Source organism: Pocillopora damicornis, chromosome 10, assembly GCF_964200805.1.
Source record: "Pocillopora damicornis chromosome 10, jaPocDami1.2, whole genome shotgun sequence".
Lineage (NCBI taxonomy): Eukaryota > Metazoa > Cnidaria > Anthozoa > Scleractinia > Pocilloporidae > Pocillopora > Pocillopora damicornis.
Genome location: NC_142679.1, coordinates 8,706,595 through 8,848,334, shown reverse-complemented (window position 1 = coordinate 8,848,334; position 141,740 = coordinate 8,706,595). Strand labels below are relative to the sequence as shown.

Here is a 141,740-nt window from a genome sequence, read left to right as displayed (position 1 = left end):
CATACATAGTTGAACTCCCTCGACGCTTTTTTTTCTTCCTGTTCGAAAGTTCTCACGTATATCCTACAAATATATGTGAGGTAGAGTCTTTTCTTTATAAACAATCCATTTGGGACCCAAGAAAACCAATTTTTTTGGCTACATTTTATGTTTGAAATGAAGGACCTCCATCCTTTGCGTAATTCAAGATGGCGGCACAAGTGTTAATTTTTTTTCAGGTGAAAGTCGACGTCGATCAAAAAAGCTGAATGACTCGAAACTTCTAACTTCTGAGTAGAAACTGCTGACCGCGTTTTGACGTTTTTGGTGAGCACACCAAACGTGGATCTAAAACTCTCCATTGACTTATATTCACCCTGACTGTCCGACCCAGACGCATGCTGCGCATACCAGCGATAAAAGGTAAGAGATTTCATGCCCTCAAGGTAAATATTTTGCCTCTTCATTGATTATGTTGGATAGCTGAAGAATGTAATGTTGAGTAGTTAAACCTGAAGCAGAACTTGCAACGAATGCATGGTAGGAAATAAGTGTTATTCTGATAATTTTCTGAAAATTAAACCAGGATGCCAGACGGTGATTAAGCTTTAGGGTGAAAAGTAAGAATACAGTGAAGAGTGGTGTCAAGAATAATTTCTTATTTCAAAATTCTTGATTAGAAAGTCATATTTCATTGAAACATACTCTTCGTCTTCTTCCCAAGGTAAACCTTCTGGCAAGAGAGTTTTGTCTGCCATCTTAGTCCTGGAATTTCACTTCCAGTAGATCATTCTTTTTTAATGAACGTCGTTTTTCTTGTAGTCAGCGATCGCTTAAGGTAATGAAAGAAAGGAATTCGTTAATCAACCACTGTCACCCTGAGATTAAAATTTGCCTTCTTTTCTAGAAAGATTTGAGTAAGGTTCCATTTTGTTCTCAGGTAATTGACATATAGCCGTCATAGGAGGAACAATCCACCGAGAAGGCATCAGCTTGCTCGGTGGATTGTTCTTCCAATGTTGACTATGATCTTTGCTATGCAAAGGTTAATAAGCAACGTGCTCTATTGTGTACTTTTTGTGTACTTTCACTTTGGCGTCAAATGAAGAAAGTTAAATCCTCTGGCAAGAGAATTTTGTCGCTATCTCAGGTCTGCAATTTCAGTTTTAGTAGATCGTGTGTATATTTTAAAGGGAGCTTTGTTTTACCTGAGAAGTTCTGTCCTTTATTTAATAAAAGGAAACGAATTCCCCCATTATTTATCATCTCTGCCTACAGATTACAATTTTCAATTTTAGAGATGAGATTGACGAGGTCCTAATCAAATAATGAAAGAAATCGAATTCTTTTATCAACCATTTTATTTAAGAACTGCTCTTGTGAATGGTATCGAGGGCTCTTCATGAAATGAGCTACACGATCCCATTTAGGAATTTTTAGGAAGGGATCATATCCTAGTTAGTTTCTTGTGTAATAAGAGATACGACAAGCTATCAGCATAAGGGAGGTAGCGAATGCGATCATACGTTCCTCCACAATTGCTTAGGGTGGACGGACTTCCGTGGAGCCATTTCTAGCCAAGGCATATCCCTCCAAGGTTCTATCCCAGTCCACCAAGTAAGTACAGAACGCAGACTTATCGCAGCAGCTAAAGGTCATACACAATAACGGTCTAGTGAATGTTATTGTATACATGGCTTCTTATCTCTCAGTACAGTGCAAATGCCAGTCTAAATTTAAGTACTGTTTAAGTTGTCTTTATTCGCTACTAATGGCGTTTCCTTGCTAAACTGAGCAAGCCAGGCGAAGCTCTTGTTATGATGCTACGTGACGTCACACTGTAGTTATGTTTTGACGGCGGCTTACACCAGGAAACAATGGAGTCAATTCCTTCCTCCTGATTGTGCTCAAAATTATTCTCAGGATTTTGCATTACGCTCTATTTAGTGGCTCCCTACCACTAACATATAAAATTTACAAGAGATAAAAGGATTTCTGTTAAAAGGAAAGAACCACTCTGGTTATCCTGGTATAAGCCGCCGGACCCCATTATCAGGCTACGTCAGGAGCCCATTCTTCTGGCTACGCATATTCAGGCCCTAATAGATTGTGCTAGTAAAAGTAGCATATTATGGTACCAGCACTGCAAATTACGCTTAAAATTGTGCCTGGTTTTGAAATTATGCCTATGAAAGCGGGAACTGGGACCGATCCAATCCAACTTCCGGTGTATGCCCAGTCCTTTAGTCGACAAACGACGCAGTATTGCAGTAACTTTCCTCCTCCGTGACATTGCAAAATTAAAAATAGACTGACCAATAGACCGACCTTGAAAATGATCAATCTTAGAGCTCAGGCAACTTATAACTCTGGTAAAGTTCCCTTCAAAAACAAATTATATGCTGATTATACTGTAAAAAGTAGAAAATGAAAAATAGGAAATACGGGAAATAGGAACAATGGAATCTGCAATAAGAAGTGAACAGTACTGGAGAAAAGATCAGGAGCATCTTGCGTGGAATTATCTGCACGGGAGGCTGTACACAAAGAAGAGCTTGGGGCTTATTTCCGTTTTCAATTTCATTTCTGCTGTGGCGTTTTCAAAACTTTGCTTTGATGTTCACAAACTTTTGGGTAGGTGCTCAGAAACTTTTGCTCTGGGGAGTACAAACAATTCTTGCATTGTATGATTATCAGACGACAACTTAGAATTATATTCTAATCTACTCCACTCTCTGAGCTACATGTAGATTATAATAAGCATTTTTTAGATTAACTTCATTGAAAGTTTGCAATCAAAATGCGTCTGCAAAGTTTAATCATTGGCCATTGTCGTCTGAGAGAGGACAATCAAACCATTGTGTGTTATCTCTGTCTAAATATCGTACCAGATTTCCGCATAATGGTCTGCCACACCCATAAAAGCCTCATTTCATCACGTAAACTTGGAAATGGCTGGATGGAGAGTACTCTGCTGCTTTCCTCCTTGGCTTATTTTACGTAAGAGGAAAAGACCAACCGAAAACGACGATGAAAGCACTGGTAAATAAAGCACCTGATTTTAGCACAGCGCACATTTGGCAAGATGCCAAAGAACAATGCTTACGAAAGCAGCTATATATTGGCGAATTACTTTTTCATTTTGTGCTCGCATAGGCTTTAATATCTATCTACTCCTCTATCGATGGCATTTGGTGATGTTTTAAATAGGAGGGTAGTTCATGATTTCAATGTTTCTATACACTTTGACTTAACAACTGCAAGAAAACTGAGTTGTAAGACTCAAAAAACGGTGCGTAGAATTAACTCGTTATAATAATCAGTTATTAATGCAGTCGGCTCAAAGATATTAGCATTCGGGTGCTACTCTGTAAATGGGAGACTAGAGAAAGTTTATTTATGTTTGTATGGATGTGCTGATTTACAACAATTTATTCCAAAGCAAAGGCCGCAATGCATTTCCCACGGGGCTTTGTGTATATAGAAAGACTACCGCTCTAAGAGTAGATATTGGTCGTATCATTCGGTCATTTCTTGACCAAAGGTGTTTAACTATGTTCTTCTAAGATATCATCTGTCTAAAAAACATGCTTAGCTGCATTCTTAATATCGACTGAAGAATACAACTTCAACTATAACTATTTATCCAGTCCACGGTAGGATTTAGTGGAGGTAAATTCTTCGATATCAGGTAAAACTCGTGTCATTCTCATCTTCCTCCTTGGAAGTGATGTTCTAAATTTCTTCGACGATGTTGGTGTAAGAGAGTGACGGTATTAATCTTCCTTCATTGAAGCATTTGAATCATCGTGACTACGGCTAGCTTTAGCTAGTCTTCTACTCTTATATCAAACTAAAACATAGTTAAACACATGTCATACTTTAAATTTGATCGTCGGATTGATCTACAATGTAAATACTTGCTCTTAACTTTGCGAAGAACACTTCTACATCGTGCGTCCTTAATTGTAGCGCTAAAATTTCGCCACTACAAAAGCAAACATCACTTCCATTGCTAAATCAGCTATGCAACCAGACTCTTAGAAGTGTATACTCAAAAACGATGAGGAACTCTAGCATCTGCTGAGTCTATTTTGTGCTCCTACTCTGCATAAAACAATCAATAAACTGTTAAAGTTCAAAGTTTCTTTACATTTGAGAAAGATGCAGTACACGAAGCCAAAGTTTCCCGTCGGTGTTTCCAAATTATGCTGTTTTACGCCACTTCCATTGTACACAACTGGCTAAGATCACTTCTATTATGCAGTTTCAGATGGTTTCACCCTTAAATATATAAAAAAATATATAAAACATTAATATTATATTTGTTAATGATGGTGATATAGTCAAATTTATCCTGATTCACTCTCAATTTCTCTATTGCTTTGCAGAATTAAAATTTCCTGTGCCTTGCACCGATGACTCAGAGCAGTCGGCAAAGACACCCTTACTCTGAGGTAATTGTTACGTGATCTTCCAGAGACAAAATAAGAGTAATCCCTTCTTATTCTCTTCAAAATTTTGTTCGTTCAATAATGCTAGTTCTCCTAGCGCAGTGTATCCATGGATCAATCACTCAACTGACAGTAGACAGCATCTAACTTTTAGGACGAAATGTACAGATGCTAGTTTCATGAGCCGTGAGGACTGTTGTCAGAATGATCCAGACATCCAAATAAAATGATAAGACCATGTTGTGCGTTTTTTTAGACCGACGATAGAGAGGGAAAAAGTAGAGTCGATAAACGATTAAATGTGATGCTAGTCCAGTCTCTATAATATTTAGAAAGATTCTTGAAGCACCTTGCGTGGTGAACAAGATTAGATCAAAACACAAAGCCACATGAATAGTGAACGTTTCCTCAAAAACATTGAATTTTGAATATGTGACATAAACTTAAAGTTTGGCCTTCTTTAAATAAGATATAACGCGAATAAATTGATGGGCTAAGATCAATGTTCACCGAAACTTTGCCTTTGATTATAAATGATTTTGCTACTATTGTTAACACAAAATAGAACACGGGGTTTGAAGCATAGCTAATAATCGACTTCGATAATTATTTACATTGTGTATAAACACTCCTTTCTTTAGACCAAAATGCTACCAATTAAGTTGTCCTCTAGAATTACAAATAACCAACAAGAATACCAGCGCTTTTTAACTTGCTTGGCGAGCTACTGAAAATTGATTTTCCATAAGAATTAATCATGATCACCTTTCGATTCTCTAACACTTGCTAATGATTTCCACCGCATGGACTGACAAGAATTCACAGGATTCTCGTAGCTTCTTCGCATTGACGGAAAAGCTCTTCCTTCTTCTGGCGCGTCAACCTTTTCTTCATGTTAGTCGGTCAAATCTCAGGTCTATCATTTCAGCATTAGACGATTCCATCAGACTCGAAATATCGTAGCGTTTGCAGAAAGCATGGGGGCTGTAAATTTAAACAAGATGACGTGGCAGTGCAGCTGGAGTTAAACAGACAAAACAAAGCTTATTTTGAAAATACTGAATCATCATAATAGTCAGTGGGTATCCAAAAATTTCAAAATCTCGTTATCTCACATTATCATAAACATGGACTTCATTCGTATCATCATGCACACTGTAATGTCGGAAAATTAATAACTGTTCCATTCCCAAGTACTGCGTCGCTTTGGCTCAACAACACATTGCATTGAGTGTCTACTTATACATGTTTAAGAGAGATTGTTCCTAAAAAAATGGCCATTCATCTTATTTGAATCACTTTTCATGTAGGTGTATCAGTGTTTTGAAGTTTAATAGCGAAAATAAAAGATGTGATAAAAATGTGATCACGTTTTTTTTTTTTCAGATAACCGGAAATGGGCTACCTTGGCAGTCAGTAAAAAGGATAAATACATGAGGCTGTGAGCTGGATATAAATGAAAGAATTTAAGACTATAGTTTGTTTATTTGTTCTGTCTATGGCACTGAACTCTTATTGCCTGGATGAAGTGAGAATAAGCTAATTAAACGAAAAATTGTCAACAAAGAAGCATTGAGGTGCTAGTATAATGTTTTTATTTCAGTTTAGAGCTTATTTTGGTTGAAAAATATATCCCAGCTTGACTAGGCTTTTTCCTCAGCGGACTGATTCCTCTCCAATTATTAATCCTGAATGCATTTGCTTCAGCTTTTAAAATGTTACAGGAATATATCAATGAAAATTCATTGTATTTAAAAGTGCAATTATTACTGGGATACCTGTGGTAGCCCAGTCATAAAATGCCTTTGTTTTTTTGTCGTTTTTTTTTTTCCTCCGCCACAAAATGGAAAAATTGCGCAATAGTACCCAGTGGTCATTGGGCCCTCGACACCATGATAACTAATTGTGATCCAATAAGGTGTTCACATGCTGATCACGCTTGTTATCTTGATGATGATTGACGCTGTCATGCACGGACAGGGCCGGGTCACATGACGAACCACGAGATTTTTGCTTATTAAACTCTTGTCGGTCGTTTTGTATTTCAACGTGTTTAGATTACAATCACCTGGAACATTATGGTGCAAACGCTCAAAATACTTACAGACGCATACACAAGTCGCATTGTTCGCAGCCAATCGGTACTAAAAGATGTTACTGAGTGGTAATTTTGGACCGGATTGAGTCGCGAACTGTGTATCCGTTGTAGTTTCTGGTGATTTCTGCCGTTTAAAGCTTGCTTTACCATCACTGTTATTCACATCATCTACTTTTATTACGTTGGTAAAATCTGTTCAGACATCACACAAACCAACTCGCGCACAAAGTAAGAAGAGTATATTGAAGGCTTAAAATTATATTACGATCGATTTTCATCAAGAAATGGGCCAGGAATTTTCCACAATAGTGCAAATAATCGTGAAGGCTGATCGAGGAAAAGCGATTGCGTGACGCTCGGTAAGCTGTAAGATGACATGTTATTAATACCAGACGTAAAAACTCTTCAGATTCTCAGTCTGCATTTTGTACCCACTCTGCAGTCTCCAGTCTATATTTTGTATCCGGTCTGCTGTTTGCAATTTGTACTAACAGGTATCTGTGGCACCAATACAGTTTATTTTTGATTACATTTATTCGCACAACACACATAATCTACCACAAAATACCTGTGTGTGAGGTAATTCGACATTTTCGTTCTTTTCCACGTTAATACTCTTCTTTCCTTTTGTAAGATTGTAGACCACTTACAATACAATGTTTCAAGTAATCCACCCACCTTACAAAAAATAACTCTTGCATGCATAGCATGCCTATGTTTTGAAATAGGTGTATGCCCTTAGCCAGCCTTGAGCCCACTATTTCAGTATACTAATCCGACACCCGTATCACTACACTTGATTCCAAGGATCCAGTACCATCCAGGTATCCCAGTTACCCTGCTCACAGGGTATAGTTATTTTAATCAAACACACCTTTTATTTTTAATTCTGTTTTCGCTCCATTTTAACTTATACGTTTGTAATTTTAATGGCATAGCTTCACTATAATTTGGGGTAGAAAATCTTAGACCAGAATATATTCTCTCCACGAGATTGTTAAAGTAAATATGGTGTCTCACACCATGTGCATTTTAATTATTAAATAACTTTAACGTCATTTTGGATTTCGACATCGAATCGAACAAGCCTAGCAGGCTCATCAAATCTGAAAAAGGCAGCAAAAGTTAGCAGGTATATTACAAACGAACGAATACCATACAAAGAGGCCATCGAGTCCGCCTTGCAGGCAACTAGCTGTTCTAAACGAAAGACTGTGATATACTCCTTCTTGGATGTGTGATGGGCCAGCAAACGCTGTGCACTGGCAAGAACACTCTTCACCAACGGATGTTCAGTAGGAGACGGCTCGCCACCTAATTGGCGAAGCTAGGCAATGCGACGACTAGCTGACTCTAGAGGAGATGCTGTCTTCGCCTCAGTCATGAAATGACGTAAACAAATGGCAAAGTGAAACGGAGATGCAGGAAAAGCTGTCAAGCCATGTTCTCGGGCCCGATACTTACATCTCTTGTAAGAAGAGAAGGGAGGGAACTTGCAAGGTAGTGTAAAACGTCAGATCCCTGGGGAACAGCAGCGCGAAGATCCGACCACACAGTAGAGAAATGATAACATCTGAAAAATAAATGCAGAAAGAACACAGACACGTCCACAATAAAACGTCAAAAAGAAACAAAAATAACCGGAACGCTGGAACAGCAAGACCGAGATAAAAGACAAAACCTGTCCGCCCAAATTTATACCCCCGCTAATTACCCACATAACAACACACATTCCCAAACAAACATAAGATACCTATGAGAGCATATTTTCCTGCTAATTACCAGGTCAAGCGTAGGAAAATACTATTCTCCTCTAAATCTCAGTTTGGCCCAACAAAAGAACACACACAACCCCTGGGAGTGGCTTGCTTCAAGCCAAGCGCTGCCCATTCCGAGCGGTCGAGAACGGGAAAAATATAACGTAACTGCGTAACCTATCTTAGTAGATAGCTTACAATTTTTCATATTAGGGATGGGACTGAAGCGGTCTTAATCAAACAATGAGAGAAAACGAATTCGTTTATTAACTACCTTGTTTAAGAACCGCTCTTGTGAATGGTAAAGAGGAGGTCTTCATGAAATAAGCTACACGATCCCATTTAGAAATTTAAATTCTACATGTGATTGACGAGGGGTATTGTCCCAGGGAGCTTCTTGTGGCATAATTTACCTACAAAATAGTTCAACAAACGAAAAAAGGGCGACCCAAAGGGTTTCTTCCTTTCTTAAAAGAGGTACGACGAGCCACCAGCACAAGGGAGGTGGCGAACGCGATCCTCAACAAATACTGAGGGTGGACGCACCTCCGTGGAGCCGTTTCCTACCAAGGCATATTCCTCCGAGGTTCAGTCTCAGTCTACCAGGTAAATACAGAACAAAGACTTATCGCAGCAGCTAAAAGTCATACACACTAACGTTCTAGAGAATTAATATCATTGTATACATGCCATGGCTTCTTATCAAATGCCAGTCCAAATTTAAATAAAATTTAAGTTGTCTTTGTTCGCTACTAATTGCATCCCTTCGCTAAACTGAGTAAACCAGGCGAAGCACTCGTTATGATGCTACGTGACGTCACACTGCATTATGCTCCATTTGGTAGCTCACTTTAAGAGCCCTTCCATTCCACTCCCTACTACTTATCCTTATAAGGGATAAGAGGTTTGCTGTACTTTGAAGCAAAACCTTTTACCGGACCCAATTACCAGGCTACGCATATCCAGGTCCTAAGTGATAGTGCCCGATTTTTTTTTCCATGCTCGGTTCTGAAAATATGCTAAATGTTGTAAAGTATGCTATTCAAATATGAAACAAAAAACAAGTCAAAACTATAAATTTTTTGCTCCGACTAAACACAACCACACATTTAATATGTCCTGGCATTTTGTTGCCTGTGAAAATGGGAACTGGAACCGATCCAATCTTTACTTCCGGAGTGTGCCAAATCCTCTAGACGAGAAACGACGTAGTATTGCGGTAACTTTCCTCCCCCAAGACATTGCAAAATTGAAAATAGAATGACCAATAGACCGACCTGGAAAATGATCAATCCTAGGGATCTAGCAAGTTACGACTTTGGTAAAGTTCCCTTCGAAAAAAATATTATATGCTGATATACAGTAAGAAGTGGAAAATACGAAATAGGAAATACGGTCTGTAGGGGAGGAATGTGCGATAAGAGGTGAATGCCACGGGAGAATAGATCAGGAGCATCTTAGGTGGAATCATCTAAACGGGAGGCTGTACACATATTTGGCTCTCTCTCGCGGGGAAGATGGCCGCGTAGACCTGGTAGAGGAGCTTGGGGTTTTATTAATAATAATAATAGTAATAATAACAATAAAAAAAAAATAAAGGCTTTATTACGGTCTATCCATAGAATCGCTCTTCACCCGAATAAACTAACTAAGTTAATCTACGCTAAAAAACTAACAAATTCATGATGATGATATACAATTAATAATTATAATACAAAGCATTTGGAATTAAGACCGAGAAAATTAGGATAGACGAGATTTCAAAAAAGTAAAGGCCTGTTTTGAAAATGATTTGTATTATGTGATAATCAGACGACAACTTAGAATTATATTTTAATCTATTCCACTCCCTGAACTACATGTAGATTATAAAAAGCATTTTTAGATTAACTTCAATCAAAGTTTGGATTCAAAATGCGTCTGCAAAGTTTTATTATTGGCTATTGTCCTCTGAGAAAGGACAATCAAACCATTGTGTTCTGTTGTCTAAAATCTCGTATCAGATTTCCGCATAATGGTTTCCACGCCCATAAAAGTTACAGAAGAGCTCCTACTTCAACCATCTCATCACCATCAACCTTGTGGCTAGGAAATGGCTGGATGGAAAGTAATACTTTGCTGCTTTACTCCCTGGGTGATCTCTCGTAAGAGGAAAAGACCAACGGAAAACGAGGATAGAAGCGAAGGTGAATAAAGCACCCGATTTTAGCACGATGCACAATAGCTAAAATGCCAGAGAACGATGCTTACGAGAACAGCTATATACTCGCAAATCAAATTTTGATTTATGCTCGCATGGACTTTGATATCTGTCGTAAGTTATTTCCCATAAAACTGAAATCACTACTCCTCTATCGATGACATTTGATGGTGTTTTAGATAGGAGGATAGCTAAAGATTTGAATATTTCTGAATGGTTTGACTTTTCAATTGCAAGAAGAGTGAGTTGTATGACCCAAACAATCTCCTTAATGGCACATTTCAGCAAAATGAGATGATGCATAAAACTGTTCATAGATTTATCTCATTATTATAATCAGCTAGTGGTGTAGTTAACTCGGAGATATTAGTATTTGGATGCTACACCGTAAATGGGAGACTAAAAAAAGTTTATTTATGTTTGTGTGGACATTTCTTGACCAAATGTGTTCATGTTCTTCCAAGATATCATCTGCCTAAAAAACGTGCCGCTCCTCTGCACTCTAAATATCAACTGAAAAATATAACTTCAACTGTAACTATTTATCCAGTCCATAGCGAGATTTAGTGGAGGTATACTGCAAATATTAATAAATCGTTAAATAGGCCATCTGCCTTTTGGTACTAGGGGAAAAAGACAGTTAAGGAAGCTTCACTCTTAAGTTACTGTGAAAGCGCTGGACATAAACAGAAACAAAGATCGATTATGATTGTTTCTCCAACGTGGCTTGGAAATTTATTATTAACTGTCAGATGTCACACCCCATAGCTATTCTTCGATATCAGGTAAAACTCGTGTCGTTCTCATCTTCCTTCTCGAAGTGATGTTCTAAATTTCTTCGAGGATGTTGGTGTTAGAAAGTGACGGTATTCACCTTCCTTCCTTGAAGCATTTGAACCACCGTTATTGCAGTTAAGAGGCTTTTGGCAGCCCTCTACTCTTACATCGTACTAAAACATAGTTAAACACTCGCAACATTCTTCAAATTTGATTATCGGATCGATCTAAATAGATTGTAAACACTTGCTCTTAAATTTGTGAAGAACAGTTCTACATTATGCGTCATTTTATTGTAGCGCTAACATTTCGCCACGCGGCGGTTACGAAAGCAAACATAGCTTCCATTGCTCAATCAGCCAAGCAACCAGACTCTTAGAAGTGTGTAATCAAAAATGATAAGGTATTCTAGCATAAACTGTCAAAATCCAAAGTGTCTTTACAGTAGAGAAAGATGTAGTACACGAACCCAAAATTTCCTGTCCGTTTTCCATATTATGCTTTTTTACACCACCTCAATTGCACACAACTGGCTAAGATCACTTCTATTATGCTTTTCAGGTTTCAACCTAAAATATGAAAAAACCGATTGTATTTGTTAATGATAGTGATTTATTCAAATTCAATCTAATTCACTCCCTCTTACTTTGCAGAATTGAAATTTCCTGTGCTTTGCACCGATGATTCCAGTAAAGACACTCTTCGGCAAAGACACACTTACTCTGAGGTAATGTTAAGTGATCTTTCAGAGACGAAATGAATGTAATTACTTCTTATTCTCTTCAAAATATTGTTCGTTCAATAATGCTCTCTTAATACAGTGTATCCATGGATCAGTCATTCAACTGACGATGATCAGAAGCTGACTGTTTGGAAGAAATGTACAGATGCCCGTTTCATGAGCCGTGAGGACTGTTGTTATAATGATCCAGACATCCAAATAAAATGATCAAATCGAATCGTATGTCTGCTAGATCGACAATTGTTTGATCTTTCATCGATATAAGCCCTAGGCATATAGAATTGTGCAATTTTGAAAACGTCGCATAGACTTAAAGATTGACCTTCTGTAGAAAGGATATATCGAGAATGATGGAACAGCCTAAGATCAATGTTCACGGAAACTTTGCCTTTATAAGATTTCGCATCTATTGTTAACCCAAAATAGAACGGCATAACTGATAATCGACTTCGATAATAATTTACATCATGATTATGTGTAAATACTCCTTTCTTTCAGATCAAAATGCTGCCGATTAAGTTGTCCTCTAGAATTCCAAAGAACCAAATCAAATACCTAGCGTTTATTACCTTCAAATGCTTGGCGAGATACTGAAAATTGATCAGTTTTCCTTATCACATTTCGATTCTCCAACACTTGCCAATGATTTCCACCGCATGGACTGACAAGAATACGCAGGATTCTCATTGCTTCTTCACATTGATGGAAAGTTCTTTCTTCTTCTGGCGCGTCAACCCTTTTTTCATATCAATCGGTCAAATCTCAGGTTTATCATTTCAGCATTCAGCGATTCTATCGGACTCCAAATAACGTAGCGAGTGCAGAAAGCGTGGGGCAGTAAATTTAAACAAGATGACGTGGCAGTGCAGCCGGAATTAAACAGACCAAACAAAGTTTATTTTGAAAATACTGAATTATCTTTATTTTCTGTGGGTATCCAAAAATATATGGTTACAAAATATGTTTCAAAGTCTCGTTTTCTTACATTATCATAAATGCACACTGTAATGCACACTGTAATGTCCGAAAATTAATAACTATTCCTTTCCTAAGTACTGCGTCGCTTTGGCTCAATAATACATTGCATTGAGTGTCTACTTATACATGTTTAAGAGAGATTGTTCCTAAAAAAATGGCCATTCATCTTATTTGAATCACTTCATGTAGGTGTATCAGGGTTTTTGAATTTTAATAACAAAAAGAAAGTATGTAATTAAAATGTCTTCACGTATTGTTCTTTCAGGATAACCGGTATTGGACAGTAAAAAAAGACATGAATGACAGAGGTTGTGAGCCGGATGTAGCTGAGAGAATTTAAGACTATAGTTTGTTTATTTGTTCTGTATATGGCACTGAACTCTAACTACCTGGATGAAGTGAGAATAAGCTATTTAAAAGAAGAATGTCGACAAAGAAGCAGTGAGGTGCTAGTGTTATGTTTCTATTTCAGTTCAGAGAAACATTTCCCTGCTTGACTAAAGCTCTCTTCTCAGTCCATTTTAACTCAAAGTTTTAACACGTTTGTAATTTTAATGGCATAGCTTCATTATACTTCGGTGCAGAAAACCTTAGACCAGAAAATATACTCCCCACGAGATTGTTAATTAAAAGTAAATGTGGTTTCTCACACATATGCATGCAACACTTAGAGGACTAAAATATTCGGTGTCGCCACTGGTCTGATATTGGTTAGTGATTGATGCATGGTCAGTGGGTTGATAATTCTGATCTATAATTCACTGTACTTTGGCTTGCATTCTTACACACTCGATACCTTACTTAAATTTGACTATATATGCAATGGCTGTCTACGTCTGTGAATTAGTTTGCCAAATACCATTTCAACATAGGGTTGCTGCGTATAAATTGACAATTCGGGAAATAACTACTTCTTCTACTAACAAAGAAATAAGAAAGAGAATCAGAGCCTTCTCTCTGATTCCTAAACTGTCTCAAGACATACTTGACTGTTTCAGAGACCCCTGCTTTAGGTTTCAAATTCACCAAACATCACAATTCATAACAAGTTAAAATGCCCAGTTTTATATCAGAATTTGCTTACAATCGATCAAAATGATAATGTAATATTCAAGGCACACTATCCTTAACGAGGGTCTGAATGGGGGTACTTCGATAACACTAAACACTTATTTTTTTGACTGTATAACATTAAACAGTTAATTTTCAACCATTTTAACACTGACATTAAAAAATTCGTTGTAACATTATTTTTTTCCCATAAACAAACAAACCACACCCTAAAAGAAGAAATATCGATGTTGGGCCTATGTTTATTGTCTCAAAGAGGTTTTTTTGGCCATTTTCCAACAATTCGGGATTATTTCAAGACTTCTGAAGAGTGAGGAAGACATCCGAAAGCTACCGAAGATTTCCGAAAGCTGTCGAAGATGTCTGAAGGCTGCCGAAGATGTCCGAACACTGCTGAAGATGTCCAAAGACTGCCGAAGATGTCCACTGAGACTGCCAAAGATGTCCACAGACTTATGACCGACTATATTTGAAGACTACCGCAGATTTGGCTTGTATAACTCGTAACAATTCCATTCTTAAAGCGCTTTTACAGCGAGGATTCACCAACCTTGACCATTTAGAGAGAATATTAGTAACAAATATTATACAAACATATATTAGTAACAAATCAGATTACGATATTCAAATCAAACAGCCAATGGGATAGAATATCGAAATAAACAGTAAAATTAAGCAAATTTACGGACTGCCATCTGTTGTATGAATACCTCAGTGTGATTGGTTGGCTTTGTGAGATGGTCCCAGTTGGTGTATCTGCACTGTAAAAAAAAAAGAGATAAATACGAAAATTACAAGGAAAATGAGAGTTAACATATACGAGTGTTTAAATTTGACTAGTAATGAATGCAATAACAGAATATTCTTTTGCCAATGAGATCGGCTACAGTGATCACAATGTATAATGGTCAACATAAATGACAGACATGTCACTCCATCCTGGCCAAAAACATTTGATTATATTCCATATCTGAATAGTCGCGATTGTCCCACCTGTTTCTAGAGATCAAGGCGGAAAGGAGCGCGGGTGGTGCGACCAAATCTGTTGAACGTTACGTCTGTATCATTATCCGCATCGCTCTACGAGTCGGTGTCGAATTCATCCTGTTTCTCTGGGAGGTCTGTCACGTCACCAACTGCGACAACTCTGAGCATGCTTTCGTCAACAAAGGTGATTCTCAGTACTTCGTTTGTAGCTCGTGGAATATTTGTATCCTGGTCGACTCGTTCTTCATTGTCTGTCCCTGGATCATCTAAACATCCTCTTGGAATGTTACTCTAATACACGATGGCGTACTGGAATGTACAGCTGACGGCAGGGCTCCCGCTTTGTCTTTTGTTGATTCGCTTCTTACTGTCCTTGACAGGTCGATACCTGTCAACCAATTCCTTCATGGCTGCCTCAATGTTGGGGTCAACGTTATCAGCTGGAGGAGGTTTCATCAAATCTACGTCCCGTAACTCCACACTGGATTTAGGCACTGGATAATAAGACTTCTCAAGTGTGAAGTACTTTGCACCCCACTTCGTTTTTCTCTTTAAATATTCCTTTGAAATTGTTCCAAAGTCTTGAGCATACTGAAGAGCGGTGAAAGTCTCGTTTTTGAAGTTGGAGACTGCATGAAGGTTCTCCACCTGAGTTGTTAGCAGCGTACGCAGGTCAATGTCACCAAGATAGTCCTCGTTTACATTCTTAACTTTATCTCGTAGCTGTTCCATACCTCTTTCGAGAAGCACCAATGACTCCTGTGTTTTGCTGGAAACAGTTCCTTCAGGGCCATTTATTGTTGCCGTTTCTTTCATTTTATAGTGCTGCCTTACTTCAGCAACTGTGTTTTTAATATAAGCATTTACAGGTGAAACATTGCACACAGCATCTTGAAGAGATAATTGGACCGCGTCGATCGTATGTGCACCAATTCCAAAACTATCATAGAGACATTCGAGGTTGCGAAGAAAGGACACTTTGCCAGTAAGCCCCGAAGCTAGTTTGACTGTTTCAGCAACTATATGGGAAAAAAAAAATTTTCTACAAGGAACAGATTGCATGAAATTGTGTAAATGAGCAGCTTTCTTCAGTTCCATCAACGGTTCCTTCATGGCCAGTACCCAACAAGGTCTCGACCTTTTGATCTTTGTTGTCGGTGAAAACAATGTTGCCCTCATAACCATACCGCCTCCTGATTTCCTTACAAGAATCTGAAGAATTCCGCAAGAGTCAAGAGTTTGAAAAGTAATTCGCCTTTCAATTCAATGAAACGGATTGCTGATGAGCCTCTCTCTGCAACGAAGACTACGCCATTGGTAAAGCATAGGTCCCCCGCATCCTTGAATACTTCCCTCCGAACATTTACATCGACTGATTGGTGTAAAAGCAGTTCTACGAGACTATCGAAGGTCGAAATCGTAGTCTAACGTCAGTACTTTGACTTGGGGCCCAATTTCAAGTGCAATTGGTCTTTTACAAACACTACTTTGGTTGGATTTCCAGAAGCGATAATTTTCAGGAACTATTGTGTGGATTACCAAATGTATCCCCTTAAGTACATCCAGTACTGAGTGTCTAGTAAGGCGCATTATCGATTCTAAGGACAAGAGCATTTCAGCTTTGGCTCACTGTTGGCGAGTGATTTTCTTGATTTTCTTGCAGAATTTAAAAGAGCAGATAAAATTTGAAAATCCTTAAAAAAAAAAACTTTGGGGTCTCCTTTAAAACACTAAACAATATTTTTTTTCAAGAACAGTAAACATTAAAAAAATGGCTAATTTAACAGTAAACACTAAAAAATATGGACAAATAACACTAAACACTAAACCCCATTCAGACCCTCCTTAACGCCTGCTGGTGATTTGGTTTCCTCTCACGGTTTGATTTTACGAGGAACTGCCTGCAATTTTGAAAGTCCAAGAGTTACATCCAACTTGGATTAAAGAGAAAAACGCTATAAAGTTCGTTGTTTTCCACTGATGACGCCGACAAGAGTAGAGAATGGAAATTTAATTAGTGTTCTTTTGTTATGATTACATGGGATCAATGTTTGTTTGGATCACTTACGGTTTCTGGGAACCACTCAATTTTTAATCCTCACGATTTAAGAGCCACTCGATAAACGATTTCCCAACAAGACTCGTTGGATCAATGCTGCCATTTGGGCACGGCACACGAAATCGAGTACAACGAGGACGTTGAAAAGAACGAGCGCGTTATACACGAGATCGAGTATAACGAGGACATTAAAAACAAAGTGCTCGTCATACACAAGATCGAGTATAACGAGGACGTTAAAGAGAACGTCCTCGTTTATTCGATTTCAACGTGCAGTGAGCTCGATGCCAACGATCTTTCGTAACATCGTGTCCGTTGTCTAACGTGCTCGATTTCAGCTTTTCCAGCATTGTTGATCAGATCGTTTACGATGCGAGCCAAACGTTGACGATGTAATCGTCGACCGATGATGTCTACATTGCATCATACCAAAGGAGCACAAGTACAAACGTGATTCTACGAAATTTCAGTAAATATTTCACTTGATTTTCTTATCGTAGTATCTTTTGATAACACAAAGAAAAGTAGAAAATAGAGCGAGTAGAGCGTGGGGAAGGAAGTATGCACCTAACAGTATTTGACGATGGATGTTCCGAGTGATATTTGGGAAACAAAGAGAGAGGCACAAAGAATGATTCTTCAAAGACCAGTAGTTTATTATACATTCATGGGTGCTTCCTTAGGTAAATTCACATTAGCACGTTTCCTTGATCCTCGTTGCTATATAAAAACATTCACACATGATATTTCAAAATTGGTTTTATTTAATTGTTTTCCAGCCTCAGGGGAACTTGTTTGTCTTGTCCCGCAATATCCCTAAATATTGTGCTTGGCAGGACTAAAATTGAAACATTCTCTCCGCTAAACATTCGGACCACAACACCAGCGTCTCTTTCTTGGGTAGCGATTATGTTCTGGTTGGAAAAATAAAGACAAAACATTATATACTCCCAGGATTGGATACGGCCAAAAACTAACGAGAAATTGCAACTGAAGGTCAGTGCGTCTTATTGAAAACAACATGCAACAATCATAACAAAAAAAAACATCCATGGGGCTCGTAGCGCCATAACCGCAACTTGTCACGGTTAAAAGCTTCAGTAAGTCTCGGCAATCATTACGATCGCAATAGACCCACGGATTCCTAGCTTAAGGTTTAAGCGGATAAAACGTGTCAGTTTAAGAACTGAACAGTCGAGTAGCGTCAACATATCAGGGGAGGAAATTCATGTAATAAAACAATCAGTAGGCATCAGAGTAGGATCAACGAAAATTACAGATTCGAACTTACAACAAATCTTCGTCACAACTTCTGCAAGATGCAGGGCTGTACCAAATTACTAAGTAGAAGGTGCTAGAGATTATTACTATTAGTTGGCTCGCCCCAACGCATCTTAAATTGTCTACCGTCAAAACAATGATGTTTCCGGAGGGTTTGACCAACTTCACGGAGATAAGGTGTTGTTCTTGTCTCTGAAATAAAGTACTGTTCAGTGAGAATCAGATTGTTACAAGTATGTCGCTTAATTAATTTTCTTGACAAATTTTTAAACTTCGCAAATGCTGGAAACTTGAAGCAGCCACCTCAATTTGACTTTAGTACGAATACTCCATTATAGCCTTCGTCTGGTCCTATTTTATCCAAAACTTCGTTTAGTTTTATATCACGAATTAAAAAAAAACCAGAAAAAAAAAGAAACTTTTGCCATAGATAACTCGCCTTAAACTTAAATCTTACTCTGATACAGCTGTTTACTGTTACATGCAAAATACGTAATACTCTGACAATAAATTAGTCTTAATTAAATACCTGCGGAAAAGAACGATTTTACTCGGAAAAAGCGCATCCATCTGCTTCTACTTCTGCTGCTGCTGCTGCCGCAACATGCCCAGTTGCTGATGGTATTACTGCTATTGGCGATTTATGCACCTGTCAGTAAAATAAGTTTGTATCAATGTGGAGCTTTACACTCAACAATCAGGAAAACAAATGTCGGCCAATCTTTCTCAAACAAAATGAATCAGGTATTCTTATTTTGTGGATTTAAGCCTGTGGGAGAAAAGTTGGATGGTAAAGTCACGGCATAGACATAACAGAGTGTGGGTGTTAAATAATAATAATAATAATAATAATAATAATAATAATGATAATAATAATAACTGTTATACCTTTTTCTGTGCATCAGCTGTTTCCTGTAACAAAATAATACGATATATTAAAGTTCACACGGCAACCAGGTGGACAATCAGACATAGTTTGATGCTACTCTGGTTTGCAGATTTATAAATGTAACCGAATAAGTTACAATTCATAGAGCCAGCGTTTCGACACTCCTGTCTAGTGCCTTCATCAGGGGTGATCTAAACGCTGCAACAAGAGGTCTATTTATATGATCAATAATTAGCGGTCTTTTTTCTGACGAGGTGTAATTAGGCGTCAGGAAGCAAACCGCCATCTTCACGATTTAAAGGAGCGTGGGCGGTGTTAATATGCCAAGCCTCCAAACAAAGGCGCTAGTGGTAACGCCGATAAGTGGTGATAATTTTAGAATTATCCCACCCAATTGTGTGGTTAGTTAGGCATGTGTGCTCCGATAAAGCTGAATTTTCCTTTTTGCAAAGGAAAACCGCTTTTTGGTGCTCTTTTAACCGTGTACCAAACTGACGTTTGGTCTGTCCGATGTATTCGATGTATTAGATGTATTTAAAGGTCAGTTTGGTACATGCCTTAAAAGGAAAATTCAGCTTAAGGCATGTGTGCTCCGATAAATTATGACAATATATAATATTAATTGTAACTGTCAAATACCATAATGAGAGAACAACCTGCATATTTAGGATTATATAAGAAACAACTTCCATTTACTTTACTGCATAGAAAAGGCTTGACCTGTTGTTTTACTTTGTTAACAAATTACATAGAAGAAAGTATAGAATATATGAAGTTTACTGTAGGTATACCTTTGTAGAGAGATGGCCTTTTCATGGTGGAGGTTCACTGTGGTGTGTCTGATTATCTCCTCGGCTTTCAATTTATCACCTTGTGACAAGAAAATTAGACTATTAATGCATCAAGGCTGGTCACTTTCCTCTAACGAAACATGGAGGCATGCACCAACAACATCATATACCTGACGACCACGCAGCAATGACTTGGCGTTTGGTAACACCAACTTGTTGCAGAATCAAGACATGGGCACCACTCAGGGGACGTGGATCTTCACCAAAACGTTCAAGCATTTGTGACACACAAGGTGATCTGTTGTGTGCCACAAAGACCAAACAGCTGTCTAACATATTTGTTAGTTGTGTATCCTCGTTAAGTGTCCTTTAGAACAGAAGGAATATCCTTCAATCCGTACTAAGAGACAATACGAGACTAGAGATGTACATATTAATATTTGGAAAATTACTAGACAGTCTAGGGCCCAGCCCTCACTAAAATTTGCGTTTTAAACAGGAAAAAAAAGAAAGAAGCATTTACATCATTCATCTGTGAATAGAAATTTTCAAAAGAGGTGGAGTATTTTTCAGACAATTTAAGCTAAAAATAACTATGTTTATTTCTGTACTTCTGGCATGTTCTGTTTAGGGCACTTTTAATAGCAATTTTTTACTATGTTTGAAATTTTTTAGCCCACCTGATGACATTGACACTCCCATCACTCTCATCAAACAAGACCACCCCAATTGGTGTCAGGTCTTGGTGGCTCTGTACAACAGCTTAAACAAATCAAAGAAAAGTGGTTAAAAGGAATGCTGTAAGATAAAAACAACCATGCACAAATCAACACTTTCATAAATTTCTAATTGAAATTTTAAGGCTGCCTAGAAAACTTGCCCGGTCAAATGTAAATGGAAATGGGGTCCACTTTAATCTTCTCTCAAGGAGGAGGTACAGCAGTTGGACCTGCTGTAGAGGTCCTTCAATATCTGAAAACAGTTTTTCAACCTGTCAATCAGGGACCTTTACAAATGAGAACAACCTCTAATCATGATCTATGGTGACTTTTAATTATTACTCTGAAGGAGTAATTTAACAGAGTTAGTACTATTATAGAGATAACTTCCTTGATTGTCTCCATTACCTGACCATTTTTACAAAGTTATTTTTCACTTAATTACTTCAATTTTTTTTAATGTTTTAATTAACTGACTTTTGTGGATAGCTGCCTAAATTACGTATGAAGGAAATATTTGTTTCCTTTTTCTGACTGGTAGTTGTATTTATGGTTTGAAGTTGTTGGTCTCAGTTTCTAGTGGCTCAGTGACCATCTTTTTATTCATGATGTGTAGTACTAAATACACTGTCATACATTACAAATTTAAAATACAAATTGTTTGGAATACTGAGAAATAGTACAAATGAAGAGCCAGGAGTTGCTTGAATTAAACGAACGAGGGAGAAAAGCACTATACTAAAAGAAAATAGTAATCATGATAATGATAATGATGATAATTGATGTACTACTGCACATTTCAAATAATCCCTTATAGTTGAAAATATTTCGCTTGATTGGCAAGCATTACATCAGCTTTTAATCGTGATGAGGATCTTCACAATTTTATGAGGGTGATTCTATTAATATACTAATACAATCATGCATAGTCATGGTCTCCATACATCAAAATGGGCAAGGAAGAGATCTTCAAAATCACAATGTAGGGAAAATTTAACGAAAGAATTGTCATCGAGTGTTATGGTCCAAACTAAGAGAAGATTAATGAATGAACAAAGGCATTTTTATCTTCGTTTTCAAATTTTTAACTGTTTATAAAACATTGGATTCCAACTTGAAAGCATTTTGTGCGAGCAATGTGTACTTCTTTGCGAGAAGATCGGAGAAACTTCAAATTTCAATTATGGTTTTTGGTCCAAAATTCAATAAATATACATGTGCCAAAGGATGCTTCTTAGGCACTGAATATACCCCTCATGGGAGGTGGCAATTTTTCCAGCAGTTAGGCAGTCATGATGCATAGAAACATAGCTTCAATGACCTCAAATCATCTGAAGTCAAATTTTCCAAGCTTGTTGTAATGATTAATGTGTAATAGTTGACCATGATTGTGTAACTTCCGTTGGGTTATGAGATGCAAATAGCTCAGCAGATCAGTTTTCTTAATCGAGCGACGAGATAACACGTGTGAATATAGTAGCGTTGATTACTCGAAAGAAACCGAAAGAAAAGAGTTAAGATTGGAGAAAGAGGTATGATTTGTAGTTGTAATCTATATTAATCTATTTAGTTATAGTATTTCTCTTATATTATTGCTCGTGATTAGTGTTATTTTGTGAATTTCTAATACCGTGATACGCCCCCTTTTGCGTTGTTATTGTACAATCGATGTTCTATACGAATTATAGTAATAGGCTTTTTGTTGTAATTATCCTTTCAGTTTTTACGTAATCAAGTAAATCAAGAAATTAAAGAGCTTTGATCGATACGAGTGGCTTACTTGGTTTCAGTATAAAGTCTTATCTAAATATCGCGTTCGGAGCAACGATGGAATGTCTCTAGATCCCTCCGTCCGCTACACTTGTTTTAGGGAAAATTTTATTGAAGGTTGATAAGAATGCTACTGCAGATGTAAACCAATGTGGTAAATCACGGATTCAGCTTCCTCACAAATTCAGTCAACTCAGCCAAAAGACCACATCCATCAGAATATTTTATTTCAATTACTTTATTCACTTATAAAAGACCTTTATAGGTAGTTCTGTTAGTTTTTGAGAGAAACCTTTTAGGATTTGAAAACTGCGTTTTTTCCTTTCAATACTGTCTTCCCACTTAACATAATCCTTTATCAACTCAGTTACTCCCCAGGTAATTAGTGGTTCACAATACAACAAAAGAAAGATGGTATTTTACAGGACTTGTTCAGATGCTGGAGATGCAAGAGTTGTGCCAACTCACTTACCATTTCCCTCAAGAGAATAGTTGTGATTAATCATGGAATACTCTGTCAATCTCAATCCCAAGTGACAGCCACATTGCCAATTAAACACTGGTTGACAAAGAAGAGGAGAAGATGCATTTTACATGTGCAATTCTTCTTGGTAATTATTGATTGATCACTTTAGAACAAACATGAGGAAGTTTTGCCACACTGTTATTGGTACATTGCATAAACAAACAGATAGCACCCTCCATCTGTTCAACATTCTAGACATTCTAACAGTAAATAATTTGTATCAACACAATGCTTTAAAGTTTTTGCATCTATGGCAGAAAGGCCTGCTTAAGTGGATATACTCCAAAATCATTTTCAATATGCAAGCAGTATTCATGGATACAACACCAGATATGCTGCCAAAAAATTTATGTAAACCTCGAGTGTGCAATAACTCTGGAGAACAAACAATAGCAAAGAAAATAAAAACTGACCTTGACAAAACAATAGAGAATCTCTACAAGGGAACATCGAAGTCATCACTAAAAGTCCCACTCTGAAACCAAAAGTGCCAGTGGCCCCACCCAAACAGAAATGGAAAAGTCTTAATCAAAAACAAAGCCTGCTTTACTGAGCATTTTACCCCGTATGCCGACCAATACATATTACCTGGTCACAAAATCCCAATCCAAACTTAGCGGCTATTTAGCCTCCTGGCTCTTCATTTGAACTATTCCTCAGTGTCCTAGGTATTTTGTATTTTAAATTTGTAATGTTCAACAGTGTATAAAGTATTACATTTTATGCGTAAAAAATGGTCACTGAGTCACCAGGAACTGAGACCAATAATTTCAAACTTTAAATACAACTATCAGTCAGAAAAAGCAAACAAAAATTTGCTTCATATGCAATTTAGACAGCAATCTATGAAGGTCAGTAAATCAAAGCAAACAAGTGAAAAAAACTTTGTAAAAGTGAGCAAAGAGAACTAGATGCTGTGAGCCATACATTGTCAGTAATGCATATGCCCCTTGGAGATTTAATAGAATGACACAGTTGTAGTAATGATAAACAAATCTAATGAAAATTAGACACCTATGCCTAGAGAAAAACACTGTCAGGGCTATGTAAATAGGTTTTTAATCGATACTTTGAACTATTTTTTATTTGACCAAAGAATTCTTTTTATTGGTCTTGATATCTTGATATTTACATGTTTGCAATGAAGATAAAGTCATACCAAGGGGTTAGACTTGTCTTTGTATAGATATTCCAGACTATATTTTGATTTTTTCTACTGTAATTTTAGCTTTTATCAATTTTTTACTTTCTTATTTGGAATGGGTAATGATATAATTGTAAATGGATGACATACATGGGTAGCACCATGCACAAAAATTTGCCACTCTCATGCTGACAAACACTAAGTAGATCAACACATCTCCCCAGCCCTGCAGGGACAAGGTTCCCCCTATTTTAAGAAACGGCTGCTAGCATGCAATGCCACACAGTTGCGTAATGCTATGAACAGCCTTGAGCCCTCATGTAATAAACATTTTGCTTCCAAATTCAAATATTTTCTTTAAGGAGGCATACTTAATTTGCCTCAACTATTTAGGTCACCTCTAAAATGTGTTATGAAGCCCAGATGTTAGTGGATAATCTCCTTTTTTTGCCATCTTTTCAGCCCCTGAATTTGGATGATAAGTAATTTTTCTTTGAAGCAAAGGTTGCATCTTTTACTTGCGCTGTTGTAGGGTGATCTTCATGAAAGGATGTGCCATGAGATAAAGTGGTCAATGTTATTTTCTTGAAGGGTCCAGATATGTTTGCTGAGTTCGGTAGAGTTTCTGTGTTTTGTGTGTTAGAACGATGCGGTGTGGTTTCTGTATCTAGTCTTGAAGTCGTTTTCTGTAAGTCTGATGTATGTCTCAGTGGTGGTGTTGTCCTCACGTACGTGCGTGCGACAGTGGCTTGGTAGATTGGTGATGACTGGAGGCAGTTTCCGTTAAGTGGACATGTGATCTTCTGTCGGCAGCTGCAAGTTTTGCTGTCTTTTGTGTTGGTGTTATCTATGGTGTCATTGATGTGTTTGGATGAATTTACAATGCATTTGTTGTGGTTGTCGATGATTTGTTTAGTGTTATTCATTCAGCTGTAACTGATTTTGATTGTGTTACGATTAAAGATTCTTCGAAGTTTGTGGTCTTTCGGGAAATGCTTGTCTACTAGGGAAAAGAATTGGTGTCCAATATTGGTGCTGACAATTTTGCTGAATGGGGGGTTGTACCAGAGTATGTTGTTCTGTTGTCTGCTTTTTGGTTGTTAGTTGTGGGTGGTTCGTAGTGGAGAGTGTACCAGTATCTGCATTCTTCGAGTGCTTATTGATATGGAGCCGCCCCTCCATATCAAAAAGCATTCATCAAGTGCTTTTTCATATGGAGGAGCGGCTCCATATAAAAAAGCACTCGACAAATGCAGATACCAGTCCACTCTAAATTATGAACCACCCATAACTAACAAACGAAAAGACAGTCAACGGAACAACATACTCTGGTACAATCCCCAATTCAGCAAAAATGTCAGCACCAATATCAGACACAGATTCCTTGCCATAGAAGACAAGCACTTCCGAAAAAGCCACAAACTTAAAAGAATCTTTAATAGTAACACAATCAAAACCTGCTACAGCTGCATGAGTAACACTAAGCAGACCATCAACAACTACAACAAACGCATTTTAAATTCATCCAAACCCCTCAATGACACCGCAAATAACCCCAACACAAAAGACACCAAAAATTGCAGCTGCCAACAGAAGAACACATGCCCACTTAACGGAAACTGCCTCCAGTCATCACTAATCTACCGAGCCACTGTCACACGTAAGGACAACAGCACCACTGAAACGTACATCAGACTTACAGAAAACGACTTCAAGACTAGATACAGAAACCACACCACATCATTCCAACACACAAAACACAGAAACTCTACCAAACTCGGCAAACATATCTGGACCCTTAAAGAAAATAACATTGACCACTTTGTTTTATGGCACTTCCTTTCATCAAGATCACCCTACAACAACGCAAGCAAAAGATGCAACCTCTGCCTCAAAGAAAAATTACTTATCATCCACCAACCTGAATTATCATCACTCAATAAACGTGATGAACACGTGTCCTCATACCACCACAGAAATAAACAATTACTGTGTAACAGTTGAACAAAGCATTGAAATTTCCCGCCATGCCTTTATGCAAGTTTGTAAATTATATAAATGATGGTTATGAAAATTCTTCACAATAAAATCCCTTGATGAGCGAGTAATCACGAAACAGGCTTGTAGGGATGAAAGTATAGTCTCTGTTTTTTCCCCTATGCTCATACATATTGTGCTCTACTTCTACGTATCAAGCAATGTACAACGGAAAATTCAGATCACAGACTTCCTATATGTATATCTATGTATAGTTTTACGTGAGGCACATGTCTTGAAAGGGAGCTCATGAGATAGATTTCTAGCAAGCTACAATCAACCTGACAACTAACCTGCCGAGACTTTTCTCTTGAGGTAGCGATTGTCCTCTGAGATGACCAGTAAAAAGTTCTAAACCATTATAGAAAGAAAAGAAAGGCAAACTGGAGAATCACCCCCTGTGAATAAAGTTGTTGATGCAGACTCCTTAATTAACAATATGCCTTGGACACTCCACTCCATCCTACCACAAGGAATTGTTAGGCCTCTGAGGATAATCTTGACTCCTATGAAAATTGCACTTTTTCAGTCATTGCTCCCTCACTCTGGAACAATTTACCAGACCAAATAAGAACTGTAGCATGCTTAAGTTTCCTTAAGAGTAAAGTTAAGACATTTTCATTTAGTCATTCCTTTTAGCTTTCAAACACCTCAGATTTGTTCCTGAATTAACAAATATTAAACTTATAATGTAATTTACATGTGCATTTGCAACTTTGATAAGTGCTTTTGGTCAATTAGTACAAATAACAATTATCATTACTATTATTATCATTATTACTATGATTATACAACACCTGATACATCAATAAGGTCATCTTTCTTTGAATCTGACATTGATCGACCAGTCGCTGAGTCTAGATTCAACCTGGCTTTATCAGACTATTGATCATAAAGCTCAGATGAAAAAAGGGATTTTAAAAGAAAAGGATATAAGCTAGTATATCTAAGCCCGTTTTCCTCAACTATCTCTATTATTTAACATGTGGTCAACTTCAATTGTTCTGAACAGTTCTCTGAAAAATATTTCAATTTTGTTGTACAGTTTCTGTTTGACTGTGTGTATAAGACAGTAGGTACATAGTTGTTGATTTATTGTTTGACAATGTTTGCTCTGCTATAAATTACTTTAGTAATTCAATCAATAATTTTTTTGCTTTCTGCTTGTTCTGTATATTTAATGCCCTACAATTTCCTTGAGGCAAGTGTTTTTCACATGAAAAAGCCAGTTGGAAGGCGTGGCCACCTCAGACAAAAAAGTAAAGAAGATTCAGAGATACCATGGTCTAACCATTACTCATAACTTTCTGTCAACCTCAAATCCATCCGATAGTGAGATAAATGTAGCTGTTTACACCATGAAAAGGAACTTGATAGCCATCTTACACCACTCTATCCAAGCTTGTCCCCCTGTCAAGAACTCCTGGTTTGACTGGCAACAAGAACGTTGACCAATAAAGGGATAACTGCTTGCCCCAGGTTTTTGTGGAATTGTTGCACCCCACCCTCGTAATGTTAATTTACACAGAACTGAAATGAATGCATCAATTCTCTGGTTTGGGTTCAGTGCCCAAAGCATAAATGTCCTGATGTGAAAGTGATTCCTTGTGCTGTGGTTTCTGCAGTGTTACAATTTTATCATGGAACTGTTAGCTGCCCAAGATATCATCAAAGACCACCATATTTTCACTAAAACATTTCAATTTTCACTAGTTTCTACACTTGTGGATTTTAAAGCATGTTGTAATTCTAAATAATTTTATTCGTAATTTAGTCTGTACTTTCCTAACAACCATTATAATTAGCTTTTATAATCATTAATTGCAAGTTTACTCAGAATAGACTTCTAGGAGAGGAAATAAACTACTGCATAGTTACTCTGGAAGACTGGAAAGACACAAAAGCAAAGAAGGTTCAAGTTAACCAGCAAGTAAAGCAATTCTAATTCAGGCCAAACATGCAGATGAGAAATTAATGCACCCAACCAATCTCCCTACTTGGAGACTTGAGGCTATTAAGGAGCAAATGGTATGAAGACATTTAGTTATTACCATAAACTCATCTGAAAGTGGCAATCCCTTCTGCCACTCTTACAAGTTCATACATATCTTTGCCTAGTGATCCTTTTTATTCTTTACATGCCCCTTTGGGGGAGCCTTCATGTGTCTGCTTTAAATGCCAAGGTTAAAGCTACCACTCAAGCCCCTACCAAAGTACTGAACATGGAAAACTCAAACCTTCCAAAGACTGCTCACAAGAATTGACAGATACAAAATTAATGTTCTTTTATGCCATCTGTGTATGGAAAAGACAATTCCTAGTTTTAACTAGTCATAAACGATTTTCAATGAGTATATATCAGTTTTACATAAACTAAGTCTTAATTAGTAAATTTGATACTATAATAAACATAGATTTTATAATGCAAATTTTACTATGTATAGTAGTTTTTAAGGACCATGCATAATGTTAAGTTTTTTCCAAAATTACTTTAAATTTTCTGTAATTCATCTTACTAGCTGCAATGTGATATTGTGTGCATATTTTGTGCCTGATAAATCCACTAAATTTATTAAAAATTTATCCAGCTAAGAATTCTGCCAAAGTTAATCCAACAACAAAGATAAGTCCACACTTTTGCTCCCCTCAGACCGGAAGTAGCTGTATACCTAACCAATCACAGAGACACCATCAGCGACACACATGCCTCAGCCTTGAAATCAATAATTGAATAATTCCACCGGAATTTTCAAGATCAAAGTGCCAAATTCAAGGTGGTATTAAGTAGCTGTGGTTCTGGCCACAACAGAAAATGCTGAAAGGCTGGGCAAAAAAGCATGTTTAAGTCTTCCAAAAGGGTGAAGAAAGAGAGGGAAAATGCTGTAAATTTATCTTGCAAATAAAAATTCCAGACATGGATTCAAGTAAAATTTGAGGTAGGCTATCCAGGGATACTATGACTCTATGTTCACAGAGCATTTGTTGTCTTTGGAATATTGCATGATGTGACCATGAAAGATCATTCACTCAAAAGTTTGTCTTTCCAGCTTGAGGTGTTTGTAATCTTTATTACAAACTATATTTCCTTTGTTGCCGATTTCTTATACTACAGTCTTCAAAGCGCTGATTTACCTGTGACAATGAAAGTTTCAGCAATAGAAGAGGCAGTTTCATCTATAAGATGTCATCTGAAGCACATACTTGAGCAGTCATGTTTGATTCTCGTTTACCCTTTTCAAACTATGTGACCACATGGCTAAAAAGGTTTAATTACTTAGAAAACTCAGAACACAATGTCTAATTGTTAAACAGGCTTTAAACAACTTCTTTGAAAACCAGTCAACTTTAGCATGCTGATGCAACCATCAACATCCATTCAGCATACCTTCAAAGCAGACCTATGGCGCAGAATAACTGTAACCATGCAGTTTCATCTTGTCACAATTTCATCTTATTTGCCAAATTAGGAAATTCCTTAGTCCCGAGTCCACAAAGACTCTTATTGATGCATTTATGACTTCACATTTGGACTACTGTAACTCTCTTCTCTTTGGCATCCCAAGTACCAGATAGATCGTATCCAGAAGGTGGTTAACGATGCTGCTCAATTAATATTTAGGATTCCAAAGTTTGATCATATTTCGTTCGCCTTATCGTATCTTCACTGAGAAGAATATCTGCAGCCACACTCCATTTCTGGTCACCTACGTTCCTGGCCTTCTTAAGATCCCAAGAACTAATTTCAATACCTTTGTTGATTGCGCCTTTGCCTGTTCCAGGCCACCTCTGTGGAACAAACTGCTACTTGAAATTCAAAACAGTCAGTGTAGCCATTTTTCAGTTGTTTTAACATTTTTAATAGTTTTAACATTTTAATATCTTTCATATTTTTCATATTTTATCGTTTAATTCTTTTAACATTTCTATAGAATATTTTGTAAGGTGCTTTAGAATATTTTTATAAGAAGGAAGAAGGAAGAACCCTTCTTTTTTACAAGAAGGGTCCAGTTTTCAGATTCTACCGCAATGCTGTCAATAGAGAAAGGAAACTATGCAAAGCAGCCTACTATACTTCAAAAGTGCAAGATCTCAAAGGTGTGAATCCCCGTCAGTGGTGGAAAGAGATAAATAAACTGAGTGGATCCAAAAAAACAAAACCCCAATTTACTGTCCTCCCTCGATGTACAGCAATTCACCAACATGTCCCCCCAAGAAATCGCCAGTGCAATAAATGAAGCTCTTCTAGAACCGCTCCAGTCTTATCAGCCTATCAACTGTGAGAACACGTCTGTTCTCCTTCCTACAGGAGAAGGCGCCGAATTCCCTAAAATATCAACGCATCGAGTGTACATTAATCTGAAACGCCTCAACAAACACAAAGCTCCTGGCCCGGACGGCATACCTAATTGGGTTCTAAAGGAATACGCCGAAATTTTAGCACAGCCCATAACGGACATTTTGAACACTTCCTACAAAGAACAAAAATTGCCGTCAGTTTGGAAATTGGCGAATATAACACCCCTCCCAAAGGTAAAACAAGTGACTGATCCCAAGAAGGAGCTAAGGCCAATTTCACTTACACCTGCGTTATCAAAACTTGCTGAGGATTTTATAGTTTCTGACTTCATCAAACCGGCCGTGGAAAAAGTAGCGGACCCAAATCAGTTCGGAACGGTATCTGGATCATCCACTGTACTGGCACTCATAAGCATGATACACAATTGGCTTGAAGCAACAGACGGAAACGGAGCGTCAGTTCGGGTCCTTCTTTTTGATTACCGAAAGGCCTTTGACCTAATAGATCAGTCCATCCTAATATCAAAACTGAATCAACTGGACATTCCGAAGAGCGTTATTAACTGGATAGTTGACTTCCTTTCAAATAGGTCTCAGAGAGTTAAACTTGGCCATGACTGTTTCTCTGAGTGGAGCAAAGTGCCTGCCGGAGTACCACAGGGAACCAAACTGGGCCCCTGGCTTTTCCTTTTAATGATAAACGATTTGTCAGTTTCGCTCAACAATTTTAATCTGTGGAAATACGTTGACGATACGACGGTATCAGAAACCGTCCCGAAAGGAAAGATTAGTCACGCGCAAAGTGCAGTTGACCAAGTACAGTCCTGGTCTGAGGAAAATCTATTTCAATTGAATTGCGCAAAAACCAAAGAACTGTTGATCAGCTTTAGCCCTCAATACCCCCAATTTCCAAAAACCAACGTGGACGGGGAACTAATTGAATCTGTGCAGTGTGTTAAACTTCTTGGACTCAATATTAATTCAACTCTAACTTGGAACAACCATATTACAGAAATAATAAAGAAATCCAACTCAAAACACTATTTTTTGATTCAACTTAAGCGGGCTAAAGTACCTACAATCGATCTTGTAGCAATCTATTGCGCAACCATCAGGTCCTGCCTAGACTACGCCTGCCCAGTGTTCCACCATGCACTCCCGAAATATCTACAAGTCGATCTGGAGAGAGTGCAGAAAAGAGCCCTCGCATGCATCTTCCCTGGAGCATCATACAAAGAAGCCCTCGATCAAGCAAACATCCCAAGCTTGAGAACCCACCAAGAACAGTTGACATCGACACTTTTCCGATCAGTTTTAGAAAACAAAAACAACAAAATTCATTCTTTAATCCCAAAAAGTTACAATTTTAGGAAACAGAGGAATTTCAATCTTAATCGTTGTAAGACCGACAGAGCGGCAACAAGTTTTATAAATATGTGTTGCAGAAACAGTTTGTACAATTAATTAATGTGAAGTTACGCAATTCAGTTTTATCTGCAATGTAATTTTAGTAAAACACAGTCTATCTATCTATCTATCTATCTATCTAATTTTGGTGCTCTAGAAATGTTAATTATCATTATCATTATTATTATTATTGTCCAAGACACACGAAAGCAGTGTGGACCTATTTGTTTTGTAGAAGGCAAGATCAGGGAACATATATTTCTTTCTACTCATTAAGAAGCAATTGATTTGACTATTTTAAAAAACTTTAAAACTTGTTTAATTGGTGACGAAAAAAGAAGGTACAGTGTATGGCCTTACATCAAAATGGTCACCTTTCATAGCAATGCAGATGACTCTCATACAGAGTGCATCAGTGCAGTGTGAGAGCAAATCTACCTGTATCACCGCTATTAAATGTCGTCTTTAAACTTCTGTAAAGCCAGTGATAACTATTAATAAGATCATGGCAACATGTTCCTTGCCCATCTTTAAGAATGTTTTATTCTTTCACCAGAGCGAACTCAATACCATTCAACTCCTTGACCTTAAAAATAAGACACTTGTACTCCCTATAGAAACACTTGACACCTCCGCTTTAAATTAACCACCCTAGGAGGGTAAGGTTTTTTAATTCCTTACTCCCTTGGCACGAACGACAGTCAAATGCACATGAGTCGTACCACGTAGGAGGGGGCAGTTTGAAACAACACATAAGCTCCTGTGCTTTATCATAAGAATTAGAATGTTTGTACGATTAAATTTAAGATCTATCAAATATTAGATGGCTCACCTCGTTTGGCTCACCAAGTGTCCGTATGTTCCCTAGACTTCGCCTTCGGCCACAAACACTGTAAACTGGAGGGAACTCACTCGATATTCTTTTTTCTTCGAGGTCTTCATCCTCGTGAGGCCGTCCCCGCTTCATTACGACCCTTCCCATCACCAGCTAAAACCCCAACGGCATGAAATCTTTACTTGAAAATGCTTCCCAAGTCAAGAGTCAACCGGCGCAGTACAAGATTTCCAAGATCAGAGACGTGAACAACTCTCCGGCACTTTGGAAAGATGGTGATTTTTCCACCAAAAATAGCCCATTCTCCGAGTTAAGAGCTTCAACTATTCTTTCGTAAAAACCCAAGAGACTTAACAAAAAGATTCTGCCTACATTACGATTACTACGATGCTAACCTTATTACCTCAAAACAGCTGTTCAACCCGACACGTTAATGTAAATTTCAATCAAGAGGCTAAGCCAGTAGATAAAATTAGTTCTCAGACCTCTCGCATCATTGAAACGTAACTCTGTTTCGTAGGAGATTTATATGCCACCACTTTAACTTGCTAAAAGGTATAGATAATCGCTATATTTAGAATTAGAAATTATCCACCTTAGTGCCTAGCGAGTTTTCCTGAATAGACCATTTTTTGTGCATTATTTTATGCTATTTTATTTTTGTGAGCATTAGATATGGCCCTCGCAAGAGGTTCATATGTTTTTAATAGTGCTTCATGAGATATTCTTAAATCATGTATTCACATACTTGTTCATCATAAGCAGGTTAGATTTGGTTTTCTATTTCTTTACTTATTGTAAAGCGCTATTGGGCTAAATGGAAATGGCGCTACATAAATTTTGCAATTATTATTATTGTCATTATTATTATTATTATTAGTGTCATTATTATTATTTCAGTTATAAATAATGCTGGTTAGAGGGCCTGTTCCCACACGTTCTACTTCCTATGTAGAATAAGTACGTTTAGTCGTAGGCGCTGCGTGGTAGTAGGCAATATATTAGGATGGGTCAACTAGTTCACGATTTTTCAAGAGTATTAACTAAAAGATAACTTTTCAATGTTTTTGTGATTAGAAATTAGCTTTTTAGCGATTACTAGGATAAATGAAATTAAGTTATACGTTTGTTTTAAACATTATGTGTCATGATTTGCTGGGTACGAATCGACCAGAGAGTTGGGTACGAACTAATCGAAAGTACGTACGAAACGTCTTAGCCTGGGTACGAATCGTCTGGGTACGAAACGACTGGATACCATTTATTTATATATATGTTCTTCATAAGTAGGTTAAATTGACTTTTCTATTTCTTTTTTGATTGTAGAGCGCCATTGGGCTACATGGAAATGGCGCTAAATAAAGTTTGCTGTTGTTATTAATATTATTATAATTATTATTATTATTTTTATAATGAATTCATTTATAAATAATGCTGATTAGAGGGCCTGTTCCCACACCGTACACGATTGTTCAACATTCCTTTTCGGCTGACATTTCGTAAGCGAAGAATGGTGAGCTCCTTATTGTTGTATATTTCACGCGCTTGAGATGTACTCATACTCCTTGTCTTTCCACATGACTACATTTGCGCTTTTCTTATCGTGGGAAAATCCTATCGATTGTAGTTCCATCGTATTTTGATAATAGAAATATATCATTTGTAATAAAGTTCAAGCTATTTCCTGTGCTGACCGACTATACTATCCAACAGTTCCAAATCTCCAAACCTTACAAAAAATCCTTATGAGCAAGTGGCATTTAGTACAGCAACAACCATTGCTAAGAGAAATCCTCAAAAAACCGATAATATCGTATAGAAACAAATGATCACTCAGACATACTCCTGAGAGAAAATTGCGAGGGCGAGAAAACTGAATATACCATGGTGTTTCGTGTAAACATTTGTAGCTAATACAGAGAAAACTGGACGTACTACTGAATCACTTAGGCATGTCAACCTCAATTTACACGGGAGCATTAATTAAGCCCGTTTCTAAAGCAAAGAAATACTTTTTATGAACTCGCCTATACCTGTCCCAACCCCTATCCCGCATTCGAATCGGAGTATGTCCCGGTCTCGCCTTCCTATCTTTATCCCGCATCTCGCCTTTAAAGTATCTGGTATTCCACATCCCACCTCGATTTTAAGCCTCATCCTGCATCCTGCCAAACCTATGTTGGACCCTCTCTACCACTTTCATTCAGTATACGGGATTCACTGTTGGATTTAATACTCTAAGCACGCAGGAAATCTGCGGAGAGTGCGTTAAAGTTGTTAAAAATGTTTTGATTACCTTTATAACTAAGATGCAGTCCTCCCTTGATTAGGCCATTTTCTGTGATCTTTAGATGCTGGATAAGTTTCCATCCATTCTGACGGCACTAGCTCTTTAGATGTTTCTTGGCATCTTTCACCGCTCTATTGAATTCATCCCTTGTGGAAGTAAGCCTCGATATAGCGGAGGTGACGTCGGATGAATTTTCGATTTGTCTATGATCGATTCAGCATCTTGCAACACCTTTCATATTTAAGGTTATTGGAGCCGACATAGAGAACGACTTGGTCCGGCGAATGCTTCAGGCTAGCTTTGAGGTTGGCCTTCGTAGCTTTTGAGGTGGAATAACTTGACCACTGCTCGATGGCCAACGGCTTTTTCTAGCTTTTTACAACATATATTTGTCTTTGTTAAGGAAGCTCCAATTGATAGGGTTGTACATCAGTGTTGTAGCCACAAATGCTCGTTACATGTCCAACTTCACCTCCAAAATAGCTAAACGAAACGAAGTTCAGTAATAAATACGTAACCGGTTGCAAGAAATGGATTACACGTTATAGTTGTCACAATTCAATTGCAAGGTAAAGAAATTAACAAACGAGAAAACAAAAATAAAGGAAAACAAAAGACACTTACAAACGTCGCACGAGATCTGGGTCAACTGCCAAATTAAAGACGATGTAAAGCGACGTAAAGCAACGTAAAGTGGCGTAAAGCGATCGAGAGAGACGGTAGAAACAGTTAGACGGTTCGAATAGTTAAACGGTTGATCCGAATGAATAAAATCCGCGGAAAAGACTAATACAAGGGACATAAACAAAAGGCAATTATTCAGGAAAGAGTAACAGAATATTGATGAAAGTTATGCGCACAGGACAAAAGGCATGAACGAACTGTGACAAAAGAAGAGTACGAATTTGTAATCAATCGAATTTTTGGCGGCAACAGTAATGGAATTATCGGAGACCTTAGCAACAGACTGTGTCCCATCCTCATTGTTCCTTTGTTTTTGTTTTTTACATATTTTTCTTTTCCTTGCTAACAACTTGCCCGTTGGTTGCGCAATTGTATTGTCAGAAGGCATTTTTGACTCCTCCTCATTAATTGGATTCATTGCCAGAAATGCCGGACAAAATGGCGGTGGTGGTGGTTTGCTGCTTGGGAACGGAGTATTTAAAAATGGCTGGAGCGTTACAATAACATGTATGGAACAATGAACTAAATTGAAAAATAAAAATACCTCGAGATGCTGCACATGTTTCCCTGGCCTCTCATTTTTTTTTAGAACATCTGACAAATTCGAAAATATAATAGATAAATCAACGAGACTTCCTTGTAAGGTCCAAATGCATATCAAATAGAAGGCGGTGTGCGCACTCCGATTGCGTTGAAAGAAACGAATTTGTTTATCACCCACTGTCACCCTAACATCAAAATCTGCCTTTCTTCAAGAAAGGTAAAGTAAGCTTCGATTTTGTTCTCAGGTAATGGACATATTGCCGTCATAGGAAGATCAATCCACCGAGACGGCATCAGTTTGCACGGTGGATATTTCTTCCAATGATGAGTATGATCTTAGGTTACTAAGCAATTAATGTTTTGTGTACGTTTTGTGTACTTTCACTGTCGCGCTAAAGGGAGAAAGTTGAATTCTCTAGCAAGGGAATTTCGTCGCCATATCAGGTCTGCAATTTTAATTTCAGTAGATGTTGTGAATATTTTCAAATGAACTTTGTTTTTCCGGGAAAAGTCCTGTCCTTTATCTAATAAAATAAAACGAATTCCTCATCATTTATCATCTCTACGTACAGCTTACAATTTTTCATGTTAGTGATGGCATTGAAGAGGCATTGTGAACGGTATTGCAGCGGTATTCATGAAATGAGCTTCACGATCCCATTTAGGAATTTGAATTGTAGAAGTGATTGAGGAGGGATATCATCCCAAGGAGCTTCTTGTGGCATAATAGACCTAAAGAATATTTCACCAAACATAAAAGGGCGACTAAAAGGGTTTCTTCGTTTCTTAAAAGAGGTACCGACGACGGGCCACCAGCACAAGGGAGGTGGCAAATGCGATCATGCGACCCTTCACAAATGCTTAGGGTGGACGCACCTCCGTGGAGCCATTTCCTACAAAGGCATATCCCACTAAGGTTCTGTCCCAGTCCACCAAGTAAATACAGAACACAGACTTACTGCAGCAGCTAAAGTTCATAAACACTAACGTTCTAGTAATGTTAGTATGTACATGGCTTCTCAGTTATCTCTCAATAAAGTGCAAATGCCAGTCTAAATTGAAATAGAGTTTAAGTTGTTTTTGTTCGCTACTACTGGCTTCTCCTACGTGCTACGTGACGTTACACTGGTTGTCATGTTTCGATGGTGGCTTATACCAGGAAACAATGGAGTCAGCTCCTTCCCCCTGATTGTACTTAAAATTATGCTCCTGATTTTGTATTATGCTGCATTTAGTGGCTCAGTTTAAGAGTGTTTCAGAACCCTTCCACCCTTTCCCCCTCCCCTTCCTCCCTACCACCGACAGGTAAAAATTACAAGAGATAAAAGGTACTTAAAAACGAAACCTTTTCCTGGATTCAATCATCAGGCTACGCATAACTAGGCCCTAATAGATTGTGGTAGTAAAAGTAGTGTATTATGGTACTAGCATTGCCCGATTTTTTTCCAAATCATGCTTAAAATCATGCTCGGTTTTGAAAATTATGCTAGGTTTTGTAAAGTATGCTTTTCAAGTATGAAACACAAAACATTCCAAAACTTTAATTTTTTTTGCTCCGATAAAACACAACTGCATATTTAATATGTTCTGACATTTTGTTGTCTGTGGGAGTAGGAGCAAGGACCGATCTAATCTTTACTTCTGGGGTGTGCCCAGTCCTCTAGACGACGACCAACATAGTATTGCTGTAACAATAGACCGACCTTGAAAATGACCGACCTTGAACTGATGATCAATCTTAGCGATCAAGCAAGTTATGACTCTGGTAAAGTTCCTTTGGAAAAAAAACATATGCTGGTTATGCTGTAAAAAATGGAAAATACGAAATAGGAAATACGGTCTGGAAAGAAGGAATCTGCGATGAGAAGTGAATGTCATTGAAAAAAATATCAGAAGCATCTTGGGTGGAATCATCTGCATGGGAGGCTGAGCACATATTTGGCACACTCTCACAGGGCAGATGGCCGCTTAGACCTAGTAGAAGAGTTTGGGGCTTAGTTTCGTTTTCAATTTCATTTCTGCTGTGGCGGTCTGGATAGAAGGAATCTGCAATAAGAAGTGAATGCCACTGGAGTAAAGATCAGATGCGCGGTCTTGTGTGGAATCATCTGCACGGAAGGCTGTACGCATATTTGGCACACTCTCGCAGGGAAGATGGGCGCGTAGACCTGGTAGAGGAGCTTGGGGCTTATTTCCGTTTTCAATTTCATTTCTGCTGTGGCGTTTTGCAGAGATTTTCACATACTTTTGGGTAGGTGTTTAGAAACTTTTGCTCTGGCGAGTATATACGATTACTGTATTATATGATAGTCAGACGACAACTGACAACTATATTTTAATCTATTCCACTACCTGAACTACATGTAGATTACAACAAGCATTTTTAGATTAACTTCAGTGAACGTTTGTAATCAAAATGCGGCTGAAAATTTGTCTTTGGGGTGCAACAATCAAACCATTGTGTGTTATCTCTGTCTAAAATCTCGTATCAGATTTCCGCATAATGGTCCCCCACACCCATTACTGAAAGCCACAGAGAAGCTGTTGCCTAAATCTCTCATCACCTGAACTTCAAACGATAGGAAATGGGTGGATGGAAAATAATACTTTGCTGCTTTCTTTCTTGGAAGATCTCTCGTAACAGGAAGAGATTTGAACGATTACCCACGGAAAACGACGATAAAAGCGAGGGTAAATAAAGCACCCGATTTTAGCCGATTTTAAATTCCAGAGAACACTGCTTAAGAGAACAGCTATATATTGGCAAATCAATTCTTGATTTTATGCGTATGGACTTTGATATCTGTCGTGAGTTTTTTCCCATTTAAACTGAAATCACTACTCCTCTATCGATGACATTTGATGGCAATTTAGCTAAGAGGATAGCTAAAGATTTGAATATTTCTAAATTGTTTGACCTTACAACCGCAAGAAGACTGAGTTTTAAGACCCAAACAATCCCCTTCCTAGCACATTTGAAATGAGATGATGCAAAAAACTGTTCATAGATTTAACTCGTTGTCATAATCAGTTGTCAATGTAGTTAGCTCTAAGATATTAGCATTTGGGTGCTATTCTGTAAATGAGAGACTAATTTATGTTTGTATGGATGTACTGATTTGAAAATCTACAACTGATTCCATAACAAAAACCGCAATCCGATGTATTTGCTATGGGGCCCTGTGTATATAAAAAGGCCATCGTACTTAGAGTAGATATTAATCGTATTATTCGGCCATTTCTTGACCAAATGTGTTAACCATGTTCTTCCAAAATATTATTTGCCTAAAAAAACATACTCAGCTGCATTCTAAATATCGACTGAAAAATATAACTTCAACTATGACTATTTATCCAGTCCATGGCGAGATTTAGTGGAGGTATGCTGCAAATATTAATAAATCGTTAAATAAGCCATCTGCCTTTGGGTAATAGGGAAATAAGACAAAATTAAGAAAGCATTACTGGGGCTCTTGAGGTGCTATGAATGGCATAAACAAAAACGAAGATCGATTGCGATTGTTTCTCTTTCTAACGTGGCTTGGACATTTATTACTAAATTTCATATGTCACATCTCATAGTTATTCTTCGATATCAGGTAAAACTCGTGGCGTTCTTATCTTCCTTCTCCAAAGTGATGTTCTAAATTTCTTCGAGGATGTTGGCGTTAGAGAGTGACGGTATTAATCTTCCTTCCCTGAAGCATTTGACCAACATTACGGCTAAGAGCCTTTAGGCAGTCTTCTACTCTCATATCATACTAAAATATAGTTAAACACACATACCATACTTCAAATTTGATCGTCGGATTGATCTAACTACATTGTAAACACTTGCTCTTGAATTTGTTAAGAACACTTCCACATTATGCGTCATTTAATTGTAGCGCTAAAATTTCGCCACGTGGCGGTTAAGAAAGAAACATGGCTTCTTTTGCTAAATTAGCCATGCAACTGTACATACCCAAAATAACAAGAAATTCCAGCACCTGTAGAGTCTATTTCGTGCTCTCTGCATAAAACAATCAATAAGCCGATTAAGTTCAAAGTTTCTTTACAATGCAGTACGCGAAGCCAAATTTTCCTGTTCATCTTTCCACAATACGCTGCGTTACACCACTTCAAGTCCACTGCATACAACTGGCTTCTATTATGCTTATCAGAAGGTTTCACCCTAATGTGTATATATATATATATATAAAAACATTATATTATTTAATGATAGTGATTTATTCAAATTTCTTCTAATTCACTCGCTCTTTCTCTCTTACTTTGCAGAGTTAAAATTCCCTGTGCAGTGCACAGATGATTCCTGAGCGGTCGGCTCTGAGGTAATTGTTGCGATCTTTCTGAGACAAAATAAATGTAATCCCTTCTTATCCTCTTCGAAATATTGTTCGTTCAATAATGTTCTCTTAATAAAGTTTATCCGTAGATCAATAATTCAACTGACAATGATCAGAATCCGACTGTTTGGAGGAAATGTACATGTGCAGATGCCCGTTTCATAAGCCGTGAGGACTGTTGTTACAATGATGCAGATATTCAAATGAAATAATAAAACCAAGTTGTATGTCCGTTTGACCGACAATTGAGAGGGAAAAAGGAAGAGTCGACAAAGAACGATTATACGTGATGCTAGTTCAGTCTCTATAATATCTAGAAAGATATTTGAGGTACCTCGTGTGGTGAACAAGATGAGATAATTAAAATACAAAACTACATGAATATTGAACGTTCCCTTTAAAACATTGCACCACATTTTTAATATTTGTCATTGACACATGCAATTACTATAATTTTACAAAGTCTGGAAGCCAAGCTTTCAATAACTACCAAAATATGAACGGCAGGATTTCTTTGAACCTTTATTGTTTGACCGTTCATCGATATAAACTTAGAGTTTGGCCTTCTTTCGATGAGATAATCCGCGAATTAATGGAGCAGCTCAAGATCAATGTTCCCGGAAACTTTGCCTAGATTTAAAAGGTAGAATTCCGATGAACCAAAGCAAATACCTAGCGTTTTTTAACTTCAAAGTGCATGGCGAGAGACTAAAAATTGATTCTCCTTAAGTATAAATCATGATCACCTTTCGATTCTCTAACACTTGCCAATGACTTCACATTGATGGAAAGTCCTTCCTCCCTTTAATACGTAAACCTTTTCTTCATGTCAATCGGTGAAATCTCAGGTCTATCATTTCGGCATCAAACGATTCTGTCAGACTCGAAATGACCTTGTGTTTGCAGAGAGCGTGTGGAATGTAAATTTAAACAAGATGACGTGTCAGCGCAGCTGGAATTAAACAGACGACACAAAGCTTATTTTGAAAATACTAAATTGTTATTGTAGTCGGCGAGCGTCTGAAAATACGTTTACAAAATATTTTTCACACTTATTTTCTTACATTATCATAAACATGGACTTCATTCGTATTATCATGCACACTCTTAAGTCGGAAAATTAATAACCGTTCCTTTCCTAAGTACTGCGTCGCTTTGGCTCACATTGTATTGAGTGTCTACTTATACATGTTTAAGAGAGATTGTTCCTGAAAAGAATAGCAATTCCCCTTATTTGAATCACTTTTCATGTGGGTGTACCAGTGTTTTGAAGTTTAATAGCAGAAAGAAAGGATGTAATTAAAATGTCATCACGTTTTGTTCTTTCAGATCACTGGAAATGAGCTACCTTGGCAGTAAAAAAGACTTGAATGACTGAGGTTGTGAGCTAGATATAACTGAAAGAATTGAAGACTATAGTTTAGAGCCTATTTTGGCTGAAAAACATTTCCCAACTGACTAGGCTTTTTTCTCAGCGGACTAATACCTCTCCAATTATTAACGCTGAATGCATTTGCTTCAGCTTTTAAAATGTTACTGGAATATATTTCAATTAAAATTCATTGTATTTAAAAGTGCAGAGAAAGGTGTAGTGCAATTATCATTTTAATCAAACACACCTTTTATTTTAATTGTGTTTTCGTTCCATTTTAACTCAAAGTTTTTACGTCACGTTTCTTATTTTGGCATAGCTTCACTATACTTTGGGGCAGAAAATCTTAGACTAGAATATACTCTCCCCACGAGATTGTTTAAGCAAATATGGTGTATCACACCAAGTGTATGCAACACTTAGAGGACTAAAACCTCAGTATTACTGGTCTGATCTTGGTTAGTGAGTTGATAATTCTGATACATAATTCACTGTACTTAGACTAGCACGCTTACACTCCTGATACCTTATTTGAATTTGACTATATATACAATGACTGTCTACTTCTGTGAACTAGTTTGCTAAATATATATACCATTTCAATATAGGGTTGCTGTATATAAATTGACAATTCAGGAGATAACTCTACTTCATCAACTAACAAAAGATAGAGAAGCAGACTGTGTATTGGATGTGATATAGGCCTGCCTGGAGAGGAAAATAGTTATTTTCAGGCTGAGGACAATTTTGAGAATATTGACATAACTTCCAAAGATATCACAGTTTTGTTAGTATTTTATGTTCTTACGGCTATTGAAGTAGGTATATTCTAGGATATTTCTTTGCTCCACACCTTTAGCAAGTATGTCAGAGCTATCAGGGCTGTCTACAGAGCGATTGAATTCAAGCTGTTTATAAGAAATTAGGACACAAAGCCTTAGAGCCTTCTCTCTCATTCCTAAACTGTCAAGACGTCTCAGATCTTAAATAATTACTTGACTGTTTCAGAGGCTCATGCTTTAGGTTTCAAATTTACCAATTCATCACAAGTTAAACTGCCCGGTTTTATATCAGAATATGCTTACCATCGATCAAAATGATAGTAAACCACATTCAAGTAATACTGTCCTTAACGTCTGCTGGTGATTTAGTTTCCTCTCACGGTTTGATTTTTACGAGAAACTACTTTTAAGTAACATCAACTTTTCGTTGTCTTAATCCCGTCAAATTATTCCGTTTTGAAAGTTAAAAAGAATTACATCCAACTTGGATTAAAGAGAAAAATTGATGACGCGGACATTTGCATAACACATTTTAAACGAGAGTTAAAAATATAATTTAATTAGAATTCTTTTGTTATGATGACAAAGCACGATAACTTTTTCCGTTTCAGCTGCAAGTCACGAGAGTCTTGAGAACAAGAGGTCATTGTGCGTAGGATGAAATTAGTTGAAGGGTTAGAGATTGAGGGAGGGGAGGGATGTGGTGGAGTTTGTGCGGCTGAAGGTGAAATATGATGTAAACTTTTAGATAAAATTACTGTTGCACATGAATTTGTTCTTCGTCGTCAAAATTTTGTTTCAAATTATTATGTTAGAACAAGAATATTGACAATATATTCCATTATTCCAGTCCAATATGGCAAAAGAATTAGTTCACGAGAACCTTCCTTTCTTCTTTTTTTATAGAAGAAAATGACCAAGTACATTGTGTAGGAAAATCACTGTCGTTACTAGGTACAATTTCCCTGTCGAACAATGTCCTGAAATCTTCTTGTCGATAATGTAGAGATAATATCTTCTTCTCTCAACGGCCACAAAATCCCTTCCTTCTGCTCGACGAATTGCGCAACGCCCCTTGTTATCTCCTCAGATACGAAAGCGAACAGGGAAATTAAGAAAATGACGAATTTAATTTTCTCCCATGAGAGATTTCATCCTGCCTGTATCTGGTAGGATACAAGTATAAAACCAATTAGATGAATGGAAAATGTGAGACGCCTCTAGAGAACGCTTTATGAAAACAAAACACTAAGGCCTAACAAGCCTCGCTTTCGCACAACTCATCCTGGGCTAACCATGTGTCCGCCATATTAGCACTCGAAATGATATTTGTTGTCGGGGTTTTGTTCTCATGCCCAGGCTTACGAGGTTCAAGCCGTATTGCCTTACACACTAAGTAAATCCTCTGGATTTTAACGCCAGCCATACTCACGACATTACGCGAACTAAACTCCCAACAGAACATGGAAATTGGGCCATACTAAGAGGCTGTGCGAGAGAATTTTTTCCGCTTTTCTGGCAGGTAGGTTTTCATTGTTTTCGTAATGATGGTTGCAGAGTTCAAGGTAAATAAAAATTATTATAATTTACAATTGGCTAACCCCTAATAGTGTTTACGCAGTGTAGTTCAAAAGAAACCCTAGACACCCCAACACCAGCATGCATATTCTCCATACTGTTTCCCATATATTTGTTGACGTACTAAGGATGAGAATTTTTTTTGACGACTAGACGCCTATAGGCGTTAACTCGAGCTAATTGTGTGTGACACAGAAAGAGTGTCTTCGCAAAAATATAAGGACCTTTGAAATGCAAACAATCACTTAAACACCTAAAAAGAAGTCCAAGAGGCTCCATGGGCGAGAGATTTGAGCGTCGTGCATATCTCCCAAAATTCAAGGTTGAAGAAAGCAAATGTGGCCTTTGTTATCAGATAGAAATGGAATCTTTGAAACATTTTATCTTGGAAGTAATTTATCAAAGCATTAAAGTCATCAAAACCTAGGAGTACATAAATACCATTAGGATAGGGGAGGCCTGATGAATCACCAGCACGTGAATCAAATGTCCCAAATCTTTGGTCACCATGACAATAAATAGCTACTGTACTACACTGAATAGTTAATATAACTGACTGGTAGTTATCTCCAATTAAAATTTGCAAAGCATTACCCAAAGGCATACAATAAAGGAAATCAACGGTAAATGAGACATCATGTATATTGCCAATATAACTTGGACTGTATTCCATCTGGTAATTAGTTTTTAATACTGCTACCATACTGGGTAGGTCTGTCAATATTAAAAAGTCTCTGTCAATAGTAAAAAGTCTTTCTTCGGTACAATCTTGACAAAAAACAACTCTTTCCCGATATTCATAATGTTTACTAGGTGTGCGGAAGAACTTATTGAACTCCTATGGTTGTATATCAATGCACTCAGTGACATGGTGATACATTGACGGCCAGCATTTAGCCCAAACATTGCAGTATTACCTCAAGAATATGGAGCATAAATTTTTTTGTTAGAATAAATTACTTCGTGAGGGCCAGGATTTTTTTCTATATCTCTGCTTAGGATAAACTTATTGTGAATGATTCTGTCATTGAGAGTCTTGTGAACACGGGATAAACTGCAGGCAGCATTTTTTTGTGAACTTGAATTTGTCAATAGTTGAGGATAATAAATAAGCTTGGCAATCTTTGCCCTTTCATAGAAGTTAAAAAGTGAATGTCTAGAGCATAGTTTCCTCCGTCTGGGTAAAGCAATACCAGAAGCTAGGTTTCTTTTAAACTTTCGATGATAACTTTTGAGATACTTTACTTCTTCGTGATCAAAATTACATTTATTACAGTTATGAAATATTGTAAGCTTACAAACAGAACCACATAATCAACAGGCTAGCTAGTGATTGTTGAACAAACGATATCCTGTTTAAGAAACTGCTAAACATCGTTAAGAAACCAATACAATAAATAGGAAACTAATCTTTAGTTACTGGTTACCATATGAAATCATTGGATCCTGCTGTTAAACGAAGATTTTTGAAGAAAATATCCGTAGTGGGGCTTAGAATAATTCTGTGAAAATAGCCTTAAATAAGGCTCGCAGAAGCCCACTAAGTGATGGGCTCCTGAGCACGAAGATATTTAAAAGAAGTTATACCGCTTAAAGTGTAGCAAGGTGCACACGTAATTTATTTTAACAAAACGTATGCAAATTTAGCACATTATATGGCGAATCAAAACTCACATCTGAGGTCAGGTAGATGCCACTCAAGATTTGCAATGGAAATGAAAGGCGTTGCCTTTCTCCCTGTCTCGTTCACAGGCTTCTCATGGCGAAAACCTATCGTGATTTGCAAACCAAGCATTTTTTTTTATTCGCATCGCACGCACAAAATAGGCTAAGAAAAGGAAAACAAAAGTCTCAAACAGCGAGTGGTTATGGCTATCGGTTCTATCCTGAGAAAAAGTTTATATAGATTGTTGTGGCCTCTATGGTGGGTGGTCTTGAAGTGTTTTGATAAATTAAATCCGTTCAAGCGGCGATTTCATGTGGACCCACAAGGTAACTTAGACAGACAGTCTCAATTACAACTTAGAAGAAAGCCTTATAAGAGATAGAGTGAAAGAAATTGTGTATATGCTTCTTAAATTGGTCTTCATGGTACAAGTAATTGTTTAAAACTTATACCCTTTGAATTTGCTTTTCATGTGGTGGATTAAAACATGCTGAGATAGCTTACAACAATTGTGAAAGTTTTTCAGAGAGAAGGATTCAAAAATGAGAACAGGAAGGATTGCTAAGCAAACTTTAAGACAAGAGTTGACTCAAAAGTATAGTTGAATTTTGTCGAGCTCGCAAATACATCCTTCACCATGTTTGCTTCTGTACGCAATTGAAGTCAGCATCACACGTATTGTAATGATATTGTAAAGCAGGAGATCCTTTTCTCCTGATTATCATTCAAAAAAATAGTCTTAGTTAGTGATATATGCAAAAATCATCTCATTTCACGCCGAGCGAAACGAGTCGAGTATGAAAATGAAAACTAAGGGAAAGAGAGAGAGAAAGAGATAACGAAACCCTTTCTCTCCTCATTGCGATCAAAATACTGACATTTGTATAGCTTGATCTGGATGGTTTATTTTTCCAAGTTAGAGGTAGTAATTTAGGGAATTATCAAGAGAGACTGAAAATTTCTTAGTGAAAAACAGCTCTTCAATTTGCATTTGACAAAAATACGTGGCGAGACGAAGCAAAGATGGCGGCTGTTGTAAACTAACTATGAAACTTCACATGCACCGCGTGTGTACTTTTCCCTTCTCAGACCATTTACGCGTTGGAAATCTACGACAAATATAGATATGTATAAATGGCAAGGATTTCTTAGCATTCAATGTTTGCTTTAGGGGCTCGTCCTGTGAAGGCTTTGATTATCTTGCTAAATCGATTTAGATTACTTTTCGATGTGCTTTAATCTGGCTGAAATTCATACACAATTTACACTGAAATATTTGGAAAAGCAGACTGCCCATCCGTATGCTACAAGCAATACAAAGTTCCAACAATAAACGAGCGTCGCCACATTCCTCGAAATTTCTCTCCTATACTGCTGATTTTCCAAACTTAACTTCGGCCATAAACCATGACTGTTATTGCCCAGTTTCAACATAAAAAACGACTTTCAGTCAGCTTATTTTACAAATGAATGTTGCCATTATTGAACAAGAAGGACTGGAAATCTTATTTTAGGCTGACTAATTAACTTTCATTGAAGAGGAAATTTAATTTGAGCGAACATAAGTTTTGGCAATCTCTTCATCTTTAATCGTTGTGTCGTACACAGAATTTTATCGGTGTTTGATATTCTTTCACTATCTTTATGAAATAAGTTTCATAGAGCAGGAATGTTTTTAAAAGTAGAGATTCAATCCGCAGTAGCCCTTGCTAAGGCTCACAATAATTAAAAACAAGGACATTCCGTATCATGGCAAATTCAAAACCATTTGTACTCGAATGGAAACGTTTTCTTAGACTGCATTCCGTATTGTTCAAACACGCAATGTTTACCGAAGAAATATAAGTACTGTGAAAGTACCTATATTTCTTCTAACACTACCGTTGGAGCGGTTGGACTTTCCCTTTGTATTTATGACCATATACGTGTAAGAACAGAATCGCTACCAAAACTGTTCGAAAGTCGAAATCATTTTTGATGCATCTGTGTTCAAAGACATTGCAAAATAATTCGCAACAGGGTGAGTTAATGTGATAGTAGTAACAATAAAATCAAAGAAAAAGAAGACATGAGTGGATGACGATTGAGTGAACAATCGCAGAAAGCCTAAGCAAACAAAATTGCCTCGCCATCAGCGAAACTAAACTTCCAAATTATCGGAAGGAAGGCAGCTGTATGAAATATTCTCACCTGGCCGTCCCTTTCATTTGAGTTCTCGCTGAAGATCTGATGACTTCATTTCAAAGACTAGATTCACTCAGATTCACTGCCGGTTTGATTAAAAGCTAATATTCGCAGACAGTTTCATTGAATACCGAAAAAAACATTTATATCCTTCTTCCTCTTTCTCAGCTGAGCAGAGTAACTCGTAGCAAGTGCGATGTATTCATCCAAAAGGCTATCCTCGAAACGTTTTGCTCTTGTATCAGTCGCTTATCTATCCGAAAGATTCAAACTTCTCTCTAAATTCCTGAACAGTTAACACTGAATATTCAAAATTATTTATTTTCATCATGGCACTAGAACAAATCACAGGAAACACACGGCATGATATCGAAACCGAAAACACAATTGAAGTTTATAAAAGGTCCAGTCATTGGTCAAGCGGTCAAGCCTGAATAGCGGCAACTATAATATCATGTCCGTATTTCGATAATACGAGCGTTCTGATTGGTTGATAAGGTCTACACTAAAATTATGCCAGAAAAATAAATAAATAAAAGAATGAAATAAATATAAAGGATACCATACTCGTTCAAGAGCTAAAGATCATGGTATCTTGCAGTACAGGATGCGCAGAGCAATACCGAGGAATCACCTTAAGAAGGCTCCATAGGGTCTTTGATCAATGTTGGTGCGCGCGCCAGCGTATTGTTTTTCTGTAAAATTTTCATGTTTTCGCTTTACTAAGTCAATAAAGCCATCAAAGGGGCGATGAACAAGATTCGGACTATCGTTTGCTGTAATAAATATTATCAAAATGATTTTAATGCTCCACGAAGGAAGGCGCTCGCCAGTAATAATTTGGCTTTGCCTTTGATTTCCTTCAATTTGCTTTTATGAAATCTCTCAGAATTTTCACAATTTGTGAAATTTTTCCAACGGATCATTTAAAATCCGAAAAAAAAGTGGTTACAGATTTAAAATTTTGTGTTTTCTTCGTCTATCTCAAATTTGTTCCTACAAACAATTTTGTTTACAACAATCAACAGGTATTACAAGGGGCACAAATATGTTTAACGGTTCAGCAAATCTTAGGAAATTCCACCGAAGGAAACACGATAAATCTTGCTCGAAATATCCCTATTTTCTTTGTCGCAAAATAATAACGTTTTGGAATAGAAATACGCCACGTTCTATATCTGAGTATACGTAAATTTTTGAATCTGTCGCTATCTGTGGCCTTTTGGCAATCTTTCCCACGGTGTTTTCTTTTTGGTTGGCCTCTTTTTCAGGCGTAGAAGGCCTATGAATATTACGGGTGCAGTCACTGGAAACCCTAGATTCCATCACATAAAAACTGTATTGTGTTTAACTGATTTTAACACACTTTTTCAGAGAACAATCGTACGATCGTATCGGGCCGCCATGTTTGCTTTGCATTTTGACACTTTTTTAGAGCTCGCGCTATGTTCGTACCCAGATCTCGCGCGGTTAAAAAAAACCCCATGGAGCCTCCTTAAATTTGTTTACCTATGGTCACCGTCAGCAAGTAATCGGAGTGACCGAGATGTCTTAAATGCATCGTTAAATCAGTACTTTACCCTATTCGGTGGGTACTTCAGAAAGTTGGTCGTTGGGGCCGCGTAGGGCAAGACTGTAAGATTACTTTCTACTGACATGATCACATGCTTGAGAACTAAAACAAAACTTTAACGAGTTAGCTCAGACATCACTAGAGGTATCTCACCAACTGATAACTTTGGTACAGAGTATAGAAAATGTTTCTTTTTGCTAATTTTAACAACCAAACTTCACATTTCATAGTTAATGATTTGTAATTAGCTTGTTAGACGTCTTGACTCATACTTTACCTCCAGATCGGGACTTACACTTCCCTGTGGAATGCACAGAGGATAATATTGGATGGTTTGAAGGTTTTGGAATGGAAGGTCAGTACAGTATATAAAAGCATTGAAAACTGAGTAAATGCCACCAGTATGGGGAACGATTAATCTTTTGAAGTTATGTATAAACAAAACGGTGCGCTTATTCAAGGAAGCCTTGTCTGAACCAGTACAAAATCAAATAAGAAAAATGTGTTCATCAAGCAACTAATTATGAAAATACGTCATAAAAATGGAAACAAATGTATTAAAGTATAAAATGCTTCTGTCAAAAGATAACGTTAACGTAACTGTCAACCAAAGATTAGTTTTTGTTGGTGAAAAACAAGAGCTGTACTTTACCTGATACACTTGTATTTTAATTCACACCCGTTGAAATTTAAACACAGTATATTCTTAATTTAGCTTTTAGATTTATTTCAATATTTTACGTAATTTCAGTTTACCATCTACCCGTCTATTATTTATTGCAGAGTTGTAATTGACAAATGGCCTTACAGCTACTGGATACCTTCCCGTGGTTCGTAAAAATAGCCTCTTGAAGAAACATTTAACATTTTTCTCAAAGATTTATTTAGTCGATCGAAGTGAGATTCTATCAACCTCCAGTTCTGGTGGTCTAGTTTTTAATGATCTTAAACACGACAATTTTGTATTCATTTTTATGAAAACTTATTCAGTTCGAAGAGGAGGCATTTTTGTCAATAATAAAAAAGGTATGATAATGTAAAACATATTCTGTCATGCAAGCCTATAACAAACACAGAAACTCCGCTAGGAGGTTGAATGTAGTGAATACTTGACGATACATTCCTAATGATCGCCCATTGGACACCGGATCTCGGAAAAGTGTTGAACATTTTTTGACAAAGTTGATTGAATACTCCTTCTGTTCATAATATTTTTTAGGATTGAAATCCTAAGCGGAAATTATTCGATAAACTTCAAGCTAAACGTTAAGCAACTCTTCGGTTGTCAGAGCTCGTCAGAAATGTTATCAACCCATAGCTGTCGCACAATTCCTTAACTACTTCTTACCAGTTGGTACTCGATAAAACCTTATTTGTAGCAAATTGTGATTTAACGAAATGTAAGGCTTATTGGTGGAATACCTTCACAACCATCTACAGCAAAGCAACCGATATTCAGCGATGTATTGTGTATGTTCAACTATATTCGTTTGTCCTGTACAAGCAAAATTTGCAGTTTGCTTCAATACAGTTCTTTTGCTTCCTCATTACTGGATCGCAATTGCATCATTTATACAAAATCGGGTCTCGGTTCTTTTATGGCACTCAAATGGAAAAGTGTTTTTTTTAAGAATAAATATCTTTGGATGGTCTGCCCGTAAAATGAATTGAGCTTATTTGCAAATTTTGATTCATAGATGGACCTCAAGAATCCTTTCTCTAGGCAGCACTGAAAGAAACAAACAAAATGAACTGCAAACGCTGACGTTTCCTACAATTATTATCAGCTGACTGATTTCGAGAAAATTTTAAACTTTACCGGCAAAGCAACTCAGATTTGCTGTAATGTGGGAAAATTGAGGGAAGATAATTAGAGAGACCACCATTTTGAATTAAGAACGGTCGCATCAAATGTTATGATCTTTGAGGGTCTATTTCCAGTTTCTGTCTTAATACTTCGTACTTGTAGTGAGACTCTGAGTGGAAAAACCAGCTCTAAATGCATAATATAATTTTGCATGAATTATAAACTATATTATTATTTAATAGTAGACTAATCTGGAAGTAACTCTGTTCGCCGGTTAAAGATTCCGGTGAACAAACTCAATTCGGTTGGCGGACTTGGTGACTTATAAAAGGATTGACGACTCTGCCTACCTAATGGTAACTTTTATTTCGACCGAATTATGGCAGACGATACCTTCGAGTTATGATTGCAGAGTAGATAACGCTCACTCCAAACACAGGTTGCATCGTTTGGCGTCAGACTTATCAATCTTGAATGATAAACTTGTTAGTAAATACACACATCAATTTATCAAATTAGGGTTCAACCAAGTTACTTGTTAAAACACTTAGTTTCCTTTCAGTGGCATGAACGTTGTGTCACTTGTTGCCACTGAACACATTCCATAAACCATTGCAAATGACAACGGAAGAAAGATGTGCTTTATTTAAAAGTCTAGACTTTACTTGCTCCATAACAAGGACCGTGTAGTCTCTCCAAGGACCGCATGGAAACCACGAGGTTGTGTCAGCCAAAGCGTGACGAATGCACTTACCATAGTAGCTCTTTCGTTGAGAAGCATTATCATAGTTCTAATCTGGTACGTGAACTATGTTTAGTCAGTTTAGCGGGTCGTAGTTTACTGCACAGCCCGCTAATTTCAAATTTTCCTACATCTAGGCAGTTCGGAAAGCCGCAAAACTCTAGAACAGAAATCCCTCTCTCAAATCGGCACTCTCAAGCACACAGTATCCACGAACGCTTGTTATACAACTAACCTATTCTTATTTTTCTCGTCACTATGTTCCTACCAATAGCGTAGCCCCATTTTCTGCACATAATTACACACACAACCCACAATTCCCCCATTCGCTCTGACGTACTAAAGTTTATTGGCTAATATACAAGAGTATTTCCAAGTTTATTTTCTAATGGAATATTCTTAGTCCATTCCTCCTCTGTATCATATCTGAACGTTCACCAGTTTGGAAAACATATACAGGCATGCTTCTCAAAGTGTTGCAAGTCGTACACGTAATCAATTTTAAGCGTATGCAAATTTAGCACACTATACGGCGAATCAAAAATCACGTCTGAGGTCAGACGGATGCAACTCAAGATTTACCATGGAAATGAAAGGCGTTACCTTTTCGCCTGTCTCGTATACAGGCCTCTCAAGGCACAAACTCATCGTGATTTTAAAACTAAACATTTTTGTTTTGATTCACATCGCACGCGCAAAAACGGCTAGAAGAAGGAAACAGAAGTCTCACACAGCGACTAGTTATGGCTATCGGTTATATCCTGAGGAGAAGTTTAAATGCATTGTTATATTCTCTTTGGTGGGTGGTCTTGAAGTATTTTGATAAATTACATCCACTCAAGCGGCGATTTCATCTGGACCCTCGAGGTAACTTGGACAAAACAGTCTCAATTACACCTTATAAAAGTAATAAAAGGCTCTTTAAAAGAACTTGGTTTACATATGTGATATAGCTTACTGCAATTTACGAAAAGAAATGAAACGAAAAGAAATTCAAATGTGTAATTTGCAAAACGAGAAGGATGAATCGGTCAGTTCATCAAAAGTGTACATTGTATACGCAAACTAGCAAAGAATAACTCTTAGCGAATGTGTAAAATGAAAAATCTCCATGGTATAACTTGCGAAATCTTCATTTTTTATCCATAAGGAATGTGTAAAATGAAAAATCTTCATGGTATACTTTGCGAAACCTTCATTTTGTTAATAAATGAATTAATGCATCGGCAATCTGAGAGAAGAATTGCGCCACCAAGACGTCAAATTCAAGTCTTTGATTTGAAAAATTACATAGCACTTTAGCTGTGCCGTTTAAAGGGTGTTATGCATGACTGCTTCGAATGCGTGACATAAAACTTTCCTGACCGGACATACACTTGCAAAATGTCGTGACCAGAGGTATATGCAGCATGTTTCCAAATGAAATATCATGCTCGATGGGAAAAATGAAACTGACCCAAGCTCTTTGATATTCTTGAGTTTCAAGGATGTTTACGATTTGACTTGCAAGCCAAAACACTTTTTGGAAATGCTAATTGAGTCCTGTTATTCTTACCCAGACATCGGTGACAAAGGTTGGTGTAACCTTTTGACGAAGGGAAATTGAAACCCTAGAAAACTATGCCTCGAGTGAACTCATGCGAATTTTCCCTCGCTAATATCCCATCGAAACGACTTTGATGAAACAGTCGGAGGGATTCTCTTTTAGCAAAATAAAAAATTTCTGTTTCGTAAATTGCAAATTTTAATTTCGGAAATTTCGGATTTTCATTTTGTTTCGTTTCGTTTTTTTTTTTTGCAAGTTACAGAAGGCCCCTAATATTGTCGCCCCAAGTAAGATAGGAATGTCGTAGCGAATTGTACCCAAATTGTATTTGCCTCTGTTTTATTTTACGGGAATCCTCGAGTTGAAATCTTTGCGTTTTATTCATACCAAAATTTCCAAAAACTGATTTGGTTGAAACGGTTGTATTTATTATTGCAAATTCTGTTCTACGGTAGTCACAACACTGAATCCAACTTAGTTAACTGAGGCAGTCAGCCTACTAATTTTAATTACATGAGCCATCTAGATTTTGATTACTGACCCGCTTTAGACTAGTTATGGCTATCCACAATTCAACCGATAAAATATTGATAATCTGAAAATTGAATAAAAAATGGGGGGGGGGGGTAAGTATGTTAAAAACTTGGAGAAAATTGTGAGCTTTAAATGAAAATGGAAGGCCGAAACTGTTCATCAAAAACGTCGGGTTTCCAGAAAAAATGGGAGAATTGGAGTCTCCATAGGACAAAAACTGTCAGTGCTCACCTGTACAAAGTTGCCTCTATTAGCATAATGACTGCTAGACACGGCCCTTTGTGCTCTCCACTTTTGCTCTATTTTCTCATCTCAAGCTCTACGTTATGCAGACAGACTGAGCTTAACACCTATGGGAACATTGTAGGACGTCGTGGACTGGAGTTTTCTAGAGGCTTTGCGCGGTATATTCAAGAAAGAAGTGTTATTTCGATCTACTCTTCGCTTACCAGACATGCTTTTGGAGGTTTTTGCAATTCAGATGAGTTATGGATTAGCTTCGCCCGTGGAAATCTGCCCTGTGAACGGCCATCCTTTGTAAGGGTTCAAAATACCACTCCTGAGCCTTTTGTTTCTCTTTGGCGGTGCGGTCGCTCAACGTGCCGGTTCACTGGTCCGCGGCGAAAATATTTTAAACAAAGAATTTCATATTATCCTAACTCTTGTGCTGGTTTTAACTTTATGAAACTGTGTATTTCACTAAGTGGCGACATCCATCCATTACCAGGTCCAGATACCACTAGCAATAGGATTGCTGTTATTCATACACCGAATGCAAATATGGCGGACCACTCGGACGGCCCGGGACTAGTAGCGTGGAAGCGAGGCTAGTCAGTCCTCAGCGTGGTTTTTCCCTGTTTGTTTTGATCATCACGTTATGGCTGCGAGTGCTTTGACAGAGGACGATATTCCCGGCTCTTCACTAGCTGGAAGAGAACCTGCGAGTTTAAAAAACGAAGAACTTTGGTTCTGGTTAAGATGCCGTGGAGATTCATTGAAAGGCTTGAAAACAAAGGCGTTATTAGTGAAAAGGTGAGGCAAAATTTCGTGTCATTCGAACTTTGCAGACTCCGCACATGTTGAGTTTGCATCTGGCTTCGATGCTAAAATTATTCGAAACTTAAAGCTATCATTTTTTTTCTTGAAAAAAGTGTTGAAGAGTATATAAATTCTGGCCATGATCAGAAAATTGTCAATCCAGATCGGAATCGGATCTACACGAGAAGAAAAGAACACAACGAGGCGGCGAGCAAAGATGTTGATGCGAGTGTTTCCGGTGAATCACAACTGAAGTATCCATCGGATGGCTGGTCTATCGACCTCACCAAAATGCCTTTCTTCACTCGCGCAGAAATGAATAAACATATTTCAAAGTCGGGGAATCGACAGACTCGTCGCATCCCTGACTCATTTGGACACGTGAGCGCAAATTGTAATAGAATACAATTGACAAAGAATGCACAATCAACGGTGCATAAAAACCAAAACAAGCTCTTGGAAATAGCCCATCTTAACGCAGAGCTTCTCAAATGTAGACAACACTTCACTGAAACGAAGGAGTTAGCCTTGGAACGTGATTTTGATATTTTAACCATCTCGGAGACCTGGTTTAACTCTTCCGTGATCAACTGTGTTGTCGAAATCCCGGGATACAAGGTCTTTAGACTTGATCGCCTTGGAAAAGCAGGTGCCGGTGTATGTGCTTACGTAAAATCTGCTCTGAAGGTAAAAGTCCTAAAGGATCCCACGGAAATATCCGAATCCGGCCTACACCAGTTGTGGATTCAAGTTCAAAATAAGAATTTTCGTTCATTGCTGGTTTGTATTGTTTACAGACCCCCGGAAATTGGAACTGTATGCCTAGGGAATGAACTGCTCCCAAAGTACATCGAAGCGTTATCACGCAACAAGGACATTGTGCTAACAGACGACTTAAACTGTGACTTCTTTCAAACAATCCGAGGGGAGAAGCATTGCTGTCGTTTTGTGCAACTGTAAATGCGACACAGCTTATAGACAAGCCAACTCGCGTGATTGAGAACTCACGCTCCTTATTGGATGTCATCTTGGTCTCTGACCCTGTCTTTGTCAAGTCGAGCGGTGTTCTTGAAATAACTATAAGGGATCATTTTCTGGTTCATGCTGTTATTAACTTAAGATCACTCAAGCAAGCCCCAACCTACATCGTCACACGTAGTTTTCGGAATTATAAAGCCGATCAATTTGCAAATGACATCGCGCACATCCCATGGGATACTATGAACCTGATAGACGAATCCGTTGATAACAGACTCGATACATTTAATGACTTGCTGCTGGCGTGTCTGGACGACCATGCGCCGGTTAAAACAGTGAAAATACGACATAAACCAAACCCATTCCTCACGGAGGACATAAGGGATTTGATGAAGGCCAGAGACTACCTTAACAAAAGAGCGAGAAGGACTGGGACGAGGGAAGATTGGGAGGCTTTTTAAGGAGCTGCGAAATAGAGTTAAATTTGTTTTACGGAAGGCGGAACGAGAGCACTACAATCATCAAATCTGTGAAAATAAGAACAACAGTGGGGCAATGTGGAAAACTATTCGCAGTGCCCTCCCAAATAAATCAGGCCGCCCAAGCTTTACCAAGGACATAGATGCACTCGCTAATGAATTCAATCGCTTCCTTATATCTGTGGGACAGAAGGCCGCCGATGACTCCGCGGAGCTCGCTCGCCTTCACGGCTTACCAACTACTCCTGTTTATCTCGGTTCAACTCATTGTGATGAACTGTTTGACTTCAAAGCAATAACCAGTGAAGATGTGCGAAAAGTGATTATAGCTATGCCTTCTAATAAAGCTCCAGGCTATGACAGAATTCCAGTGTGAATCGATGGTGATCACGAGATTCCTAGTAACAATCGCCCTATTTCATTATTGCCTGTACTTTCTAAAGTGACCGAAAAGATCGCCCTGAATCAGTTCACTGATTATTTGACTCAACAAGGCAACCTCACCTGTCATCAAAGCGGAAACTGTAAATACCTTTCTAGTGAAACACTGAGTTTGCTTGTCACCGGTCATATATATAAAGCGATAGATAAAAAGGAGATCATGGCTATGGTCCTAATCGACTTGAGCAAGGCTTTTGACAGCATATGTCATAGAACTCTCCTCACCAAGCTGAAAGGGCTCGGTGCGTCAAATGAAGCGTCAAAGTGGTTTGAGAGCTATCTTACAAACCGAATGCAGTCAACACGACTTGGTACATCTCGCTCTAGTGAGTTAACTGTCACACATGGCGTACCACAGGAGTCCATTCTAGGACCTCTTATGTTCAGCCTTTACATGAACGATCTACCGTCCGTTGTTAAGTTTTTAAGCGTAGAGTCATATGTTGATGACACAAAGGTTTATCTTTCGTGTTCATCGAATAATATTGAATCCTGCCTTGCAAAAGTCTCGGAAGATCTCCGATTTATTGCCTCCTGGTTCTGTACGAATAAGTTGCTTATTAATCCAGACAAAACTAAACTTATTCTTTTTGGAACGAAACAGCTTTTAAGTGGGGTTCCTGATATCAGAGTCCCCTTTCTTGGGCAACACTAAATTCCTGTGTCCTCAGTCAAAGACCTGGGTATAATATTGGACTCGAACCTTACTTTTAATGAACACGTTAACACCATGACCTCGTCTCTTATTTCTACCCTATGCCAGATAAGCAGAGCTAGGCACTTGTTTCCAAATCAGTACTTACCACCATTCTGAATTGTCTAGTTTTTTGTAAACTCTTTTATTGCTCGACAGTTTGGTCTGGAACGTTTGCGCACAACATAAACAAATTGCAACTTGTACAAAACTTTGCCGCCCGTGTGTTGACAAACAGCAAGAAGTTTGATCACATCTCACCAGTGCTGCAGGCACTGTGTTGGCCTTCTATTAAGAACCAGTTATTAGTGCGTGATGTTACGATGCTATACAAAATAGTCAATGGCCTTGCACCACCATATTTAGAGTGTTACGTCAACAAAAGATCAGCTATCCACAGCTACAATACTAGATCTAGAGACAACTTAGTTGTACCCTTTTGTAGGACAGCCACAGCACAGAGGTCTTTTAGTTATGGAGCAATCACTGCCTGGAATTCTCCTATAAGTGAAGAAACGAAAAATAGCGCAACACTCAGTTTCTTAAGCGTGCAGTAAAGCGCGAAATATATGACAGTCCGTAGGAATCTTTTTTAGGTATAGAATTTTAAGAATATGTGAGTTATTTATTTGTATTTGTTTCTTTATCATGATATTATTGTAACTTTTATAGGTAGTTTTATTCGATTTCCAATTATTGTAAATTAAATCGGAAGAGCCACCGGGTGGAGATTTAATAAACTTACTTACTTACTTACTTACTTACTAGTCCCTTCAATATACCCAAATGCGATGTAGGACCATTTCTAGATTTCTGAGTACATGCAGGGCCGTAGCCAGACTTCAAGAAGAAGACGAGGCAAGTTTCGAGCGCAGAAGGCGCGAGCCACTAGGGGGTCTGGGGGCATGCCCCCCAGAGCATTCAGGCTCAGAAATTATCTTTTAAGCATTTTCCGTGGCATTTTTCCTCAGAAAAGTCAATCTAGGCCAAAATCAAGACGAGGCAATTGCCTCGTCTCGCCTCATACTAACTACGGCCCTGACATGTATTTTTATTTCATCAAATGTGATTTGTCATTTATATTTTTGTTTTCAAAAAGACTGATGTGACTGTGAATGTTTGAATGCATATACATCTAGCAAAAACCTTTAGAGATCTTATTTTTAAGTGGTACCAATTTTTCTTGGAAGAATTACAGTTTATAATTATAAGCTTGTCATTGGGTTGCTGACATCCAGTCTTCAAGTATCTGCATTACATTCTTTTACATACTTACATTCCTATATATCATGAAGAATAAAACTTCAGGCTTTAAAAGGTCTAATCCTAACCCTAACCTTTAAGTCTTAAGGGAGAATTATAGAGACAAGTCAGATATCTTTTCCTGAGCTTTATTTTTCTTTCAGACATTTACCCCTTATTTAGGAATTAAAAATGATATGCGAGGTTCCAAAATACATAGTGATTACTGAACTTTAACAAATCTTTTAAGTATTGATGAAAAAAATTACATATTACGATGCTGTGAGAGCTCAGCTCGAGCGTGGGAGTTTTATCTTTGTGTCAAATGTGGCATATTAACACTCCCTGTAGAGCTATCAGCAGCCCGGGTATCGAACGTAGCGAGCGGTCTTACTTCCACTCTTTTTCTACAACAAAGTATGTTCTTAACGGCAGTTCGGAACTGCTTACTTTGCAAAGCGTAAACAAACGGATTTATGCTGGAGTTCAACAGCACTAGCAACTCCGTCACAAGATAACCGATCGAGTAAAGTTTGGGGTTAGCTATGTAATAAATGATGACGTTTATCAACAAATTGGGAAACCAACAGAATGCGTAAATAATGTTCAGAGTGACAAGTATTTTTGTGACTCGCTTTCTTGAATTCAAACGAGCCAGTTGTGCTCCGTGCACAGCTTGTCTTTCGCTGTGCCACAGGTTGTGGACGATCTTACCATAAAATAACACCATAACACAAACTGGGATTACTCCCACAAACATCAACCATAAGTAGTTATAGCTAAGTCCTAATCGATTGTCTGGCCAGGAACTTCTGCAAAAGAACCCAGTCCCTGGGTCGTCATTAAATTTGCGAACAACAAATAAAGGCGCGTTGAAAAAAAAGGCAAATACCCAGCACGACGCAACAAGGACGCCAACCTTTTTCTTGGTGACTCTTTCTCTGCGGTGGTAAGGCAAGACAATTGCGTAGAACCTATGAAAAGTAAGGTTAATAAGAACAAAACACATCTTTGTGTGGAAAAAATAAAAAACTGACTTAGAATCAAATGTCCCCGAATTGGTTTCATAGACAGGGGTGTTAGAAGGGGAAGTGTTTCCGTAGCAATATTTTGTTTGGGCTGATATCCCACCTCGTATTCTAAAAAACATTGTGATAAGAAAGGAAAAGTAGGGGATTGGTCGCTAGGCCCAATCAGGGCCCAGTTCTCCGTATTCTTCCATATGTTGTCAAGTGGAATCCCTTAGTGTCCATACCCTTACCCTAAAATCTTTTGGAAGCAGCATATCATACAGTGTTAGATTACTAATTAATCGTCAATCGCAATATGCTATTAACCTTCTTTAGATCTGTAGGATTTTCCAACGCGTTCCCACAAGAGGAAGGATTCTTAATAGTTTGATATTCATAGGTTTTCAGTGCTGAAGAAATTTAATGAAAAGAAGTGACACTATCACATCCACGAAAGTTAATGTGACTTTCATGAAACTCATTTTTTACAATTTCAAGCTAAACTGAAAAAGGAAAGGACAGAAGAGGTTGTTAAGGGGACGGCTTGGATAGACATAGAATATGGATACACCTGTGTCAGTTTATTCCTTACAGTCACTTTCAGTTTCAGAGGAAAACCGTTTCTTACGGTAAGTCAATTTCTCAAGTTTTTCATACAGTTTCCAATCTAACTCTCAGGGTAAATCTCTTCCCGACAAAATACCACTTTTCCCCTTTTACGAAGTCGTTCACATTATCTCCACACCATCTGCTATGAAATTGCCTTCACCCGGATAATCTGATGATGTTAGCGCTAAGGCAGAAGCCTCGAAATACAGAACGTCGTTCGAAGATAAACCTGAAAAACCTGTAGGTGAGATGAATTGGGCCTGAAGCTGGACTCGTTGGGAGAGACTTAAAGAAAGCAGAGGTGAAGGTATTTCTTTTATGCTAAAGAATATTTTTTATTCAGTGTGAAGCATTGAAATGTAAGAAATGCTTAATAAAATGTGTCAAATTCATTAGAATTTTAGTACAAAGCATGAAAAACGGTTAAATCACCTCTCGAAAGCTATAGCTAAAAGTGTACATACGGAAGCCATCGACCCTACCCAGGAGAGGGTCTTTCCAGTGAGGAGCTTACACAGATAATCACCTGTCAAGCCTCCGGGATGATTGGCCGTATCAAAGAAAACTTGGTCCACGACCATAAAGAAGGCCACTGTTATGTCTGCCACAGCCAGGTTTCCTAACAAATAATTCACTGGAGTCCGCAAGTCTTTTTTAGTGCGTTTGATCACTATAATGACCAGAAGATTGCCAATTAAGTTTACTGGGAAAAAGATTCCCATTTCTAATGAGCGTACTATCTGGAGAGATGAAGCCATTTTGGAGTGCGGCCGGTACTGTGACCTCCAAACCCTTTGGTGTTGGAACCCTAAGAAAGTTACAAGATAAAACAAATGATAACAAATTATTCGTCAAGAGTAGTGATCGGCATTTCACGTTACATAAATGTTGTGTAGGTAATCTTCCTTATTACAAAAACTACTACAGCACTGCTAAATCAAAACCGAATTGTATTCAAGCCATATCTGAGATAAGCTTTAAAATATAAAAGAATCGACACTCGTTCACCGAACAAAACAGAAAGTTCAACTAAATAGGCTGAGTGTAACACGCACCCATCAAAAGGCTTGCAAAATATAGAGAGTTATCAATTTGGTGTTATTTCGTATTTTTGTTAAATTATGAATTCATATTTCCATCAGTACATTAAATTATTTTTTTTTTAGAGGGCACAGTAACGAATCCTGCAATCTGATTGGTTCTCAACCCGGTCAGTATTTTCCTATCTCTGCCCACGGGCCACGGTAACGCTTTCGTGAGTCGCCGAGTACATCCCAAATTTCGTTGCCATTTTTCATAAATATATCTCGTTTTTCCGGCTGGGCAATATTCTTAAGCAAACACGTCGGTCACCACCTCAAGCCGATAAATAACTTGTGAATCCTCTCTTTTCTCACTCTCAAATCACTGTGGTCGACAGAAAAATATTGGTTTCAGAAAGAATTTGTTTAAGCAATAGTGTCATTACGTTGGCTGACTAGCAGCCTAAAAACCGTCTGCAATTAATTTTAATCGTTCACAAAAAGTACCTAGAAAGTTAAAACGTGAGGTATTTGGTTACAGTTAAACTGAACGAACGAACTTCATTCGTTTAATATCTGAATTTTCTCAAACAATTTGTTCGTAGTGAAAGAGCGAGCAAAGTTTTAAATTCAGTTTTACAACAAATATACGCTCTCGGTGAGTCTTTCCGAGCCCGTTCAATTTAGACATTTGTACCGTAAATTGTAATGTGGAAACTGAAGGAATTTATTGAGAAAAGGCCGCATTAAATCCCCTTGTGTCTCATTGGAGTATGCCATCGAATTTAGTTTTTGTGGAAGAAAGACCAGATTTACACACGCCATTGCAGCAAACAAACGAGCAAACTCTCAACTTCAAAATATAAAATTTGAATTTACTCACAATTACTTTCCTCGCCGTTAACTTAGTGAACAGAGGTAAATCTTCGTACATGAATGAATCGTCGATGAGAGTGAATAATACTTTCCGTTAGATCATTGAATGTTTTTGAAGAAAATATTAGCATGTGTGACAGTCCTTGCTAAACTAGTTCCGTTGTTTTTCAAATGTTCTTGCGCTTTTTCTTTTCTTACGCGCTCTCTAATTGACAGAAGTCAGATTGTGACAGATACTTGTAAAAATAATGTTTCAAAGTTTGTTTGGAAACCTTTTAAATAACCTTTATCCTTACGCAAATGAAAATGTTTCGGTGAGGCATCTCTCTTTAATTTGCATCACCTCTATTTTAACTATCATTTACTCGCTCAAAAATTGTTCAGTTTATGGAAGATCTTGCCGTATTTACAGCCCTAAATCATTCGGCTTCTTTCGGAAAGAATTTCGTCAAGTTTACAAAAAATAAATATGTTATTTACCGGCTAAGGGTCGGTCCGTATGGTGAAAAACTGTGACCTCGGTCTTAAAAATGCTGCCCTCGGCCTACGGCCTCGGGCAGTATTTTCAAGACCTCGATCACAGTTTTTCACCATACGGACCTCCCAGCCGGCAAATAACATATATATATTGCATAGAATTTGATTCAAAGTCTTGTTCAAATCGGCTCTTTTAACTGGCTTCAAGTGGGCATGACTCTAAGGCAAAAAAAATGAACAAACCAGATAAAATAGTATAGATTGGTTGTTCGTCAGTGGCTTATCGAGACATTTACCTGCACACTGATGCAATACAAAGCCTATGATTTCCCTTTAATTTTACTTTCCTATGTAGAAATCCGAATTGCTCATTGAAAACGTGCACATAAAAGTAGCCGACTCGTGATGAAACGACGCTGCAAAGTCTTTTGTATTCTTCTTTTTAGAGGGTCTCAGTTCACCGCTAGAGTTATTTAATCTAGTGGATGTTTATACTGATGTGTCGCTGGCGACAACTTGACATTTTTTACCAGCTGAATTGATATATGTGACAAAGAACTCAAATATTTTATATAAAAAATTTGGCAGGAGTAACATGTAGCAAATTTGTGATAAATGCAGCGGGAAAGGGCAGGGCATTGTTGGGCATGTGTCACTAATTTGCATTTAATATGTAATATAACTCTTTCAAAAAGTGTTTGAACAAGAGGCAGATGATTCTTAAGGTGGCTGGAAACAGTTCTTTTTTTTTTGGCGTATTAAATAGGCAAAAAGAAAAAAAGGACCAAAACAACTTTAGGTAGGCTCAGCGGATAACCATCAAATTTTACCCTGAAGTAAAGATAATAACGCTTCATCAATATTGGTTGTAGAAGTAGTGCCATAAACGTTGCCATAGCAACACAAAAGAGCTTATGAAGAAAGGCCAACAAACAGACAAATGTTTAATTTTCTCGAAAATTCCTCGGTAAATTGTGTTTAAATTTTGCATACAGTCTTAGAGTTATGCATTCTACCTGAGAGCCAACTTAAATAAAATTCTGTTAGAAATTTTAGTGAAAACCCCCGCGTTTTGGAATTCATTCTTAACTTTTTTTTCAGTTGACAGAATTTTTCAAAAATCGCTTTCAAGGCATTGCGGACGGAGCGAAGACAAAATGCCAAAAATGAAAAAAATTTACTGAGCGAAAGTGGAAATAATGCCGCCGGAAGTTTCAAATTTCTGAACATTTTAACACTATAAGGTAAGCAATTGTGCATGCTTTCAAGCTGTATACGAGAAAGAATACGCAAGACGCCCAAGACATTCTGTTTGTTTATTTCGCTTTGTCAGTTATGCTGTACCGAGAGTACAACTTTATTTTGGGTAGAAACTGTTACCTTTGGGATGAATGGTGTTTGTTAATCGCTACTGTGTCATTTGCCTTCGAAATGATGAATAATTTTGGCTAAAGTCGCCAATTATTTTGTTCCTCGTGGCGTGGATCGATTAGCTCCTGCTGGCGCCCGTCTCAAAACTGCCACTAATGCTTCTTTTCCACCGCCTGAGTATGAATGGTGAAGATCCTGTTACGAAAGGCCGCTTTCGGCAAGTTTTTGAATTAGGCTTTGCCTTATGAGCCCGTTGCCACTTTGTGAGAAGAACTTATCCATGAACTTTTGCACACGTACGAAACGTTCGTTCAATTACACTATTTCGTCGAGAAGGAGGCCGGCTTTAGATTGATGTTGATTACGATATCTTCATCTGTCAACTTCAGCGGGAATTCAAAAAGTACGCGTCTGAGAGCACGCACACCTTCCAAAGCATAGTGTGCTTGAAAATATTCGTCAAAAAGTGTCTTAAAGACAGATGGAAGATTGCTTTTGCGCGCTTTTCCTCCAAGATTGAGCGACGTGTGTCTATTTTTGGTGAGTGTTTTGAGGAGGTGAAGGCTGTATACGAAGGAAAAATTCATCGATGAAAGCATTTGTTTGAAATCCAGCCCAGCACATCGTAATAGCGTGGGAGTGTCAAAAACAGAGGAATTGTGACCGATCAAGACAGTGTGACGAGTTGTGCTACTTGGGCCAACGCTGGAGAGGAAATTTAGGAAATTTACAAGGCATTCACTTAGAGGTAATGATTTCACAAGAGTGTTTTATTTGAACAATATTCTCTGACCATTTGTGATTTTGCTGTTTACTCGAGATGCATAATTCCGGGGTAGTTACGAAAACAAGGAATGACCTAAAATGACCTAAAATGACCTAAAATGACCTAAAATGACCTAAAATGATTTAAAACGACCTTAAATGACCTTAAGTGGCCTAACATGACCTTGAGTGATTTCTAAAATGTCCTAAAATGCCCTAGAATGATTTGGATTGGACCGGAGCAGATGGGATCGGATCACGGATCGGATAACGGACTTGGTCAGGGATAGGATCACGGACTGAATCACGGATCAGATCACCGATCATGGATCGGATCATGCAAAATAAAATTAGGAATTTTGCACGACAAGCCAAAATAAAGTCTACGTGACAAAATAGATCGTAGGCCTCTCTGTGAATTTTTTTTTTGCTCAAAAAACTCAATGTAGTCACTTTCATGGCTGTGTGGACGAAGGTAAGCTAGAGGTATGTATCATTTCATTAGTCAGTTAAGAAAAACACGACACACTCCACAATCGCTTCTTAGGGTCCTTGAGCTTCTTCCATTGCTAGCGCGTTAGGCATGTTGGAAGCCATAGTTCGCAAACTGATCGACCTAAGTGTTCCACATTGCAAGGTCAAAGTCTCGGGCGCAATTTGAGACGCGTGACCTCCTACTGATCCCTACGATATTCAACCAACGAGAAGTTATTTTAGTGACATTTGGTTTGTCACGAACTCCTCTCAATAACATTTGCGTTTTGCGGCTGTTCGAGATCAGGAGAGCCGCTCAGATCGAAGAAAAACCGAAAAAAAATTGGAAAAACCCGTTTGAATTTTTGACGGAAACCGAAAACCAAATCAGTGCTAGACCACGTAAAATCTGCTAACCGAAAGGAACGATCCGATCCGATCCGGTCCGATTAGGTAATTTTAGAAACCACTCAAGGTCACTTTGGGTCATTTTAGGTCGTTTCGGAAATCACTCAAGGTCATTTTAAGTCATGTTAGGTCGTCTTAGGTCATTCCTGGTTTAATAACTACCATAGAGGCTGATATTGCGCGTTGGTAATATATAGTTATTGTAGATTTTTCCTCCTTTTGTAATTGCATTTATTTGACAAATTTCTGCATCTTTACCTGGGGAAGTTGTCTTTGTGTCGAATAAGACAAATTGATATTTAGCTGCGTTGTTTAAACAAACTTTAGGTTGTGCTGGGCGTTTTTGAATGGTTGTACCATCCTTTCGTATTCCGAAAACCTGGGTTTTAGCGAAGACAAAGCTGACTGAAGTAATTACATAATGGAATCATTTGCTGTTATGTCCAAATTTAGACCAACACTAGTTTATGCGGTGCCTTCTCTAGCCTCACCTCTGCTGTTTGCACTCAATTTACCACGATGTAGTTGTGATCGTCGTTTCTTGAATAAGGTTAGTGAAAACGTGCACATAAAAGTAACCAACTCGTGATGAAGCGACACCCCAGAGTAGTTTGTATGCTTCTTTTAAGAAGGTCTCAATTCACCGCCAGAGTTTTTTTATCTAATATCTTTTATCTAATGTTTATACGGATGTGTCGCTGGCGACAACTTGACATTTTTTATCAGCTGAATTGATATATGTGACAAAGAGCTCAAATATTTTATATTAAAAATTTAGCAAGAGTTCCATGTAGCAAATTTGTGATAAATGTTTTATCTAATAGATGTTTATACTGATGTGTCGCTGGCGACAACTTGACATTTTTTATCAGCTGAATTAATATATGTGACAAAGAGCTCAAATATTTTATGTTAAAAATTGATTAAGAGAGACGTAGCAAATGTGTGATAAATGTAGTGACAAAAGGCAGGGCATTGTAGGGCATGTGTCACTAATTTGCATCTAATATGTAATATCGCTCTTTCAAAAAGTGTTTGAACAGGAGGCAGGTGATTCTGAAATACCACATATCAAATTTTCATGGCTTTATTTCTCCTATATTGGTTTTTGAGCTCGTAGGTCCCCTATCGACAAATGCGAGAACAAGCGATATTATAAAGCTCAAGGGAAATCTTTAAAAAAAATTCGGCGTTAAGGTTTAATCCGGTTAGGACTCACAATACATCCGTTGATAATCTCACTCTCCTTTTCCAGAATCGTTGTAACTTGAAAAAACCACTCTGCACACTGACAGACTCTTTCATAGCCAGGGGGCTCGACTTTAAGTGAATCTGACGCATATGTACTCGTGCTGGTTCTACATGCAGACTGAAGGATATTACTTCACTTTAATCAATTTTGAAAGGGATATCGGAGCCGTGATTATGGATGGTAACCTCAGCAAGTGCAACTGACATGATTTCAGTTTTACTTTAATTTGAAATACATGGTAACTCAAAACGATTACTTTTCCTGAAATCGTCTCTCATGTAATTATGTATAATTAAATATTGTCACAAAAAAGCGAACTAAATATGGAAACGAGCGAGGAAGATTCATTTTGTATTCGTCGGCTGATCGATCACCAATTATGACAAATTTTTAGGATGAAACACTTTTTACAAGTAAGCTATATTTATAGAAACAAACGTTATGGAGGTGAACATATCAATTAAATTTGCGTTTAACGGATAGCTAAAATTCCTACTATTTCGAAATCACACCAATATCCTCTAAAGTAATTTTCACCCGTATTAATAAAGAGAAAATTTGACCAAATCGTCCCAAATATTAAATCAAAATATGATTAATCGGCTTTTCAGATCGTGCTTTTTTGCATTTGTGAAATTGTTTGCCATTAAGTATTTGTCGTGATTTCTTAGCTTTGATTGGATAAGGTCATTTTTCATTTCTTTGCAAAAAAGAACAGGAAACTGTCATTGTTGCTGTATTTACTTTAATTACAATATGTGCTTGTCTAATACATCGAAAATCCACTTTAAAAATAGCAATCATGGCATGTTGGTGTTCAATTTAATCGTAGAACGTGATTATTCAATTCCAGCTGTTCTTCGCAAGAGAGCCGGTAAAATAGCGCTCTCGAAAACTAAGACACAATTCCATTCGCCTGGTAAGTCGGCGGTACCTCACATTTCCTCACATTTTCCTTCTATAGAGAGGAATCAAATGTAAATAACTGATCGAATCTATAAGATGCATATATAGCGAAATTGAGAATATCATAACAACCTCCTTTCGATCTTCCTTTATCTACAATGGAAACGACCTTCAAAGTACTATTCACTATTGCTATCGCTTCAAATCTTGTTGGAAACATATCGGTCATCTTCGTGATTTTATTACATAGGAGAATGCAGACTCCAATGAACTGTTTGTTGGCCAACTTAGCCCTGGCTGACTCAATGGTCGGTCTTTTCTTGATCCCAAGAACACTTCTTAATGATTTATATACGCATCCCAGTGGTTGGGTGGGAGATTTGTTATGTAAGATGTTGACGCATGCATGTTTCACATATCTGGCTGCTGTGGCTTCAATGCTGACACTGATGTTTATTGCATGGGAAAGATACTACGCCGTGATTTATCCCCATAGCTCAAAGGGCAGAATAAATACAAAGAAACTCCGTCTTTTAATCGCTTTGAGTTGGATTATTGCGTGTGGTTATGCTTCCATTGAGTTCTGGATCATTAAGTTTGACGAAAATAAGAACTCGTGCATTTACGACTGGTCAGAAACGTTGTGGAAGATTGATGTGTTCGTCTGGTGTATCGTCCTGAGCTTGGTACCACTTGTAATCCAGGTGGGATTGTATGTAAGAGTGGTGCATCGCCTATGGGGAAAAAAAGCTCAAGTCAATGAAATCTCTCAGCGCTCACTGATGATACAGAGGAAAAAATTAACGAAAACTATCATTCTCATATCTTTTATTAACATCATTAGTAGGCTTCCAATTGATTTCCACTACTTTTTGTCTACGTTTGCTAGCGAGACCTTCACTACAGCAGAATGGTGGGTACCTATATCTTTCTCGGTCAGCCATTTAATGCTCGTGCTTAACTCTGCTGTTAATCCAGTCATATATGCTGCTCAGGATCGTAAATTCAGACAACACACAGTGCGCTTATGGATGAACAGATGTGGCCGAGGTAGAAGGGTGATGGACACCACGAGTGCTCTAGAGTTTACGAAACCGTCAGCCCGTTAACTAACGTGTTTGGACAGGAAGATAAGATTTTCAAATATGTTCATTCAAATTTAAAGGAAGAGTGTTTTAATTGAAGGGTGATAGACACAGCAAGCGCTTTGGAATCAGCGCAACCCATCTGCCCGGTAACTGACGTGTTTAAACAGGAAGATGAAATTGTAAAATAGGATCTAAAAAATTTCTCCACGGTTATGTAAGATGCTAGTAGCATATCTCACCTAATGACCTGAGTAACCCGAAAATTCATTCCTCTGATTATTTTTGCCGCGAATTCATAGTTCCAAGAACCTCTTACCCATCAATGCCCCATATTCACCAGATCCCAAAAGAGGTCACCAACCGAGGGCTTGGCTAGCTGTTGGTGTACATCATTTTAAATGTGAATTGCTTTAATTGAACAGAAAAGTCACGTTGTCTTTTTTCATTTTTTGGCCTTTTCCATATAGACGCACATATTTTTTATTTGTTACCGGAACTTAGATAAACTTCATACGATCATCTTTCTCTTCAGAGTCTGGAAATAAATAGAGAACTAATAAATAGCAGGCGCAGACCTTTTTAGTGTTTAAGGTAACAACCTCATTTGCTCACTGTTCGGACAAATTATTCAATTTTTTTAAGGGTTGGTATAACGTTTTTGATGGAACACTTCGGATTGGTATTTTTTCGAAAATTAATCTCGTACTCAAGAAGCCGTTTATTTTACAACTGGCTATATGTCAAATAGTCCTGATTTGGTCCGAAGTAAGCGCTTCGTTTCACTGCTTGATCTGCAGATCAAAGTGTGTTCATTCAGTTAATGCGCGCGATCAAAAAACGTAAGTTTTTTCGGTGCATACTTTCGATGATGAATAACTACATTTAAAGACGTACAAAACCATCAATTTGTGAAGTTACAGGCTAAGAAAGCCAGCAAAAACCAAAGATGAAATCTATAGTGCTGCAGTTTTTGTTGGGCACTACCTTAACGTAAACATTCTCATGTTTTAGTGTTCACATTTTGCGACTTAAAAAAATCAATGAGAGGTTTCTAATGGTCAATCAGTTAAAAATAACTTAAATGGTAATGAAGATTGTGTAAAGTCAGGGTCCGCAAAAAAAGATAACAAAAACACACGAGCCAGAAACTTGTTGCGATTTTGAACCATTCCCCTCTCCTAACAGTGAAAAAGACGCGTGCGTGTGTTATATCTTCACCTTAAATATTACTTGGGCTGAATCCAGTTTCATATTTCATTAATGACCGCTTAATTAATAATTTTTTCTTCACTTTAACGTAAGAATCAACTCAAGAGTCAATCATCTACATCACTTTGCGTAAGCTACCATGACAACATTATCTCCTCTTAGAAACAGCTGGTTAATATGACGATGTTTAAACACCAAACACTTGTTACGACCAATCATAACCGTTTTTAGCTGAGGGCTGTGTAGTCCATCGGTGCTTTTCTGGGAATTATCTGTATATCCGCTCTTAATGTCATTCTCGCCACGCTTCAAGTTAAACAGGGGAATCTCAAATTTTGAAGCCTCCATTGGAAGTTTTGACCGACCGTTCTCTTCCGGTTCACGACGCAGTTTCTTGGCATGGTGTAGTTCCGTATCATTACTAGTTCTCCGCTTCCTGGTACTTCCCGTCTCACCACGTTCAAGTTGAACTTTAGTTTTAGAGGTAAAATTCGCAACAACGTTTTTAGTAATCTTTCTGGACGCCTTTCGTGGAGAAACCTTAACTGTGGTCTTAGCCTGTTTTAATTCCCCCTTTCTATTGTCGTTCCGCTGTTTTACCGCATTAGCTATCATTCGTTTTGATTCGTCTCTCACTTTAAGATTACTCGCAGACTTACTTTGCTCTTTGGGATGTGAACTTAAGACACGTGAGCTTGCCATCTTACGACCGTGTGTATCACTGTCACTATTGTAATTAGCATGAGTCGAGACAACGGCTTTTGTCTCACTCTCCAAAGGACGCCCTAAGCTTCTCTCGTCGGATGAGTCCGATAAGTGATTAACTACGTCGTTGTTTCGATGAGCACGCTTCCCAGTTGAGTTCCTACTCTTCGGATCTTCCATCCTAACATGTTTAGGTAAACTTTTGGAGTCTGATACTTGGGAACATGCTTTAGTTTTCATTTTCTGCTCAGTTTCAGAATCTTTCGCTAGTTTCTTGTCTTCTTTGATGCAACTGTTCTTCAATATCGGCGAGCCACGAGTGACTGTCGATTCCTTTGCCCTAACTTTTGGTTTATGACTTTTAAAACTGCGTGAATTCCCTCCGTTTTCCTTAAATTTTGACTCGGGTGAAGAATTTGGAGCAGTTTTACTCGACTTAAGCTGGGAGTTGTGAGAACGACCCTCAGTTTTGCGTCTTGAGTTTGTGTGTCTAACTTTGTTCTTTGTTCTATCATCATCGTCCTGTAGAGAAATGCTTTTTCTTTCTTTATTTATTTCCTTCTTTCCTCTTACATGGTTCCTTTGTCCATTACTCACTGGGTTACAACCAGCGGAAGACCCACTTCTTCTTAAATGCTTTCCTGTTTGTCTCCTCTTTGTCTGAGAAGACCCACTCAATGTAACTTCCTTTTTGCTCGTTTGATTTACAGCTTTAAAGCCATCTTGTTTAACTTTTTCCAGATTTCCCTGATTTTCAGCCGATTGTGTTCCACGGAGACGGTCATGAGTGCCACTATCAGGAGAGCCACAGCCTAAAATTGATCGCTTTTTTCTTATTTGACCTAACTTTGTCCTCAAATCTGAGTTTTTAGTGGAAGACAAAGAGGCTCCTCCATCACATCCTGAATTTCCAGGTTTTCTGGACTTTTCTTTAGATGATTTCTGGCGCAATTCAGTTGACGACTGGCGCCTTGTTGAGCACAAGTCTTTTTTTGTTCTTCTCAATTCACATTCGCCTTCACTCACTTTACTTTTGCAACGAGCTGTTTTTTGGGTTCCCTGTGAAGAGGCATCAAGAGCAACCTCTAGATCGGAATCAGACGAAGAAAGTTCACCTTCTTCTCTACCTTTTTCACTCTGCCTTTGAGTCTCTGAAGCGCCTTCTTCCTCGGAAGTAATTTCACCTTCTTCCTTATCATCACCCTGAACCTCCTTAGATTTATTCGTCTCTTTTGGGATAGAAACTCCTTTTTCCTCTTTCCTTTGTTCATCGGCAACAGGCTTTGCCCCACATTGCAAAGACGGAACTTTGCCCCTGTACGTCAGATGGTCAATCTTCCGATACTCTGAAGTGGCGTTAACGACAGTTCCTGCTTCCCTGTCTATCTTGTCCTCTTCGGTACTAGCCATATCACAAGTAGCGGGAGAAATTAAGTCCCCTTTACTATTCTTGGTAGAGGATCTACATTTGCAAAGATTTTCTGGTGATTCTGGGAATTCATCTTCTTCAGCTTTGTAAAAGGGTTCTAGCTGGGTGACTTTTTCCATCGCATTCTGGAGGATACTGTCAGTTTCGCTTGCACTGTTTGAATTAGTCCTGTAGATACTTCCTTTTAGCTGGAAGTCTCGCACAGAGCAGATAGGAGAGGGAGAAGAAGACGAGAATGCTTTTATATCCTTAGTTGTTTCGGTAGTTGTGGTGACACAAACGGATTGACTTGTGAATGATGTGTGGTTAACTTGACAATCTCTTCCACAAATAGCCTGTGAAGTCGTCTCTGGTATTTCTTCATTTGCTGAAAAAACACGAGTTGACCTTAATGCACTGTTATTTTCTGTTCTTTCAGACTTTTCTAATGCTACATCCACCGCGGACCGTTCGTTCTCAGTGAAGATAACCGCAGGATTTCCTTTTTCGATTTTTTTACCTTTGGCCTTATCTAGAGAATCCAGAGAATCCAGTTCTAAGCTTCCACCAGTTTCTGTTCGGGTTGAAGTCTGCCTGGTAAGATCTGTCCGGGCATCACGACTTACGCTTTCCAAGTCTGTAATTTCGCTTTCCAAGTGAATTAAACTCTGAAAAGCATGTGTGATATTTCTTCTTTGGAAATTCTCGTCTGTGAAAACATATTTCTCTTGGACGAGCACTGCATCTTCAGTGTTCCCTTTTTCAGCAGTTGTTTCAACTGCCCCAGAGATTTCGTCTACCGATGACAAACCTAGTTGATGTTCAATCACACAAGGTAAAATATCTACAGTTCCCTCAGTGCTAACTGGACCAACAAAATCATCAACTCTCTTTAAGGAGAGTGGCACACACTCGATAGACTCCGGTCGTTTCTCTTCCCTCTTTGCACTTTCCTCTGATTCAAAGCACTTCAAGAGTGTCAAAGGAGAATTTGTTTCACCCACAACTCGTTCACTTTCTTCCTTGTCATGTTTTACATTATTTTCCTGATTAAGTGAAATGGTTTCATTATCTACCAGGCGAATGTCACGTGCAGTAAAAGGAACTGATGTTTCACTACAGTAAGCTGCTTCGAGACTTCCGCAAAGCTCCAAATTTAATGCTTCAGCTGATGTGTTTTGGTTCTTTTCCTCCAAATTATTTAAGTCTCTAGCATGAACATCGTAAGGATTGGTTTTCCCTTGCGAAATATTAGATCCGTTAGTGCTTTCAGTCCTCTCAATTCGTTCCTCTCCGTCGGTACAATACAAAAGGCAGTCCTCCTTTACTGTCCCCCGACTTACTTCTATTATGAATTCAGGATGGCGAGTCTGTGTGAGTTCTTCCGCGCTACCAATCTGAACGTTCTTTCTGTTACCATTGTCACAGACACTAACACGAGACAAATTTCTCGTCGGGAATTTTACCATTCGAAAATCAGAAGTCCTCTTTGACACTGGATCATCGATTCCTTTAGAATCTTTTGTATCTTCAGATTCTCTACTAACAGAATGTTCATCTTCAGTTCTGAGAGGAGATTGGTGAGCATGGTCAACACGATGAAAAAAAGGAGCTTGTAAAGCTATACTCAGGGCTTTTGCTGAAGGTGACGAGGAATCTTCATAACCGTCTTTAGAATTACCGTAACTAGAATGACCTGTATTGCTATAGTCTCCAAAGATGGATTCATTAGAATTGGAGGAAGGTAACCGAGGCTTAATATGTGTACAAGGCAGGACAGTCTTCGTGTCAACCTGATTATCACTAACAAACACTTCATTGGCAGCATCGCCAATAGTGTTCATGGTAACTACTTCTTCCAGCTCACGTGACGGCATTAAAGAGGAATTGCTGTCAGCGGATTCACTTTTCCTCGTTTCTTTTGCTTCTTCATTTTCAAGTAGCGAAGCTATCCTTTTCTTCTTTTTCTTCTTTTTTGTTGTTTCGGGAGACATTTGCCGTTCGACACTATCCTCTAGGGTGTACACCTCATCCACATCGAATAAAGCCTGTAATTAAAGAATAAAAATGTTTCGTTCCAAAGTTACATTTTTTCACAAAACTTACAAATTCATCAAGTGAAATCTTCAAGCAACTGAAGATACCAGGAGAAAGACAAAATTTATCTGAAACCCGTCGAGCGATTCGCACTGCAAACAAATGGAAAGTACTATCAAAAAGTGAGTGGTTAATCTTGATCATGGTGAAATACAATAAAAATTGTAAAAGTGGGTTATTTTCTTACTGGGATCACTTCCGATGTGGCTCGCAAATTTTTAACTGCATTCTAGTAGTCTTATTTAGACGCTGAGGTCGTCTGCCTATGCGTCACCTTATATCAAGCTAGCTTGGAAATAAGTAACAGTTGACTCCCAAAAACTCCAACCTCGTGCTAAGTCGAACTAACCTGTTTTCCCTCGCATACAAAAACGGTATCTTTCCCGCAGTAACTCGGAACCAACCCCTCCCCCCGGCCCCCGATAACTCAGACTTCCTTCCTTCGAAACTATTGCTGTCACCCTTAAGATCAATTTCTATATAGTTTTACTCTAGACAACTCGAGCCATGTTTGTTTCTAATTCGAAGGTCGACCTCAAACTGCAGGGAGAAAACTTTTTGTTTAGTATTGTTTTCGTCTTTCACGAAATCGTCGCTTGAAGCACGAGACTTTTCCTTCATCGGGTTCAACCGTACTTGTATCATCCATTTTTAGTTCACTATCAGAGTACGATATTTCACGACTCCCGGTGGAGCTTGCTGAAGACAGAAATTAATCACTATCCAACATTATTGCTGACAACAACAAAAAATTCAAAAGATGTACAAGATTTGAAGGCGTGTACAAATTGTAATCATAGTTTTCTACGTGACCACGCGCTAACTCGTTCCCAGTCTTAATTTCGCTTCATATGTGCTTAAATCCTGTCTGATATTGTTGGATGTCATAAACGGAGCAGCTAAATGAACGAATTTTGTCAGATACAATGTCAAAGTATACAGGCCTTGGCAATACCCCACAAGAATTTCACTACAGTGCTCCCCACCCGTCCCCCCCCCCCCTCATCCATTCCCCACCCTCCATCCCCCTCATCTCTACTTTTTCTTTGTTCCAGTAATTTTATTCATCCAGTTCCCGTTATTGATAACTGGCACTATTTTAACATTCCTATCAGGAGGAGTACATTTTATGCTGCTATTTTACTCACAAGATTCATGTGTTTGTCAAAAGCAATAAGGTATCCAGCCAAGACACTGCGCAGTCCTTTGTATCTCCTTGTCCAAACTTTTATTTTGCGCCTCTCAGTAAGACAAGTGTGAAGTATTCTGAAAGGTCCTTGACTAAGATCTGTGTGAGCAGAAAATAAATTTTAATATGCTGTTTTCATAATAGAAAATGTTAATAGTAAATTTAATTAAACATGATTGCAAGGATATCTACCATAGATGATCTAATCACTTTTGAATTACTTTTTAACCCTTTAAGCCCTAAAAGCCCGATTAAACAGTTTCAACATTTGACCAACATTTGTTCAACAAAAGTTGAACGGACGTTGGGCAAATGTCGAAATCGTCCAAAAAGGCCATTCAACATTTTCAAGAACAAAGGAAAAATTGGATCGATGTTGAATGAAAGTTTAAACCAATTTAAACTTGATTCAACACCCTTTCAACAAGCTTTCAACAACTTTTATGTTTTCAACAATGTTGGATGACCTGTTTAAACCCACCAAACATTTGGTTCAACAAAGTGTTGAATGCAAGTTGAAGCAAATGTTGAAACCGTTTAAATGGGCCTTAAGAGTAACTTCAATGAAAATTTACCTTACAGCATCACTGCTGAATCAAATATCAAGGTCATGATAATAAGGAAAATCATTGCAAAATGAAGAAGCTCTTGATTGTCAAATTCTCCTGATCAGCACTAAAGGACATTTATGAGGAGCATTATGGAGAATATACATATTAATGTAAGGGTAAATGGATTTTGAATTCTCCTTCGGTAAATTTAAGAAATTTGAAAAAAAGCAAGAATAATTGTTTTGATAATTTTTTAAGTGTAAATAAATATATATACAGTGTTAAAGAAAAAATAAACAGAGCACATACACCCTACAGAATTTAACTTGGGTAAATTGGAACTTATAATGCATAAATTCAATATTATGCCCATGCAAGAAAAGAACTTGGTACAAATGACACTGCTGAAGTGGTTAGAGTTTCAGATTAACATGCATGTTCAAGTTTACTATTCCATTGTTAATATTACTTTTAGCAATTTTTAAGAATGGTGCCATGTACCCACATGCTATACAGCAATCATAAATTTTTTACGCACACTTTACATGAATGCCTAGTGCCCTGATACAAACACAGATGTGATGCGATGCCATGTCAGTCTACCCCAAGAGAAATACACTGTACCCCTGCCCCATGCCTACAAACACTATATGGTCATGAACACCCCAGACAAGCAGAGAAAATTATCGCATGCTTGGTGATCAATGCTTGACTGATTTAATAGAGGGACTTGCATCATTTCAGATGCATCAGATCAATATGTTTGATTATCCTTAAGCTGACCTATGGACATTTTATCTCATTAGTCTAAAGTTTGAACATTTTGTGGATTGGCACTGTAGTAGTGAAAAATTTAAGATATTTAGCCAGTGGGGAATACATTTCTACAGTGACTAGCACTACTCTCAAACTCAAGATAATCCTAAAGAAGAGACTTGAAACCTATGAAGATTTTCTAGCTTTTGCCATGAACTGGACATGATACACTCTGTAGGTAATAAAATATAACTAATTTTTTCCCACATTATCACATTCAATAGGGAAATTCAAAACTTGGTAAAAACATCAGTAACATATTCTGAAGCTTTTAGCACATGTCGTCTACATTGATTGTGAACAACCTCTTCGCAAATAGAATCTATTTCTTGAATTGATGACATGCACAACTCCTATAAGTTCAGCCTCAGTTCAGTATCATCATGGTTAATGGGAAGACAACAGTTTGAACAAGTATGAAGTTATTTCTAGGTCGCTCAATTCAGACGTTCACCATAGTTTAGAACACTCTGCCAAATGTAACTATGAGTTGTTAAATAAACCCACATAATAATTATACATTCATTATTGCCTTGGAGTTGACTCCTGGGAGTCCGCGCACAGAACATTAGTAACTTCTCCATCCTCAAGCAAAATTGTTCCACCAATCTACCACTGTTCCACACAGCAGAAAAATCAGAATAAAAAACCAGCCTTGTTGACCCTACCTTCCATTTTTTGTATCACATCCACTCGTTTCTTCTTTCGTTGTTGTGCTTTATATGTTTCCTCGGCCAGCATAAATTCGTGCAGTTTTGCGTCTTCCACTCGTCCACCAATCTTTATCTCAGTTTTTCTGTTCTTAGCGATAAATGCTTTTGATTCCGCAATAGCCTTAAGTCTTTCTTGCAGACCTTCCTTCTCAGCTGGTTTGTACTCCGGTTTAAGATTTTTCGTTCTAGAGGCAGTCTGTGATGCTAAAGATTTCACACTTTTCGCTCTATTCTTCCTTGAGACTGTAGTTGTCTTCGTCTTTCCTTCCTTGATTGCAATCGCATATTCGACCAAATTATTGAATACTTTTATGTTAGGGACGGGTGGTTGAAGGTCTTTGGTGTACAGAGCTTTAAATGGATCGAACTTTGAGGATAAAAAATCCAATTCATCATTCACCTCCCTTCGGGTAGTTTTGGCCGCCATCTTAAATTGTAGTGGTTACTAAGCTTTCACCTGTACTCGTCTCCAGTAATACGCGTCCTAGAGGTAGGAACAAAGAAGACTCCTACAAAGCATAACTTTATATATTTTGATAGCTTCTTCCAGACCATCTGTTCGAATGATTTATTTGGCTTATAGAACATCATAGATCTTATAAGATGACCCGTAGGCGGTTCGGCACCCTAGTTCCGACTTTGAAATTGATCATCTTGACTCCTGACTTTAAAATTAATCATTTTACTTCAAAAGTTTATCATCTCGAGTCCAAATCTACTCATTAATACAGGGTGAATAACCAGTTGAAAGCTGAGTTTTAGGACGACTTTAAAAAGGAAATTATGTTCTAAGGATCAAACTACTCAACTCACATTATTTATTTAAAGAACGTCGGCATACGGAAGAAAAATTATTTAGAAAACAGTCAAACCCTGTAATGGATGGATTTCATGTTTCACTCGTAAATACGGATACCTTTCGGAAAAAGCGATTTGCTGAGGTGGACAAAAAACACATTTTTCTCCCAAGACTCCTTTTATTGTTATTTCTTCAATCTACATTTCCTTGGGAAAACCGTCAAAGGAAATCAAAGGGGCAGGTATAACAGTATAATCCGTTTATTTACATAACCGACAATAACAAGCACGTCTATACTGTTTTACCTCCGTAGTCTCAATATTTAGATCAGTATTTGTCGTTCTACATAGATGAATTTTTCTCAATTTAAAATTGAGTTTTCTATGCAATTTACATACGTCACAATGACAAAAGACAATAAAAGGTGCCTTGTATTGAATAATTTATATTTACACTGGTATTTTAACAGTTAGTGTTTAAGACGACCACGGCTATCACATGAAGAGCCCAAGAAATTGTTGCTTTTTTATGTCTTCACGCTGGTTAAAACGAGTTGCTTCAAGTATTTTTCTCCTTGGTTTGGTGGTGGCCATCGTTATTTTATTGCTACCTGGAGAATACGAAAGACATCGCATTCAGAAAATATTAAATAAGACTTTTAATAATACTATGAACAGCGAACCTCAACGACTAAACGTATCTGTGACCGGAAAGGGAATGCTCAGTAATACAGCACCTTTATGATATGATTCCGCTGTATACCAAATGGCGACGCCTACATGTCTAAACAACCGGCTGAGCGGAGAGATCTATCTTAAAAAGAAAAACATTACAAAAGCGGGAAGCAACAACATGTCGACATGCGGCGTTGAAACGTCTCCTGCCTTGATGAAGGAGCTCTACATCTTCTCTCACTTGAAACAAGGGATATCACCCACCGATGGAAGATGTAACATATTCAGCTCACGAAACAATACACAGGACAAAGTGAGAGTCACTTATAGACTTCTTACCCGTAAGCACCACTGAGTGGATTTGAAAATGCAAATAAAAAAGGAAACAGATAGATCATAACAATGCGCGGCTGCGCCATGCAACATTAGTTGTTCTTTGATGAGGCTTTTGAATATCTATGCTAATTTTATGTTCGGCTTTTAAAATGCAATTTACATTTCCTAAAATAACCACTAAAGACAACTGTAAGGTACGGATCCGAAGATATATCCGTACGGTCATAAGGGTAACAGTCCACCGACATTGCAGCTAGTGGCTTTTTTTAACACAGGCTGAACATCAACATATTTTCAATGATCAGTTGAAAGGTTACTCTGGTCAGAAAAAGCTTCATTCATTGACATACGGCCCTGTGTTTCTCATTAAAGCGGTAAAATTCATGAATGCGATTCAAATTTATCCGATAAACCACCAACAAAAGGGATTAGCGTGTTCCAGAACGCCTAAAGAGCGACTGCAAATAAATTGAGGAAGCAAGCAGGTATCGGGGTACCGCTTCACTTTTAAATTAAACTTCTTTTTTCCTTCTCCATTTTTCATCTTTCTGGGCTGCTGTTAGATAAATTTGGGCTTATTTAAATAAATTAACCCCTATAAAGTAAGCTAGGAGCGTACAATACAATGCAAAAAGACATGGTGTTAACTGTACACATTTGTTCTGGTTATCTACGTGGAGATTGACGAACTGGAGTAAGTCAAATCCATAGTACTCAGAGCGAAAAAAACGCAGAATTCATTGGTTGAGGGCACGCAAAAAAATCCACTATGGTAATGGTAACCCTGTCTGTCGGTTTTCGATCGTGTGTCATGACCATGCGCTACAGAGTATAGTTCAGTAGCAGCGAAAAGCGGCTTAAACCACTCGGTAACAAATACTCTTTTGTCTCTTTCATCTCGGTGGTAATTAAGTTTTTTTTGCTCTGAAAAGCCACTCTAAGAACTTCATTCCCAAAATAAAACGCTTTTCGTCCTCAACAGTTATCCACCATCCTTTCCTTTCTTAAAAGGAAATTGTTGGTTGTCCGCTCAAAATCAGTTGTTGGCAGGTATCTTCCAACAGCATATCTTCTTCAAAAAGCGCCAAATATATCGTCTAAAGCTTCGATCTTGTGCTGCGTATATCACTGGATTACACGCAGCATTTAGAACTAGCATCAAGTGGGCGACTGATTTGAAGAGTGGTGACCAAGAGCCTGTGTCCACAGCCACAGACTTACCGGCGAAACATTCGACAAAGAAATAAACGTCGAGTGGAAGACACAAGATAACGTTTACAATAGTAATGGAAAGGACAACTTTGGTCAACTTCTTCCTCTGAAGCATTAAGGAACGCTCAGAAATATTTACGGTTTGTATGTTTCCACCCCATAGGCGATAAACCACCCGGGAATAGAGGCAGGCCTCGACTCCAAGTGGCACCAAACCGAGGACGATACACCAGATGAACACGTCAATTTTCCGAAGAGTATCAGACCAGTTGTAGGAGCAAATTTTCTTCTCCTCGTTAAAATTAACAACCCAGAGCGGAATCAGCTCCAGGCTGAATGCAGCAACCCAAGAGACAGCCACCACCAAACGGAGTCTCTTAGCGTTTATTCGTCCGCGAGAGCTGAGCGGATGAATCACGGCAAAATATCTTTCCCAGGCAATGAACACCAAAATTAATATCGATGCTACCGCTGCTAAGTAAATGAAATTTCCGTTAGTTAATGTCTTGCACAAGATATCTCCAGCCAATCCACTGGGATGTGTATAAAGACCAGCGTGAAATGTCCTTGGAAAAGAGAATAAACCAACGAAAAAATCAGCAATGGCGAGATTGGCTAACAAGCAGTTCATAGAAGTCTGCAATCTGCGGTGACACGAGACAACTGCGATAACCAGTGTGTTACCAAACAGGCTTAATGCTATCGACACACCGAATAAGACTTGGAGGACGAGTGTTGTCGCCAATGGCATCTTTATCTTTGCTGTTTCACTTACGATTTACCATCAAACTTCCAATAAACAAGATATTCCGTCGTGTGGCTGTTTTTTGAACTATAGCCCGCCCGACTCTTTCTTTCACGTGCCCATTACTGTTTTGTCTACATACTTAAAAAAAAACCTGCTCAATTGATTGGTGCCGTGTTATCATATTGAAAACATCTCGATAAAACAAAAGCATGGTAAATAGAAATATCTCATTAAGTTAAAACATACACTTCCTAATTCAAAGGTAGTCAAAAGCTGACAAAGATTGCTACAGCCCGGCGGGGTTCTCAACATAATGTATTATCTTATTACTGATGTACATCATACTTTCAAAAAATAATTGCCACCTTATTTCTCCATTTTTTTTTGAGTGGGCCCCGAAAATTCACAGATAAAAGTAAAAAAAAAAACTTTCTACCCGTGAAAGAGATGAAGAAGGCTCTTTAAACTAAACAGATTCGTTTGGGCGTTGGATAATTTGCACAGAAACGATAAATGACCACTAATGGAAAAGTTACTATTCACTTGAGTTAAGAAAAATTGACAAGTTTAATCTTATGGTGATTTCAGCATTTCAAATTGCGCACCGGAAATGAATGAAGAACTTAAAAAGTAAAGGTACTGTGTAGAAGAAAATGTGTTGGGTTTTTTTTTTTGGTGAATTCTGTAGATTTTCCTTGATTTGCAAAAACAAGTCCTTGAAAAAAAGAGAAGTTTCCACTTAATAAACGTCGCAGAATTTTGCTACCTTGATCGGATAAAATGTTGTCATTTCTAAAAACGCACACCTGAAAATTTGTTTCACCGAAACCCAAAAAAATCCCCAATTCTCGAACTAAGATTAAAAAAAAAAAAACTAAAAACAAAAATCTAACAAGATCTTTGGTAATGTCACAAATCATTCGCGAAAGCATTTTAATATTTTGTTCATAAAATTCTTATAAATGGTACTTTAAAATATTTATAGTTAGATGTTAACCTCAAGCATTACTCTCAGTACGTGTTTAACGACCAATAAGCTGCAGTAAAGACTAAATTTGAAAATCACTTATCTGCAATGTGGTATAAAAACACATAAAAAATGCATATTCACTTTCTCAAAAAAATAAATTATTCTCCTTTTCGCCCATTTTAAATACTTGAATCATCCAAACTATTAATTTTCCTTATGCGTTCATGTGTTTCCACGCAGAATGGAATCCATGTTAGGCGCTACTCCTAAGGGCGCCCACTTACCAGAGTTGCAAAATTACGATCATTATACAATCAGCCCGTGAATAAAAAACCTATCAAGCGACTGAAGCTTCCTTTATCCGTGCCGATAGGAGTTTTTCTATTGTTTATACTCCTGTGAAGCGACCATAAAGCATATCATGCACGTTTTAAATTTGTATGCTGTTTTGAAAACATCACTGATTTCATACCTCGATACAAAACACATATTAATCAGCTCACTAATGGTGTTGCGAGGTTTTTAGGACCTACGTGCTTACATTCAACATACAAAGTACCTTGTTTAGCCCGCACCTTTCATCAATTTTGTGACCAGTCATTCTTACATTTGGAAAATTAAGTGACCACAAGCATTTGTGTCGGGGCAGTTCATAAAACAGAGTGATGTAACTCTATTCCCACCTGACTGTGATAAGTTCAGGTCCACTCATGCAAGCACACTACCGGTCGTTTAGTATTCACTCAACGAAATGCTTCCCCTAACCATTACGAATATAACACCTTTTAACCTTACATTTTAGTGTGAGTGAGAAAACACTACTACAAATCAGACCTTCGCAATTTTAGTTAAGAATCCCTCTTGTCAAAACGGACGAATCATATAATCCATTACGCGTGATTACCTATGGAAGTGAAGTAAGACGATGTGTTTACTAACATCATTATGATTTATAATCATCAATACTTAAATTTTCCTTCCACAGTCGTTTCTTAGACCCGACAGCTTGTAGCTTTAAATCACTACCAAAGAGACTAAGTTCTTGCCATTCTTTATAATCCATGTGCTAAACCGTCAGCTCTAGGATCAGAACCAGACCAATAAACATCCCGTTTAAGTCCATTTTTGCAAGGTGCTTTCTTTCGAGTAATTATTTGACCCCGTCCAAAAACACTCCTGTTGTGGCCACACACCGGGTATGCGACTTTGTGTCCGAGTTCCTTTAGTTCACTGGCGACTCTTCCGGAAATGCCTTCCTCAAGGAAAACGGACCCAAGGCCTTGGCCATCACTCTGGATACAAAATCTCGGCATATCCAAAGCTTGTTGAGGGTCCATCCCAAAGTCGATCATATTAAGCAGTACCTGAAACAAGGACACAGCTAAGGTTCACACCTTGCCTTTGCAGAAAAGGAAAGGAAAGGATAGAGGAACATTTATTAATCTGTATTATCATATGACCGTGTGGCCTCGCGCGCTTTTGTTGAAAAACTATATGTAAATATACCCGTGTGAAGGCCATATGCAATAATTTCAGAGGGGCCAGAATAAACCTTCTGACCCCGAAAAATGTGAACTGACAGACGAAGGAAAGAAAATGAATGAGCAGCGGTCATATGATAAACTTCTTATTGACTGAGATCGGTGAGGACGGACGGGAAAATATTTGACTCAGGTTATGACATAGGTCCCTGGCTGCACTCGATCATTACTTCTTGTCCTTCAGCCACGCATTTCTCCATCCGGTCCTTCCACTCAGTCAATGAGTACACACCATGCTTGCATCCACCCCCATCTCACCTGCACATGTCCTTGCGGCTGCATAAAGCCTCCCATAACACCAAAACACGCGAACAATTCCCCAGTCTCCTCATGTGTACTCATACCAGGTATGATGGTGTGGTATGGCCTCTTCATTGGCTCTAGGAAATTTGGATGTTCAGGACGAAGCGAAAAATTACTTCCACGATTCTGGAAAAGATATTACAGTCAGGAAGTACATTAATTTTACGTTTTATTCTCACAAATTAGGACTGAAGTGTGAAGTTTGAACTTTCTCTACCATCCAAGAATATGATACATCAGCATACAATACCTAACAGGTAAGATAGTTATTCTAAGCTATTAAAGGAACTTATATTTACAGGTTACCAACCACTTTTGAGTACTCAAAGGCATTCAGCAGCAAAATTTCATCACCGCTTGTCCATTTGGAATATATCAGACATTACCGAACAGCTCTACACACAAATGTCAATACAAGTCAAGAAATAGACGAACATTGTAAGCGTAATGTACTTACGTGAAGAGTGAATCCGCAACCCTCAGGAACCAGGCCCGTACCAAAGCTATGGTAATTACTGTTGATAAAGGAGCAGGCATTACCCTGAGCGTCAACAACACTAAAATATACAGTGTCACTGCCACTGAATGGTGAACCACGCTCATAGCTTCCCAACGCTCTGTAAAACAAGTAGAGAAAATAAACTTAGCATCACTAACAAGTGTAGCAGGAGTGAAAAAAATTGAAATGAACCTATGGGCCTGCATTTTTAATGGCAGGGAGTGGTGAGGAGTAGGCAAAGCTTTGAGGTAGATACAAGAGTCACCTCTGATACGATCTGAACTTCTAAAACATGGCCCCAAATACGCCGAGCAACACGCGTAACCAAAAAGTTTCGGATTACACCCGTTCCTATCAGCGTTTCCGAGTATATTTGCAAATTAAGTTAAATTTTCACCTACAGGAAAAACAAGGTTTCCTCTGCATAACCCACTGTGCAATGGTATACACTATATCCCATACAAGATCCGATCCTTAAAAATGGTTAGATTTTAGAAGCCTAAAAGAGAATAGAAAAACCATTTCTTGCAAAAAATATCCCACTACCAGTGTTTAGGTTAAATGTATTACTCGAAAAGCGAAAAAGCGAAAAAGAAAAAAAAAAGGGAAAACTGGCAAACAATAAGAATACTGACCTATGGGCATTGATAAGGGCTCGACGTTTTGCTGCATATTCTTTACACAATAATCCACTAACGGGTACTTTGACTTTATTTGGGTCGGCGTTATACCACAGAGTATCCGCAAAACTTAACGACAAAGCTTCAATTAAGGTGTGGAGATATTCACTAGAGTTATGGGTCATCCCTGGATTGGAAAAACGAGTTTCAATTGTTTAACAAATTTTAAATTCATTTCATCATTGGACAATTATTCTAATAACGCAATATTGTTTTGAATGAATACACTATTACTCCTAATGCCACTTGTTTTACTGCGGTCAGTTGCTGCAACAGTTAAGTAATTTTACTACCTTTAACACTGCCACCACTGCTGTCACCACCGTGATTGCGGTGAGCATTTCTACTATCGCTACTGTTTGACCATTTACACCCTAACACCAGTATGCAGATTCCCCCTTCTTTTTCTCTTTACATTTCCTAGGATGCTGACCAGGAGAATTTGTTCAATAATCGAGAACTGCTTTAATTGGTGATCATTTCCTTGATTCTTATTCAGGGGTGTTATTGTGAGGAGACATTAGGTGCTAGTTACTTTAAGGAGTCAAAGGGTTACGCTTCTGCCACTACAACTGTTGCTACTAACCGATACAGCTACTGCTAATATTACTCCTGTTTCTACTACTACCGCAACTGATGTTAGTGCTCTTGCTTCTACTTCTGTTACTGGAAACTGCCACAAGTTTAATAGTTAATGTTTAAAGTTCAAATCAAAGAAATCATTATTCTCAAGTATTAAACGTTCTGAACATTTGTGGCACGTTGATCAGGGTGAACAAACCATCCAGTGGAAAGTGGAATATTTGCATGGGTAAAATGTTCTCACGTTTAGCCGTCCGTTGAATTACGGCATAATGTTTTACCCCTTTGAAACAACACTTTTCCTTTCTTCGTGAAAATCGAAGTCTTTCTGGTGCTATCATTTATGAGACATTTCCACGCTTTCTACCAAGACATTGCTGCTTTCAAGTCACCCTATCAGTGGGTCTATAAAAAAGGTCTTAATTTAAGAAACTGATACGGAACTAACTCCTAAAGGATCCCTTTTTTGCGGAAACGCTATTTTGGAAAACACAAAATACTTTGGAAAGTGTTGTTAACAGCACTGCTACAACCAAGCACTACTGAAACAAATCCTGTGGTAAAATATCTGTACTTCCTCAAGTGTGAGATTTTTGTTCCTGCTGCTATAAGTTTTCATTATTTCTAACCTTGGATGTCATATCCCTCTAGTATGTTCAATGCCAGTAGTGCAGTGATTCCCTGTCCATTTGGAGGCATTTCCCAAACATTTATCCCACGGTAAGAAGTCTTTATTGGTTCATCAAAAGTGCTGTAATGTTGCTGCAAGTCTTCAAGGGATAACAATCCACCATGCTCTTGTACAACATCAACTATTGCCTTGGCTATACGTCCTTTGTAGAAAGCATCTTTCCCTTTTGAAGCCAAGTCCTACAAAACATCAATTTGCAATGGTCACCCAGTCTACAGCAGCAGAAGAAACTGAATCTACTCATTAAGAGCAAATAAACCAAGTCATTCCTCTCATAAAGGAAAACCACTGGGATAGCACAGGTCAACTTGAAATAAATATTTATTTAGATGTCATTTTCTTTGATTGACATTCCAGGGTTTCCACCCTTTCTGTCCAATTCCCGCATGGCCAGGCTGAGTTACATGCACATAACTGAATGCTTAGCACCCCTTCCAAAAGTTTAATTCTTGTTTCTGTAGCCAGCTAAAATGATTTTACAGTGTTAGCTCCCTTGCAGCTTTCCCACCTCTACCATCTGCACAGTACATCTGTACTTATTAAAGGAACAAATTATATGAAGTCAGTGTGCAAATTTTGAAGGCACAAAGTGGTTTTTTTGGGGTTTTTTTTGTTGTACTATTTCCTCTATTTCAACCATCACAACATTTGAGTAATCATAACAAGATTACGACAATGGAGAAGGGCATAATACAGCAAGCTAATTAGATGCCCCTCATGCTAAATTACATTTTTTCATACAGTAAAACATCATTGCTATGATTGGTTAATTATGAGAGCTGTACTTCAATGTTTGGCCCACTAAACTTAGAAGTTTGTTTGACTTGAAGTCTTCCCTCTCTGTTTGAATCCAAAGAAATAATAAATATCCAACTAACCTAGTTTTGATGGTCCACATTGTAGGTTTTGAAATGTTGTTTTTTCTGCTTGATCCATGACTTACAATATGGACCAAAAACTCAGTTAGTAAGTGGTATTTTTGTTAACAGCAATATAGGAAAGGATTAGCTTTTCAAAAATTGAGAAGTAGTTCTTTTAGTTAATAGGGTTTGTGTGAAAAGGTTACCTCAAATGTTGCAGCTAAATGTGGCATCACCATGACATCACCTGCTTTGGGAGGATGTCCATTTAACAACATGTCACATCCATGTTTATTTGTTGGAACTTGAAGACATGACCCACATTTATCCCAAAAATAGGCAGCAACTGGGTGAACAGGGAATCCTTCCTTTGCTAAGTCAATTGCTGGTTGTAAGATATTTTTCAAAGATAACTGAAAACAACAATAAAGAAAACTAAATTGTGAGTTCAGTTGCAAATAAACAGCTAAATTGCATAGGGGTTCACTATTCTTCTAAAGCCTGGATTTACCTTTAAGGAAATGCAACACAAATTCACATGTGAATCGATCAATCGCTCTGATGAAGGGCTAATGCTCGAAATGTCAGCTTTTTTACCCTTTACGGTGGCTAATTTATGTTTTCAATTCAGTTGTTAACACTAAATTACCTGCTATACTCTCCGATGCAGCACCACAGTTTCTTTAAAAACTTACCCTTTATGAATTAATTCAAGTCTTCATGATACTGCATAGGATGCCAGGTTTTGGAAAATGCATCAGTTCTTCAAATTAATTTGATACCTTCCCAGTCTTTGCCTGACATGATGAGATACTAGATACATAATTTTTCAATGATGGAGAAACAACAAAAGATAAATTTCAGTCTAGCTGAAGGTGTTTCTCAGCTGCTTGTTCACCAGTTTTGAACTTTTCTTGAATTACTGTGCCAGCTAATCAAAAATGCTAAAAGTAATCAATCTAATAATCTGATGGCTTGTTTTTGAGTGAAAAGGGACACCTAATAGGTCATTACAATTACAAGTACCTCTCCACTACCAAACTGTTCCACTGTATCGCACCAAGCAGCAGCAGCCCCAGGGACAGTGATACAGTGGGCAGATGTGTAAGGCAAGTGATCATCACCAGGCTTTATGACACCTGCTCTTTTCAGGCAATCTAATGTTAAGTTGGATGATGCTCGTCCACTTAAAAAAATGGAACACACCAAAAAGACAGAATTATGAATAAAAAGGAAAATTTATCAACTATGGTAAAAATATCACCCTCTTTACTTTCTCATACATAATAGAGACTAGATCCCATACATGATGATAAAGTATTAACTGGCTGCAGTTTTGTAGCCTAGCAAAAAAAACACTTGAGCAAAATAATGGAATTTTAAATGCCCATATTTGGTTATGTAAATTACTATAAATAAAAGTGAGGCAGGTCGAGTTGTTAGAGTTAAGGAAAGGAGGATGCAGACTCAAAGGGAAACTCCTGCTGTTTTTTCTCTCTAAAATAGTACCTCATTTTCAGGAAACAAAACTGTAACATTATACAGCAAAACTGGACGGGATTTTCTCGTTGATACCGAAATTGATGTGCAAGCTACAATCTGCCTCCTTCATCATCACCCTTTGACATATGAAAGTAAGATTGGATGACCACACAAACACTTCAGATCACTTCCAGAAAGTGCCCTATTTTTCCCGTGTCTCTCGTACGCATGTTAAAAGCACATTTTCAGGGGGTAGGTCAAATGGGGCAGATTAGGTAGTGGGCCTGACGGAAAAGGAACAAATTTCCAATTGGTCATCTCTCGAGTTTGACACCTGACCCTCTCAAATATTTTTGGGAGCATCTACGCAACCATAGCGATAACTTCAACCGTAGCCTGTTTTGGCGACGACTCGAACAGAATATAGACAGCACCTAGTCAAAACAGATCATATGATTTGCCAGTGCATAGCAGTTACTTGCCCTACTCTTCACATCTGAAACAAACTTTTGGATCTTGACTTCCCCTGGTCTAATAGTCTATAGGAAAGTTCTGAATATGAATTACTATAAACATCAATACCTTCCATTGATTCCTTTGACAATCTTTTTTTGCGCGTCATAAAATAAACAGAACGCATCTCCTCCTATCCCGGTACTGCAAGGTTCCGTCACATTCAAACAGGCGGCAACGGCGACTGCTGCGTCGGCTGCATTTCCACCAGCTCGTAAAATTTTTAATCCTGCGTCCGTTGCTAGTGGTTGACTTGAAGCTACCGCTCCACGAAGGGAAAGAACAGGAGATCGACGAGAAATGAAAGGAAACGAAGATTCCCCGGAATCTGCCGCCATGTTTTTTAATCACCCCTACCCAGGGTTACTCCTCAAACTGTGACCGGGTGCCCTGGGTAAGAGGAGCACCAAAGGCATAAATCAAATGTAAGAGGAAATAAAGTAATTATTCAAACCTTGCATCCTTCCGTATTACCTTTAGAAGTGCAGTTACCTACACCACCTTTTCTGACGAGGTTTTTATGCTTTTCAAAGGCCTACAGAAGGGTTCGGTACAGTCAAAGATTAACGTTAAAATATAACGTTGGGATAAGTTAGTGCCGGTTCAGTACGCAATTTTGCTGTTGAGAAACGTGGTTTTAATTACCAGCCTTTTAATTTTTAGTGTCTACAGTGACTGGTGATTTGAAAGACGGATTTTTTTGTAGAGTTTTGCGGCTTTCCGAACTGCCTAGATGAAGGAAAATTTGAAATCAGCGGGCTGTGCAGTGAACTACGACCCGCTAAACTGACCAAATATAGTTCACGCACCAGATTAGAACTATGATAATGTCTCTCAACAAAAGAGCTACCATGCATATGGTGAGTGCATTCGTCACGCTTTGGCGGACACAACCTCATGGTTTCCATGTGGTTCTTCGAGAGACTACTCCGGAGGTCCTTGTTACGGCAAGTAAAGCCTAGACTTGAAATAAAGCACATCTTTCTCGCGTTATCATTTGCAATGGTTTATGGAATGTGTCCTGTAGGAACAAGTGACACAACGTTCATACGATTGAAAGGAAACTAAAGATTTTAACAAGTAACTTGGTCGAACCCTAATTTGATAAAATGATGTGTGTAATTACTAACAAGTTTATCATCCAAGACTGATAAGTCTGACGCCGAATAATGCAGCCTGTGTTTGGAGTGAGCGTTATCTACTCTGCAATCATAATCCGAAGGTATCGTCTGCCCAATTTCGGTCGAAACCATCAGGTAAGCAGGGTTGTCAATCCTTATATAGGTCATCAATTCAGCCAACCGGACCAAGTTTCTTCACCGGAATTTTTTACCGGCGAACAGAGTTACGTCCAGATTAGTCTGCTTTGAAATAATAATACATTACATACTTCATACGAGATGATATTATGTATTTAGAGCTGGTTGTTTCCGCTCAGAGTCTCACTACAAGTACGAAGTATTAGAATAGGAACTGAAAACAGACACTCAAAAATCATAACATTTTATGCGACCGTTCTTAGTTCAAAATGGTGGTCTCTCTAATTATCTTGCGATTTTCTTACATTGAAGCAAATCTGAGTTGTTTTGCCGGTCAAGTTTACAATTTCTTTCTTGACTAAAACCGAAATGTTTCATGAAATCAGTCAGCTAATAATAATTGTAGGAAACGTCTGCGTTTGCAGCTTATTTGGTTCAGAGTTTCTTCAATGCTTTCTAAAGAGTTCCATCTTTGATGCTCATCTATGAATCAAAATTTGCAAATAAGCTCGATTTATTATACAGGCAGACCATCCAAACTGAGAACTATGGTACTCAAACCGTTTGAGTACCATAATAGAAGCAAGACTCGATTTTGTATGAAAGCTGAAATTGCCATCCAGTACCGAGGAAGCAAACTGAAGAACTGTATTGAAGTAAACTGCAAATTTTGCTCATAGAATATTCTGCAAACGAAATATCTTACCTCTACAAGAAAAAGAACATAAGTGAACATACACAATACATCCCTGAAAATCAGGCATAATCAGGCAGAATGACAAATGAACTGTACGTTCTTCTCAGAAGCAAATGATATTGCAAGTTTCGCTTATATAGATGAGCAAAGTCGGTTATCTAAACCACCTAAGATACTTGTTCAGAGTCAAAGTTAGCGCAAGTGTGTTTTCACGGAGTTGAGAGTTGTAACTATCACTTAAGCTAGCCCAGCTATAACTGAATTTCAATGATTATAGGTAATTTCATCATAACTTATCACGCTGCATAATGAAAAATGAACAGTACATTCTTCTCAGAAGCAAATGATACTCCAAATTGTTCTTATAAAATATTCTGCAACGAAATATCTTACCTCTACAGGACAAAGAACATAAGTGAGCATATACGATACATCCCTGAAAATCAGGTGCCTTGCTGTAGATGGTTGGTGAAGGTATTCCACCAATAAGCCTTACATTTCGTGAAATCACAGTTCGCTACAAGTAAGGTTTAATCGTGCATCAACTGTATTTGGTAAGAAGTAGTTTAGGAAGCGCGCAACAGCTATAGGTTGATAACATTTCTGACGAGCTTTGACAACCAAAGAGTTGCTTAACATTTAGCTTCGAGTTGATCGAAAATTTACGCTTAAGATTTCAATCCTAAAAAATATTATGAACAGGAGTATTCAATCAACTTTGTCGCAAAACACAAAAGCATAAACAATTCAAAATCAAAACCATCGTGAGGTTGAATTGCACGAAATGCAGCAAGGAACCTTCGTATTTGGAATAGGTCGGCTCTCTAAGCACTTCACTTACACATAACAATAAAAAATCCTCAAATAGATTTCTCATATCGCTTTATGAGATTTCTTTCTAACTGTCAACATTTGCTAATTTATCGACTTTGATTGTTCTGAGTGTTGCTGACTATTAAGCTGTTTCGAGTTAAAAGGATGCAACTTTTAAATACATTGAGTTTTAATGAGATATATTCCCGTAACGTTTTAAAAGTTCAGTGCCTCATACAGAACGAATAAACAAACTATAGTCTTAAATTCTTTCAGTTATATCCAGTTCACAATCTCAGTTGTTTTCATCTGTCTTAAAAGTTATTTCCAGTTATCTGAAAGAGCAAAACGTGATGACATTTTAATTACATCCTTTCTTTCTGCTATCCTGAAACTTCAAAAGACTGATACCCCTACATGAAAAAGTGATTTTGAAGTTAAAAACGCAAGATATTTGCTTTAATTCTTTGGAATTCTCGAGGACAACTTAATCGGCAGCATTTTGATCTGAAGGAAAGGAGTATTTACACACAACGTAAATAATTATCGAAGTCGATTATTAGCTATCTTGCAGCCGCGTTCTATTTGTGTTAACAATAGTAGCGAAATCATTTACAATCAAAGGCAAAGTTTCGGTGAACATTGATCTCAGGCTATCCATTTATTCATTATATATCTTATTTAAAGAAGGCCAAACTTAAAGTTTACCCGGCATTTTCAAAATTGCACAATCCTATAAACCTCAGCCGGGCTAACATCGATGAAGTAAAAAATTAAGGTTCCAAGAAGTCTCAGTCCTTTGGCTCATATTTTGGTAGGTGTTGAAAGCTTGGCTTCCAGGCTTTGTAAAATTATAGTAATTGCATGTGTCAATAACAAATATTAAAAATGAGTTAATACGCTGCAATGATTTGAGAAAACGTTCATTATTCATGTGGCTTTGTATTTTGATTATCTCATCTTCTTCACCACGCAAGGTATCTCAAATATCTTTTTAGAAATTATAGAGACTGAACTTGCATCACATTTAATCGTTTATCGACTCTACTTTTTTCCTCTCACTGGTCGGTCAAACAGACACACAACTTGGTTTTATTATTTCATTGAATGTCTGGATCATTATAACAACAGTCCTCGCGGCTTATGAAACGGGCATCTATACATTTCTTCCAAACAGTTAATTAGCTTGTGATCATTGTCAGTTGAATTTGTGATCCATGGATACACTGCGTTAAGAGAACTAACATTATTGAACGAACGATATTTCGAAAAGAATAAGATGGGATTACATTCATTTTGTCTCTGCTCAGGAATCATCTGAGCACTGTACAGGAAATTTTAATTCTGCAAGAGAAAGGGAGAGTGAATTAGGAGAGATTTGAATAAATCACTATCATTTATAATGGTTTTTTTTATATGTAATTTAATATTGTAATAGAGATGTACATGTTCTTACCCAGTTGCGTATAGTGGAAGTGGTGTAACACAGCATAATGTGGAAAGATGGACAGGACATCTTGGCTTCGGGTACTGCATCTTTCTTTATTGTAAAGAAATTTTGAACTTAATCAGTTTATTGATTGTTTTATGCAAAGTAAGAGCGCGAAATAGACTCAGCAGATGCTGAGCGGTTGCTAATTTAGCAATGGAAGCCCTGTTTGCTTTCGTAACCGCCACGTGGCGAAATGTTACCGCTACAATTAAGTAACACACAATGTAGAAGTGTTCTTCGCAAATTTAAGAGCTAGTGTTTACAATGTAGATCAATCCGACAATCAAATTTGAAGTATGTTGTGTCATCGTCGAGGAAATTTAGAACATCTAATATCTACTCTAAGAGCGGTGGTCTTTCTATATACACAAAGCCCCGTGGGAAATGCATTGCGGCCTTTGCTTTGGAACCAATAGTAGTAAATCAGCACATCCATACAAACATAAATGAACTTTCTCTAGTCTCCCAGTTACAGAGTAGCTCCCGAATGTTATTATCTTAGAGCTAACTACATTAACAACTGATTATTATAACGAGTTAATTCTATGAACCGTTTTTTGAGTCTTAAACTCAGTCTTCTTGCGGTTGTTAAGTCAAAGCGTATTGAAACATTGAAATCGTAAACTGTCCTCCTATTTAAAACATTATCAAATGTCATCGATAGAGGAGTAGATAGATATCAAAGCCCATGCGAGCAAAAAATGAAAAAGCGATTCGCCAATATATAGCTGCCCTCGTAAACATTGTTCTTCAGCATCTTGCCAAATGTGCACTGTGCTAAAATCAGGTGCTTTATTTACCTGTTATTTCATCGTCGTTTTCGGTTGGTCTTTTCCTCTTACGTAAAATAGGCCAAGGAGGAAAGCAGCGGAGTATTACTCTCCATCCACCCATTTTCAAGCTCCAAGTTTACGTGATGAGATGAGGCTTTTATGGGTGTGGCAGACCATTATGCGGAAATCTAGAACGAGATTTAGACAGAGATAACAAACAATGGTTTGATTGTCCTCTCTCAGATGACAATGGCCACTGATTTAACTTTGCAGACGCATTTTGATTGCAAACGTTCACTGAAGTTAATCTAAAAATGCTTATTATAATCTACATGTAGTTCAGGGAGTGGAATCGATCAGAAAATAATTCTGTGTTATCGTCTGATAATCATATAATACAGGAATTGTTTGTACTCGCTAGAGCAAAAGTTTCTGAGCACCCACCCATAAGTTTGTGAACATCAAAGAAAAGTTTTGAAAACACCACAGCAGAAATGAAATTGAAAATGGAAATAAGCCCCAAGCTCTTCTACCAGGTCTATGCGCCCATCTTCCCCTGCGAGAATGTGCCAAATATGTGTACAGCCTCCCGTGCAGATGATTCCACCCAAGATGCTCCTGATCTTTTCTCCAGTGGTATTCACTTCTTATTGCAGATTCCATTTTTCCTATTTTCCGTATTTCCTATTTTGTATTTTTCCACTTTTTATAGTATAATTAGCATATAATTTTCTTTTGAAGGGAACTTTACCAGAGTCATAACTTGCCTGATCTCTTAGATTGATCATTTTGAAGGTCGTTATATTGGTTTAGTTTATTTTCAATTTTGCAATGTCTTGGGGGAAGAAAGTTACCGCAATACTGCGTGGTTTGTCATCTAAAGGACTGGACACACCCCGGAAGTAAAAATTGGATAGGTCTCAGTTCCCGCTTTCACAGGCATAATTCCAAAACCGGGCACAATTTTAAGCATAATTTGCAGTGCTAGTACCATAATATGCTACTTTTACTGGCACAATCTATTCGGGCCTGGATATGCGTGGCCAGGAGAATGGGCTCCTGACGTAGTCTGATAATGAGATCCTTTAACAGCGAGCCTTTTGTCTCTTGTAAATTTTATATGTCAGTGGTAGGGAGCCACTAAATGGAGCATAATGCAAAATCATGAGCATAATTTTGAGCAGAATCAGGAGGAAGGGGTTGACTCAATTGTTTCCTGGTGTAAGCATCATTACAAGAGCTTCGCCTGGCTTGCTCAGTTTAGCAAGGGGACGCCATTAGTAGCGAATAAAGACAACTTAAACAGTACTTAAATTTAGACTGGCGTTTGCACTGTACTGAAAGATAAGAAGACATATATACAATAACATTCACTAGACTGTTATCGTGTATGACCTTCAGCTGCTGCGATAAGTCTGCGTTCTGTACTTACTTGGTGGACTGGGATAGAACCTTGGAGGGATATGTCTTGGCTAGAAATGGCTCCACGGAAGTGCGTCCACTTGAAGCAATTGTGGAGGAACGCATGATAGCATTCGCCACCTCTCTTGTGCTAGTGGCTTGTCGTATCTCTTTTAAGAAGGGAAGAAGCCCTTTGGGTCGCACCTTTTTTTATTTGGTGAAATATTCTGTAAGTAAATTATTACACAAGAAGCTCACTAGGATACAAGCCCTCCCTAATCACATCTACAATTAAAAATTCCTAAACGGAATCGGGTAGCTCATTTCATGAAGACCCCTCGATACCATTCACAACAGTGGTTCTTAAACAAGGCGGTTGACAGAAGAATTCGATTTCTTTCATTATTTGACCAGGACCTCGTCAATCTCATCCCTAAAACCTGTAGGTAGAGAATGGGGGAATTCGTTTTCTTTATTAGATAAAGGATCGAACTTCTCCAGGAAAAACAAAGTTCATTTGAAAATATTCACACGATCTACTAAAACTGAAATTGCAGACCTGCAAGTTCTTTGAAACTCCGTTACTTAAAAAGATCATTTTCCATTACATCTTTCCCATAGACGGTTTACGATTTCATTAACATGCAGCAAAAAAGACTGCCACACTGTGACGGAAGGCATAAACGCAAATTGTGAGAAAGGTTTGAATGTGTCTATTAATTGACGTCACAGAGACTAATCCATTAAACCTAATTGATGTTGCTCGCGCGGTTTTCTACTCGTCAATCGGTGAAATTAGATGACGTTTCCTTACTAAACCTGTTTCCGAGGTCACTCAAAAAATCTTAACCAATCATAGGAAAATGAACAATGACTCCTAGGCGGTCAGTGATCAAATGACCACACAGATGAAACGCTTTCTGATAAAAATAACAATGCTTTTTATCAAAATGTTTTTGATCACCAGTAAAGTAACTTAAATTTATCTTTTACGTTAATGAATGGTAAAGGCGTTAGGTCAAAAAGCTGTTACAACTATTCGTATTCTTCAGTTATGGCTGGCTTGTCTAAAAAGCCAAAAAAATTTACCTGAGGGTGCGATAACTCGTCAAAACCCTCTAAAACTGAGCGAATGATGAAAGAAGGCTTTGCGATTCACTGATTAGAGGTTTTTCAGAAATCCTCTTAATCAATATCATTAGGCCTATTTTCATGGTTTTATTTGTTGACCTCTCAGAATCAATCAAATCAGCAGCTAAATATCAATGAACCCTTTCCTACTTCGTCGTCTTTAAGGGTGTTAATTCTTGATCCTATGGTCTTTGACGTAAGCCATTCGCGGAAGACGAAAAGTATTTCAGATTCATGCTCAATTAAACTTGTCTCCTCTTCGAAAATTAATGTAGAAAACTGCAAAGTAATTTACAACATATTAATCCGTATACAAAGTATTTTATGATTTCTCCAAACGTTCATATCTCAACTTTTTTTCTTCGAGGTGTTTACTTCCGTTATTTTCATTTCTGTTGCTTTTGTCTGATATATGTCTTGTTCCCATGGTGTTTGCGTGTTCGGAAATTTTATCATGGAATTACATGACTCACTTTTAATGTGTCCACCACGGCTGTCACTTATCGTTTGCGACGACAGCGAATTTAAGCTCGTTAGTCGTCTTAGTATGTTGCCGAACGGTTGTTTGTGGACTTGTACACAATTCAATTGATCAGTTAATAATAATGATGAATGATAATAGAGATGATGATGACGATGATGCTGATGACAATAATGTTTATGAGAGACATGATGGCTATTACAATGTTAGCTTACCAGTGCTTTTATCAAAAAGGGATCTGGTGAAAATGATTACAAAGGACTCTACAAAACTTTCTTAAAAATGATACAACAGAGTTGCACTTATTTAAAGGTCCAAATTGCAAGTAGACTGTGAACAGCTTTCGATCCGTGAAAAGTAGGATGCTCTTTTCTGAATCTCTTTTCACACTCTCGGGTGCAGCCTTAATCATAACTAGTGCATATAAGATTGCGTGAGTGGGGCTATTTAAATAATGAATTTGATACCGAGCAAGATTGCAGACTTAGATGTTGATATCGATACTATGACGTCATTTAGCAAAATTGTTTGTCACCTGACCTATTTGACAAAATACAGGGTTGCCTCACCCTGTATAGATAGGAGTTCCCCGGAGCAGATGAGCACATACAGGACAATCTTCAGACAAAGGAAACTGGATGGTGGACTATAGAATCGAAAATGACCGTAATTCATTTGCCTCGAACATAAGACTCACAAACATGACAAAGGACTCCTATAAAAACCATGATGAGGCTCTGATAAGACTGAACCTATTAACTTAATGCAACAGAAGAACCAGTCATATAGGTCTTTAACTCAGTAAGAGTCCTCGTTCTCTTGTCAGCAGGAAAAAGCCAAGCCTATTTAGAATCAACAGTTTTCGCGTAGACTCTCGTCATGCAATTACTCTTTTTATTACATCCATTTTGAAAACACTGGTGGTCCCTGTAACCTGATTGGCTCTAAATGGTGCGATTTATTCACGAATCGCACCATTTTTCGCTTTAAATCCCATCTTTTTCTCAGCCAATGAGGAGGCTACTTTAAAAACAAAACAACCGATCAGATTTCAAGGCTTGTTTAAAGTAACCAATCAAATTGGAGGAAAATGAAAGACAAAGAGTATCATATGGCAAGTTTTGCAACCTTTTTTTCCAAAACCCTTACTTTCCCCCCCAAAAAATGGATGAATTTAATTTCAAACCAGCTCAGTACTGCATCAATAAAATTGTCCTGTATTTGGGCTATTTCAAAATGGATGTAATAAAGTGGTAGTTGAACTGAGTGGAGTGCAATTTTGGTCTAAAATCATACTTGTGACTTTGAAATCACGCGTATGATTTCAGCCTTAATAATATACATGAAAAAATCATTCAGTTCTGATTGATTAAGATAAATGCAGTTTTCAGGTAATTCAGTGCAGAAGAAAATTAACTCAGTGCAGAAGAGAATTAATTCAGTGCAGAAGAGAATTAATTCAGTGCAGAAGAGAATTAATTCAGTGCAGAAGAGAATTAATTCAGTGCAGAAGAGAATTAATTCAGAGCAGAAGAGGGTTAATTCACCGCAAAGAAAGTATCAGACATTCTGATTGGTCAATAATCAAGGAAACTCACAAACAGCCAATCAAATGCGAGCCTTAGATGTCGCAACAAAATTTGAAAATTTGCGGCCAGCGTTTTAGGTAGGTTTTCTTTCGCCACCGAGGCTGAAAAACAGCTCAAACAACGAAAACACTGTAAAAAGCACTGTGATTTGGTTGTCGGTTTGGAAAAAGTGGTGTTTAGAGAAAGGAATTGCTAAGGAAATCGAAAATTAGGAGCCGACCCAGCTTAACACTTTGCTCGAGCGATCCAACGCCGAAATTAAAACAAACATGGTTAAACCTCGGAAACGACGATTCCATTTCATCGAAAATGAGGCGAACACAAACTGAACAATTCCTTGAACTGTTTAGCCGGACTTTGAACTTTTTTGCGCCTTAATTTTTTCAAAGACCACAAATTGCACTCGCCTTACGGGCTCGTACAATTTTGTTAGTCTTTAAAAAATTTACTTGTGTTTATTTATTCCAGATTGCACTCGAAATCATGTGGTTACTTAGACAAATGCCACTCCACTCAGTTCAATTACCATTATGAATCACGGTTATTATCTAAGTGATGCTCGCTCCCACCACCTTTTACGTAACTTGTTGAAAGTCCACAATTAATTCAAAACTTGTTATGGAGATATGGTACATTGCGTCTGTATTTACATTCAATGAAAAGATATTGAAGTTGACACCAACAAACTTTGTAGCTATTCATTCAATAGGCTAGTTAACACGCCTCTAGGAAGGTTCATTTTTAAAAAAATTTATTAGTGAAAAACGGCCTTGACGAAGACAAAGAGAGTGCATAACAGCAAAATATACACAAACGTAATTAACTCTTCAGACGCGAACATGAAATGAATTTTAATTCTCACTGAAAATATTGCTTTGATAACTAAATGATTAGAAATTCAAAGTAATTTTCGTTTCTAAGGAGAACTTCGGACCAGAAAAGAATTTCAGGTTTTAACATCCTCTGTGGTTCAAGACTCTTTCCGAGCTTTAAGGTAAGTAAATTTTGTTCTGTTGGGGTTCAATTCAATGCTGCAGTTTTAGAGACCGTAGATTTCTCTGGACGATTATTAATCAACCAGTATATGTTCATTAACCGACTTCCGTGAGAGATCTTCAACAAAGACATTGTTTTCACAGGTAGTCTTTAATTTTCGTTATATTTCAATGCTAATTTGTTTTTGGGAAAGATTTAGGGAATTATTATTATCCGACTTATCGTAAAATAAGGTAAAATTGTTAACAAGGGAAATTAAGAGAGTGTCTCTGTAAGAGCGGTCCGGTCGATTTTGCTTGAGACACGGATTTCGCTCGTTTCTCGTGTGTTGTAAGACATTCATGTACCTATACTAAAACCACAATCAGTTTGATCGGATCTCTTTATTTTTCAGAGTTTTAAGGAAATTAAATTTCACTCGAGCGAAGGCTTGTTGTGACACTTTTCAAGACTTTAATTTCATACAACTTTAGAGGACAATTTACAAAAAACTACGGAACTCAGAAAAAAACAAATACCACAGCCATGTATATTAACTCTATCTTATCTATCGAGGCGACTTTCGTAAACATCATGTGTCAATCAAGGAAACAGGAAGACTTGAATGACACCTTATCGTTTCGCCTAAATCAAACACGCCAAAACCGATCAAATTCAAGGTAAATTTTTGAAAAAGTGAGGCGTTCTTAACTGATCCAACTAACATAGCGAGGAAGTAGGTGCCATAGAAAAGATAACTACAGAAAAAAACTTTGCGGCCCAACCTTTACGAGAACTTTATAACTCCGTGAACTTACCTAATTTTCGGCAATCTCCAAGTTTGGCCGCCATTTTGAGGGACTTGTCAACATGAAGCGTAACCAATATAAATTGGGCAGGTTAATCTAAAACCGTCAGAAATACATACGAAAGCAATTCAAATGAACTTTTCTTTCAATTCACGCGGCAAAATTTGAAATTGTTCGTTAAACTTACAATCCTCATGCGACCATTTCTTTCAACAATTCAAACACTACAACTAGTGTTCGAATTCCCCTCGTCGATTCCACCGCAAGAAATAACCTGTGCCACCCAAGCTTCGACTCGAATATGAAGTACGAATCAAGTAACATAACTGCTTCATCTTCGCGGCAATATCACGCTGGTATTTTGATTTTCCGATCGACAAGAACGGTGATCAGGAATAGATCGGTTTGTTTACCTCGTAAACGTGACCGCTGACCAGCCGCTAAGTGAAAACAGCATAGCGCGGGGTGGGGTGGTTGGCGGGCTTATCGTCATAAGATATTCGAATGCATGCTCAAAAAGCTTTAGGACTATCAGTCTAAACAGTGAAGGCATGCTTCGAGGTACAGACAATTTTTATTTTATTCTCATAACTTTCTCCTTTAAATTAGAACTGGTATTAATTAATAGAGTTATCAATATATTTTTAACCGGGCACCCATATAACCTTTTTGCTTGTCATCAGTGGTATAAAATAAAATGTCTTTTCCACCAGAACCTTTTATTTATGCCCCATTGCGCGGAATGAACACTATACTTAGAATGTTTGCTCTAAGTAATTTTTTCTGTTCCCAAGAATGTATGCAAAGTGATAGAGATTTGATTCATTCCACTGACACGTTCTTTTAAGTTATGGCGCGTGCAGGTTTTTTCTATCCAAAGTCGCGCGAGCAACACACCGGAATTGAAAATTCGTCGTAAAATCGCACGAACCTTAGAATGAGTTTAGGCAACTTTGACTTCTGGACTTAGGAAGTTCCTACTGGTTAGGAAGTTCCTATCGAAATCACGAAGCTCTCGATATTAATAAGGTGAATGAGCCAATTAAAATACTAGGTATATTTTTCACTTATGATCAGCGTAAAAGCAGAGAGCTTAACTTTGACCTTACTTTAAAGTCAATAAGAAAGTCCTTAAGTTGCTGGCAATGGAGAAACTTAACATTAATTGGTAAAATTCAATTAGTCAAAACATTTGCTATGCCTAAGTTTATGTATCGGGCCTCCTTTATCTCTTTTGATAAGGATATAATTAAAAGCATAAATTCTGTGATATTCAATTTCGTGTGGAGAGGCAAAGACAAAGTCAAAAGACTAGCCTTAATTAGTGAATACGAAGACGGTGGCCTCAAAATGCCTCACCCTGAATCTTTAATTAAAACTCAAAGAATTGTGTGTCTGGCAAGGTATTTAGATGATAATAGTAGTCCGTGGAAAGTTTTCTTGTCTCATTATCTTAAGAATGTAGGAACCAGTTTTCTGCTTCAGTGCAATTTCAATCCATCGCGCCTACCCTGTAAACTACCTTCTTTTTATAAAGAATGTCTTGAAGTTTTGTCTGACTTTAATGGCAATCACGATATAATAGCTACAAAACAGGACGTTTTAAATGTGACTATCTGGAACAACCAGAACCTCTTGATTAACAAGAAATCAATATACAACAAGAGAATAAAAGAAGCAGGTTTTGTGAAACTTGGAGATATTCTCTCAAATGACTCAAAATTAAAAAGGTGGGACGCTTTTAGAGAGAAAAATCTCTCCTTGTCAGATTACTTACTCCTACAAGGCATTTTTTCCGCCATTCCGCCTAACTGGAAACAGCTCCTTAACGTTGGAGAGAATAATAACAACCGAATTGACAAAACTGTTTCAGACGATGTTCAAGATATAACTAGAATGACTTCAAAATCAATCTATTCCACCCTGGTGAAACGAATCCAGATTTCTCCGACTGCCCAATCTAAGTTTAATTCCGTATACAATATTTCAGGTAATATAGACTGGAAAAATATTTATCTATTGCCGGGTCGAGTCACTCTTGACACTAGAACGAGAGCCTTTCAATACAAAATCTTAAATCGTATTCTCTACACCAATAAAATCCTATATAAAATGAATTTGGTTCCTTGTCCGATGTGTACCTTTTGTGGAGATCACGAAGAAACTCTTGAGCATCTTCTAATCAGCTGTACTTACACTAAAAACTTTTGGCTTTCGGTTATTTCTTGTTTAAATACTTACAATATGAAAATTGATAAGCTTGATGAGGTAACAATCCTCTTTGGTATTTCCGATAATATCCCTGGGAATTGTTTGTTAAATCACATAATCATTCTTGGAAAATATACCATTTATTCATGTCGTTGTAAAAATATCAAGCCGTCTGTATCCTTACTGAAGGCTAAAACATCTGAAACTCGGAAATTTGAATTTTTGATTGCAAAAAAGAATAAAAAAGAATCTATTCATTATAAAAAATGGGAAAACATGTTATTTTAACTCAATAGATGAGTATCGGCTATTAACAGTTATAGACGCAGTTGTATATACAGTCGTTCTACCAAAAAAGGAATTTGATGTAGAAGTATTTGTACAAATTAGGTTTATATTATTATATAACCACAACATAAATTAAATCTAGCCGACTGTGAATGTAATGTAACGCAGTATTTCGTAATTAGTGTTAGTGAGTAGCGTAAGCGTTAGTGTAATTAACTTTGTGTTTGTTTGTATTATTCTAGTATTTGTGCTTTAAGTGAAAATAAATTTAAAAAATTAAAAAATTAAAAAAAAAAAACTTTGACTTCTGGCGAGATTAAGAGGATGGTTCAAAGGACCCCTTGAGATTTTTTTCAGGACTATAACTGAGAATTGTTAATAACTATGATAATCGTCATCATTAGCGGACGGTGCTTTTTGCCCATTGTTGTCATCATTATCGTTATCACGCCGGAAGAAGTATAAAGCCGGCATGTCGCCTTACTTAGCTACACAGAAAATTGTTCTCTCTTTTGCTCCCCTTGGATCCTGGAAACTGTTACTATTAAGACGATCAACAAGAATGCCTTTATAATTATTGAAACTTTTGATTAACAGAATGTAGGAAAAATCGGTGGGGAGAGTTTTTCGCGTATCTTATAATCTAAACGATAGTTTTCAATAAAACAAATAACAATTCATTCAATTTACCTTAGTTGTCTCGTGTTTAAAAGTGGCGTTTCTGGGGACCGTAGATTCTTCTCTAATTCTTCTTGTCTCAGCCAAGACTCACTATCATCAACTTTTTTCTTGTGCTTCTTACGGCATGGGACACAGTGAGCTGAGGTAAGCTATTGCAAATTTCTCAGTTAAAGTAAAGCCCAGTAGCATCCATCAGGAATTAAAAACCGACATGCACTGTTTACTTTTATTATTATTCTTAATCAAATAAGGGGTGTTTTAGTCTGCAAATTTAATCATATCGGTTAATGAGAATCATACAAACTGAGGAAAACTGACCGCAAATGATTGTGAACCGTACGCATGAGTAAGTAGATTGCGTTGTCAGGTGATTTGATCTTCTACAAAAACATTATTGATTATCAACCGAGCAACTTTGTACATATGTATTTCCCTCTGTGATGAAAAGCACTTACACATAGATCTATTTTTTTTTTCAACGTGATGTGTACTTAAGTACCCTTCATCTAATAAAGAATTTCTTCTCTTTTCGAGCAGATATGTCACGTGACAAAAATAGATAACAGAAAATGTTAGTGAAGACCACCTGATTCAACTAGAATAATAACTCCAAACAGCTTTTGAACGTCCTGAGACATATGCAAGGTAATTACATCTCTGCCTTGGATACGCTTCCTGACACCATCATGATCAGGATACTGACGTGTTACCTTTGCACTTCTCCAAAACTTCCCCAGAGTGTAGCGATGCCTACAGCAAATCCACATTTTTTTGTTTATCCTCCTGAGCGAGGTGAAATAGGCCAATCCTTGCCAAGATTAGCTCATTTTCACTTAAAAACCTCTTTAGACAGGTGGCAGCTTATCAAATGATGTTTTACTTCGTCATTGTATTCAGACAGTCGTAGCAAACCACTTAAGCCACACGATGAACCAAAGTTTTTTCCCATCTTTGCTATTCAAAAAGCAGTCCTGAGACATAATGAACGTCTCGCTTGTGAACGACTTCTTCCTGTACTTGTAATTGTTTCCAACGCGATACAAGTTCGGGAGATCTAAAGGAACTCATTATAACTTTGTATATTCGATACGATTTCAATTTCCGCGTCAAAGGAGAAGCCTACTGTAATTCGTGAGTGGTCAGTGGTTACGCTAGTGAGGTAAAGAATGGGTTTGTGACTTTCTCATTCAATTGAAAGACTCGCGTCACTCTTATAAAATGGTTGAACGGAATACAGACTTCGAGTAGTCTCTTATTTTTCTTAAAGATAGTGAGGTCACGCGTATCCTGTGGGCATGGTGAATCCGAGTCTCGCGTCTTCGCCGCTCCACGCTCTCAGAGTTGGGCGAAGACAAGACAAGTTATTTCCGGTGCGATACAAGAGGTTCAGTGGTTATCTCGATTATCTAAACACATTTATTTACGTGGTAAAGATTTGTTTTTAAATCTATGAACTAATGCTAGTCCTATTTGGAACGAAGTGTATTTGAAATAAAAAGAATACTAAGTAAAACAAAAGTTGTCTGCAACACGAAGTATGCCTTCGCATTAAGACTGAGAATCCTAATGTTTATCGAATGTTCCCAAAAAACTTCTGAATCGAACTGTTTTCACTCAGCAGCAGGTCAGCGGTCACGTTTACGAGGTAAACAAACCGATCGATTCTTGATCACCGTTCTTGTCGATTGGAAAATCAAAATACCAGCGTCATATTGCCGCGAAGATAAAGCAGTTATGTTATTTGATTCGTACTTCACATTCGAGTCAAAGCTTGGGTGGCACAGGTTATTTCTTGCGGTGGAATCGACGAGGGGAATTCAGAAAGTTGTAGTGTTATTATTGTTGGAATAAATGGTCGCATGGGGATGGTAAGTTTAACAAACAATTTCAAATTTTGCCGCTTGAATTGAAAGTAAAGTTCATTTGAATTGCTTTCTTATATATTTCTGACGGTTTTAGATTAACCTGCTTGATTTATATCGGTTACGCTTCATGTTGACAAGTCCCTCAAAATGGCGGCCAAACTTGGAGATTGCCGAAAATTAGGTAAGTTCACTGAGTTATAAAGTTCTCGTAAAGGTTGGGCCGCAAAGTTTTTTTCTGTAGTTATCTTTTCTATGGCACCTACTTCCTCGCTATGTTAGTTGGATCAGTTAAGAACGCCTCACTTTTTCAAAAATTTACCTTGAATTTGATCGGTTTTGGCGTGTTTGATTTAGGCGAACCGATAAGGTGTCATTCAAGTCTTCCTGTTTCCTTGATTGACACGTGATCTTTACGAAAGTCGCCTCGATAGATAAGATAGAGTTAATATACATGGCTGTGGTATTTGTTTTTTTCTGAGTTCCGTAGTTTTTTGTAAATTGTCCTCTAAAGTTGTATGAAATTAAAGTCTTGAAAAGTGTCACAACAAGCCTTCGCTCGAGTGAAATTTAATTTCCATAAAACTCTGAAAAATAAAGAGATCCGATCAAACTGATTGTGGTTTTAGTATAGGTACATGAATGTCTTACAACACACGAGAAACGAGCGAAATCCGTGTCTCAAGCAAAATCGACCGGACCGCTCTTACAGAGACACTCTCTTAAGAGGTACATGTATACCCCATTTATGATTCCAAAACTATTTATAGATCTTGTGTTGATTTTTGCGTGAGGGGCTGAGAGCTGTCAGAACCTCAAACTCATTATTGTCACACAGAAGTCATTACCCATGGCACCCGTAATAAAAACATTGAGTAGATTAACAACTGTTAGAGACAGCTTTCCTTTTTCAATATATAAGTTGAACGTCTGCAACACGTTAAACATCTTTCGTTCTTAGTTTTCTTTCAATTTCCTCGTGTTTTAGTTTGTGTAGCTTTGCGGTGAAGTGATCGATTACATCGAGTACACATGATCGCGGTAACTCACGCTATATTCTGCTAGTTACTGATCTCCTAGTTAAGAGCTGGATGAGTCTTTATCATTCGAGGCATTATTTGATGGCTTCTGTGGTAAACTTTTACGGGGTTTCGTCAACTGTTCTCTGGTTCCCCTTTGACAAGTGATAGAGAGTTATAGTACACTCTTCTCGTCTAGTATAATTTGTATGGCCAAAATTCAATCGAGGGTTCCTCGTCCCAGTATTTTGGGAAACTACTCTATTTGAGAATCTTTTGCCTTAAAAATGACACACGTCAACGGTGAATAAACATTACCAACATGACCATATTGACATTGATATTTAATATGCGCTAATGACCCAGCTCATTCGGATAAAAGGACTGGATATTGTTGTCGTTCGTTATTTGCATTTAAAACGTGCGAAACCGAAAAAAGGAATGTAATTCCCAACAGCTGAGATGGCCGTTTTGTGGCACCGCATAAATGATTTCAACCAGTCTTCAAGATGATTTTCGCGAAGTTTTTGACTCCCATTTGGCTATATCGTGCACGTTTTGTGACTGATTTACCATCTTCTGAGTCTTTACAATATTCATTCAGCCTATCTGATTTAACCTGTTTTGAGGTGTTACAAATCTCGTTGGATTTTATCTTTCTTTGTTACGCTATTACCTTGTGAGCTATTTCGCTTCTGGTTTGGCTGGGTGAATCTTATTAGTCAGCTGAAATTTAGCGAAAAGTTAAATTTTATTACTTTCTTGGGCAAAGAAATTATCATATCTTGAATAAAACATTATGTTATCTTGTTGTGTTTTATAACAAAAAATACGAGTTATGAATTGTATTTGAACGATTCCATATTTTGATACCGTTAGTTTCCAGTGGCTGAAAAGATTAAAGTTGCGAATAGGTACTCCTCTTACTAATTTCATGCAATTTTGTTTAAGATGCGTGTGAATATTTCCAAACGATTCAGCTCTGACGTGATCGAAAACCCTGTTTCAATTTAGCAGCCTGTCGAATAATTGTTTTTATTCCTTATGCATCCTAAAAAATTCTGAAACCATATGTTGGAAAGTATGACGAACTTCTTTGATGTAAAAAAAAAAACAGTTTTATTATTCACCACATGGCCACATCATTTTATATCATCACTTTCAACTCAATTTTTTGGCATGAATGGCGTTGGGAAAAGAACGGCCGTAAGAAAAAGGTCGGTAACCAATTTCTCCAATTCCATCTTAATTCAAATAACCACATTTGAAGTCTTCAAAAGCGCTTTGCAGAAAAGGTTTTCAGGATCTTTGAGGCATAACAAAGAACAGCATATCATCCACTAAACAAAACCAGCTGTGTTGTTAAACAACCACAACGACCAAATTATTCTTAAAGTTGTGACACCTTATCAATTTTTTAATTTGCATGAATTTACCCGGTAAAGTTATCGCATGAAAAAAGGAAAATAGTCTGAGAGCAGTAAAATGTGAAACTTTACTTTAACTATCTTCATTAATATGACAATAGTTTGTAAGACTAAAAATAACCAGTGAATATGCGTTTGAATGGAGGGTGTGAAATTTAATCATGGCCAGTATGCAAGCCCCGACCACCTTTCTTCTGGTCGTTTTGATTTTTATTAAAATTTGGCCGACAAAAAGTTCGATCCATAGAAATTACCGCATGAGAATATAAACTGTTTATATTTTCTTGAATACTGAGAAAAGAGAAAATAATAGGACAGAGGCATCTGGTCCAAGTGAAGTGAAGCTGGCATATCGCGAGGCCTACTTATAGATTGTCGTACTCGGACCACCCCCAGGTGTGTGTTGACATGAATGAAAAATGAAAATTACGCCTAGAAATCAATGACGGTTACATATCCTGATAAAGCACGGGCTAAAAAAAATATTAACTAAATATTACGAATCCATTTTCTTTGTATAGACCTTCATAAGTTAAAACCATTGTATTGCAAAACCTCCTTATGCTACATATACGAGGCTACAGTGACGTTTCGCTAAACCCGAAACGAATGTTGGGTATTTGTTTCTTACAAATGTCACTCATCGCTTTTCGTTTCGCATATGGCCTTTCAGCCATCGAAAAGGAAAAGCATCCGTACGTCCTCTTTCAGTGAGCCCCTCGTCGCCTGTGAGTAAGATAAAAGTAATGAAATCCTCCCTCTCTATTTGTATCCAGAGATAAAATTAATATTTTACTTACCTCGTTTTCTCTATCCGTGCTGTTAGTGACTGAACCTCTTTTTTCCCGCTAAGGATTTATGGCCCGCACGATTCTCGCTTGAAAGAGATTGAAAGAGGATTGTATCGGCAATCAATTTTTTTGTGTCCATAGTTGAACTGTGTAAAGTAGAGCATAGTCTCCCACTTTTTAAAACTGCTCACAAGTGAAGTCTAGATCGTTGGAGACAGGTTAACTGAGGAGTAAATAATTATTTTTCTACCGAGCTATGCTATTTGAGGGACCCAAACTTTGTAAATTACGACTATCACATAATTAAAATTAAACTGTGTTACAAACTAATTCACTTTCCAATTTGCCAGGAACTGGAAAAATAAAGCGAATCCTGATCAGGTTTGTTTTATCCACTGAAAGAGTAAAGGCAGTTGCTAAAGTTAGAGAACAGCAGCCGCAGACACTGACTTCTCGGCCTCAAGGATGTCCGCAAACCTGACAGCACCAATGAATGGAACACAACCATCCAACTGCTTCAACCATGAAGCTAAAATAATCGGAACGTCCATCTTTCACTGTCTAATTTTTGTTGTGTCCCTGATCGGAAATATCACCATTGGAACTATTGTTTTCAAGACCAAATCCATGCAAAGACCAATCAATTTCTTTATTGTAAACATGGCTATGTCAGATCTGCTGTTTCCGATTTTCCAGTCTCCGTACATCGTAATAAACATTAACACCGGATCCTGGTTGATTGATGGTCATCTTGGACAAGCCTTGTGTAAGCTGAGGCCTTTCTTTCCAAATATCTCCGGTCTCGTATCTGTTCAGAGCCTGGTTTTGATAGCAGTGGATCGATTTGGAGCAGTAGTGTTTCCCCTCCGTTCCCCACTCATCAGTTCAAAGCAGTGCCGATTCTTTATTCTCGCCACTTGGATCATTGGTGCCGTTGTCCATATCCCAGACCTGTTGACCTTTAAACTTGTTGAGTCACCAGAACGGTTGTCATGTGAGCGCAAATGGAAAGGCACATTTGGGGAGTCCTTTCCTTTCCCAAATTACGGAGTGCCAATGCTCGTAGTATTCTGGTATTTCCCTTTGGTTTTGATTGCCACGCTTTACCTTGCAATTTTTTTAAAACTTAAATCCCAGAATATTCCAGGCGAGGAATCAGCCAACGCAAGAGCACAACATTTGAGGAGAGAGAGAAATGTGCTGAAGATGTCCATTGCCATCGTGTCAACATTCGCAGTATGCTGGATGCCCGTCACTATCCGGTGGTTGCTTCTCTTCTATCCACTAGACAGCACTATGACAGTGTCTTGTGGCTTCCAACATTTTGCAGACGTTGCCGTTTCTCTGGCTCACTTGAACTGTGCCATTAACCCTGTTATTTGTCTCATTTTCAGTGGAAATTATCGTCGAAGGCTTAAAAATCTACTGGGGTGCTGTCCTGCATGCACCAGGGCCAACCGTGAAGCTGCATAATATTCAGGTACAATAGAAGTTTGAATAAAGAAGGATCACGATGTTTTCAATTAAAATACAAGTACCGGCAATGGATCAACTGTGGTCTTAGTTAAACGTCATTAAGTAAAGCATAGTCTGCGCCCTTTAAGATTGATCATAGGTTAGTCTAAAACATTGAAAACAGGTTAACTTTGGTGAATAGATTTTGCCACTGGTATGATGTGGTATAACTCGAGGGACCCGAAATTTGTAAAATACATTTATCACATTCAAAACCTTGTAGCAAGCTCATTTACTCTTACTATATATAAATTTATTTAGTTCAATTGAGTTTAAAGTATTTTAGCATAACTCAATTAATGTCTTATAATAAAATAAAGTATTGTTTCTGTTGAATTTTCAGTTTTAATCATCTTCCTGGTCTTAAAACTCTGCTGACAGGTGCTGCTCTAGAGCCATTTCTTTCTGCATTTATAATTTTTCAACCCTCTAGGTCCAAAATTGGGCTCAAACTTAATCCTTTTGGTACAAAATAACGCCTGCTTTTCTGTCGTAAGCACTACACTACTATAAACTTATTTGGACTATGAATTAACCACTAAAAAAATTGCTTAAAGACGATGTCTCAAGGAGAATATTTCGACGAGAAGCCGATTAGCAAATGCGCGTGAAAAGTGGAAAGACGTTTACAAGCTGTGGATCTACCACACTAAATAGATGAGAGATAAGAAACTAATCATATAAGTGGCAAGTGTTCATTCGTAAATCCAGGAAATAACTACCTTTAGTTCTTGAGATGTTTAGCCAGATGTTTAGAATTACGTTCCCAGCTGGAAAGGAATATGGGCCCGCGCTCCTTTCCCTCGAACCTAGCCCGAACACGAGAAAGCGGCGGAAATCGAGCCTAGATGACTGCTGGATTATGAAATTGTAGGGTTAGAGCAGTAGGTAAACCGCCCCAGGTTGTCCTTAGTTCCGCTCCGGTGGTTTACATTGTTTTCCGAAGTCGTTGTTGATAACCAACCTATGAACCGACGAATGATTGCATTTGCATGCAGGTGTAGCATAATAGGTGCCTCAGAAAGTAAAAACTTCACTCACTGGGTTGGTTTAACACCTGCACCAACCAACAGACCCCTTGCCTTGTCTCCCTTCTGTAGAATATGAAAACCTTCATCCACTCGCTCTCTGGCCATTAAAACATACCAGACCTCTAACGTCTCAGTGCCTTTATCTTTATATCCCTTTCACTGAACCTATATGCCCAGTATATATTTTTGTTTTTCACATTATTTGCTGATTATATGTCCTTATTTTGATATGATATGTACATTTTTATGGTTTGACCCAGCTTTACGCGTTTTAAAGATAGTTATATTGCATCTGTTATCAATCCTGATTGCTCTAACTATTAAAACTATCCAAAGTTGAAGCGGTTCTCGATCAAGTGTTGATCTTTGAGCTTATTCGACTATGCCTCGTGATTGGTTAAAAAAGACCCTTGCCGTTTACTCAACAAATCACTTGCAAGACTGCAATCAATCGAGACGTGATAATTTGCGTTTTCCAGCGCTTGCGGCCAGTTAAGTAATTTTACTTTTAATTTGCTCCAAAACTCAGTTTTTTGTTTTTCTTAGCAACCAAGCTCCAAACAGGCGGGATTTAATGAGAGACACTTGATGTAGTCTTATTTGGACAGTTTTTCGAGGGATAAAGAGTCAGTTTCGGTCGAATGTGTAACACTCAGTTCACACAGAGTAACAAATCAAAGATGAAGTTATCGAAAATGATTGGAGAGAAAAGTAGATCTGTCTACATGAAGAAAAGAAAGAGAAATTTTTCTGGAAGGCGAAAACAGAAGAAGAGTAGGAAGAAACCGCTGCTGTTGTTGACGAAATCGCCTCCTCAACTCCGAGCACCTCCCGGGTTGAAAATCAGTTTACCATCTTAAAGAAATGCCACGGAAAATTTGAGTGCCCTATTTACGAGATGCTTTTGATAAGGAAAAAGAGACCGACTCTGAACACTCAAAATGAATCCATTCCAGCGAAACTGTTTATTTAAAATATTTTTCCATTCTTTTGTTTATTTCCGCCTCGTTTATTCTAATGTAATTTGTCACTTACTATTGTATATATAACGTTCACTATCTTGTTATAATTTGCATTCGATAATGGTGACATGTCGCCGAAACGTCATGTTTTTATATCGCTACTCTTTATTCTAAAATATCCGCAAGTTTAGAGGCTATTTTCTCATTGCGCAATAATTTTGTCTTCAAGAAAAGATATCTTGAGAACAATTTATCCGATTGATCTGCAATTTTCAGTGTTTGTTCCTCTTGATAAGTTTGGTGTTATAAGCAGAGCAATTTTTCGTATGATATGTGTACTTATGAAGTGAGACACCCCTTCAATTTCCCATGTCAAATTTAATCACTCATCATTTGAAATGTTTTCAACATACCAGAAACCCTTCTGATCATAGCAATAAGCAACATGTCTTCTTTGAATTGATACTAAAAACATTATGTTTTAGTAATGCCAGAAGGAGCTATCTTTTCTTAAGTAACCCTCGGTAGAAACCAGCAGGTGGCAAAATTAAATGATTGGTATACTATTACAACTGACATGTGGAGTGTGAGATATTTTTTTTCATGATCTTCAAGTCATAAGCTTTCTAGGGATATATAGTTTGCCTAAGTTTTCAACTAAACCTAACTATGAAACATGATGAAAAAAATGGGCATTTTTTAGGTTTACCCCAACCTTAAAATACGCTCTAAAACAAGAACTCTAAGAGCTCTCGAAAGCATTCAATTTCCTGATAGCAACTTCAAGGAAGACAATTCTTAATCGATTCAACCAAATTTTCCTCGACAAAAAAATTGATGTCTAGACTGAGTTAATATCTTTGGCTTCAATTACTTTTCTTCCAAAGAATTAGATTGAATAAAAGGCAGTTAAACTACTAGCTGTATAGTTAAATGATTCCCATATCAATTGATTTACGTCCTCTTTCCTTCATACATCAATAGAACGGAAGAGGCGGCGGGTAAAAAACATTCCAAGTAACTGAAAACAAAAAGAAACATCTCGTGAAAACATATCTGAACTCCTTCAGTAGTTGTACACAAAGGATTGATACTGAGTATTTCACTTTTCATTCGCTTTTTTTTCTCATAATATTATCATTACTTTTTCGTTATGATATATTTTCTCGAGATCATCAATCTCGCGCCTTTCGTACTACCATCAAATCAATTTTTTCTCTATAACTCCTGAGTTAAAACGATACCAAAATATATTTTCAGGAGTTGATAAATCTTTCGTTTCCCTTTTTTTCCTTCCGTGATACCCAAGTTACACGAGTAACCAGCGCGAAGAAATGCCTACAGATTTTGATCGTTTCCTTTGCCTACGGTGGGTACGATAAGAAACTAGGTTACTGTGGAAGGAACATCTACAAACCTGGACTCCGGCCATGGATACTGCTTCAATACCGTGGGCGAACAGATATTTATCGACGAAATCTGTTAGCGACTGAAGACAACCCTGGAAAGAATTTGAAGACAAGAGTGTAAGAGAGCGGGCGATTGCGCGCAGGAGTCACTTAGTTATGCATAGATTAATTTGAATCGATCGGCGCATTACTTGTGTGATACTTGGTCGAGGGTTGTCTGGGTTTCAGACCAGGCACAAGAGTGGGTGTTGCCGTGAAGCCGCACTTTTAAAGTATGAGTTCACACCGTATGGCCGTACTAGTTGATAAGAGTTGATTAGTGCCGTATTTCTAAGAGGGTCATTGATTACGATGAGAGAGAGAGTGAGACAGGCTTAAGGGAGATTTATGGTGCAGAAACCATATAATCTTTATATCCATAATGAAAACTATATATACGTGAGTTTACTTCTCACTGAGGTACTTGATTTTCAGGGGTAAATTAACCGTTCAAAAAACTGTCCGTCTACTAACGCCGCCATATTGAAAACAACTTAGTAACCTGGCCGCACACCTAGGTAACGATGGAATCGCATCATCAAGCGGTTCACAATAAGCCGTGCTGCTCTGGTTCTCGAAGAAAACATCATTATTTGAGTCACAAATGCCTTGTTTTGCGACTCTTAGTTGTTCAGACGGATCGCCAAGCAGATGTAAAAAAAAGGTGAAAGTTACCGAAGAATATTGAAAATTGCGGCAAATTGGAGCACTGACTGCTGATAATGGGGAATTGTTAGAAGACTACCAGGCCTTGCAGGAGGAAAAGGTAAATTTTACTGTGACACGACCTAAGTCCTCCCAACCCTTCAAGCGGTGATAATGATTGGTCCCTAAATCCTTTTTAAAGGCGAAGATAAAAGTTTTATGGTTTCTGGAGCTTACTTCTCGTTTAAGGAACCGCAAATATTAGAAACATTACCTTCGTATGAATTTTGTTTTTATCAAAATTCGAAACCTTGTTGCAAGTTCTTGTGTTTTCGTCCTTCTTACAGCAACTCAGCGGTACTTTATTGTCCTTATTAACTTCTTTCCATTTACTCTGGTCCCAGTCCATGAAATTACTTGCGCCACAGCATTCGAGCTTCAGAGAATAGACAGCGAAGAATAGTATAATGAGTATTGTTTTACTTCCTCAAGGAAAACCTATGTACCTTCTGAGGAAAACAATCAGTTTGATGTATTTAACTCTGACCGAACGATTCTGTGCAAAGGGTTAGCTGAAAGAGAGGGGGAGGCTAAGCTTGTTTGTAAGCTCATCTTTTAAATAGGGAGGGAGAGGCTGGGCTTGTTTGTAAGCTCATCTTTTAAATAGGGAGGGAGAGGCTGGGCTTGTTTGTAAGACCCTTTTTGTGAAGAGAGAGGGGGAGACTGGGCTTGTCTGGAAGCCCTTCTTTGTAAAAAGGGAGGGGGAGGCCGGGCCTGTTTGTAAGCCCCTCTTTGTAAAGAGGGAGATAGAGGCTGGGCTTATTTGTAAGCCTCTATTTGTCAAGGAGAAGGTTTAGCAGACAAGGGAATAATGAGAGTGCTTGAAACTCGTCCCCACCCTTCTTGGATGGTAAAAATGTTACAGTCACTTCTAAACAGAAAGCTTCTTACCTTACATTAATGGGAAATTGTGTTTAATGTCTAAAGAAATCAAAAAATGATCTGCTTACACGAATTTGTAAACTATCCACGTTTTGATTAGTGGGTGAATCGCTTGTCACCCCATAATTTGTCTTTATTTCTTCTTTAAGCATATTTTCCACCGCAGTTTCAACCTTTTGAAAGAAAAACGAAGAAGTTGTTTGATCATAAGTTTAAGAAACATTTTCTCCCTTTGCTCTAGAATGGAAGTTGATATGTCAAACGCATCGGTTACCGAATCGAATTTCTGAGACCTTTCTCTCTCTGCAGGCACCTCGTACAATTCATTTTCACAACGTTCGAGGGGGATTGGGAAACTACAATACTTGCGCAGTGGTTGAGGAAACACAAGTTAAAGAAGCTCATTCGAGAGCAAACATAAACGGGGAGGAGTGAGCAGTTGTCGTTGATCCTAATTAAGATCTCTCACTTGACTTTCCACGTTCGCTGTTCCGACGCTCGTGCCCGGTATTTTCCGAAGTTTAAATTTTCATTTCAATTGATAACCGACTGGATTCGGTTTAATACAACGTTTGCTCTCATTAGTTTCTTAACAAATAAAATTTTTTACGTCTTTAATAATAGGAACTCAAATACCCAAAGCTTAAGAAATCGGAAATGTGTGAAATTACTAAAGAAAAGCTATAGAAAGTCAGACCTACCCTGTCGCGATAAGTGAAACTAAGAATTCCCGCCACAGCCTCAGCAGCAAATATCAAAAATAAGCAGCCAAAGAACTGAAAAAACAGAGAAATTTATAAAAGGCTACAGGTTAACTACGCACAACAAACCCAACAGCTCATCACTACCTCAGCTCATCCCGTTTTCTATGACATAAATCAACATGGCGCACTGGATCAGCTCCTCCCCTGGATGCTAATTGATCGGAGGTAACTAGAGCAATTTTCAGTTGAGCGTCAAAAGCAATACGGGATTTCTTTGATTTTGCTTTACTTCGTTGAGATATTAATCCAGAAAACTCGCGTCATTTTCTCAACCAATCTGATTCTTGACTAAAACCTATTGCAGCTTGGTTGCTTGCATTTTTATGCGCTCCAAGCTGTCTGCTTGTTTTTACTTAGAGTTCTCATGAACTATCTAATATGCCCCTCTCCTCTGATTGACTTTTTTATTACGAAACTCCATAGGTATGCCTTTCAACGCGGCTATTCTTTCCCTAAAAGGTTGTTAGTACCCATTTACACTCTTTACCAAGAGAAGCTACAAATAATCTAAGGGTGTCTTGTCCACGAAAACAACATATATGACCAGGCCGGGGCTCGCTTCCTGACCTCTTTTTGCGGAGTCTAGCGCACTGGCCGCCAGGCCACCGCACCACACTCAAGATGAAAGTCACCTAAGTTTAAGCTTCAGTACCAACCAACAACCAACAACAACATACCAAACCCAGGAGACGTCGACTTTCCTTTATGGTCCCGCAGCATCCAAGGAAACCGACGAACATTACAAATCCACCACTCGCCATTAAGATTATGGAGGGAAGCATGAAACCAATATTCCCAAGAAAGGCGTTAAGCTGTCCTGGGTCAATCTCGTTCCATATTCCTATTCCTAAGACCGCCGCGCCGGCAAGCTGCGAAAACGAAGAATGAAAATATGATCAAAGATTTTATCAAGGGCGTTACAGACGGAGTTTTAAGATACAAATACTCCCGCGCACACCCCTTTGGAAAGAAAAAAAAAATATAATTTAAAGGGTACTGTGTAAAATTTGTCGGTTAAAAAGTTTTATCCACAAAGTTAATTGACAAGTAGAAACACGCAACGAAGAAGCGCGATCGGAGTGCATGTTTCCTTGCGTGACTCTTTACTCACGACATATCACTCTCCCCCAGGCCCTGAATTGATTTCAACGTATGCAGAATTTTCGGTTCATCCAGGGAAACATTGCAAAAACGAATTTTATTCCAGCATGGAGAGCGTTTCTAACATTCATCTTTTGGTGGAACTTTCTAATTCGAAGTCTACTGACGCATATGATTCAATCAAAAATAGAGGTCTGTGAAGAGTCTATAAACAATCTCTTAGCATCAGCCGTAAATTGGCGAAAGGTCACGAATGGAAGACGTGATAGATGATATTGATATGATATCGTAAATAGCGCGCGTTCTTTTGTGCGCCTGATTTTGAATTGAATGACAGACTCCCGATAACTACTGCCAATTTTCATTAACATCGTAACAACAAATCCTATTAGCGAAGCAAAAGGATTAGAATACTCCGTAGAGTTCGCAAAGTTCTCTCTCATTCGATATCCAGGTTATGGGCAAAATTATGGCACAAATATCGTTGAAATGCATTCTTTTTTATATACCGCTGCGCAGACGACAGTAAGTGAATACTAACCCATTTTGCAGTCACCAGAGTGCGATGTGTAGGACAATATCACTGGCCGCAGCACGAGAATATTGTTATAGCTCGTCTGTTATTCGAGCTTATTCGCCATTTCAATAACTTGAAACAAAAAGAATCTTAAAGATGATTTCTCGACTTTGTCGTTTGCCTGTGCTCCTGAAAACATCAGATCGACCTCCGCCTGTCCAACATTAAAGGCCCATTTCCAACCTTGATGCAATGAGGTCGTTTGTTTTTGTTTCGAACCACCGCTTTTGTTTAAATAGCGCCTCTGATTGGTCAGTTATTTTTACCTTGTCACGTTGTCTCAAAATACCTTCTGACGTAAAAGTGTTGATGGCACATATATCTTTTACTGCTGTAATAAACAATAGAGGCATCGGAAAAGGCATCGGTGGCATACGGAAAGGCACCAAGAAGGGTTATATTTACGTTTTGTAACTTGCTACGTGACGAAAAAAGAAAACCAAAACCGTTGTCCCCAGATGAATTCTCCCACCTTGCCCCAAAAAATTTTCAAATTTTCCGCAACTTCACCTTTTCCTATTCGTAGGTCCGGCCAAGCCTTTATGGTCATTAGCTCCCGTATAGCCCCTAACTATGGCTTATAAATACAGGTGTTTAGTGTTAAATTGTAAAACTCCACGAAGAAGTCTACGACAGTTAAACGAAACGCGTCGGAGAATAAAGAAATTTTACAACTACCGTTCGTAGAGTGCTGCTCACCAGTTTAGTTTTAAATATTTTTTTTTTAATTTGGTGCGATAGCTGTGGTCAGTTTTTCCATGCAGGTTGTCTGGATGTACCTTTCGCAGAGACGTGGGGGGGACAGAGACACCAACACAACATTTCACCTGCCGTTCGCTTCGAAAATTAAGTTTTCATCCCGAGTTTATTTGTTAAATAAAATAGAAAAAAAAAAACACTTCGAACGGGAAACAGAATTATTTTAACGCCTGGGTCTTCTGAAAAAAGATCTCCTAAACGAGTGGCCCTGATTATAAATATTTAAGCATGGTAAACACATTAGCCTTAACTTGGCTGTTTCTCGAAGCTCAGTGTTTTCCTACATGCCTTTTTCACGTGAAATGAGGCGATTGAATATATATAATAAACACTAAAAGAACCACAGCTGATGGAAATTTAAAATTTCTTATCTAAAGGCTGTCGAAACAAACTTATTAATGACTCTAAAAATATAGAAATCTAGAGCGAAATTTTTTAGAGTTGCTTAGCTTTTCATTTTTCCGGAATCGAAAGTCGAGATTGCAAAATTCAAGTGAAAAGCAAACCAACTGTGATTTACACCTTAAACAAGTCAAGATACTTTTTTTCCGTCATACAACAAGTTACATATCGTAAATATCACTCTTCTTGATGCCTCTCCCGGTGTCACCGATGCCTTTCCCGATGCCTCCGTTGGTTAATAGCAGTAAAAATATTGTTCCAGTCAAAGCGTTTGGAAAATTGCTTAAATTTTGAATTAGCGAAGTATAACCTGGTAACATTTTGGCTTTACAATACGATTGTTTTTTGTAAGTTACAAAACGTAAACATAGTTCTTTTTGGTGCCTTTCCGGATACCACCGTTGCCTTTCCCGATACCTCCATTGTTTAATACAGCAGTAAAAGATATATGTGCCATCAACACTTTTGAAAAATTGCTTCACATTTTATTTAGCGAAGTACACTGTTAACATTTCGGCTTTACAACACTATTGTTTTCTGCAACTACTAATGATATGTCTCTATACGAGTTATTAAATTTGTTTCCCCGCTGACCACTCGTATTTCGGTCATTTCTTCACCCCCGCTCGTCGCCCGTGGTAACTCCCTCTGCGTTTTCTCCGATGAATTTGAAGAGCGTGTCAAAAGAATTCGGTTTAAAACAGTTCTATACGTTTAATCCAGCATGGAATCAGATAATCCATTGACTTTGTAGTTTCCTAGGCAGCAAACGCTTATGGATCGGTTGTTGCTAAAGAGAAACACGAAAATCCTTGCGAGTATTTCGAAGAAGGCGGAAATGTTGATCCACCACGTTTTCATCCATTTATCAATTTTTTTTAATTGAAGTTTGCCATCCTTGTTGAATAGGACCAAGGGTCAGTTGAAGTTTCCTGCCCGTGGAGAGGAGCTTACGCTCGAAAGAGTGGTCGGTTGTTGTCCATGCAAAGCGGCAAATAAGAACTGTAACGCAAACTGTCAGTGTCGCTAACGTTCCTTCAATGAAGTGACTAAACTTAAAATGATTACACGTCCGGCAGTCCGATATTTTCTACATTTCTCTTCGAAATCCAAAAAATATTTATACGAAAATGTTCTACCTTTATTTACAATCCTCAAGCGCCTCCAGGCAGCGTAAAATTTCAAAGAGATCCAACCGTGACATTTAAAAAAAATTTTCTTCGGATTCTTCCGGACAAAATTCAAAATACTGTAAGGAAACTGTAAAATGACGAACGGCGAATGTATTTACCTTAAAACAGTTGACTATGTGTCCAGAATGGCTCTTGAGAAAGACGATTTTAGAAGGTTTTCTGTGATCTGGGAATTTCGTGTTACAGGAAATTGGGTCGCGGCGTGCGTTGCATCAAGGTTGGAAATGGGCCTTTAAACCTTCTCAGTTGTCAATACGCTGTGGCGAATTTCAGCTGTACTGCGAAACTCAAGGAGACGGATACTAGCTCAAAATTATTTATACTTACCCAAGATATAAAATTGAAGGCTAAAAGGAGGGTCTTTAGACAGTTGATACCACACATCAAGTCGACAGTTGGCTTCGCAAATGCAGTCACAAAAGATACCTGTGCCAGTTGGGCTGTAAGCACACGCAGCGAGAAGAAACTTAGGCTTGAAGACGAACCAATGCGCTTGTTGGATGAATAGGATCACTCAAGGTTTCTGGTAAACCAGACCAAAAACTCTCGATCTAAAACGACCACGAGGCTCGATTTTGTAATCGAGGCTCGATTACGAAATCGAGTCTCGATCACGAAATCGAGTTTCGATTTTGTAATCGAGGTTCGATTTTCCAATCGAGCCTCGTTTCTTTAATCGAGGCTCGATTTTCCAATCGAACCTTATTTCTTTAATCGCGGCTTGTTTTTAAGAAAGAAAGAAAGAAAGAAAAAAAGAAAGGAAGAAAGGAAGGAAAAAGGAAGGAAGGAAGGAATAGAGGAAGGAAGGAAGGAAGATAGAAAGGAAGAAAGGAGGGAAGAAAGAAAGAAACAGAAAAAGAATACTGCAAGTTGAAAAATTAATAATTTGAACCCATATGCTTCTGTAACTGCAAACTGAGAATCCCTAACATTGTGTGGTTGACAGTATGCACCAAGCAGCAAAAAATAAATAAATAAATAAATAAAAACAAGAAAAATAACGAGAAAAAGACAAAAAAGAAAAGAGTAAAAACACCAGGATTAATAAGAGTTTTTATCATGGGCGCAACAGGTTATTTTCAGCACATTTGAAAAAAGGTATAGTCTGCCTTTAGTAGACTGTAAGCATTCCCTCTTTGTTTAAGAAAATGCGTGGGTCCCTGTTGCGGGGTATACGCTACGTGCTACCCTAGATGTGATCTGATGCCAGTTGTGTGTTAAGCTGTAAAAAGCTGTAAAATGAGTTCACGTATTTTTTGGCCACTTGCCTCTGTTGATGGAATCGCGTTCTATTTCTTAGCAAGGAGCTGATGAACAGACCCGTGTCCTTATTGTGCGGACACAGTGGATGCCAAGAATGTATACATCAGCTTATTTCAAATCAATCCGGAGGTGGACGGGAAAAGGCGTGTGCAGTATGTCGGGAGCCAATCAACGAACACATGTTGAACATCAGCATACCCCTCAGCTCAGTCATTTCCAAATTGAATGTGAAATGCACAAACGTTGGCTGCACGTGGGTCGGTGAGCATAGTTCTAAAGAGAGACATCAAGAGACCTACTCATTCCTCCTTCTGGAATGCCCCAATGACTGTCTTGAATCGCATTTGCGAGATTCACTTGAGCGTCACTTGGAGATATGCCCTCAAGAGAAAGTACCTTGCAAGTACTGCACTGCTGAGGTGGAGGTGTGTGAATGAAAGTAAAGGTATCTGTTTCTCCCTTTTTCTTTTCACTAATAGTAAAATGCAATTGCACATGTTACTCATTAAAAGATAATCACCGGTTATATTGTTTTTGTTTTGTTTTGTTTTTTTATTTTGTTTTTCCTTTTACCTAGTGGAGTGCAAAAAATTGTAGTAGTTTTGGATTTCAATTCCTCTTTTGTCTGTACTTAAACAGTTAATCTACCAGTGCTTATAGTCTACAGTGAAATGTGAGCTGGGGATTAATAAAAGCTTTTTTAAAACATATTTAGCTGAAAATATGAAACAGATAGCAACATAAGATATAAGGAAGCCTGAGTCATGCATTTTAAGTTAGAATGCTGCTTTTGGCAAGATGTTATTTTGTATCTGGTGGACATTGTCATCATCCAGTGAGAACCCTGCATTAAAGTGCATTGAATTATTGACAATATTTCCAACATACCTTGAGCATTCTGATTGAGAATTCCCAAAGAACTCGTATCTTCTTCTACAATCCCAGCTGAAATGAAGTGGCATAAAATTAGATGAATATCAAGACATTACTTATTGTGCATTCCTTTATGCCATGAAACTGAATGAGTGAGTCAATCTGTCAGTCTATATCACACCATACTGTAGCATAGTAGAATGTCCTATTCTCCATTTACATGAGACCCAGTTGTTCATCTCTTCAATTTTAATCAACACATTAAGTAATTTCAAAGTGTATGTGTTTTATAATCCGTTTTATAGAAACGTACCTTTTAGCCACTGTTCTGTGCCAGCTAAATGACATGCTATGTTGAAAGGGAAAAAAGATCATGGAGAAAAAATTTTGTCTTTTTTTTAAATATTAATTTCTTTCATTTCTCACATAAATTTGGTTGATTTACTTCACACCTCATGTGCAAACTTGGCTTGGCCTAGGGTGCACAATTAAGTTGCCTCTTAAATGGTAATTTATGATGCAATTGGAAATCATCCATGTAAACTACCTGCAGTAATAAACTAGATTTTTAGTATAATATATATGTGGTTTTCAGAAAATATACATTGCCACCCTAGGGATTAATCCAAATCAGGATTGGGGTCTGCAAAAAAACGAGCATTTAAATGTTCTTTAATCAGTCATCATCATATTGCCTGAGTCAACATTTACCAGGTTACTAGCTAAATAGCTTCTGTCAAGTTCACCGTCATTGATATCATCTGAAGCAATGACACCATCTGTTCAAAAAACAACACAACACAGTTTCAGGTGTGTGACACGATAATTATCTACAGCAGATGGGTCACCTGCTTCCACACAAGATGCAAATACAGGATTTAATATAAATCATTAATAAACTTAATAACTTATGTGCCAATCAATTAAGCACGTACATTCACTTGTAGGCAATGTCAAGTCCACCAGACTAACAACACCACTCGCCGCACTTGTTGCACCACTGGAAGTCTCTGGCTGGATGACTGAATTGGTCACACTTGTTTGAGATTGGCTGTAATTTTGGTGAGTGGTAGATTGTTGAGAAAGCAAGGGAGGGTTGGAATTAGGCTGAGCAGGGGGAAGGTATAGACTGTTGGTATAGACTGAGAGTTAGTGTTAGATCCTGAGATAAAAAAGGAAACAAATAATTTTTAATTAGTGTTTTGAATTACTAGTGAAAAAGTGGAAATGTGAGCTTATTGCAAGTTTTCCTTCAATAAATCTATGACATAAATATTGAAAATTTTAAAAGGCAAAGAACCTTCTTAAACTTGTAGTGCAATCCATGGTAATAAAAGTAAAAAAGAATTAATGTTTAAAAGTCATAATATCAAGACTTAAATTTCTCAGCAGAATAATTGGGTTATGTTGTTGTATATGTCTGCTAAAGACTACTTTTTTTTTTTTTTTAAGTGTGGTGAAAATGCATTCCCACTTTCAGGAGGCTATTATTTCCAGAACGTACATGTTTCATTTTTTTTTTGTATAAGTGTGTAATTGAAATTCTAACAGATATTTGTTGGTGCTGTGGCCATATATTTTACTCCACTGCACTTATATCCATGTCAACATGCAAATTCACTATAAATCAGCCTTTGCAGCACAGTTATCTGGAAGCTTTGGCAAAGATGGCCTTTACTATCTTTACCCATGAGTCATGCTACATAAATGTGTATGCACTCATTGCAATCTTTTGGTGCTGAGTCAAATCACAATGTCAACAATTTTTTTTGCTTGTGGCCAAGGACATTTATGAGCTGACTGCAACAACACAAACCCCTAATTGCTTATGAAAGATTACACAAACCTCCATTTCTTGGGCGATGCAAAACTGTATTTATGTGCCTGGAATTAGCGCTAGCCCTTCCCCTGCCATAAATTCTAAAAAGTTCCTTGGCGTCTGGTATGCCTCTGTATACTTTTTCTATCCTGCTTCCACAGTTTGAGGACTTGTATAGACGAATTCTATGAAAAGAAAGGGCCAACATTGACACCACATACAGTTTACAGTTGCTACATAAGAAATGGGATTTCAATTCACTATGTAGTAAATATAGTATGTAGTAAATATAAATAGAGATGAGCATTGATAAGTTTCTAGACTTGTTTGACATGTGTTATTCCAGTCCATATTCCCCTCTGCCCCTTTGCCTCCTCCCCTTTCTTCAATGGTTAGCCCTGCCAATCTGAAAATTCCAGTTAAGGCTCCTGCTTTCCTTAAATATTTTACCAATAGCCGGTTTTCACTGTCAAACCATCATCAAAACAATTAAACAGATGAAGTCAAGAATCAAAGAGATGATGAATATTCAAACAGTCTCGCAAAGATTAAGGTCTGTGCGATGTTTCGTGCGAGGGAGGGTCACAAATATGGCAGATGGAAGCTACCAGTCATACGAGGACTGTTCAGATAGCGAAATCTCAACAGATAAGTCATTTTTTTTTTAATCTACGTGACAGCATTTAAATATCGTGTCACGCTCAGAGAGCTTTTCAATTCCACCTTGCTTTAGCAGAAGACAAAAAACCCGATAAACTGAAATTTGTTAAAAGAGAAGTCTTCAACTGTTCTATGAACCAACTTAACTAAAATCTCATAAGGATTGATAATTCCTTATTTTTTTAATGTTGATGACGACACGTGAAATGACGCTCTATGGGGTGGGTCTGAATTTTTTTTCTTCAAAGACGGATTCTTTCCGCCCACCATCACATGTGTTATAAAAGGTGCTGCTTTTGTGCAGATTTCACTCCTTTACAGGCCTTACAGGCGCAGCAGGTCCACTGCGCATTCTTAAGTTTCAATAAATGATCCCTAACAAATAGTTAAAGTATAAGTGGTAAATTAATAAAGGCTGTCTTGAATCCTACGTCGCGTGGCTGGAATTTGCATTGTTTTGCCTTACCTGGTTTTTACATTACTATAAACTTATCCGTTTACATCCAGTATTCAATGCATACAACTTGCATGCGAGAATAAGTGCTCTGGTACTTATCCTACCTATTCAAGTCAACTGCCGCAAGTCCAGCAAAATTTTCCTTGACCAGCTCTTTCATCTTTGCACTCGAATAGTTGCCTCCAATTGCGATGTCTTTAACCCTGTCCTCACGATTCAGCAGTACCCACGGATTTCCACGTGGTGTACACTTTGCCTTCTCTTTCAGCCATACGAAGACTTTATTAGTTGACCTCCTTTTCGGCTGTGGTGACCCGCAATCGCTAGCAGAGCTGGAATCGCCTGAATCTCCCATGTTCGATAACACTTCGTCAGTTCAGTCAACTTGCACAACAACAACCTTTAATCGATGAAATCAAAACGAACAGGCCCTCTTTGTTCTGCCGTAGAAGAACGAGTCCGGCACGTGAATACGACAACAAAGACCAATGAACTTTATTGTTGGGGAAGGGGGGGCCCAGTAGGATATTATACTAAAAGACTATTTCCGCTATCACATCAATATTGTGTATAGGGGTTTAAGTCTATTCACATAGCTTTTTATTCCTTACTTTTCGATTGCGCAAACGAAGTAAAAATCGCAGTGGTTTGGAAAAGGAAGACGGTTGGTTGTTGAAATATCAACCAGTCATAGTTGTGTTACAATCGGTAAACACACTGAATAAGAAAGCCGATACCAATCAACTTCATTGTTGAAGGGGGGACCAGTGGAATATTATACTAAAACGCTATTTCCGCTATCACATCACTATTGTATATAGCAAAGGTTTTGAGCGAAGAAACCCAAAGCTTTCCCAAACCACTCAAGAAGTTGCGTCAGTTGCGGTTCAAGTCTGTTCTCAGAGTTTTTTATTTTTTATTACTTACATTTCGATTGCACAAACGAATTAAAAACCGCAGTGGTTTGGAAAAGGAAGATAGTTGGTGCGCAAGCGTCCAAAGCTCACGTCCCGAGGAAAAGCGCAAGATTATTTCACGAAAGCGTCAAGCGTTGTGTGACCCGGTGTTACTTCGCGAGGAACCGTTGAGAATTTGAATGCGTTTTATAATAAAGTTCGGATATAACGCGCGCTGTCATTGGTTGAAAGAGCGTGCTCTATGAGAGTATAGAGCATAGAACTGAGCTAAAGCTGTCACGCCATCTGCCAATTCGTAACATGGCGGACCAATTCCCTAATTATTCACTCGGGTTTCTTTTCGAGCTAGACGTCCTCTACGACCTAGAAAACGAAAGAGAAAACGAGCTGTTAGCGTCGATAGATTTAGAGGATATTGTCAATAATAGTGGGACCTACCCGTTATGTGAAAGTGAGGTTTCCGACGAAGTTAGTTATGAAAACAGTGAGCGACGCGACAACATTAACAAGCAAAGATTTAAAAACATGTCAAGTGATGCAATTGATGACATAATAACAAAGGCAGAAACAAAGAAAACCAAAGAATCCACTAAATGGGCACTCCGAGTTTTTGAAGGTGAGTTTTTTATTGTAAAAATGTAATAAATACAATATGAAAACCTCGAAAAAGGTGTGCGCTATTTGCTAAAAATTTTTCGCAAAAACGATTAAAATAAGTGGATGAATTAGCTGGCGCACACACGTTTACAACCAACAACATATTTTTCTCAAAAACGTACACTAAAACACGAATAAAAATAATTTTTCATAACTCATGCCAGTTTATACCGTTTTCTTTTAATAGCTTGGTGTACTGAAAAAAGACTTTCGAAGAACCTCCACGAAATGAGCAAGAAAGAGCTTGACAAAAACCTCCGCTACTTTTACGCAGAAGCAAGAACAAGAGGTGGTGCATTATATTCAAGATCGTCCCTCCTTGGATTGCGAAATGCGATCGAAAGATATCTCAACAACCCACCATTTAATAGAGGAATTTCAATCACCAAAGGGACCGAATTCCAATCATCAAACAAACTCCTGCAGAGTATGATAAAGTTAAACAAACGCGAGAACAATGAAAACACAAAACACAAACCTCCCATCCCAGCAGCAGACCTTCAAAAGTTGAAGTCGTCAAATACAATCCGGGGAGACAGTCCTTGGGGTCTTCTACGAAATGTCTGGCTTAACATCAGCTTGTACTGGTGTCGTCGAGGACGCGAAGGTCAACGACAATTGACGAAGCAAAGCTTCCAGTTCTTGTTTGACAATAATGGACGGGAATACGCTTCAATGACCCATGACGAGGCTACTAAGAACCATCCAGGAGGGATTGAAGACATCTCCAGTGTAGAAAAGGAGGCCAGGATGTATTCAACATCGGAGGATCCACTTTTTGATGGCCTTAACTGCCTCAAGAACTATATCCAGAAGTTAAATCCTAACTGCGAAGCATTCTTTCAGTACCCAAAACGAGCCGTGAAACCTGAAGATGACGTTTGGTATGAAAACAAACCGCTGGGGGTCAATAAACTTGACGGAATGATGAAAGAAATTTCCAAACTGGCGTCTCTTTCAAGAATCTACACAAATCATAGTGTCAGAGCGACTGCAATCACGCTGTGGTCCGACGCGCAAGTTCCATCGCGGCACATAATGGCGATCTCTGGTCATCGCAGTGAGGCAAGCCTCAAGAGTTACAACACTCGCCCATCAAGTGAACAACTAAGGGCTTGTTCAGATATCCTCTCTGGTGCAATGAGTGGTGGACCACGGCAGCCCAATCCCCCTAATGCAGTCACCAGTTCAGGAAATCCTCTCGCTGCTGTAAATTCGACCGTTGTTCACTCACAGAACAACACAGCGCAGCAGTTTGTCAAGTATCAGCCACAAGCTTTAAGCAGTTTGTTTTCAAATTGTCAAGTTAATAACATCCAGGTTTTCATGGGCCACGATTCGGCCGAATTTCATTGATCATGTTACTAAAGATACTGATTTTGGACGTGGAAATTACATTCAGTTCGCATTCGAATTCACTGTAAGAGTTACTCGTTTCGCTTTGAGATTCTACGTGATCGATTTTGATGGCTTGACATATTGACAGCTCTTGTCTTGTTCAACCAATCAGATTAGTTTTACTATTCTAACAAAGATTCTGATTGGCTTATTGTAGCGTGCTCTATGAGAGTATAGAGCATGCTGACCACATTGTTGTTCTCTTTGGAAATAAAGTTTGTTTTGAAAATTGAAAGTAATGCTTGGGTAATTTAACGGATTCTTTATTATAAAACAAATAGAGAAGCCTTGACTGTGCTCTGTTCTGTTATAAAGCACTTAGGAAGCGGCTAGAGCACTCAAGAAGTGGGAAGAAACACTCGACTACGTCTCGTGTTTCTCCCTACACTTCTTTCGTGCTCTAGCCGCTTCCTGCGTGCTTTATAACAGAACAGAGCACAGTCAAGGCTTCTCTATTTGTTAAATAAGGAATGGGGAACGAAATATGGTCGATTTACAACACTAAGCCGGTATTCCGAAATATAAACATTTTACACGTAAGAATGATGAAACTTACTCACCCCTTGCGTGTCTGCGGTGGTTTTTGAGATTTCTGCCGTTTTGGGCTTGCTTTGCTATCATTTTTGGAGGCCACGGTTTTAGCTAAAACCGTGGCTCCCAAAATATTTTCTCACGTTGCCCAAAAAAATTTCAAATTTTTTTACAACTTCGCCTGTTCCTGTTCGTATGTCCGGCCAAGCATTCAAGGTCATTGGTACCCGTATGGCCGCTAACTATGGCTTATAAATACAAGCGTCTAGTTTTAACCAGTAAAACTCCCTTAAGAAGTCATGACAGTTAAAAGAAACGCGTCGGAGATTAGAGAAGCTTTATAACAACTGTTCGTAGAGTGCTGCTCACTAGTTCAGTTTTTTAAAAAAAAATTAAAAATCGTTTTTGTTGGGTCGTGACAGGCGTAGAAAAAAGGGGAAAATTAAAAATTAAGAAACACACTCACGATTCAGGGGCTAGCCTGCTATCACAACAATCTCCAAAGAGTTTTGAGATTGGTGATTATTTATTTATTTCGTGGCCTCATAATTTAATATACAAACTTAAATTACGTAGTCCCTATATTGCGAGGCTAAAACAGGCGAAAAATTACCAAGGATATTGTCTAGACCTCGCCATTGCCTCCACATTCTATCATCGAGGTACGTCTGAACGTCATCACGTGAGATGCCACGTCGTGCTTTAAAAGGAGCCTTCAAATTTGCCCACGCCGATTCTGCTCCCTGGGTGTGTGCCCCTGTCACTGGATCAACAAAATTGTCGGCGTGGACAACGACTCGATGCCGGGCTACGTGATTGGGAAGATGCTGCTCAAGGTTTTCATTGGCGCCCCAGTCGTCCGTGATAACCTTACTCCCAGGAAGGAGACACTTCTCGGGAATCGGTAAAAGAGTGTTGCGATCCCCTCTTGCAACCACTTCATAAAATCTCCTAGTAGGTCTCGTAGCTGTTGAGATGACTCCTAATACTCACACGTCTGGAGCACGTCTTCGTCTGTTGTACTACAGAATATGGCAATAATCAGCACTGCTAAAGTTTGGGTGCTTAATATCAGGCGGCTTCAAATTCACAGCATTTTTTTTTTTTATTAAAATGAGCTTGTTTGTTGTTGTTGTCGTAGCTATCATTATTATTGTTATTATTGCTATTATTATTATTACTATTATTATCATTGTTTAATACTAACCTTCGCCTTATGATAGAATTTGCTTTTATCGCACTTCACCAATGCTGGGCCGCTAAAGGGGATGAACGGGTTGTTGGTGATGTCCTGGGAACACACACCCTCCAAACGTCTGAATATAGCGCACACCAGATTTCTATTCATGGTCATCATTCTTGATGTTCGTGTTCGTGTTTCATCGATAGACCAAAAATAGAGTATCATCATCATTTCCCCCAGAGGAATTTTGGGGAATTCAGCGAAAAAGCTATTGGCCATTAAACTTCGCTTTTTCTTGCATGTCCTGCATCTCCTTAAGTTAAAAAAAGAATAGATAACCGAAGTGTAAATTATAAATTACTTTTATGATTTAAAACCTTCGTTTTGCCTTTTATTACGAGCCTGTACTGTACTGAAACAGTATTTTTTTTTTCTGAAACGATTCAGAAGCGGACTTAAGCGCGCACCGAAGCCTTTAGAGGACGCAGAAAGGGAAAGATTTGCGTAAGTTATTTTTTTTAAAGTTCACACGAACTCGCGTGTCTCGCGCCTCCTCCAAAGTGAGGTATGTTATGAACTTTTAGTGAAAATTTAACTCCTAGGCAGTCCAACCCCCATTTGTAATTCTTGTGATATTTTTTATGCTACTTCATCAGTTTAAATTTTGCCCCAGTAATGCAGAATTTGAAGTAATCTTCGACCATTTGTACTAAATCAACTCTGAAAAACATACATTAAGTAAAATTAAGCGTTTTTCTGAACTCCGAGCAGTATAATAAGGCGAACTTTGAAGGTAACACTTATCGGCCTTCCTTTACAGCGTAACTAAAGCTCCAAATATGACCTTTCAAAAGAGAAAACGTGAATGAAATATATGGTACACATATAATATACTTATTGCAGCAACTAGCCATTGATAGCCGTCGATGTGGCCATCGGTTCTCCCAACCATAACCATGTCCTCGTGACAAGCGCCGCAGTGAAGAGGATTCCCTAGAAGCGAACGATTCTTCAGCCACCATATCATTCTTGATACAGGGTACTGCCTTAGAATAGTAAAATAACTCAAGTCCATAGCACGATATGAAGTTTCCGACAAGAAAACGCCATGTAGTCTGATCAGAAAGGAGAGCATTGACCAAGAAAATGAGCTCAGTGAACCGCCCTTTAGGTTATTTCTAACTAGTTATAGTTCTCACTAGAGCTGCCCCCGCCCTACAGTACCATTTTCTTTTTTTTTTTTTTGAGTTGGGCTTGTTGTTTACAGTTGTGTAGTTATGACCATTTGCGGGAAAAACGTTGATACCTTGCAGCCGTGCAAGCGATCAAATCGAGATTTTTTTTGGTTACGATCAACCGAAAACAGCTACATTCTCTCTTCTCCAGTCTTCCTCTATACTAGGACAAATCTCGTGTCAAAGACGCCGATCCTAAAAGTCCTCGCGCGCGTGTCTTTTTACTGGCAGCCCATGACCATTTGCGGGAAAAACGTTGATACCTTGCGGCCGTGCAAGCGATCAAATCGAGATTTTTTCTGGTTATGATCTACCGAAAATACCCACATTCCCTCTTCTCCAGTCTTCCTCTATATTACGCGGGGAGTCCTAGGGTGCCTCCTCGGGTTTTTGGCCCTCTGGGGCCAAAAACCCTGCGGGGGCAATAAGACCCGAAATTTTCCTGGAGTATTGTTTCTGGAAAATGTGCGACCAAATTAGTGTTGTATCGGAAGTTGCGGTTTTCTTTCATTTCAGTCGTGGGGAGCTTTAATTACTTTTTTGTGGCGATTATCGGATATCCTGGAGTGTTTATGGAACACCTCATGCTACCGAGAGTTACCAAACCTATGCTGAATTACTTATGCACATTGAATATGCAAAGCTCGTCATGTATCCTTCTTTCTTTCCCTCTCTCTTTCTCTTTTCTTGAATGTGATGGTGAATTTAAGAGTGAGCGAGTGAATGAATGATGGACGTTGTTTCGTGACTAGCCTCTAGAAAGTTTTGATCAGTCTATAGGCATTTCTTAATTTGCGCTGCAACCGCAAATTTGCTTCCTGACATTTCCTTAAGGCGTGCTATACGTGAATTTTAGTGAAAAGTTAAGAAGTCTTGAAGAAGGGGCTGATAAGAAAAAAAAATTGGTTTAAACGCCACCAGAAAGATGACCCCACCAAAAACGCAGCTCAGGTTTGACCACCAGCAGTCCCTCCTTTTAGGCGAAGTCCGTAGCGCGAGTCCAAAAAAAAATATATGAAAAAAAAATTGCTGTTAGCGCGCCACTGAAACCCTTGGAGTGACACCGTTGCGCCGCAGGAGTTCTATAAGAGAGGCGGTCAAAAATGTGGCCTTGGTCCGTACTAGTCACTCCAAGAGTTCCCCGCAGCGCGCCACCATTAATTTTTTTTCCACCGATTTTCTTTTTCGACTTGCGCGACGGACTTCTCCGAAAAGGAGGGACTGCTCGTGGTCTAACCCCAGGTAAGTAGGGACTGTTTTTCAAATTCCAAATTTTTAAACTATATCAAATCATCAGCATTTCTTATTTACCTCAATTTTACCTATCCTTTGAGAAAAAATATCTCTATCTATATCTAAAAATACCCAAAAATCCTCAGAACATAGATTAGTGAAATGAGCGGACATTTTTTAAAGTTTGAAGCCAGCTAAATATTTGCGGTAAGCCCATGTTAAGCGGCATTACATTAAAGCGGCCTTCGAGTGTAACCCTTTACCAACGAGCGCGACATTTCAGTTTGACCTACACGAAACGACTGTAACAAAAGGCAGCGAAATTAGTGGTGCGTTGGCCACCCTGTAAGTTGAATTAAACACGTGACGAAAGAAACAGCATCTTCGTAAATAAGTTAGTGAAAAGAAACTTTACTGAAGAAAATTTACAATCTATTCTATGTATGTTTGTAGATAGCTATAATTAGTTTTATAATTAAATCTTGCCCTTTTCAATCGGGCCCAAGTTTTCCTTTGCCCCGATGATTTGATCCTCCATAAGGGTTTCATATTCGGTATCAAAGACTCTCATTCCTCCGTCCTCGTTTAACAAAACAAATCTGATAAAAAGGGTAGATTAATTAGTGTTTAGAATTTGATAGAATGATGCTGTTTTAAATATCGCAAATAAACAGTCGATAAATGTGAAAAGTTATAAATGAAGGTTGTTTGGATTAACGATTTAAATTAAAAGATGTCCATACTGCCATTGCTAAGTTCTTCATTCATGAATGACAAGTTGATTTACCGTACTACCATTTTACTTAATAACAGTCAGGGTGGGAATGCCTTTTGACCTTCATACCTTGTTTGAACTGTGATTGGCGAAGAACCAAACACTGCATTTAGAAACAGCCTATTTTGGCCAGAGGTCCTCTTCCACAGACACCGAAATGAGTGACTTTCAAACCCAACAGTGGACTTGAAATATCCTCTGGAATTCGGATTGTCGACTTCGGCACTGTCCATCGGTAGCACTTTCGCTGACACAACTCCCTTTTCACGGCAACTTAAGACTGCAAATAATAATAATAACAATATTTAGAAAAAAAACGATAATAATATTATTATTATTATTATTATTGAAAATAAGAGACAAAAACAAATAACAAAAACGAAAACATCAAAATTCTAACTGAATGAAAAGTGTCTCAATTGTTATACTTGAAAACGAGTCTTTCCTTAATGAGATCAACAAACCTTATCACAAATCGCGCGCTGAAGACTTTCAACTTGACTCTTAAGTAGCGCCTGGTGGCTTCATTGATAAAGTTCCTTGTGGGCAATATCCATCCCTAACGGGTAGAAATTGTTACAACCGGCCACGCTGCATTTCATCATTCTTTTCGGATATTCGTCCAAATGAAGGTGAACATGGGACCTGAAATAGACAAACATAGATCTTACGTTATCGGGCTTCTTTGGGAATTTTATCACTATTACCGGGTTAACCCTTGAAGAGGCCAAAAAAATTTTTAACAAGTTTTACCTTAACGGTGCTTTACTACTGGGGGAAAAACCGGCTGTTGGTCCTTTTGATTAATTTTTTTTCATGCTCTTTTCTTTAACAAAATGATGACAAAATTTTGTGAATCAATTCACGGCGATAACTGAATGATAACTGACCTGGGCAAATTATAGCCACAATTTAATGGAAATGGTTCGGGCTTTTCTTGACAGGTTGGTTCATGCTGATCTAGTATATACCTCTTGACCTCAGCAGTGCAATACTTGCAAGTAAAAGGTACTTTCTCTTGAGGGCAGATCTCCAAGTGACGCTCAAGTGAATCTCGCAAATGCGATCCAGGACAGCCATTGGGGCATTCCAGAAGGAGGAATGAGTAGGTCTCTTGATGTCTCTCTTTAGAACCATGCTCACCGACCCACGTGCAGCCAACGTTTGTGCATTTCACATTCAATTTGGAAATGACTGAGCTGAGGGGTATGCTGATGTTCAACATGCGTTCGTTGATTGGCTCCCGACATACTGCACACGCCTTTTCCCGTCCACCGCCGGATTGATTTGAAATAAGCTGATGTATACATTCTTGGCATCCACTGTGTCCGCAAAATAAGGACACGGGTCTGTTCATCAGCTCCTTGCTAGGAAATAGAACGCGATTCTATCAACGGTGGCAAGTGGCCAAAAAATACGTGAACTCATTTTACAGCTTTCGATCCACGTAAAGATTTATTAACACACAACTGGCATTTCTAGAAATATTGTATTTTCTGGATATTACATACAGTAATAAAGGAAGACAGTCTGACACTTTTTCAGTAACGATTAACTGACTTACATGTGATCGGTAGTTAGCATTTTTGTTGCCCCATTTGTGACGGTCAACCGAAAAAAAAAATCGCAAAGCACGTAATTTCCGAGTTAACATTTTCTAATCTCCTGCGGATTTATCAGTTAAGCTAAGCTATTATCAAGTTAGATGTGTCTCATTTCCATAGACTATAAATTTTTCCACAAATGAAATTTATGTTTTATCCGTGGATGGCGGCGCGTCACCACTCTCTCGGTTTTCATAATGTTAAAACCATTGCAGTTTTTCGCGTTATATTTGCTTCAATTTCAGTTGATGCGGAGAATCAGAAAATCCATTTTAATATTGTCTGACAGGTGTGATTTGGTATTTTGCCAGAACCTCCCATGATTGGCGCCGACTGAAAGCGCCTTTTGTTTTAAATAACGACAAAAATAAAAGCTGGAGGAAGGATATCTTCAATTTATTACGAGGATTTTCTGATTTTTGTTCGATTGCTATTTTCGGCGTTTTTCGGCCAGGGTTCTTGTCGAGTCGCCTTGATCTCAATCGGCTGTTGGAAAGTTGGAGCGTTCGTCCACGTCCACGTCTACGGCCACTTATCCAAGGAGTACCGTAACAGTACCAGAACCGGCCAAAGAATCCTCCACCAGCTTGTTAGAAGTAAATTCTCTAACACTCGTTGTTTGTTTGGTTGATTCTTCTTTAATCTCTTTTCTTCTCAAGTTGTTACAACGGGGACTAACTCCTATCTAATGAGAAAAGTGAGGGTCACCGTTTATAAAGTGACATTACAGGTGAAACTACTAAGCTGTCAGTCTTCTTGTATCGTCATTGTCCATCTCAGCCAGCGAATCACGTTAGATTACGTATGACAGTTCCTGCATACTAGCTATGCGCCTTCGAGTTATTTGCGCAGTTACAAAATCATCTTCTACCTTAAATTTCTTATTCTTACAGTTGAGATCGGCCAGAACAGAAACGAGATTGGTAATGTAAAAAACCTTAACTAACCTATAGACAGAATATTATTCACATCTAAAGGGGCATCTTAAGAGAAAATTGCCTTAGAAGATCGTTACATAACAACATCATGATTACAAAAGTTGGAGAAAAAGGGGTCTTCACAAGTACCGCCCCCAAGTTGCTACGTGCCAGCCATAATAACTTTCTAATATCAAAACATGGAGGTATCACACGTTTACACCTTTAAGAGCGAGAGATGTCGAACGTGACCTTTTACCAGAGAGATTCACTCTTCCTGGACTAACAAATTGACTTAATTAATAACATAGCTTTCCCAAGTCACTATCACGAGTTCTAATTACCGTAGAAACTGAGCAACTGTTTCCATGTTAACTTCACTATCATAACGAGGAAAACCGACGTGACCAAACTCTACCTTTAAGATAAGGCTTCCAAAAGGAATAAGAAGTAATCAACCTGTCTTTTTTTACAATCCCTTGCAGGAATGGTTTAAAGTAATATAATATTTCCATTCCCTTCCCCGACACCAATATGAGGAAACCCTTACCATATTTCAGATTAAATATAGTCCCATTTTTATCGTATAACACAGCCAACTAGTACTGATTTCCCGCCAAAATGCGGCTTCCATGTCTATGACGCGGCTACACCAAAGCTTTCCCGCCATTGACCTTCGACATTGTAGATACCAGCTCGAAACACAATCTGCTGACCAGGGTTCCTGCTTGTATTGTTCATATCATTCTTCTTTTATTCAATATTTTCCTCGAAGGCCTTGGCTTATTCTTATTTTATTTACAAGAGAGCTTTTTTGGCCGGTTATTTCTCGTCCTCCTTTGTCAGTTCCGGCGTTTCGAGCAACCAAAGGTAACCCTACGCCTACATCAGAAACTTGCCGCTAGTTCCGAATTTGCAAATTTTTAAACATAGTTTTTCATAGCTTTGAAAATATCACTCGTGCTCATTTTTTCAAAACTGTACACGAAATCATGTGATTGTGTACCTGCACCAAATCTTGATTGCACAAATATGACTAAACTGCGGACTTAGGCTCTATGTAATTGAAATGAATTTTGTACGGCATATCATTAACTAAAAATGTTCGCATAGCAAAGCTTCAAGTTATTAAAAGAATGCCATGTTATGCTGCTTTTCACATAATTTGATAGGACACGTCTCGACATGCAGTGGTCTTTTATAAAAATCAGTTGTTTTAATATCACTAATGTAGGTGTTATGGCAACCGCTCAAGCAATGAGGGAACAGGAAAAAACAGTCACAGTAAGCCATGTCGATCATCTCATTATACTTTTTTGTGTGTGTATTGTGCTATTTAATCATATTTATCTAATCACATGATAAACAAACACGATATTCCTTTGATTTTAACATTGAGAATTTCCAAAGCCAGTGGCTCATATGTCATAGGTCAAGCGGAAAATAAGATGCGCTGCCAGTTACACCCTAAGTTAATTCATGCACAACTATTACATTATGAATCAAAACAAAGCAAATTAAAAATGATGAAAAATATATTAATAAGAAATAAAACAAAACAAAACGATGGATTTCAAAGATAAAGTCAACCTTGAATTAATATAGGACTGGGAAGGACTGAAATCTACAGGTATTGTTTAAAAAATAGAAGCGAGAAAAATTCTTAAAAGCTATTTAATTGAGAGCTTCAACTCCACAGTGACAATGGCTGTTTCTTTGAATGTATAGTTACATTCTTTAAGGATGAAACAAAAGGATGTTGACTTGCTTGTTGTTTCTTTTTCAGTGGTCAAGTATTTTTCCTTCTCAACAAGTCACAGGTATATAAGAGTAGATAAGAACTGAAATCTTGCTTTTTCTGCTTTTAGATATTGAGTTGTTCAGTTAACCATCTTAAACTATGAAAGTGATAATTTTCTTTCTCAAACAGAACAGCAGTCAGCTTTATTTGTAAAGAAGCTTTTAGCAGTAGCAGTGAGTACATTTCTAGATCATTTTGCACTATTTACAAGGCTTTTGCAAATTCTTAAATTTTAGATTTGTTTATGATGAAATTTGATTAAAGTCTAACACCGACAGCAGCAGGGCTATTCAAGGGTGCTGTGTTTTATGGGGGAAATTTCATCATCACTGTCAACTCGTCCTCGTCTTCAACAGAAGTACATTAACAACAAACTTATAAACGAATAAAACGCATGTTTGAGTCTTCAGACGACGACAACAGTCCACCTTAGAAAGAGTTAGCTTCGTTGAAAAGCTGAGTATTCATTTTTATCGATGTTTTCCTCCTCCTTATCGAGCTTTTCCTCCTCCTTATCGAGCTTTTCCTCCTCCTTATCGAGCTTTTCCTCCTCCTTATCGAGCTTTTCCTCCTCCTTATCGAGCTTTTCCTCCTCCTTATCGAGCTTTTCCTCCTCCTTATCGAGCTTTTCCTCCTCCTTATCGAGCTTTTCCTCCTCCTTATCGAGCTTTTCCTCCTTTCTGAATAGAAAATTCAGTATATTCTTGAATGAAAATTTATGAAATTGTCATGCTGGGAGCTTAGTTAAATCAGTTCAGTATTTTATTTTACTATTTCAAGCCTTGATTTAACTTGTAAGGGATCTTTTTGTAAGCTATTTGGAAAGATTTCCAAACTACATGGATATTTGTAAAAGCGATTAAATAAATCACCTTGAAATTCAAGAGAATCTCAGTTTATATGTAAATTATAAACAAACTTCATCATGGAAAATATATTTGTACAACATTTACGCACAAATTTGTTTTCACCAAATGAAATCTCTTGCATTTTAGCTTTCCTTTGTATCTGATTGTTGCGTTAGTGTCCCGAGCATTTTAGTTTTCCTTTTTGTCTGATTGTTGTGTTAGTGTCTCGTGTATTTTAGTTTTCCTTTCTGTCTGATTGTTGCGTTAGTGTCTCGTGCATTTTAGTTTTCCTTTTTGTTTGATTGTTGTGTTAGTGTCTCGTGCATTTTAGTTTTCCTTTTTGTCTGATTGTTGTGTTAGTGTCTCGTGCATTTTAGTTTTCCTTTCTGTCTGATTGTTGCGTTAGTGTCTCGTGCATTTTAGTTTTTCTTTCTGTCTGATTGTTGCGTTGGTGTCTCGTACGCTTTAGTTTTCCTTTTTGTCTGATTGTTGTGTTAGTGTCTCGTACATTTTAGTTTTCTTTTTTGTCTGATTGTTGCGTTAGTGTCTCGTACATTTTAGTTTTCCTTTTTGTCTGATTATTGCGTTAGTGTCTCGTGCATTTTAGTTTTCCTTTCTGTCTGATTGTTGCGTTAGTGTCTCGTGCATTTTAGTTTTCCTTTCTGTCTGATTGTTGCGTTAGTGTCTCTTGAATTTTAGCTTTCCTTTCTGTCTGATTGTTGTGTTAGTGTCTCGTGCATTTTAGTTTTCCTTTTTGTCTGATTGTTGCGTTAGTGTCTCGTACATTTTAGTTTTCCTTTTTGTCTGATTATGGCGTTAGTGTCTCGTGCATTTTAGTTTTCCTTTCTGTCTGATTGTTGCGTTAGTGTCTCGTGCATTTTCGTTTTCCTTTCTGTCTGATTGTTGCGTTAGTGTCTCTTGAATTTTAGCTTTCCTTTCTGTCTGATTGTTGTGTTAGTGTCTCGTGCATTTTAGTTTTCCTTTCTGTCTGATTGTTGCGTTAGTGTCTCGTGCATTTTAGTTTTCCTTTCTGTCTGATTGTTGCGTTAGTGTCTCTTGAATTTTAGCTTTCCTTTCTGTCTGATTGTTGTGTTAGTGTCTCGTGCATTTTAGTTTTCCTTTCTGTCTGATTGTTGCGTTAGTGTCTCGTGCATTTTAGTTTTCCTTTTTGTCTGATTGCTGCGTTAGTGTCTCGTGCATTTTAGTTTTCCTTTTTGTCTGATTATTGCGTTAGTGTCTCGTGCATTTTAGTTTTCCTTTCTGTCTGATTGTTGCGTTAGTGTCTCGTGCATTTTAGTTTTCCTTTCTGTCTGATTGTTGCGTTAGTGTCTCGTGCATTTTAGTTTTCCTTTCTGTCTGATTGTTGCGTTAGTGTCTCGTGCATTTTAGTTTTCCTTTTTGTCTGATTGTTGCGTTAGTGTCTCGTGCATTTTAGGTTTCCTTTTTGTCTGATTGTTGCGTTATTCTCCTGAGCATTTTAGTTTTCCTTTCTGTCTGATTGTTGCGTTAGTGTCCTGAGCATTTTAGTTTTCCTTTTTGTCTGATTATTGCGTTAGTGTCTCGTGCATTTTAGTTTTCCTTTTTGTCTGATTGCTGCGTTAGTGTCTCGTGCATTTTAGTTTTCCTTTCTGTCTGATTGTTGTGTTAGTGTCTCGTGCATTTTAGTTTTCCTTTCTGTCTGATTGTTGCGTTAGTGTCTCTTGAATTTTAGCTTTCCTTTCTGTCTGATTGTTGTGTTAGTGTCTCGTGCATTTTAGTTTTCCTTTCTGTCTGATTGTTGCGTTAGTGTCTCGTGCATTTTAGTTTTCCTTTTTGTCTGATTGCTGCGTTAGTGTCTCGTGCATTTTAGTTTTCCTTTTTGTCTGATTATTGCGTTAGTGTCTCGTGCATTTTAGTTTTCCTTTCTGTCTGATTGTTGCGTTAGTGTCTCGTGCATTTTAGTTTTCCTTTCTGTCTGATTGTTGCGTTAGTGTCTCGTGCATTTTAGTTTTTCTTTCTGTCTGATTGTAGCGTTGGTGTCTCGTACGCTTTAGTTTTCCTTTTTGTCTGATTGTTGCGTTAGTGTCTTGTGCATTTTAGTTTCCCTCTCTGTCTGATTGTTGTGTTAGTGTCTCGTGCATTTTAGTTTTCTTTTTTGTCTGATTGTTGGGTTAGTGTGAAGTGCATTTTAGTTTTCCTTTCTGTCTGATTGTTGCGTTAGTGTCTCGTGCATTTTAGCTTTCCTTTTTATCTTGTTGCGTTAGTGTCTCGTGCATTTTAGTTTTCCTTTTTGTCTGATTGTTGCATTAGTGTCTCGAGCATTTTAGTTTTCCTTTTTGTCTGATTGTTGCGTTAGTGTCTCGTGCATTTTAGGTTTCCTTTTTGTCTGATTGTTGCGTT

General features: G+C 38.0%; 11 protein-coding genes, 5 long non-coding RNA genes and 2 pseudogenes across 30 annotated transcripts; 5 read left to right on the top strand and 13 right to left on the bottom strand.

The window, feature by feature from the left end:
* The window catches only part of LOC149038796 (uncharacterized), a 43,149-nt pseudogene extending 34,728 nt beyond the window's left edge, over positions 1–8,421 (bottom strand).
* Positions 1,721–5,436, bottom strand: LOC149038798 (uncharacterized). The gene is made up of 2 exons (XR_016180510.1): positions 5,199–5,436; positions 1,721–4,263 (listed from the first exon to the last, which is right to left on the bottom strand). It is a non-coding gene; the product is annotated as an uncharacterized LOC149038798 (long non-coding RNA).
* On the top strand, positions 3,554–6,479 carry LOC149038797 (uncharacterized). The gene is made up of 3 exons (XR_016180515.1): positions 3,554–3,651; positions 4,371–4,436; positions 5,820–6,479. It is a non-coding gene; the product is annotated as an uncharacterized LOC149038797 (long non-coding RNA).
* Positions 8,422–15,334: 6,913 nt separating the features above from the next.
* Positions 15,335–16,013, bottom strand: LOC113682211 (uncharacterized). Its single transcript, XM_089184516.1, has one exon. The coding sequence runs from the start codon at positions 15,857–15,859 to the stop codon at positions 15,335–15,337; it is 525 nt and encodes a 174-aa protein (XP_089040642.1). The 5' UTR covers positions 15,860–16,013.
* Positions 16,014–17,849: 1,836 nt separating this feature from the next.
* Positions 17,850–36,429, bottom strand: LOC149038795 (uncharacterized). 3 transcript variants are annotated; one of them, XR_016180506.1, is made up of 9 exons: positions 36,316–36,354; positions 32,795–35,570; positions 20,744–21,035; positions 20,234–20,430; positions 20,064–20,142; positions 19,272–19,295; positions 18,913–19,032; positions 18,394–18,575; positions 17,850–18,016 (listed from the first exon to the last, which is right to left on the bottom strand). It is a non-coding gene; the product is annotated as an uncharacterized LOC149038795 (long non-coding RNA). The 3 variants fall into 3 exon arrangements; XR_016180505.1 differs by having other exon boundaries at positions 32,795–36,429; XR_016180507.1 differs by having other exon boundaries at positions 18,510–18,575; positions 32,795–36,429.
* Positions 36,430–58,738: 22,309 nt separating this feature from the next.
* On the bottom strand, positions 58,739–66,985 carry LOC149038794 (QRFP-like peptide receptor). 3 transcript variants are annotated; one of them, XM_089185823.1, is made up of 3 exons: positions 66,820–66,985; positions 61,368–61,743; positions 58,739–60,290 (listed from the first exon to the last, which is right to left on the bottom strand). In XM_089185823.1, exons 1-3 carry the CDS (start codon positions 66,896–66,898, stop codon positions 59,627–59,629), a joined length of 1,119 nt encoding a protein of 372 aa, XP_089041949.1. In that variant the 5' UTR covers positions 66,899–66,985; the 3' UTR covers positions 58,739–59,626. The 3 variants fall into 3 exon arrangements, with proteins under 3 accessions (XP_089041949.1, XP_089041951.1, XP_089041950.1); XM_089185825.1 differs by having other exon boundaries at positions 61,462–61,743; positions 66,820–66,979; XM_089185824.1 differs by lacking the exon at positions 66,820–66,985 and adding an exon at positions 62,841–63,197.
* Positions 64,475–70,136, top strand: LOC113677608 (QRFP-like peptide receptor). Of its 3 annotated transcripts, XM_089185829.1 has the most exons (4): positions 65,848–66,395; positions 66,438–66,514; positions 66,782–66,878; positions 67,584–70,136. In XM_089185829.1, the coding sequence occupies exon 4, from the start codon at positions 68,645–68,647 to the stop codon at positions 69,593–69,595; it is 951 nt and encodes a 316-aa protein (XP_089041955.1). In that variant the 5' UTR covers positions 65,848–66,395; positions 66,438–66,514; positions 66,782–66,878; positions 67,584–68,644; the 3' UTR covers positions 69,596–70,136. The 3 variants fall into 3 exon arrangements, with proteins under 3 accessions (XP_089041953.1, XP_089041955.1, XP_089041954.1); XM_089185827.1 differs by lacking the exons at positions 65,848–66,395; positions 66,438–66,514 and adding an exon at positions 64,475–65,429; XM_089185828.1 differs by having other exon boundaries at positions 65,848–66,514.
* On the bottom strand, positions 70,007–78,722 carry LOC113677607 (uncharacterized). Its single transcript, XM_027194445.2, has 3 exons — positions 78,218–78,722; positions 76,142–76,281; positions 70,007–74,944 (listed from the first exon to the last, which is right to left on the bottom strand). The coding sequence occupies exons 1-3, from the start codon at positions 78,687–78,689 to the stop codon at positions 70,904–70,906; spliced, it is 4,653 nt and encodes a 1,550-aa protein (XP_027050246.2). The 5' UTR covers positions 78,690–78,722; the 3' UTR covers positions 70,007–70,903.
* A 583-nt stretch (positions 78,723–79,305) lies between these two features.
* On the bottom strand, positions 79,306–82,156 carry LOC113677606 (pyroglutamylated RF-amide peptide receptor-like). Its single transcript, XM_089185822.1, has one exon. The coding sequence runs from the start codon at positions 82,032–82,034 to the stop codon at positions 81,108–81,110; it is 927 nt and encodes a 308-aa protein (XP_089041948.1). The 5' UTR covers positions 82,035–82,156; the 3' UTR covers positions 79,306–81,107.
* Positions 82,157–82,935: 779 nt separating this feature from the next.
* Positions 82,936–90,543, bottom strand: LOC113677610 (uncharacterized). Its single transcript, XM_089185821.1, has 8 exons — positions 90,222–90,543; positions 89,184–89,343; positions 88,364–88,570; positions 87,236–87,476; positions 85,980–86,151; positions 85,303–85,462; positions 84,801–84,971; positions 82,936–84,365 (listed from the first exon to the last, which is right to left on the bottom strand). Exons 1-8 carry the CDS (start codon positions 90,488–90,490, stop codon positions 84,054–84,056), a joined length of 1,692 nt encoding a protein of 563 aa, XP_089041947.1. The 5' UTR covers positions 90,491–90,543; the 3' UTR covers positions 82,936–84,053.
* A 3,404-nt stretch (positions 90,544–93,947) lies between these two features.
* Positions 93,948–101,988, bottom strand: LOC149038793 (uncharacterized). The gene is made up of 6 exons (XR_016180059.1): positions 101,760–101,988; positions 101,582–101,668; positions 96,619–96,814; positions 95,214–95,374; positions 94,378–94,461; positions 93,948–94,265 (listed from the first exon to the last, which is right to left on the bottom strand). It is a non-coding gene; the product is annotated as an uncharacterized LOC149038793 (long non-coding RNA).
* Positions 100,656–111,702, top strand: LOC113677609 (QRFP-like peptide receptor). Of its 3 annotated transcripts, XM_089183613.1 has the most exons (3): positions 106,395–106,620; positions 106,712–106,798; positions 110,202–111,702. In XM_089183613.1, exons 2-3 carry the CDS (start codon positions 106,765–106,767, stop codon positions 110,330–110,332), a joined length of 165 nt encoding a protein of 54 aa, XP_089039739.1. In that variant the 5' UTR covers positions 106,395–106,620; positions 106,712–106,764; the 3' UTR covers positions 110,333–111,702. The 3 variants fall into 3 exon arrangements, with proteins under 3 accessions (XP_089039737.1, XP_089039739.1, XP_089039738.1); XM_089183611.1 differs by lacking the exons at positions 106,395–106,620; positions 106,712–106,798 and adding an exon at positions 100,656–100,782; XM_089183612.1 differs by lacking the exons at positions 106,395–106,620; positions 106,712–106,798 and adding an exon at positions 109,738–109,788.
* Positions 111,703–113,343: 1,641 nt separating this feature from the next.
* Positions 113,344–121,815, bottom strand: LOC149038792 (CD151 antigen-like). Its single transcript, XM_089185841.1, has 7 exons — positions 121,518–121,815; positions 117,836–118,027; positions 117,096–117,170; positions 116,463–116,567; positions 115,727–115,888; positions 114,777–114,860; positions 113,344–114,380 (listed from the first exon to the last, which is right to left on the bottom strand). The coding sequence occupies exons 1-7, from the start codon at positions 121,572–121,574 to the stop codon at positions 114,330–114,332; spliced, it is 726 nt and encodes a 241-aa protein (XP_089041967.1). The 5' UTR covers positions 121,575–121,815; the 3' UTR covers positions 113,344–114,329.
* A 253-nt stretch (positions 121,816–122,068) lies between these two features.
* Positions 122,069–127,542, bottom strand: LOC149038791 (uncharacterized). Of its 4 annotated transcripts, none has more exons than XM_089185845.1 (7): positions 126,367–127,542; positions 125,173–125,330; positions 124,262–124,488; positions 124,038–124,105; positions 123,640–123,675; positions 123,342–123,398; positions 122,590–122,726 (listed from the first exon to the last, which is right to left on the bottom strand). In XM_089185845.1, exons 1-3 carry the CDS (start codon positions 126,615–126,617, stop codon positions 124,358–124,360), a joined length of 540 nt encoding a protein of 179 aa, XP_089041971.1. In that variant the 5' UTR covers positions 126,618–127,542; the 3' UTR covers positions 122,590–122,726; positions 123,342–123,398; positions 123,640–123,675; positions 124,038–124,105; positions 124,262–124,357. The 4 variants fall into 4 exon arrangements, with proteins under 4 accessions (XP_089041968.1, XP_089041971.1, XP_089041970.1 ...); XM_089185843.1 differs by lacking the exon at positions 122,590–122,726 and adding an exon at positions 122,791–122,925; XM_089185842.1 differs by lacking the exon at positions 124,038–124,105 and having other exon boundaries at positions 122,069–122,925; positions 126,367–126,719.
* Positions 127,543–127,837: 295 nt separating this feature from the next.
* On the top strand, positions 127,838–129,469 carry LOC149038790 (uncharacterized). The gene has a single exon (XM_089185840.1). The coding sequence runs from the start codon at positions 128,065–128,067 to the stop codon at positions 129,190–129,192; it is 1,128 nt and encodes a 375-aa protein (XP_089041966.1). The 5' UTR covers positions 127,838–128,064; the 3' UTR covers positions 129,193–129,469.
* Positions 129,470–130,236: 767 nt separating this feature from the next.
* LOC149038789 (uncharacterized) lies at positions 130,237–132,124 on the bottom strand (annotated as a pseudogene). The gene is made up of 3 exons (XR_016180248.1): positions 131,860–132,124; positions 130,973–131,261; positions 130,237–130,787 (listed from the first exon to the last, which is right to left on the bottom strand). The product of XR_016180248.1 is annotated as an uncharacterized LOC149038789 (transcript).
* Positions 132,125–133,650: 1,526 nt separating this feature from the next.
* LOC149038788 (RING finger protein 151-like) lies at positions 133,651–137,552 on the bottom strand. Of its 3 annotated transcripts, XM_089184110.1 has the most exons (4): positions 135,082–137,552; positions 134,656–134,836; positions 134,261–134,471; positions 133,651–134,015 (listed from the first exon to the last, which is right to left on the bottom strand). In XM_089184110.1, the coding sequence occupies exons 1-2, from the start codon at positions 135,546–135,548 to the stop codon at positions 134,716–134,718; spliced, it is 588 nt and encodes a 195-aa protein (XP_089040236.1). In that variant the 5' UTR covers positions 135,549–137,552; the 3' UTR covers positions 133,651–134,015; positions 134,261–134,471; positions 134,656–134,715. The 3 variants fall into 3 exon arrangements, with proteins under 3 accessions (XP_089040236.1, XP_089040235.1, XP_089040237.1); XM_089184109.1 differs by having other exon boundaries at positions 133,651–134,471; XM_089184111.1 differs by having other exon boundaries at positions 133,651–134,471; positions 135,163–137,552.
* Positions 137,553–137,773: 221 nt separating this feature from the next.
* On the top strand, positions 137,774–138,941 carry LOC149038787 (uncharacterized). Its single transcript, XR_016180247.1, has 3 exons — positions 137,774–137,996; positions 138,499–138,532; positions 138,643–138,941. It is a non-coding gene; the product is annotated as an uncharacterized LOC149038787 (long non-coding RNA).
* Positions 138,942–141,740: the final 2,799 nt, after the last annotated feature.

Excerpts from the sequence above, each read along its gene's own strand:
- LOC113677607 (XM_027194445.2), bottom strand. The coding sequence starts at position 78,689 with ATGGCGGCCAAAACTACCCGAAGGGAGGTGAATGATGAATTGGATTTT. Across the intron at positions 76,282-78,217 it reads TGTGATACAAAAAATGGAAG|ATCTTAGTCAAGGACCTTTC; the intron begins GTAGGGTCAACA and ends CTGCTCACACAG. Across the intron at positions 74,945-76,141 it reads TTGACAAACACATGAATCTT|GCTTTATTCGATGTGGATGA; the intron begins GTGAGTAAAATA and ends CTTTAATTACAG.
- LOC113677610 (XM_089185821.1), bottom strand. The coding sequence starts at position 90,490 with ATGGCGGCAGATTCCGGGGAATCTTCGTTTCCTTTCATTTCTCGTCGA. Across the intron at positions 89,344-90,221 it reads GTCAAAGGAATCAATGGAAG|TGGACGAGCATCATCCAACT; the intron begins GTATTGATGTTT and ends CATTTTTTTAAG. Across the intron at positions 84,366-84,800 it reads AGCCGCAAGGACATGTGCAG|GTACTGCTTAATATGATCGA; the intron begins GTGAGATGGGGG and ends TCCTTGTTTCAG.
- LOC113677609 (XM_089183611.1), top strand. The coding sequence starts at position 110,317 with ATGTCCGCAAACCTGACAGCACCAATGAATGGAACACAACCATCCAAC.
- LOC149038788 (XM_089184109.1), bottom strand. The coding sequence starts at position 135,548 with ATGAACAGACCCGTGTCCTTATTTTGCGGACACAGTGGATGCCAAGAA. Across the intron at positions 134,837-135,081 it reads TGTGGCTATAATTTGCCCAG|GTCCCATGTTCACCTTCATT; the intron begins GTCAGTTATCAT and ends TGTCTATTTCAG.
- LOC149038791 (XM_089185845.1), bottom strand. The coding sequence starts at position 126,617 with ATGGGAGATTCAGGCGATTCCAGCTCTGCTAGCGATTGCGGGTCACCA. Across the intron at positions 125,331-126,366 it reads GCGGCAGTTGACTTGAATAG|AATTCGTCTATACAAGTCCT; the intron begins GTAGGATAAGTA and ends TTCTTTTCATAG. Across the intron at positions 124,489-125,172 it reads GCATCGCCCAAGAAATGGAG|GATCTAACACTAACTCTCAG; the intron begins GTTTGTGTAATC and ends TTTTTATCTCAG.
- LOC149038790 (XM_089185840.1), top strand. The coding sequence starts at position 128,065 with ATGAGCAAGAAAGAGCTTGACAAAAACCTCCGCTACTTTTACGCAGAA.
- LOC113677606 (XM_089185822.1), bottom strand. The coding sequence starts at position 82,034 with ATGCCATTGGCGACAACACTCGTCCTCCAAGTCTTATTCGGTGTGTCG.
- LOC149038794 (XM_089185823.1), bottom strand. The coding sequence starts at position 66,898 with ATGTGCACGTTTTCACTAACCTTATTCAAGAAACGACGATCACAACTA. Across the intron at positions 61,744-66,819 it reads ATTGAGTGCAAACAGCAGAG|GGTTCCAACACCAAAGGGTT; the intron begins GTGAGGCTAGAG and ends TAACTTTCTTAG. Across the intron at positions 60,291-61,367 it reads TTAGCTATAGCTTTCGAGAG|GTTCTACGCAATTGTCTTGC; the intron begins GTGATTTAACCG and ends TACTTTTCATAG.
- LOC113677608 (XM_089185827.1), top strand. The coding sequence starts at position 68,645 with ATGGAAACGACCTTCAAAGTACTATTCACTATTGCTATCGCTTCAAAT.
- LOC149038792 (XM_089185841.1), bottom strand. The coding sequence starts at position 121,574 with ATGTGTGGTATCAACTGTCTAAAGACCCTCCTTTTAGCCTTCAATTTT. Across the intron at positions 116,568-117,095 it reads GTTTCACTTATCGCGACAGG|GTTGAAACTGCGGTGGAAAA; the intron begins GTAGGTCTGACT and ends TTCTTTCAAAAG. Across the intron at positions 114,381-114,776 it reads TATCCATGGCCGGAGTCCAG|TTACTTGGAATGTTTTTTAC; the intron begins GTTTGTAGATGT and ends TTTTGTTTTCAG.
- LOC113682211 (XM_089184516.1), bottom strand. The coding sequence starts at position 15,859 with ATGAAAGAAACGGCAACAATAAATGGCCCTGAAGGAACTGTTTCCAGC.